This window comes from Peromyscus californicus, unplaced genomic scaffold (assembly GCF_007827085.1).
Source record: "Peromyscus californicus insignis strain IS unplaced genomic scaffold, ASM782708v3 Scaffold_9__1_contigs__length_137607984, whole genome shotgun sequence".
In the NCBI taxonomy this organism is placed as follows: Eukaryota; Metazoa; Chordata; class Mammalia; order Rodentia; family Cricetidae; genus Peromyscus; species Peromyscus californicus.
The window spans coordinates 29,834,203-29,978,381 of record NW_026294617.1 but is presented as its reverse complement, the minus strand read 5'-3'; the positions used below and the strand labels follow the sequence as shown (position 1 = coordinate 29,978,381).

The window sequence follows — 144,179 nt, the reverse complement described above, 5'->3', positions numbered from 1 at the left end:
AGAGTAAAAATCCAGAAAATGCATCCTATCAGTCAGTATGAGAAAGTATTGCAGTGCTTTGTACATTTGTTTTATTAATATCTAGTGACAAAAAAATAGTGACCTATTTATTCAGAGAGTAAAAGAACAATGGTGGATTAGGAAAAAAAGAAAATAGGAAAACTTACTAAAAGGTGTTAGCCATGTGGACAATGTGAAGTGCCAGCCTCACTTGCTAATGGTGTTTTTGGACTCATGTACTTCTTAGGCATCAGTTGTTCAGCCAACACTTAATGAAGCTTTATCAGGAATGTAAGAAGCAGAACAGGCAAAACTAGAGTCTTCGCAGACCTGAGGATCTGGTGATGCTTGGTGCATGTGCTGGAGATGCATCCTGAAACAGGAAGTCTTGTGTGAGTTCGATTTCAGGTTGTAAGCCAGGACATTAATACTTGGAGAGACTAGAGAAGCACTTTAAACAGTGAGTCAAACAAGGATGGAGGAGGTAGGGAAGAAATGCTTTAGGAGCAGAAATAAACCAATGAGCTCCCAGTACAAGCTGTTTCCCAGGGCTCCCTGCAAGGCAAATCAGGTCCGTGGTCTAGGAATGTTCTGTTAAAAAATATTGATATAATTCCTGGCACACCTGTGTTGTTTTATGAGAGAAATTCACAGCTGTGTATATGGCAGAGTGATGGATTATATGTGGTTGGGTGGAGGTGATAGAATTGATTTTCAGGTGTCTGTCTTAACACATTCAATTTATACTAAGGCAACATTTGCTCCTTTTATGCAACACTAACTTAATGGTAGTATATATCAGCAATACATTTTATTTATAATATAATGTGTTATTTTTCGTACTGTGTGACTTATGCAGTTGGGATCAGGGTCAATTAATATGATAGAAACAAAATGTAACAAAATAAAATAACAGTAATTTGAGATTTACCCATTGAGTCATCCCAAGAAGCAAGCCTAGAACTTCTTTTTACAGTCCAGGTTCACTCAGCAAGTGCTGCTGGGCATGCTGAGGTATCAGGTCATGGGGCTAAGATAAGCAGTGGCTCCTGCCTGTAAAGCACTTTCACTGTACTAGAAAAACAAGGAAGTATAGTGTGTTAGGGTAACCATTTCGGATAAGTCAAACGACCAACGGTCAACTTAGTCAAATTAGCAATAAGACAAATTAGCAATAAGTCAATTTAGCAATAAGTCAACTTGGCAAGGCCCATGCAACTTGCTGATTCACAACCCTGTTTATACAAAAAACAAACTAAACAAACAAACAAAAACTTACAATGATGTATACTTAAATTTGGGTCAATTTGTTGCTATTTATTAGTCATAAAACTACATTAAATTTTTTTAAGAATTCAAAGATATATAAATGACATTTTCAGCATTTATTTTTATTGTGATGAGTTATTGTTTTCTTAGACCAGATTAAAGAGACATCTTTTAGACCTTTCTCAGCATATCTTAATATCATAATAGTTATTTACAGTTTCAGTTATAAAATGATTAGAATTTCCAACTGCTGGAGTTACTTAGGCATGTAGATGACCCCTGAATTTCAACAATCACACTTAATAATGAAAAGATAATTTCACACATTTACTTATGTTTGACACTATGATGTTTCCTCATTAAAATCACTAAATTATTTCAACCATATTATTTCTCATATTTCCCCAAGTCTCATTAAAATATGACTTAAGGTCATGGATATCATCACAAAGATTATTGTACAATAATGATTCTATGTCAGGCCAGCAATCAAAATTTAACATACTTGAATAATTGAACATCGACACCTATTGTTACTTTTTGCCTTAAATATAAATCAGAATGAAAATTATAGCCTCTCACTTTTCTCTTTCATTTATTCTTGTTTAGAAGAAAGTCATGATTTTGAAAGAACAAGTATGTTCACAAGATGTCTTCACTGCTCACATGTTCTGTCTGATGATGTTTGAAATAGGAATCATTATAAAAACAACAATACAAAGTTTCTGTTTTGCTAAAGTAAGATGCATTAGAACATTATTGGATCATCAATCATATAACGTATAGGGACTATAAAGAGAATTATAAAGAGTCATTGTTAACAGTAATCTTAAGATACAAGATACAATTCTTAATTTAAGACCATATTTTAATAATATATTTTTACTACTAGGGTTGATATTTTTCTTTCTCTGACACATTATTTTTTAATTTTTTTAGTTTTTATGTGCCTATGTAAGGTGTCACATATATGTATATATGTTACAAGTTTATCTATCACATCTGTCTATGAAAACAAAACGCATGAATTTTTACAGCTACAAATACTAGTTATCCAAACTTGAAAAAGGTGATGAGGGTATAAGCATTGTTATTTTTTCTTTACAATATTTCTATTATCCTCCATGTTAAAATCAGCACATATTTCTTTTATAATTTGAAAGCATACCAGAATAAATACAATAATTATGAAAACAAAAGCTTCTGATAGGGGGCTGGTGACATGGCTCAGTGGTCAAAGGTGCTTGCCATGCGACACTGGAGACCTGTTTCTGATTCCTTGAATGCATGTAAACTTAAAGAAAACTGATTCTACAAAACTGTTCTCTGCCTCCACACATGCACATGGCACATGTGTGCATATATACATCATCATGCACCTTCACACATTAACAGTAAATATAATTTTAAAAATGGAGTTTCTAATTAGTGGAAGATTTTGTAATGTGATATAAAGACTGATAGTCTTCTCATATAAGGATACAATTACTTCATTTGTGAGCCAGTTTATTAATTATGTTCAATGTTCATTTTGTAATAATCCAGGAATCAAGGGGTAGAAAAGAGAATAATAGTTCTACTCACTATGACCCTTAGTAACCCACTATGAAAATTTTTTTGCTTCCTGTTCCTGTGACCTTAAGTTCTGCTGGCCTAGAAGTTTTGGTTCCAGAGTGGAGAGCTGCCAGGAGCCACAACAAACAATCTATTGACCTGGAGGCTAAGACTTCCCCCATCACTTTGGACTTTTGATACCATTAAACCAAGAGATAAGAAAGGAATAACAGTGTTAGGAGGGGTGATTGATCCAGATTACCATGAGGAAATTGGATTGCTTCTCCACAACAGAGGGAAGAAAGATTATGCTTGGAGTACAGGCAATCCTTTAGGGCATCTCTTGGTGCTACCGTGTCCTGTGATCAAAGTCAATGGGAAACTACAACAGCCTAGTCTAGGCGGGATGACAAAGGGCACAGACCCTTCAGGAAGGAAGGTGTGGGTCACTCCACTAGGAAAAGAACCAAGACCTGCTGAGGTGCTTGCAGAGGGTGGAGGAAGTACAGAATGGGTAGTAGAGGCAGGTAGCTATAAATACCAGCTAAGACCATGTGACCAGTTACAGAAACAAGGATTATAAAACCATAGGAGTATTTCTGTTGTATTTCATTAAAAATGTTTTTGTATAGGTATTTGTGTTATCTTTCTTTGATTGATTTCTTTTTTTAAAGATTTTTATTTATTTTTCTCACATACAGTATATCCTGACTGCAGCTTCTCCTCCCTCACTCCTCCCAGTTTCCCCCATCTCCCTTCTCCCTGAGATCCACCCCCAGGTCTTCTACCCTCATCCAAGAGAAGAGCAAGCCTCCCAGGGCATCAAATGAACAGATTACATCAAGATATAATAAGACCAGGCACAAATCCTCATATCAGGGCAGGGAGAGGCAATTGAGTAGTAGGAAAAGGGTCCCAAGAGCAGGCAAAAGTGACACCCTGACTCCCAGTGTCAGGGGTCATCTAAGAACACCAAGCCAACAGCCATAACATATAAGCAGAGGACCTAGCACAGACCCAGGCAGGTGCTGTGATTGCTGCTTCAGTCTCTGTGAGCCCCTGTGAGCCCTGCTTAGTTGATTCTGCAGGCCATGCTCTCTCCAGTATTTTTGACCCCTCTGGCTCCCACAATTCCTCCTTCCCTTTTCCCTCAGGGTTCCCTGAGCTCTAAGAGGAGGAACCCAGTGAAGACTTCCAACTTGGGCTCTATAATGTTTGACTGTGGGTCTCAGCATCTGCTCTCATCAGCTGCTGAATGAAGCCTCTCTGATGACAACTGGTCTAGGCACTGATCTATGAGTAGAGCAGAATCAACTCATTAGGAAGCATTTCATTGACTTTTTTTTTGGCCAGTTATATTTGGTTCACGTAATGAAACATCAATGAAGAGAATATCAGTGTTTGCCATATTTAAGGTTGAGATACTAAAAGAATGTCCCTCAAGGGTCATTGCCACCTATTCTAAATTTATAATGGATTTGCAGTTGTACATGTGATAGTTATATCATGTTTGGCCTTATTATGATCTGGTTCTTGTTTTCATTTGGAAATTAAGCATGACATAAAGAGCTATTATTGTTTGTCAAGTGGACAAGAAGTGAACTTGTTATGGGTATTCTTGGTTGTCCACTTGATTACACCTGGAATTAATTAAAACCCAAAAGACTGGGCACATCTTTGAATGATTTTTTTCTTAGTTAAATCATTTGAAGTGGCAAGAGCCACTTCTAGTCCAAGTCTTTGAGGTAGGAAGATCCATCTTTAATCTGGACCATACCTTCTGTTGGCAACCTATAGAAAGGACATGGAAGAAGGAAACTTGCTCTTGCCTTGTTAGCAAGTCCAATCCTTCACTGGCACTAGAGTCTAATTCTTTGGCATTATGGCATATACTGAAGACTGCTGAGAACTACAGTCTCATGGATTGAACAACTACTGAAGTTTTGGACTTTCCATTGGTAGATAGCCATTGCTGGACTAGTTGGACCACAGCGTGTACACCATTCTAATAAATCTCATGTATATATATTCATTTTATGGATTCTGTTCCACTTGAAAATCTTGACTAATATAATCTTCTTTGTAGCTAGAGTTTTCCTGCCTGGCCCACAGTCAGGACAAATCTCTGTCACCTGCCAGTCCCACAGCCACTCAGACCCAACAAAGTAAACACAGAGACTTATATTGCTTACAAACTGTATGGCTATGGCAGGCTTCTTGCTAACTGTTCTTATATCTTAAATTAATCCATTTCTATAAATCTATACCTTGCCATGTGGCTCGTGGCTTACCGGCATCTTCCTATGCTGCTTGTTATGGCGGCAGCTGGCAGTGTCTCTCTCACTCAGCCTTCCACTTCCCACAATTCTCCTCTCTGTTAGTCCCACCTATACTTCCTGCCTGGCCACTGGCCAATCAGTGTTTTATTTCTTGACCAATCAGAGCAACAGATTTGACATACAGACCCTCCCATAGCACTTCTTAGAAACAAAAAGGTAGATCCATTCCTTTCCAGGTCAAAAGATTGAAGGAGCACAAGATATCCCATAGCCCTGCTCTTCAGGGATGATTTTGGAGTTTCAAGGATGAAGACAAAAGTGTTTTACTTTGCCCTGCTGAATTTCAAATGTAGGGATTGGGCTGCTTTGGACACAGTAGAAGTGTGTCTCTCTCTTCACATGTAGCCTCATGAGCTTTTAGACCTAGGAATTCTTTGTTTGTGTGTCACAACCATACTGTTTTCTACAAGACTTTAAATTTTATTTTTTTTCCTTTTTGGAAGGCCCTGGGGATTTATTTTATTTCCTTTCTTCTGTAAAAGTGCCACTGTCCTCTGTACCTAAAGCAACCTTTCTCCCGCCAGTTGGCTGATACATGGAATGCAATCATTCATTCTTCATAGCAATCACTTTTATTTTCTTATATGTTTTCCTCTTATGTAGTAGCATAATTTCTTTCTCAAGAGTAGGTTTTTACTTTACTCCTTGGTGAGTGTGTGTACTATGTGCACATGCCCACCACAGCATACAGCATGTGTGTGTGGGTCAGCAGACAACTTTCAAGAGTCAATTCTCTCCTCCCACTATGTGGTTCCTATTCAGATCTTCGGGTGTGACAGCAAACATCCTTTGCTGCTGAGTCATTTCCTTGGCCCCCTCTTTAACTTCTTTTCTGCAACTTGATTTCTCACTATGTTCTAGCTGAACACCTCTACTTGGTAGGTCAAACCTGCTGACTTCCTTCTGAGTTGAAACCCTTTGTGTTCTGCTCAACAAGCTTGCATTGCTATTCTACTCTGCTGCTGACCAAGCTGTCTCCTTCTTGAATAACATTTTCTTAATTTCTTATGCAAACAGGTTTCTCTTTGTTCTTCCAAGTTATTCTTCCACATTACCCCTTATTTCTGGTAGAACCCTACTGGTTCACGAGCTCAACACCTACCAAAGTAGAATCATATCTTAAGCACTACTCAGGAATCAGTGTACACCAGATGAATTTACTTGTTATTAGGCTTTGTGTGGTAGTTTGAATGTATTTGGCCCCCCTAAGCTCATCGGGAGTGTCACTATTAGGAGGTGTAGCCTTGCTGGAGGAAGTGTGTCACTGTGGGGGTGTACTTTGTGGTCTTTTTCTCAAGCTTCACTCAGTGTGACAGTCAGTTGACTTCCTGTTGCCTGTAAGATGTAGGACAATCGGCTGTTTCTCCAGCACTGTGCCTGCCTGCATGCCACCATGGTGGACTGAATCTCTGATCTGTAAGTGAGTCACCATAATTAAACGTTTCCTTCATAAGGGTTGCTGTGGTCATGATGTCTCTTCACAGCCATAGTAAACCCTAGCTAGGACATTTTGACATCATCAAGTGAACACTGTTCCAAAGAGCAGCCATATTTTACAACCAGCCAGGAATTTTCATGATTGCAAATGGTTTGATCTTTTCATCTTTCGTCAGTGATTTTGATGTTTCTCTCCTCATTTTTCCAAATTAACCCCATTAACCCCAGAACAGGGGACAACTTGGGCTTCTAGTGAAAATACTAGATGGCTTAACACCAGATATTAATGTATCATAGTTACACAGTCTGGAAAGCCCAAGATTAAAGTACTGGTAGATTAAGTTCTTGATAAAGAACTTCGTTCTGGCTTGTTGATGGCATCTTTCCTGCCGTGTCTTGCTGCATCACACTTTGAAAATAGGAAACCCTGGTGACACTTCTGAGGAGCACATTGTTCTCACCACAGGCTCTACTGTCATGACCTCATCCACAACTCACTGCCTTGCAAAGGTCTGTTTCCTGACACTATCACATTAGGGGATACAATTGAAGCAGAAATTTGGGGGGATGGATAAATAAATTGTCTTCATCCATTCTGTGATGCTATAATAAAATACTATTGGCTGGATAATTTGTAATTCACTGAAATGTACTAGAGTATGGTCCTGGCAGAAGGTAAGACTATCACAGAGAAGAAAGGGAGGGATTACATTACTATACTTGCTATTTTATAGTGATCCCACTTTTACCGTTAGGATCCTAATTAAGCTGTGGTGACAGAATCTTTATAGCCTAATCACTTTTCAACAGGTCCCATATCCCAACGTGGATACATTGGGAATTACTGTCCAGCACATAGTTTTGGTGGACATATTGAAACCATCCTATAAGCATTCAACCCACATCAGTCAGTCTCTGTTATTCATACACCTTGTGTTGCCTTCAAAATGATCACCTATGAGCACAGTTGTGACCTTTGTCCATTGGCTTTGACTATTAATTCTAAAACCTTTGAATGCTTTCTAAACATATTTTTTGATCAAGTCATCAAAACATGAGAATTCTGTGGGATATTTTTTTGCATTGCCTTTTGTTTTTATAAATGTGCAGGGGTATCTCTTGATCTTCCATATGGAATTTTATTACAGGCATCTTTAGTTCATGACATTCCCTGGGGGCATAGGAGAAAAGAGTATTTCTCTTATTTTAGGTACCAATCTTTAGTCTTCTTAGTGACCCATTCTAACCAAGGCCCAAAAAGTTTATCTCCTGGGCAGATCCAAGATTTCTTACATTTTTGTGTCACAAACGGTTTAGACATCTCATGTTATAGCTATTATAGGTGATGAGCCTGATGTTTTTGTTTGTTTTTTTGAGTTCTCTAAAGAGTTACCAAACATTTTAGAGAAGGCTTCCAAGTTACAAGCTATGCCTTCTCTTACACCTTTGTTCTTCATTCTTTAAAATGATATTCAGTTTAAAAACACAGTGATGACTGAATTGGTATTTAAGTATCACTCCCTGCACATCCATCTTTCACAAAAGCTCCTTAGAGACTACAGCAACATCAGCATCTTCAGCACATTCTATCAAGGCAGTAGGCACAAAACCCCCACTTGAACATCTAGCCATGTATCTGTGTCCATAGGGCAGCCTTGAAAAAGAGCACGAGAGTCCTTATTTTTGACACCATCCTAGCTCTTGGGTACGTCTCTAGCCCACAGTGATCTTTCTGAATTCATATTAAAAGTTTTGTATCTGTCCTCAAAGAATGTCATAGATACAGTTCCAGAAATATCTCATTGCATCTGTTTATAGGGATTGTAGTTATTGATGTGCAAGTAGAGTGATGTATTTGTTATCGAGTTAATGGCAATCCCTGCTTGCATTTGGTTATCATGTGTCAACAATTTGTTGTGTTTTGAGAACATCTGAAACTGGAAGCACTCAGCAGCATGAGACTTTGCTTTCTCTCTGTGTCCCCCTTTAGTGAGGTTTGTAGAACACCCTGATTTACACACCTGGATTTACCGCCACTCTCTCTTGGGGATAATTGCAGCCTGCCTCAGGCCACTTTAGAATTTCAGTTTTATTTCTTATCAAGGACTTTCTCCTTTCTTCACTGGTCACTTTTGAATTACATGTGGGATGATGGATTAGAAGATCTCTAATCCTAAAAACCATCTCCATCTTCTTAGATGTAACAAAAGGACACGACAAAAAAAAGAGAAATAAAAAAATGCCCAGCCAGCTTTGAATTTCAGACAAATAGTGAACACTTTAGTTCATTTCCAATCTGGGGTGTGGTATACTCTTTTTTTCTTTTAACAACCAAGTGAAAAATAGATTTCTTATTCAGATTATGGGGACACAGATATTTACATGCTTTGCAGATTTCCTTCTGGTGATGCAGATGAAGATAGAATATTTGTTTTTCAAAACCAAGAAAATCTTAGAAGGCAAAACTGAATCCTATAAAAGAACTACAATTATTGAGTTATTAGTGATGTCAATACTGGAATTGCTGGTAACTTAAGAACTGGAGCTTTGGCTGTAAGAGCGAGCACCTGCCTCCAACATGGTGCTGCTATAATCACGAGACCAGCAGACTGCACACAGAGAGCTAACTATGGAACAGATGACTTCTTTTTTTCTTAAATTTGAGACCATCTTGCTTTGTAGCCTAGGACAGTCACAGACTTTTACTTTGAGACAAAGCCTCATGTAATGCAGGCTGGTCTCAAGCTAGGTATGTAGCTAAGGGTGGCTCCTGCACAATCTCCTTGCTGTGGATATCGCTCTATATAAATAAAACACTGATTGGCCAGTGACCAGGCAGAAAGCACAGGCAGGACAAGGAGAGAGGAGAATGGGGGGAACAGGAAGAAGGAGGGGGAGACACTGCCAGCCACTGCCAGGACAAGCAGCATGTAAAGATGCCAGTAAGCCACAAGGCACATGGCAAGGTATAGATTTATAGAAATGGGTTAATTTAAGATATAAGAACAGTTAGCAAGAAGCCTGCCATGGCCATACAGTTTATAAGTAATATAAGCGTCTGAGTGATTATTTTATATGTAGGTTGTGGGACTGCGGGGCTTGGTGGGACCTGGAGAGAAGCTCTCCAGCAACATCTCCTGAGTGCTAGGATTGCAGGTGTGTACCACCACACTCGGCTGACCTTGAACTCTTGATCCCCCTGCCTCTACCACTCTTAGGTGCCAGGCTCTGCAAGGTGCTCTTGAGGGGAAGACAGTCAGTCTCTTCTAAATCTAATTAGAATGGATAATTTTAACCTTAACCCATAACTGTATGCTCTTTCTTGCTTTCTTTGTTTCTTTACTGTGGAGAACGATTTCAGACTTCTGAAAGCTTTATTAATGCCAGGCTGCAACAAAGAGAGATGAGGTTTCCTATCTATAGTCAGCAGGAGCTGGAATGAACATGCTGTGTATGGACTCGATCCTAACTAGTTACTACTGTCCCAGGAAAGAGGCCATGGGGTCGTCTGGCCTCTGCCGTTTCATTCTGTAAGCCTCCATTTCCTCTTCAGTGGGCTCCCGGCTTTCATAGATGCTGTTGTAAGGCCGCTTCTGCTCATCAATCTGCATGATCTCCTTGACATGAAGAAGGCAGGTCTCCTCTGCATTCAGTGCCTTTTTCAGTTTCTTGTGCTTCCTGTCCTCACTGTGGCTGTCGGAACTTCTCTTCCAGTGTTTCTTCCTCTTCTTTTTCTTCTTCTTCTCTTCTTTTAGTTCTCCTGATGAAGCTCCATGAGGGTCTGAGGTTTCTTCACAGATTCTTCTCCAGTTGCATCATTTAGAATACACTCCTCTGAATTAACACTCTCCTTCCCAGCTTCTCCGGTGCAATAGGAATACTTGAAAAATGAGTGACATTTTTATCCCCAACGGCCTTCTTTCCAGTAAGATCCCCAGATGTGTGTGTGGTTGTAGATCTTCACGTCTTCCTCATACTTGGAGCACGCGACAGCCCGCTCCTGGCCTTTGATGACTGTTCCATGCCTGGAGTACTCCACATAGTCTTCTGTCGGGGCCAGCCACAGCTCAGCTGGAGGGGCATCCAAGTGTTCTTGGCCACCATACTTTTCCAGGATGCTTTCTTTCTGCTGCTCCTTGAAGTCTTCTTTTTTGACTTTGAAGGACTTTTACAGCAGCTCTAGTTTTGTAGGATCGGCCTGGAGATGCGCTTCAGATCCCTTGTCATAGGGTTCCCAAGCAAACAACTGTGTTTGAGCCATTGAAATGGTATCTCCTGTGCATCTAACAAAGTTATCTCCAGCGTAACTCACTTCATCTGGATTCTTTCCGGCATTGGCGTAAGGATTCTCTCTCATTGCTCTAGTTTTTGGATCATAATAGGCAGAATTTGGATCTAAGTTTCTCAAATATTTTGCAATATCTTCGCGAATCCTGAGATTCAGAACAGTAATGCGTCTCTTAGAGTCGAAATTCTGCCCGGGCATGTCAATGTCATCTGCGTACTTATCTTCATCCTCACTGTTATGATCCTTTTCCATCTGAGAATTGGGTTCCTCTTCTCCCCACTGATGTTTTGGAGAATTAGCTTGTTCTACTAATTTTCCAGAGGCGAACTCTTCTTTGTAGTTTCTGAGCTTTCAATGTTCGTTTTGCCTGGTCAACTTTGGCGTATTCCTCACTGATTTTCATGTGCTTTTCTGGATTGTAGACGTTCCACCAGTCTCTCTTCCCGTCATAGTCAAACATCAGCTGAGGCTGGATGTACTCATCCGGAGCGATGTTTGTGCCTGTGAATTTAGCTCCAACCCCACGTGTCCTCTCAAAGCAATCTTTCTTCTTGTGTGTCATGGTCCCACCATTTTCACATGCCCCTTTTCGGTATTTGGTAGTTATAGAATTCTCCTTTACACCTCTCTTGTCCCATTCCCCAGAGGAACTGAACTGTTTCTGTTTCTCTGGCTGTGTCTCTGATGCTTTAAAGTGGGTCTCTTTGATGGATCAATGCACCATGGAACCGAAGAAATGTACTGAGGAATATGAGGGTTGATATCTTTCCCCTCTTCGTCAACTTCTGCAGGGGCATTGCCCAGTTTTCTCTGTTCTTCTAGCTCCTTCTTTTTCCTCCAGTCTTCTCTGGTCATCTTCTTTGGCTCCTCCAAACTCATCTCTTTTGACCCTGACAGGGAGGGGGGTGGCATTAACTGTATCTACAGCTGCCGACATGATGAACTGACTTCCTCCAGTCCCGGCACAGACCACGCCAAAACCATCTGCTGGTATACTCTTTTTTATTTGTTTGTTTATTTGAAGGTGAAATGTACAGGAGCACTATATAGTCTATTTCATAATCTTATATGAATAACCTCAGGAAGTTGGAACTGGAATGTAGCAGGAATCTTAACATGTCTTATTAATAAAAACAAACTCAGCCAGTTACTGGGGTGAATGCTGGAAGATCAGAGAAGCAGAACAAGCCACAGCTACCTCACCTTGCCAGTTCCTCAGCTGATCCTGTTTCCTTAGACTGGAAGCCTCTGAGTCCTCATCCAAATGGATCTCAGCTGAACTGTTGCTCAAAAGCCTAAAAGCTTTTCTAGGCTAGTTCCTCATCCTCACATCTTAAATACCTTTCTGCTTCCTGCCATCACTTCCTGTGATTAAAGGCTCTTGTTACCACGCCTAGCTGTTTCCAGTGTGGCCTTGAACTCACAGAGATCCAGGTGGATCTCTGCCTTTGGAATGCTAGGATTAAAGGCATGTGTGCCACCATTTTCTGGCCTCTGTATCTAGTGGCTGTTCTGTTCTCTGACCCCAGATAAATTCATTAGGGTGCACAATATTTTGGGGAACACAGTATCATTACACTGGAAAAATGTGAAAGGAAAGAGGTGAATGACCTCGTGTAACTGAACATAAAGTCGTAAGCAAGCCCCACCCAGTTGCTTCTCAATGTTCTGCCTTGCTCATCAAAGTTTGAGCAGCTACATTGGATTCTTTCTCGTAGTGGGTATTTCAGAAATGAAAAGAATTGTTAGAGGGATGAGATTCTCAGGGGCTTTCCAGAGCTCAAGTCCTTGTTCAAGGAATGTAGGACTTCCTCTCAGCTTTTAGCCTGCCTGGAGACCTCGGCATAGAGAGGTGGATTGAGGAAATCTATTCGTTAAGCAGAAGTCCAAGTACATTTGAGCATTTGAGACCCATGTCCCGTTTTCCTTTTGGTATGTAGAAATTTCTTCATTTTGTATGTAGATTTGGTATGTAGAAATTTCCTGATCCCTCCACCCCATATGATTTTGAGGGGTGCCATAAGCTTGGGTGAATGAAGATTATCAATATATATATATTTGACTACAAAAAAAGGTCAAAATGAAGAGAGATTTCAAATGTTTGAGAAGAGAAACTTGTGTGGGAAGAATATAAGATGAGCGTAGGATAGCCCCAAACTCGTTACAGCACACTGCCGTTGCTACCCAAGCCTGAAGCACACGAGGAAGAAGTGGCTTTGGGTTCCAGGGACAGATATGGGAAGAGGGCCACCCAGCAGCAGCTAAGTGATGATTATTCTTGGTTGTCACCTTGACTACATCTGGAACTAACTAAAAACCCAAGGGCACAGCTGTGAGAGATTTTTAGTTGATTGCATCATTGGAGGTAGGAAGACCCACCTTCAACCCAGATCAGCTGAGCGCAGGAAACCCACCTTATATCTGGATCATTTGAGGTTGGAAGACTCATCTTAAATCCAGACCATATGAGGTCAGAAGACCCACCTAAATGTGGATCATACCTTCTTGTGGCAGCCTACATGAAGAACTTTTTTGCCGGCTTGTCCTCACTCTCATTAGCATTGGAACCTACGTCTTCAGGATTTCATTACACACTGAGACCAGCTGAGACATTCAGCATCATGGACTGAACAATTACTGGATTCTTGGACCTTTCTTTGAGAGACACTTATTGCTGGACTAGCAGGACCACAACCTGTAAGCCACCTAAAAAATCCCATACATATATTGATTCTATCTGTTCTGTTCCTCAAGAGAACCCCAACTTATACATTCGTCTAATGATTGGCAAACTTTTCCGCAATCTAGCTTTTGCCTCTGTAAATTTTGTCTTTTCCTTCATTTCTGCCCCCCCCCCATGTGTTTCTGAATCCAGGTGCTACAAAACTGGTGTGTATTGTGAGTGGACCGTCAGATCCACTTTTAGTGTCGTAACACGGGGTTTACCCATTGAGTAGAATATTCCTAAAATTCTTCCATAGCTTGCAGCAATGCAATTGCACAGAGGAATGGCTGAAAACAATAGAAATTTTTATTAAACCCAGTATAAACATGTCCCCTCTTGAACTTCATCTTAACTGGGTCTCTAGCCTGACTATCTCACTTTAACACAGAGCACTTGTTTGCTTGGAAGGGATTGGCAGTCTTCAGTGTTGGTAGTGATAACATCAGTAAGTTTCTAAACTTTCAGAATCTTATGACCATGCAATCCTTCCTTAGTTCTTCTTAGCTCAGTGGGTGTCCCTGACCCTCAAGCTTTGTCTACATTTATAACAAATCATGCACCCCTCCTTCCCACTTTTTTATTCTGGAAAGCACTCAAGGCTGCCTGTGGGCTTGGTGGGGATTGTTTTTTTTTGTTGTTTTTGACATGGGAGTCTTTCTGTTAGCCCAGCTGTCTTTGCCTCTGAAACTGCAGGGTCATCTGGCTCTCTCCCAGACCTAGAGGGCTCAGGAAGTATCTAGAAAGACATTTGTAAGTTTTATTTTCTCCTCCAGAAGATACCTCAAGCCCTGTATAATTCAACATGTACATCCAGGTTTTTACAGGTGAATGCACCTATATATAACACATATTTTATCTCCAGGAAAACCACATATATGAAGAGCCAAGGGAAACTTTAGGGTGCTTGGAACAAGGATGCCTGGGGCAGTCTCTGCCCATGTGAAAACCTTTTGGCTGAAATTATTCATAAAACTATGGGTGTTTGATATTCATTTCATGCTTATTCATTTAGATGAAGAATTAAATATTGAAATTACTTTTGAACTTCTGGAGATTTGTCAAGGCTCCTGAATGGGTTGATAATGCTTGTAGTTTTGGATGAAGCCAGCACTCGACAAACCTCAGATTAAAATTCCTCTTTAAGTCATCCTAACTAAGGCTAAAACACCCAGCTTGAAAGGCCTCTTTTACATTGGGGGAATAAAGTGTCCTTTGCCACACTGACTCCTGATGCTGCTTATTTGATGCTTTTGAGTTTGTAATATAAATAGTGATCATATGCACACACAAATATATATGTGTTATGTATGTGAGTTTGCACGTGAAGAATTCTTCTGGGGTACATTTTAACAGACACCGTATGGGCTCAGCCTATAGTGGGTGTTATTCCTCTGGGACTGAACATGTTTGGGTGTTCAGATAATCACAGTAGGGATCGATTTATATTGCCGACATGTCAACCTTGATTTGAAACATGGATGCTCAGAAAGGAATTCCTTCTGAGTGGCCTGACAGGTCATACTTGAGTGCTTTCTTATTGCTGTATGTGGAGAAGTAGAAAACAGAGGCAGGTTAAATATAGGGGGAGAAATTGCTATGCAGAGAAGGCTTTATATGTGTGATAATAAATAAGTTATGATATGGAGTTGTTGCCATAACTAAATACAGTGAAATAAGTTAAAACACCTCTGAGAATAAAATGCTATGGACAAACATGATTATGTTGCCTTTTCCAATTCTCTCTCTCCCATTAGACACAGTGACCCAACAATCCATGAATGTCAGGAGTTCCTATTTTGACATTTCATTAATATTGGAGGGGAAATTGTAAAAGGCTTGGGTGCTTTGTGCTTCTAATTATACTCATTGAATAGAATGCCATTTTCTAAAAATCATTTTCTTTTGGTAAGTGTATATCTTGGCAAGTAGTGTTCGAAGAGTTTGTTGTTTATTATTGTTATTATTATTATTGTTATTGAGAAAAAACACAGAGACAAATGGAGATGTATTCCTCACAGCCTTAACTACACGCAGGGGATCAATAGAACAGGAAGACCTGCCTGAGTGCACTGTGAACTCAGGCTTTCTTTCCTCACTGTAGCTACCCACGTACTGTGATAGTGACATGGGTCACAGATGGTAGCACTTATGGGTTTTCTTTTCTCTCTAAACTTTACTTGCTTTGATGTTTCAAATTCCTCAGAATTAATCCCAGAAACAGGAGGAAAGCAGATCTCTATTTCTGGTTATTGTATGTACAGGGTTGTGGTTTGTGACCCACAAGTAGATAAACTTGTGCTCAATTCACAGACTTTGGAAAAAAAAGGTAAAATTCTAAACTGCAATGTTTAGTTACATGGCTTAGAATTGTTATACATACATATGCTTTAGATGATTATGAACTTGTCATGTATGTTATAGTCATGTACATTATTGTTAACATAGGACCATGAAATATTAGATTTCCATTTTGCTATTTTATGATGAGATATTCCAGGATAATAATATAGATCAGAGTGTAGGCATTTAGTTCATTGGGTCATTTGAATTTTGAAGAAATACTCCTTTTGCTTAAAAGAATTTTGTTTTCATACCTGTTAGTACTTGTTAAATCATAAAAAAAAAATCCAGAGTACCCCAAGTTGCTCTGACAGCTGAAGATCAAGTGTGTGTACCAAACTAAATAACAGGCCTAGCATCTGAGTTTCCATCCCAGCTAGTCACAGCCTAGATTCAGTTTATGTTTCTTCTAATTGATTCAGCAGGTCTGGTTCTGGTCAGCATATAATACATGCAGTTTGATGAAGTGTGACCTGTCCTCAGGTCACTGGATAATTTTTAAAAGATTGTACATATGCCCTTAAGTCTAGGGATTCAAAATTGGATATTGCTTGTAAATATATTTGAAAAATAAAGGACCCAGTTGCTATGCAATTTTAAAATTTCACTTCCCCAAAAAGGTTATTTCAATAATAAATAGTAATATTAGAGACAGGATCTAGAAATCTTTAATGAGCTCTGTTGTATTATTATAGTTCACTGGTGATACTCGCATTTCACCCACGGAAAAAAAATTCCTTTGCTTTGAAACAGAGAGCTCAGCTGGAGAATTGGGTCATTTCCTGTCTACTAGTAAGAATCTGCCTATAAACAACCAAGTCCAGAGTCTAAAGAAGAGAAAACTGGGGTCACATGGCGGGGAGTTCTTCATAATCTTTATGTCTTGGACCTTTCTTTTGGCTTTCCCTTTCAAATGATGTTTCCTGGAATACATTCTCACAAGCATTATCAAGCTTGTGTCAACCAAAGACATTGAGTACTGAGATAAACAGGACAAATCCAGAAAGTAGCTGACATGTTTATAGGGACACTGTCCACGTTCATTTTACTTTGAAAATGGAGTTACTTCTAGTTGCTAGGAAATTCCTTAGCAAGACAAACTCTCCATCTGTTTTTGAGTGGCCAGTAGGGAGGAGCCAAAATAATTTGATTTCCACTCTCCCTGATAGTTTCCTTCCCAATATAAAGGGCCATTTGAAGAAAAAATGTTGAAAAGCTCTTATTTGTGACAGTTCCTGAAGAAGCAGCTACCATTTCTGCATCCTCACACAGCTGTCAGGCACCAGAAACCAGGACCATCTAGATGAAAAAAATCTCTGATGTTATCTGAAATAAATTATCTATCATAAGTTATCACTTATCCCTGGCATCTTGGTCCTCAGTGTTGATGTTTCTCCAGTATGGGTATGTTTTCCCCAAACTATTGAATATCAAAGGTGATGTATGCCAAGATCATCACAAAGAAGCATCGTAAGAGCTATGCCAATGTCCAAGCGTGGAAATGGGTGTGATTTACCAAGATGATGTATTGGCATTGCTTTCTGGTGTTTCTCTTAGTTCACTTAGCATTTCTAAGTTGAGAATAGAAGAACAGAGGCCCAGAAAGAACAGTTGGGCAGCAACATTCATATCCTAATAATGAAACAAATTACTCTACCATCACCGTTACGCCTGGCTCTCAGAATGTGTATTTACTTTTTTAATTCCTTTAAATTATTAACTAATTTTTAAAAAGAACCCACCTCAAAGTTATGCATATTATGTTTTACTTTGAAAGCTTGCATAATAGAGAATACTTTTACTTACAGATGAAGGGAATGTTTATTACAGAAACCTTCTTAAGTGTGATAAATTATAAAGCTGCTCAGAGTAGTATAGCTTATAAAGTGATTGTAACGGTCGTGTATGTAGTAGCAATTTTCAATTATAAAGTCTGAATGTCATTTGTATTGAACATAGGACATGGTGACTCAACTCATTCACAAAAAGTATATTTTCCAGTCTTTAATTACAAGAAATATTAGAAAAAAATTTAATAAAATTTCAAATTAAGCTTAGATTGAAACAAATTATTCATTTTTCAGATGATAAAATTGAGACCTAGACAAGATAAGCAATTTGTCTGACGTCCCTTTAACAAGTGGTATAAAATAGGTAGAGAAAGCTAGACTTAAGTATTTTTAGATTGTCATAAGTGTACTTTCCTGTAAGGATCTTTCTAGAATGTAAGACTATGCTATCATTTTTCCAATAAAAATCTAGTATTGGGGGGAATTTTTATATAACTTTGTACTGAAAGCCCATTTCATAGTCTTTCTGATGTAGCATAATTAAAACTCCTTATGATTCTAATAAAAGTTTTGAACCATGGCACAATGCGTTCTGAATCCCAAGGTGATTGATTATTTGAATACTGTGGGCTCCTTGTGTAATTGTGCATTCTACTGAACACAACATGAACTTTATCAAGCAGGTGGAAGTGTCTGTTTTTATTCTTGAGCTTCAGTCCTGTTATATCAGAACTCTGAATCATAGAGATATATTTCACCGTTATACAATCCTCAGTCTAGTTAAGAATTTGAATCATGTAATCAATTTTTAAAAAGACTTTTGAGTGATAAGATCATTATCCTTTCACCCATGCTGGCAATCTCTTTGATGCAAACATTGCTAAAGCTTATGACTTATAATAAATTGGGACATTGTACAGGGCGGCACCCGAGACTTCCACTTTGCTTGCTATTTCCTAGGAATCCAATAAAGAGAGAAACAGGTGTGTTTCTAAGCATACTTGTCAAAATAAAAGACAAACAAGCAGAATATTAAGAGGTCAGGGATTTTATAGGTGTTTCAGAGATTGAAAAGAGATGGAACAAACTCAAGAGAGCTTCAAAAAATAGATAGACCTTGAAGCAAACAATTAGATATCAGAAGCAATATATTTCAGTTGAAATTGTTTCAGTGGTAGGACAGATCTTGTACTGAGACCCAATGGTCCCTCTCAAACTAGGGAATATGCCCAAGAGGGCACAAAGTAGAAGTTTGTGAGGAAAGTGTTCAGTGACTTTTTTCTGCAGAGCTGTGAACAAATGCCTTCATCACAGGTAAGTCACCTATCGCAGATTGAAGAAATGGTTCTACAAAAGTCTGGCTTGGTGAGCCAATGAGTTTGTTGAAGTTCGTGACAGGCGTGTCAGTGAACCAAGAGCAGCTGCATTTTGGGAAAGTCTACCCTGGCATGGACGACCTACACAAAGTGTATTCCTGATGCTCCCTGAATAACTTGCACACAGCTGTGCTGCGTTTATGACCTTGGTGAGGCCTTCCAAATCTTGTAACTTTCAGCAACTTCTAGAGTCTTCTAACTCTTAGTTGGCTCTCTGAGTCTTAGGAATGCTCCTGTTCCAAGGGTGAATGTTTCAGTTTGGACAAAAGAGCCACAAAAATGAGAGCAGACAACAGAAATGTGCGGGAAAAGAACTGAGTGGTAAGGAACACCCTTTCTCTTCTGTTTACCATTTCCAATGTCATATCAGCTAAGCAAAGAATGGTGGATGAGTGCATGGCTATGGATCATCTGTAACTTACAGGTGCTCTCTGTGAAGTGTGAACAGGGTACTTGATACTCATTTAGCATTCCTTATATTCTTATTATGTGACAGGAACCAAGCACTTTAAATAAATAAAATTTCTAAAATTCACTGGATGTCACTGAGTTAACTTCTAATGCTCTTGTGAGGATCAATGGAGCCCCCAATACTCAAGGAAGGAAGGAGAGGAAAGGAGAGAGAGAGAGAGAGAGAGAGAGAGAGAGAGAGAGAGAGAGAGAGACAGACAGAGAGGACAACGAAGAGGAAGGAAGGAAGGAAGGAGAGGGAGGGAGACACACACACACACACACACACACACACACGAGACACACACACAGAGACAGAGAGGACAATGAAGAGGAAGGAAGGAAGGAAGGAAGGAAAGAAGGAAGGAAGGAAGGAAGGAAGGAAGGAAGGAAGGAAGGAAGGAAGGAAGGAAGGAAGGAAAGAGAGGCAATCCACCACAGGCATCCTAGTCTAGGTGTGCGGCAATTCAGGTTTAGTAAGAGTGGCCTAAAATAGAAACTTAGTAAGTTAGGAATAGAGGAAAAATGAGATCAGTGTCTTCTGAATATTTACTTTGGGTAATAAGAAACAGAGTTCTATTTTATTAAATGTTATGCGTTGATTCATCTAATACCTTAAAATCATTAAATGTTATTTTCAAGTATTTCATTAGCATATTGCAATGTAGTCAATTAAAAGAGTTATTAGTCAACAAGAGCAATATGCAGTGCATAATGCAGTGATCGGGCTTAAACTAGGCAAACCTCAGGAATAAATTTTAGTTGCATGTTTTTGATAAGGTCAAGTGTTTTCCGGGTAATATGGCACAGGCAGATTTATGCCTTTGGAAAAGGAGGATGGTACTGGTCTTTAGGGACAAAATATCCTTGAAAATCACCAGAAGTGATGCATCTTGCAGAGTCAACTCAACAAGGTGACATCTTTCTTTTATTAATTTTCAACTTTCCATGTATAAGTGTTAAAGATATATGTTAAATCAAAAAAAATGAATTGGAAAAATAAAGGAGTCAATCTGGCACTTTTGGTTGTCTGACATTTTTTCAGATAGGGAGAAAAGAGGTGGGAATAGATTTTGAAAACATATTTGTGAAGCTCAAATAATGATTTCAAGAAAATTCAGGAATGAGACATAGGCTATGTCCTTATCAACTGATACTCCTTTGCTGGGTTCTGAGCGTCACTCCTTCTGCATAAACATTTGTTGCTTAGGAGGCTGCTGTATGAACACTATGTCAGGAACACGAGCCCCTCTAGGACCTAGTGATGGCCACTAAACTCCAACATGGAGAGCATTATGTGATATCTGGTACTGTTCATCCAGAAGACGAAACTTTTTAAAAGCCAAGTACAGAATGTTTTCTCTATTTTTATTTTAATTTCTTTCTTAGCACAGAGAAGCTATATTAGCTCAAATGTTTTTGTCGTTTCATCCCGTTCCTCTCCTTTTTTTATGTTATATTATTTTGAGAATGACTTGTTTCTGTTACTTAGTCCACATTACAAATATGTGTCTTCTGGGGTCTGACTAAAATCTTAAATGGCTATCTGGGCGATTGCTAGGCCATTGTTTCCCCAGCTGAAGTGATGGCTGTCTTCTACAGTGACACAGAGGAGGTTTTGCTGTAGAGTTATATTTGGAGGCTGCACATAAGAAGCATTTAAAGAAAGCATTTGTCTTGATTGGAGTATAAACAGAGTAGAAATATTTTCATATATACTTTAGCTATGATTTTTTTCCTCTAGGGGTCACAGGAAAAGTGAGTATGGTTTTTAGCTTTCAAGAATCTTTGTTACGGATGCCAGATTCTTCCTAGACAGAAAGAAGGGGCAGGACTATAGCCTTTTAGGGTTGGGCAGCTCAATGTTCAAGTTACTCTTCATAGGAATTGTAGCCATCTATGAGGTTTCTAAATTTCCCGAGACTCTGTTCTTTCATCGGCAAAGTGGGATTGTGGTATGCACCCCACTGGCGTCTCATAAACCCTGAATGAGATGATGTATAGCAAAGTAAAACAGCAGTGGTGGAAGATGGCCTACTACAGCAGGGAGAATTTTATCAAATTTCACTGAGCATTTCAGGGCTGTTACCCAGCCATATTTGGCCTTTCCCTGTGAGAATTATGAGCTTAGGTATGTGAGGCAGGAATGTGTTAAAAAATATTAGGAGGAAGGTTTCATAAACTACTTGCATCTGACAACAGAGAATATGTTGCTTGAAGGATTGGAGGAGAGATTCGCAATGAGTGATGGGCTCTGGTTAGGCTCTCCCTTAGTAGAAATAAAGTGAAAGCATCAATTTAAACAAGGGAGCTAGACTAACTTCTATCTCTGTGGTACTGTTCTAGGCAAAGGGGATATAGTAATGAATAGAGGGACAAAAATGGCCTGATTTCTTAGAGTGTATATCCGGGTAGGGAAGGCAGGTAAGAGATGCAGTAAGTAGGTGATTCATAGCATGTTAGGAGGTAAGAAAGTGCTTTGGAGAAAATGTAAGCAGAGTCATTGGGGATTGTCTATGGAGTAAAAAGCTGATTTATTCAGAGTGGTCAGGGGTGGCTGTATTGCTCACAACTTGACTGGGTGTGGAGTCATCACTCGGGGGGGTAGAGAGAATACACGGGATCATTAGTTCAATCCGTAGCACTGGAAACAAGACAGTGAGAGGCAGCCAGCAGATTTCCAAGGCTAATGTGTTCTAGATAAAAGTATTGCAAAAATAAGATAGAGTAAAATGGGTGTGCTGAGGCAGGCTAGGAGGAAGTACCCACCCAGGGCAGTGGAGAGTCAGTGTGGGTAGTACACTGAGGCATTTGAGGAGTAAATGCTGTCAGAGGAGAACTGAAGGACCTTCTAGGGCACTTCAAAGCAGAGGAAAAGGCTAACAGGACTTAATGTTTCAAAGGAAAACCCACTCTGGCTTCTGTGCTGTGAGGTCTAGTGATCTGTAAATATGAAAGGGAAGATGGTTTAAAACTCTGAGATGTGAAGTTGAACAGTGAGCGGTAAGAATGGTGTCTCTGGTCCACTTTGCCCTTCTGTGACAGAACACCCATGACTGAGTAATGTGTAAAGAGCAAAAGCATGTCTGTTAGAGTTCTAAAGGCTAGGAAAGATGAAGTTTGTGAGCTGGAGTCTGGCAAGAGCCTCCTTGCTGAGACAACCCACAGTAGAGGGTAGATGTGTATCACAAAGATATAAAATCATAGCTTCAAGCCCTTCAAGATCGTCACCAACCCACTTATGAGCTTGGGGCCCCATAACTTAAACCCTCTCATCAGTTCCCGCCTCCAGACACTATGGTGTTGATTAAATTCCCAACACCTGCTTGGGGGGAAGGGCACCTTTAAACTTTATAGCCCTGATATTATCCCTGCCCTCTCTCCTCCTCCCCAAATTAAAGTCCTTCCCACATGCAGAATGCATTATGCATTTATTTTATTTTAAAACTCCAAAACATCCTGGTAACAAACACCAAATTCCAATGTACAAAGTCTCATCTAACTTAGACAGGGGTAAGCTTGAAAGCATGATTCATCTTAAGACAAATTCTCTCTAGCTATAAGCTTGGGAACAGAACAAGTTATCCCTTCTAAAATCCAATGTAAGACAGATACAGGACAACTCTTCTTCCAAAAGGAAGAAATAGGCAAGAAGAGAGCAGTAACTGGTTCCAGAAGAGCCTAAAACTCAACAGAGGAAACAATATTAAATTTTAAATTCCCCAATAATCCTACTTGAACCCCTGTTTCTGCTTTCTGGTCACTTGGAGGTGTGAGCTGGGTTCTTGAGGCCTCAGGCAGCCCACTTATATGGCTTTGCTGTCTACAGGTCTAGACCTGAATCTGGCAAAGGACTTATAACTGCATCATTTCATGAAGGTGGAAGGAAAAAAGAATACATGTGTAAAATAGAGTGAAAGATGGAAATTGCAGCCTGACTACCTTTTATAATTGGTATTTATCAATTTACGACAATGGAGACTTTATGACCTAAATAACTCCTGCCAGGGTCAGCTTCCTAATGCCTACCTTTCAGACCTACATTCAAACCGTAGCAAACAGTGACATGTATTTATTGAGAGGTTGAATAAATGGTAATCCCTATTTGGATTTGATACTGTATAATCTCATTTATTGCTTACAGCTAATATAAGAGCTATTACATGTAGTATCCCTATTTTGCATAGGGAAAATGAGTTTATAGAAGTTAAGTAATTTGTGTAAAGACCCCAGAGCTAGGAGTCTCACTGGAGAAATCTGTCTTTAACATTGGCTTCTAATGTGTCTTTCCCCATTTGACATCAGATTAGATTTTTAAAATTGTATCCATTTCATTTAAAAGAGGTTCATTTTTCACTTGCTCTCAGTGGTAAGCTGAATAAATATCCATTCAGAGATGTCCATACTTCAATTCCTGAAACTGGTGGCTGTGTTAGCATGTATAGACAGGGTAATATCTTGAGAAATGCATAGTAAATTGAAATGATCCCCATTGAAAATGGATTAAGCACACCTTCCCTGTGAAGGTCGCAGCTTAGAAATGCAGTCTGCTTTAGGGTGTCAGTTTTTTACCCTTGTGATTTCCTGGCCCACCTGGAGCTATGTCTCATTGCTACTGTCCATTGCTACACTGGGAGAATATATTCTATGTCACATCACAACCTTGGGAACAGATGGAAATTTGAAACATATGGAATGTTTCTATGGAATGCATATGACTTTCACACAATTATGGAGTCAAAATACAGCAAATGGAAATAAAGTTGTAAATACTCTGTTTTTGCAGGTGTGGTTAAGAATCTTAAGATGGCAGGATTACTGTTGGTTACCTGGGTGGGCTTAGTGTCATCAAAGAGACACTTACTTGTAAGTGAGATGCAAGAGAAACCAGAAAGAAGGGCATAGGAGAGTCACACTTCTGTCGATACTTCTTGAAGCAATAGTCAAAACAGGAGAGATGTGTGGATAAACCCATACAGTAGCATCTCCACATGCACTGGGCCTCTGTGTAGCAGGTAGAGGATAGTGATCATAGAGGGGGGGGGGCATATAAATGAGAAGGGTAGCCTCAGACTCTTGCCATGGGGACAGTGGTAATAAGTCAAGGTTTGATTGCATGAGACTGGTAATTCACTACCTGTCCTCGGTGTTACCTAACTAGGGACTTGAGAGAAAAGAACCCTCTGATGCTAGTAAGTAAAGAGAGGGAGAAGAAATGTCTGAAGGCAAGAGGATGGTGCTGTGCTGCAAATGGGATGAGCACCATCCATGTCTTAGCAAGATTTGGGAGCTTACCAGAAGGTCCGCAGAATTGTGTATTTCTTCTGAAAACACTTGAGATGAAAGGCTCCTCTATCATAGCAAGCACTGTGTGCTTCCAATGCAAAGACAAACAAGCCAAACCAAATAAACAAAAAGCCTGCCTTCGTGTTCCACAATTGATTTTTAGCAGAAAATACCCCTTTGAGATTAAGGCTTAGAAAGCCTTTAGCATTCCCCATGCATTTCTCTGGTACAATTGCTCTTTTGATTTTGTAAGTAAAGTTAAATGTGCTCTTTGAGGAATTGGCTATTTGTTATGAGGAGGTCCTTAGTGGATTCATATGAGGAAACTGAATAGTAGAAACCGGAACAACATGATTCAGCTGAAAATCAGGGAGAAGCATGGCGGAGTGATGCCAGCAATAAATCTTTCCTAATTTAACATTTTGGGAAGTGTGTGACTGACATTTTCCTCTTTGGACAACTTCACATGGCACAGATGCCCATACTTTAAATTTTGAAAAAGAAAAAAATATTTCAATTCATTCAAACCCATAAAAATGGCTGTCTCCTATGCCTTTCTTTTGCATGTAAAAGCATGTCATAGAAACACAAGTTATTGTAATTGGATGCTTGGGATGTTGTAAGGAAATACCTGAGTACTTGACAAATTATAAAGCCTGACTTCTCACTGTTGCACTGTTCTAGAATGTGAAATGAGCATTATCAAGGAACTAGCCAGTTTTGTGTCTGGTAAGGTGTTATTTCCTGGTTCATAGATGGTTCCTTCCCCCTTGTGTTCTTTGAGGTCTCTCTTCTAAAGTCACAGATGGTTTGAATGTGCCCCGTGGGCTATGTGCTTGAACATTTGGTCTCCAGCTGGTTCAGATGTCTTGCAAATTTGTCCAACCTTTGGGGATGGGGTTTCACCGGAGGAAGTGGGTCACTGAGGAACAGGCCTTGAAGAGGTAGCCCAGCCCTTCCTTGGTCCTGTTTACAGCTAGCTTCCTGCTTTCTAATCTATACACACGTGGGCAAACTCTTGTAAACATAGCTATCAATATGGCCACTTTGCCTTCTGGTCACATTCTTCTCCTCAAATCACTGGCCAAAATCTGTCCCTGTTCCTCAATTGAGTTGCTTCTGACAGCAATTTTACTCTGGTGATAAGAAAAATAATTAGGCAGCACATTCTGAGAGATTTGCCCTCCAAGGTCCTCCCAACACCAAAGCATCAGGGATCAGATTTTTCAGTTATAAATTTTAGAAGGATTCATTCAGCCTATGACATATGTTCAGCTAAAATACCACCAAGTACCCAACCATTGCATTTGGAACTTCAGAACGACTGTTTTCTTTCCTTCTTCCTGAATTTTCTTAAAAGGCAGTGTTGGTTGAGTTTGCTGTGCAAACATACGGGGCGTGAGTCAGTATAGAACCGTCTTCCACTGACACACCGCATGCCAAGTCTACAGAGCTATACTTCTCCGACTGTAATGTCTTCTCCAGAAATCCAAGCCACAGCCATTTGGCCTTGCCTATGCTATGAGGCTGTTTAAACTGACATGACTACATTCTGAGATGCTTGCGGAAGCAAAGGGCCTCTGTCCTGTCTGAAACTCACATCTCATTTGGGGATTTGGCAAAATGTAGATTGTGGACCATGCTGCATTTGAGTATGTTACTCCCAAGCAGTATCTCCACTGCGATGCTTCCAGCTTTTAGCTGGATTAGATTTACCTGTCTCCGTCTGCCTCCTTCTCAGCCTCCTTCTGAACAGACCTCTGATCCTTGTTCCTCAATTTCTTTTCCCGAAAAATGTTGGTTCATATTCACTGATGCTTCCCCCCTTGGAATGTGTGTTCAGAGTTGGCTCTAGCCTGGCGTTCCATTTTGTTTCTTTCACGAGCCGTTGTAACTTAAGTGCTATGAGTGGGAGAGGCTGGCTTTCTCTTTGGTTGTTTGTTACACATTGATCGGTTCAGAGTTTTAGTGAAATGTAGGACTTGTGTTCCATGTTTTGCTATTTGAATAGATCCTCATCCTTATGCTGATACCGTGTGTTGATGTGTGTGTGTGTGTGTGTATGTGTGTGCGTGTGGTAGTTGTACATGCGTGTGTGATATGGTGTGTAAGTATGTGTGTGGTGTGTGTAGTGTGTATGTGCGGTGTATGTGTGGGTTGTGTGAGTGTGGTGTGTGTGGTTTGTGTGAATGTGGGATGTGTGTGTGTGTGTGTGTGTCCCCACCATGCCTGGGGCACGTGCCCACATGTGAGCATGTGGAGTTCAGAGATAAACCATCCTCTCTTATCTCTGCTTTTTATCTATCTATTTGTTTGTTTGTTTATTTATTTTGAGAAAGAGTCTTACTGGCCTGAAGTTTGACATTCTGGCTACTTTGGCTGAGCAGCGATCTCCTGGGGTCCACCTGTCTCTACTCGATACCTCTGGGGATAGGTACATACAGATATGATAGGTTTTCTTTTCTTTTCTTTCTTTCTCTCTCTCTACCTCTCTTTCTTTCCTTTCTTCCTTCCCTCCCTCCCTCCCTCTCTCTGTCTCTGTCTCTCTGTCTCTCTCTCTCAGCACCCACCAGCTCTAGAATTTGAATTCAACTTCTCCTGCTTTCCCAGTAAATACTCTCACTGGGCTCTCTCCCCCTGCCCTGTGTTTTTGTTGTCATTTGTCTTTTGTCTGTTTCTGAGAGAATGTAGCCCAGGCTGGCTTCAAACTCACTATGCAGTCTAAGCACAAGTCTGAATTCTGATCCCCTAGATTCTACTTTACAAATGCTACTATCCCTGGCCTAAAAATACCCAGCTTCACCAATCAGGTTCACTGTGGATACCTTTTCAGCGCAGTCCTCCTTTTCTCTCGAACACACATTTGTAGACATACACCATCTACTAGTCTTTCAGGAGTCATGACAACTATGTCTGCATTCTGGTATGCCTAGCTAGCCAAATCTTAACATTCTTTTTCCCTTGCCCCTATATTGTAGTACAAAGTCTTTTTGATTTACTAGACTTTTGCTACTATTTTAGGAACTGATAGATGCAGAGAAACCATAACAAAAAGCTTTTTAATAGTTTCAACAGAGCTTTGAGCAGGGCACCGGTTGGGACTTTTAAACACTGTATTATAACATACTTTACCTTTCAATATATTCCTTGTAGACTTTGTTCTGTTTACTTTTGCATTTTCATTTTGCAATTATGCCTTCTAAATTGTAATAAAGAGGAAAAAATAGCCTGTTAATTTGAGAACTGGGAAAGAATGCCTCTTAGGTGCAACAAATGTGTTTCTTGAGACGAGCACCATGATGGGTGATTTGGTTGGCAGGAAGATGGCTCTCAGTGGAGGAACAAGCTGGGCTAGGCGCGAGGCAAAGAAAAACTGACTGTTCTGACTGGAAAATAAGGCATTAGAGAAGGTGAGTGTGAATGAGAGAGGACAGAGTCCAGCAACGGTCAGCATTCTGTGTGGAAGTATCTGCTGTCGGGAGTTGCTGGGAGACTTGGAAGATAGGTTCTATGTCCTAGATGGGATTTGTGCCCCAAAGATCGAGTTCTGGGAGCTTGTTCCCACTGTGGCAGTGGTGATGTGGTAGAAGCCTTAAGAGATGGAACCTAGCAGAGGATGAGTAGATCATGGGAATCTCGTGCTTAGAAAGTATTAGTGCTGGTCTGTCAGGAGTAGATGGGCAGATTTGTGAGGGGAACCCTCCACCCCACACCTCTGTGCTTGCACATGCTCCTTCTGCATGTAGCTAGTTCTCTACTATGCTGTGACTGAGGCTTGGAGCCCTTTCCAGGATGCTGTTACAATGTGTTTGGACCCTCTAGATACCACAACAGTGAGCCAAATACTTTGGTTTTAGTATAGAAGTTACCCTGTCCCAGGCATTTTGTTACATCAACACATAATGGACTAATTCAGCAGATGCATCTGACTTTCAGTTTTGTGGTCTGTGTGTGTGGTCAGGAATGAAACTCACTTTTTCAAAAATATAAATAAATAAATCACACGTTTGTGCGATTCTGCTAGACACTTGGATATACAATTTTGAGTGTGTGTGTAATGGCTGAAGCTGTTGCAAGCAAAGGGAGAAAAGGTAAGGAGGGCAGAGCATAAACCACAAGCAGAGGTGGGGTGCTGGTGTACAGTGAATGCCAAAACAAAACAGCCCTGCCTTCCAGGGAGTTGTGATGGGAAGACATGAAAGTACCATTCTCTTCCCAAACCAAATCCGTAGCTTCCTTGGATTTACTTAAAATGACCTGTGTCCTCAGCACCCTGGGGCCTGCCTTTGCATCTCAATATGATCTACACGTGGAAGGGACTCTGATGATATCAGTTTTAAATTGTTCATTCCTGAACGTCACTAGCTAAGGAGGAACACAAAGTGTGAGAAGGGAGAAAGGGTCCATCAAAGTTCTGCGGGTATGCTCCCCGTCTCTCCTTTTCTTCATAGTCTCTTGTTTTCATTATCTCCTTCTGCTCTTCCTCCATTACCCATTTCTTGCCTTCTGCTTACGTTTTTCTGTTCAGAAGCTAGACTGGGATTGTTTGGATGTGAGCACCCTGGAAAGAGATAACTTTTCCTCTGCAATGCTTGCTTTCTCTCTTTGGGGTTCTTGGTACCCCATAGGGAAGAATTGTGTGCAAGTGCTTGTATGCATCTCTGTATAGGCATGAGATGACCTTCATTTACCCAAACACAAAGTCCAAATTTATTGCAGAAAAGCCTGCTAGCAAGTGGGGAGCAGACAGAAGACTGAGCAAGGCTCTCAGGATGACAGCTCGGGTTTTGGAGAAAAGCAGTATTGGGCAATTGAGGCAAAATGAGGAAGATCTGTGGAAAGTGTGTCCCTGTTCTTTATAAGGGACAGTGGTGCTGCCATTCAGTCTGCTATTACAAATCCTGTAGGTTTTCTTTTATAATTATAATCAATTTATCAGTTGCATCTTTCCTACTAAATACAGAGTTCATGAAGGTAGGAACTGTGAAGTTCTTATAATAGTGACACACACTTATTATTAGGTACCACTGTTTATTCCCACTTGTTATAATTCCTTCTACATGGGGAATAGACATCAGATGTTTGCCAAACATGGAAATAGTTGGACGTGTGCTCAGGTGAGGAGCACAGACTGGAGAGGTGTTTGGATTCACACTGCTCTTCCACAGTGAGTGCTCCCTCTAAGGATACTTAAGGACTTTATATATCATTCAAAAAAATGTTCAAGCTTAATGAAAATTTGCTTAGTTAAATTAATTAATTCATTAATTATTAACATAAACAGATTTAAAATAATCCAAGGTTAGAAAAACAACTACGTGGTTTTTTTTGTAGACTTTAGAATTTATTTGTATTTGTTTGAAACACTCGCTACAGTGAATCACTTTACTAAGTAATTTTAGTGAATTCTGTTCCTGATTATTTTTTTTGGTGTGTCGCTCACAACAAATATGAGTAGTTTTGTGCCATTTAATAGATAATAGGTATGAATCTATTTATGCTAGAGACTACGATCTCCAGTTCTTCCCCTTCTGGTAATGCTCTTATTTGCAGCCATTTCCTCTGGTTAATTCCTTGGGAAGGCATTTTGCCAGTATGAAGTATGTAGTGCCAGGCCCTGACAAATGACCCCATTAGTCACACTGTCTATCTGCTGCTCATAGTAATGAAGGGCGGACCCTTCCCAGAGATTGTAAGATTCCCTGCTGCTTGAGAACAAGGATTGCAGGTCCAGGTTGAGACTTGCTTGTGATTACAGTGGGGTGACTCAGTGTTTTGATGGAAACCAAGACCCACAATTCCTTAGCAGTGTGAAGCTGTGAGACAGGAACACCACAGGAGTTATGGTATTCAAATATCCATATGACTCTCATTTGTGCTCCTCGTCATAGTTTTTCTTATATCACTTTCATATATTTTTGTGGAGAATACACACTTTTTAAAATGGTAGTACTCCCACTTCAAGATGTTATGTAAGCACTCTTATGTGCTGAAGGGGTTCTGAAATGCTGGTTATGGATGATTTGGGTTTGCTTAATATAATATTAATAATCCACTACAAAAAAGAGCCTGTTCTTTCATTCCCTGGGAGCCTAGGTGCTTTCTTCCACACTCCTTTCCTCTTCACAGGTTGGAATTTAGGCTTAGGTGGATGTGGTTATTTCAGGCAAGACTAGACACATGAGCAATTCCATGAATTCCAGTGGTTGCTTTGCTGGTGTGCGCAGAGTCCTTCTGGGAAGGAAGATGGTCACTGGGACATTAGTAGAGATACACGTGTCACACTAGATTGTCACATAATCCCATTCAATTCAGGCTTATGGATGATATAATCAAATACCACAGACAAAAACCTTTGCAGATAATATAGCCAACACAGGATGTGGTTTAACTGACAGCATTGTGCACATTTCCTTGAACTCAAGATGTACTCTTCACTCTTAAGAAATGAAAACAGATCACAGCAAAGCCTTTCTCTGTCCCCTTCTTGTCTCTTCCCCCTTCATGGGTAAGCACCCTTTGGGAGCTGGTGAATCCTCATGGAAATCCTTCATCTCTTACTATGGATTCATAAACAACATGCAATATTGTGTGCTTTTACCTTTAACAGAGATGAGGCCATGCTGAGTGTAACTTGCTTTTTCTATTTAACATGATGCTTTTGGGATATTAACACATGCAAATTAAGTTCATAGGCTTCAGTAGTAGGGACAAGCAACAGTGCATAGAATCTCTTATGATGCGTCTATATTTTTGCCGCTAAAAGCATTGCTGCTAAGAAGGGTTTTAGAATTTTCAAAATGGCATTTTCTGATATTTCTAATTTATACTATATATCCAACTTTAGTTTTTCTGGATATTTATAGATGGCTTCCTAAAGTCTTTGTATAAATATATACTCGAGTCAATATTCAAGTTTCTTTTCCTCCGTATTCTTACAAAGAGATGGAAATTATCCATCTTAAACATTTGTCAGTTTGCGAGAAGAAAAGGTTAACTTTTTCCTTTTCCTTGTGTAAAATATCTGGCTGAAACTTGTTGCTAGAGTTTGAGGTGGTGGCTCAGTGCTAGAGCATTTGCCTAGGATGTATAAGGCCCTAGGGGCTATGGCTAGCACTGAAAAAAATCAGTAATTATGGAATCAAAAGATACACATCATGATTTATCTCCTTTGCCAACTTGATGGGATTTGAGCATGTCAGTAATATTGTTAATGGAGAGATTGAACCTAGGATGGAAGCCCCAACTTTCATGTAAGCAGCACAACTCCGTGGATTTGGATTCTAGAAAACTGGAATAGAAAGAATAGAGGAAGTGAGCCAAGCTTCTGCTGAATGTAGATGCAAGGTGACCCTTTGCTTTACATTCCTCCACCACGCCTTCCCCGCTAGAATACACTGCATTTCCTCAAACTGCACCGCAACAAACTCTTACCTACTAAGTTGACTTGTCAGAGCAATGAGAAAAGTATCTAAGGCCAACACAACACAGTCACTTTTTTTTTTTTCTAGGATCTCTGATACAGAGAACTCTATCTCTAGGTTTATTGCAACAGAAAGATTAGTCCAAGATGGATAGCCATGTATTTATTTTCCTGTTTGCAAATAATGTCATGGACACCCATGAAGTTTCATGTCCTCTCCTTTTGTGCCCTATCCCCTGTAATTTTCCTTTCCCTGTAGGAATGATTCATGTGTCTCTGTGTGTGCCTTGATTTTACTTGCTGGATGAAGGGAGTTTCCTATTGAATGGCGTTTGGACTTTACTCAACATTATGGTAAGACTCATCATGGTTTTTCATGATGCTGTAGAGTTTGTGTTTTCCCACTCTTCTGTGTGAATAAAGCATAAACAATTAACATCCTCCAGTTGAAAGGGATTTGGGTTGTTTGTGAGGTGTTGATTTTTGGTCGTTCCTGCCAGCATTACTTCCTGTAAGACATTCTCCTATAAGTTACAACTAAGGGTTTAGAATACACAAACTTTCATTATACTGATCTTTAAAAACAATTAAAAGAGTCCACTATGATGCCTTTTTGATCTTGTGTTAATTTTATATATATTAAGGAAAATGTAGAGCTGGTTAATCTTAGCATTTGACATCTTCACAAGTCAGTTCTGTTTGATGAAGTTTGAACAGTTGGTCTGTTTGTTTCTTCTAGGATTTCAATCCGGTAAGGCTGAGTTGAGTAGCATTTCCTTCTTATTTTTTAAATACTTTAATTACATTTTATTTATTTTTAATTACTGTGTGTGTGAGAGAGACAGACAGACAGACAGATACACACACACACACACACACACACACACACACACACACACACAGAGAGAGAGAGAGAGAGAGAGAGAGAGAGAGAGAGAGAGAGAGAGAGAGAGAGAGACCTGGCAGGTATACACTTTCCATGCTCCATATGTAGAAGACAAAGGACTATTTGGGAGTTGGTTCTCTCCTTCCACCATGTAGTTTCAGGGGTCTCAGGTCATCAGGCCTGGTGCAAGCACCTTTATTTGCCGAGTCACCTACCTGACCCCCCCTTAATTTAATCACATTAGTATGATATTCCTTCTATTGTTCATACTATTATATGTCTCATTTTATTAGTACTAATATTGCTATAGGTTTACTTTTATTTTGTCACTTTTCAAAGAGTTAGAATTTATTGAGCTTCTGTATTTTGTTTTTATTTTCTATTTCGCTATCTTACCTAACTCCAGTCATCGGGCTCATTGTTTCTAAGTTTTTACATTGGAGACTTACTGCTTACTTCTTAGTTTTTCTTGTTTTTAGTTTTTCTAATATGGCCATAATGAGTGCTCAAAAATTTAGACGTAATATTGTTACTTTTACTTCATCTCTAAGAATTATAAAATCAATTACTATGTATTTTTGATCAGAAATTTGAACAAGGACTCCAATTTTTTTACCTACAGTTTTCTAACAGAGGTATAGTCAGAGAACACGATCTCTATATTTCTTCCTTGAAATATTTTATGATTGATTTGTTTTAGGCAACACTATATGGTCTTGTATGTGACATGTTACATTGTGTCTGAGGTTTTTTTTCTTTCTTCCATTTTTCTCTGGTCTGTCTTCAGTAGGAGTATGATAGCCAGGAGAGGGCCGAGGAGAGAAGATGAGATGTTTTGTTAGTGTCTAGGTGTAAAGTACTGTAACTTGTAATCAGGAGTCTGGGGTTGATGAGATAAGCTTATAGATGGGCAGTTGCTGGCTGGCGAATGCCCAGACTCAGCTTGTACGCAGATTGCTTCAGCATTCTTTTTGTCAGGCTAGATCTAGAAAAAGCATGGTATTTTAAAAGAAATCCCACAGGCCTTACTCATCATGGGTTAGAGTCTATGACTGGAGGATGCGACCAACCATTCCTGCTGAAGGTTGTGACTGACGTTGCTGAGGTGCATCTTAACTGTGTTTGCTCCCTTCTCCGTATTTCAGGTAGGTCCATCCTGTTGGATTTTCACAAGCAACACTGTTCTTTCAGCTGATATTTACCATTGGTAAATACGAACTAGTGGCTTATACCTAAAGGTAGTTTTCCTAAGCTTTCTTTTTGTGACTCATCTGTGAATAACCCTGTATTTGTTTTCACTCGAGTCTATTTTCTTACATATTTGCACATATATCCTTGTATATTACAGACTTTGTGACTTTCTCTTATGTACAAATAATTTATTATCAGCAGTAAAACATACATTTGTCTTTGCTTTAAATAAAGTTGGATTCTCATTGACCTTGCTTTTACTGTTTTTCTACCTTTTGATATATAACTAAACATGCCTTTATGAAAAGGAGTCTTTTATGGTGTATTATTTGGAGTAGAAGTTTACATAAGTTAAGAATTGTATATCCTTGAACTGTTTATAGGGACCCTTGTAAAATTTCCCAATCTTCATGTACTGTGAAATGTAATTTTAAACTATTGATTAATTCTAATTAGTAAAAAAATTCACTCAATTTTTCTATTTATTCTGGTTCATATTAGTAATGATAGGTTTAAAAATTATTTTAGATTAGTATTTTAACAAGTTCTGTTGCATTCGTAGCAATTATACTTTCAAGTCTGTATTTGTTGATAGTTATCATGTGTATCTTTCTTTTAAAATTTGCTGTCTTGTCTGCTTTTACTTTGATCTACACTGCCCAACACATGATTAATTTGCCAGCTTTCAGAAAAGTGGTTGTCACTCTTGTGATTTCTCAATACTGCATTTATACTTGTTTTGGTGTTTATCCCATCCATCTCTTTATTCTTCTCACTTTTTCATTGCTCTCTTTAAAATTATTTGTTGTTGTTAAAAATAATTATTGATTTAACCATTTAAGAATCAAATATCAGATAGAACAAATACTGTCTCAAGTCAAAAGTTATCTCTTCTTATCCTCTCCTTGTGTGACTTTTCATTGGGAGATCTATTCACCCAAGCTATGGCTGATGATAGACCAAAGAAATGCATCCTCTCAAATCTGACTTAGTGAGTCTGTGAATTTATTGAGCTTACTTATAGGAGCATAGATAAAAGGTTACATGCAGGAGCTCAATGGCTCAAAAGCAGCTCTATGCAGGAAAAGGCCACTCAAGCAAGGGTGATGACTCATGGAAACTCCATTCCTGGAAATCTCTGCAGGACTGGGGAACAGCCCCACTTCAACATTGCTTCTTCTCAGCAACTTTTACTGCTTTCCTGACTTGGGGAGGGACCTTGTGAACCTGATAACTTTCTGAGCTTTCTGAGTCTTGTAAATTTTGTTACTTCTTGAGTCTTATGAATTTTCTTCTTGCCCCAGAAGACAATGTTTCAATTTACAGGAAGTAGCTACATAATAGCCCATCTATGCAGAGATCATGCACAGTCATGTTCATGCATTCGTGCAATTTTTACCCTTCTTTCATTAGTTAATATTAGTGCACATTATGTTTCACAAATTTTAATTAATTAATAAGTAGGTGATCTCTAAGTTTTTAAATAAACTGCTTAGAACTTCATTGTACTTTTGACAATAAATCTTTTGGTTTTGGATTATGATAAGTGCTGTTTACAAGCCTTTGTTAAAACTATAATAGTGTATGGCATTTGTCTCCTTTGTACTTACACATTGGGTTAAGTAAGCCATTTGTCACTAAATTGTATATGTTGTACATATTTTATATGTACGTTTGTAACAGTGTTTTCCTATGCAATCACAGTTTTATGATCATGTAAGAAAACTCATAGTAATTCCACATATCACTTGGGTTTATAATTCTTATTCATATTTCCTCAAGCTTATTTTCTTAATATTTGAAGTTTAAGTTTTCTGAAGTTCGTTTTTATTATGCCAGCTTTTTAAAATATAGATTATTCTTTCCCCTTTCATTTTCATTATATTGAGTATTTTGAAGACACTAGACAATCTGTTGATTGAATTTTCCTCATGTTCTGAATTTCTTCTATCGCTTTCTCTCATTGATTCAGGCTCAACATTTTTGACACGAATTGTACATACATGTTATTGGGTTATTAATATTTTTATGTCAGTCATCAATGTCAAGCAATTACTTGTGGTTACCTGAGACAGGATAAGTAGACCTCTCTGTTGTAAAGATAAGTTTTCTCTTTTGAAAATTTATGGATAATCTCTGCACAGATATTCAAAATTACATGAATATTCTCTTGCAACCAAGTTTTATCCAGTGGTTTGTGATGTTCATGATGACTTCTGTTTGCCTGAATCAATGATTGCATTAATAGAAAAAGCTATACATTTTCTAATCCTTTCACTCTTTTGTTTGTTTTCTCACTCTGTTGCCCAGGACAACCACTATATAACCTCAGCTAGTCTTGGACTAGGTGAAGTTCTTCTGTATCAGCCTCTAGAGGCCTTGGTTTATGTGGTGAGCCACCATGCATGGTTTTTCTCATTCAATTTAAGCCTATAAACTGTGCTCCTCTGAAGAACTTCCCTTCTTTCCTTCCTCTCTCCCCTAAGTAAGTTTTATTCATCATTAAAAATATGTAACATGTAAGAATTCATTCCAGTCACTGTCTTTTGGATGCTGATCTCATGATGCCTTGCTGCAGGCCGCAGGAATATATCATAAGAACTCAGCTGGTTATGGCAAAGTCACCACCTGGAGGAATCAGGGAATTCCTCCAGAGGAAGCCAAATCCCAAGGAGTTTTTGGTGTTACTTGGCTTGTTATATATCAGCTGTATTCTGTTATGAAAATCTGTTTAGTTCTATAGCCCATTTCTTAATTGGACTGTTGGGCATTTTGATGTCTAATTTCTTGAGTTCCTTATATATTCTGGATATCAGTCCTCTGTCAGATGTGGGATTGGTGAAGATCTTTTCCCATTCTGTAGGCTGTTGCTTTGCCTTGTTGACCGTATCCTTTGCTCTATAAAAGCTTCTCAGTTTCAAGAGGTCCCATTGATTGATTGTTTCTCTCAGTATCTGAGCTACTGGTGTTATATTTACAAAGTGATCTCCTATGCCAATGTGTTCAAGACTACCTCCTACTTTCTCTTCTAGGAGGTACAGAGTAGCTGGAGTTATGTTGAGGTCCTTGACCCACTTGGACTTAAGTTTTGTGCACGGTGATAGATATGGATCTATTTGCAGCCTTCTACATGTTGATATCCAGTTTTGCCAGCACCATTTGTTGAAGATGCTTTCTTTTTTCCATTGTGCACTTTTGGCTTCTTTGTCAAAAATTATATGTTCATAGGTGTGCGGATTAATGTCAGGGTCTTCAATTCGATTCCATTGGTCCACATGTCGGTTTTTATGCCAGTACCAAGCTGTTTTTATTACTGTAGCTCTATAGTAGAGCTTGAAGTCAGGGATCGTGATGCCTCCAGAGGTTGTGTTATTGTACAGGATTCTTTTGGCTATCCTGGGTTTTTTGTTTTTCCATATGAAGTTGAGTATTATTCTTTCCAGGTCTGTGAAGAATTGTGTTGGTATTTTGATGGGGATTGCATTGAATCTGTAGATTGCTTTTGGTAAAATTGCCATTTTTACTATGTTAGTCCTGCCTATCCTTGAGCATGGGAGATCTTTCCATTTTCTGACATCTTCTTCAATTTCTTTTTTGAGGGACTTAAAGTTCTACATGAATAGCCTGGACATGAGTGGGGGTAATGAAGGGTGAGGGTCGAGGGAAAGAGAACTTGGGGGAGCGGGAGATCCCAGCTGGATCAAGAACAGAGAGGGAGAACAAGAAATAGGAGACCATGGTAAATGAAGACCACATGAGAATAGGAAGAAGCAAAGTGCTAGAGAGGCCCACAGAAATCCACAAAGATACCCCCACAATAGACTGCTGGCAATGGTTGAGAGACAGCCCAAATTGATCTACTCTGGTGATGGGATGGCCAAACACCCTCAGTGTCCTGCTAGAAACCCCATCCAATGACTGAGGGAACTGGATGCAGAGATCCATGGCTAGGCCCCGGGTGGATCTCTGGGAGTCCAGTTAGTGATAAAGAGGAGGGTTTATATGAGCAAGAATTGTTGAGGCCAAGGTTGGATAAAGCACAGGGACAAATAGCCAAACAAATGGAAACACATGAACTATGAACCAATGGCTGAGGGGCCCCCAACTGGATCAGGCCCTCTGAATGGGTGAGATAGTCGATTGGCTTGATCTATTTGGGAGGCATCCAGGCAGTAGGATGTGCTCATTGCATGAGTTGGCTGCTTGAAACCTAGGGCCTATGCAGGGTCACTTGGCTTGGCCTGGGAGGAGGGGACTGGACCTGCCTGGACTGAGTCTACCAGGTTGATCTCAGTCCTTAGGGAAGGCTTTGCCCTGGCGGAAGTGGGAATGGGGGGTAGGTTGGGGGGAAGAGGAGGGGGGTGGGAGGGGGGAGAACAAGGGAATCCGTGGCTGATATGTAGAACTGAATTGTATTGTAAAATAAAATAAAATAAAATTTAAAAAAAGAAAGAAAAAAAAAGAAAGAAAATCATGTGTGCCTTCATAGTTTTCCCAATTGACTTTTCCCTAAGAAGGGCTAACAGTGTGGACTGATCACTCTCTGGACATACACATTCCAGGTATTTGGAGAATAGCCTTAGGAAAGGCTTTCTCTGGAGTCAGATTATCTCCTTTAGCCACTTTCAAGGACTACAGGAAACACCACCCAAGTAGGCGCCCAACTTCCAAGGATAGCAATGATAACAGGCCACCTGCAAGTCTCCTGACTTAAATTCCACAAGGAGACACCGCCTAGGTGAGGTGGACGTTAAGTAATAGCTTTACACAATTTAGCTTGGACCCTCCCTTTATATAAACTGGGACTTCCAGGGCACAGGACGAAGAAGAAAAAAGAGAATGGAAGAACTAGATGGGTAAGAACTTGAGAGGAACAAACTGAGATGGGGAAGAACTAGATTGAAGGGCTAGAAGAGAGGACTAGAGGAACGAGATGGAAGATGAGGAAGAGCCAGATAGGGAAGAACAAGATGAGGAAGAGCCAGATGAGAGAGAAGGAGATGGGAGAGGAGCTGATAGGGGAAAGAACTAGATAGATGAGAACCTAGAAGGCACAGAACTAGATGAAGGAACTAAGATAGAACCTAGAGGGGACAGTAGATAAATATAGAGAAATCAGGCAAGAAAGGAGCTAGACATGAGAGCAGAATAGAAGCTGTGTAGAGAGAGAACTATCACAGAATAATAAAGTGTATGAACTAAGGAGTTTTGTGTACATAGATTCATTTCTTTTCATCAAAGATTAATTATCAGCTGGTTGTAGATTCTTCCTGGACCCTGGGAGGGGACTATCGAGGGGCTGGACTCCCATAGTCACCGATAATGCCTGGAAGATAGATTCAGCTTCAAGAAGACATCTCTATGGCCATATTCATGGGTGACTGAGGATGTGCACAATTGTGGAATTATTTTTCTCTCGGTATGAATAAGGTTGAGCATGTTTCTATAGGTATAAATGCTAATTTTCTATCGTGTTTTTCACTTACTTATTTCCTTGTGTCTTGGTTTTAACTGTCAACTTGATACAGCCTAGAGTCATCTGAGAAGGGAAACTTAGTTGAGGAATTGCCTTGTTTGGGTCAGAATATGACACGTCTGTGAGAGATGGTCTGGGTTCTTCGGTGGAGTATGGCCAAGCCAGCGTTACTTCCTGGATGGGTGGTACTGGACTGTATAAGAAAGCTAGCTAAGCATGAAGCTATAAGCAAGGCAGCAAGCATCAATCCTCTGTGGTTCCTGCTTCAGGCTCCTGCATTGACTTCCTGCCCTGAATTCCCGCCATGATGAACTATTTCTAGTAAGCTGAAATAAGACGTTTCCTCCCCAAACTGCTTTTGGCCATGGTATTTGTCACAGCAGCAGAATGGAATGAGAACACATTGTGTGACAAAGTTAAATTTAAAGAGATTAGAAAAATTTGACTGTGTGCTAAGTGTATCATTCCCATTTTATTTCTAACTTGTGTTTTGCTATGTGGATTTAGAATTAAACATGGGAAGGTTACTTTTCCTGAGAGTTTGTTAGTTAGACAGATCTGTACTATGTATTCTAAGGGGATACTACCATGTTTTTATAATAGAACATTTGTGATTTTGTTTTTAAACTGATCTACCATGATTTTATGTCTATTGTATGGTATGTGCACTGATTCAATTTTATTTCTACATCAAAGCTCATCCATGTTTCTCCACATCATTACATTTTCATGCTTTAGTTATATCTTTTGTCTAATGGAAAAGGTTAGTCAGTGCACATATATACTGTGTTAAGGACAGAATTGACTCTGGATTTGTCTTACTGCTATTATTAAAGGGATTACCTTTAGTACTCCTAAATAAAGAGACTTCACAGGAGAATACATCCCTTTGTAAATCTATCCTGTTGTTCTTTCCAGGTGAAAGTCTTGGAAACAACAACTCCACAGCCTATCAAAAGCTGGCAACAATCGTTTGTGAGTCAGGCATTATTGCCAAGTGACCAGCTGTGAGTAAACCCGGGTTCCTTCCCTCAGAGGATGCATTTTAGACAACCCCAGTAGCAACTACCTTGAGCAAGGTTCTCTAGGTAAGGATGATAAGATGAGAAATCAAATACAAAAGATTTGCTAAGGAAATGCTTTCAGGAACACCAGTCAGGAGTGGAGGAAGCAGGAGGGACAGGAGTGAGGATGGAGTAGATGGGAGCAGACAAAAAATAAATAAATAAATAAAAATAAAAAATATATATATATATATAATTTCAGCAGTGTGATCCTGCAAGATGAACTCAGAAGGTAAAGTATGCCTTAAGTTTCAGCTCCATTCCAGAGTGTTAGACTTTCACAATCTCAGATCAGGGAATCATCGACTAGTGTTCTTCTAGGGATGTTTGCTTCTAGCAATTATGAAGTTCTACTTCCATGGGAATTGTGGCCCCAATAGTCCAAGTTTATCCTTAGAGAGGATCTGAGATGCAAAGCATACCATAAATTCAAGGATAAGAAGAAAAGGGTGGGGTGGGGGGAAGAAGAGAAGTGGATCAAACAAGAACTTTGCTGCAATCCGTAATTGATTTTCTTGTTGGTTTAATGAATTTAAGGGAAACGTAAGGAACTGCAGCCATGATTATGAACTCACTTTCCTCGAACTTCCATCATGTGTGTTTCCAAACCTCCCAGGCTGTGTTCTCCAGTGCGTAAAGATTTTTTATCTGCCTGATGACTCTTTTCCTCCTGGATAATTTTTTGACAAAGTTATCTTGTTTAATTTCATGTTTTAGTTTTAAAATGAGGTAGATGTTGTTATTATAAAAAAAAAACTATGTAGTTTATGCCTTATAATGGGTAAATTTAATCCATTTAATTATACTAGTATATGATTTATATATTTGGATACTTATTTTAGTCATTTTAAACTTTGCCTTGCTTTTTTCTTAACCTCTTTTATTAACTTTCTTCACTATAATTTAGAATTATTGATGTTTTTAGTATTACTTTTTTTAATTTTTATGGCTCAGAAGTCATGGATTTCTTTGCTCAGTTTATTCTTTTTTTTTTCTTGCTCCTTCCTCCTCTTCTCTCTCCCACTCTCCTCCCTCCTCCTCCTTCTCTTTTTCTCCCCTCTTTCTCTTCCTCCACTCTTTCTTTTTCTCTCGTTTTCTTTCTCTCACTCTCATTTCTCTGGCTTTTCTTTCCTTCATCCCTATTTCCCTTATCTCTCGTTCTTTTTTCCTCATTCCTTCTTGCTCTCCTTTCTTCCCTTCCACCCTTCCTCCTCATCCCCTGCCCTCCTCTCTCTCCTTCCTTCCTCCTCATCCCCTGTCCTCCTCTCTCTCCTTCCTTCCTCCTCATCCCCTGCCCTCCTCTCTCTCCTTCCTCCTCATCCCCTGCCCTCCTCTTTATCCTTCCTTCCTCCTCATCCCTGCCCTCCTCTCTCTCCTTCCTTCCTCCTCATCCCCTGCCCTCCTCTCTATCCTTCCTTCCTCCTCATCCCCTGCCCTCCTCTCTCTCCTTCCTCCTCCTCATCCCCTGTCCTCCTCTCTCTCCTTCCTCCTCATCTCCTGTCCTCCTCTCTCTCCTTCCTTCCTCCTCATCTCCTGTCCTCCTCTCTCTCCTTCCTCCTCATCTCCTGTCCTCCTCTCTATCCTTCCTTCCTCCTCATCCCCTGTCCTCCTCTTTCTCCTTCCTCCTCATCCCCTGCCCTCCTCTCTATCCTTCCTCCTCATCTCCTGTCCTCCTCTCTATCCTTCCTTCCTCCTCATCCCCTGCCCTCCTCTCTCTCCTTCCTTCCTCTTCATCCCCTGCCCTCCTCTCTCTCCTTCCTTCCTCCTCATCCCCTGCCCTCCTCTCTCTCCTTCCTTCCTCCTCATCCCTGCCCTCCTCTCTATCCTTCCTCCTCATCCCCTGCCCTCCTCTCTATCCTTCCTTCCTCCTCATCCCTGTCCTCCTCTCTCTCCTTCCTCCTCATCTCCTGTCCTCCTCTCTCTCCTTCCTTCCTCCTCATCCCTGTCCTCCTCTCTCTCCTTCCTCCTCATCCCTGCCCTCCTCTCTCTCCTTCCTTCCTCCTCATCCCTGCCCTCCTCTCTATCCTTCCTCCTCATCCCCTGCCCTCCTCTCTATCCTTCCTTCCTCCTCATCTCCTGTCCTCCTCTCTCTCCTTCCTTCCTCCTCATCCCCTGCCCTCCTCTCTCTCCTTCCTCCTCATCCCTGTCCTCCTCTCTATCCTTCCTTCCTCCTCATCCCCTGCCCTCCTCTCTATCCTTCCTCCTCATCCCTGTCCTCCTCTCTCTCCTTCCTCCTCATCTCCTGTCCTCTCTCTCCTTCCTTCCTCCTCATCCCCTGTCCTCCTCTCTCTCCTTCCTCCTCATCCCCTGTCCTCCTCTCTCTCCTTCCTCCTCATCCCCTGCCCTCCTCTCTCTCCTTCCTTCCTCCTCATCCCCTGTCCTCCTCTCTCTCCTTCCTCCTCATCCCCTGCCCTCCTCTCTCTCCTTCCTTCCTCCTCATCCCTGCCCTCCTCTCTATCCTTCCTCCTCATCCCCTGTCCTCCTCTCTCTCCTTCCTCCTCATCCCCTGTCCTCCTCTCTCTCCTTCCTTCCTCCTCATCCCCTGTCCTCCTCTCTCTCCTTCCTTCCTCCTCATCCCTGCCCTCCTCTCTCTCCTTCCTCCTCATCCCCTGCCCTCCTCTCTATCCTTCCTTCCTCCTCATCCCCTGCCCTCCTCTTTCTCCTTCCTTCCTCCTCATCCCCTGTCCTCCTCTCTCTCCTTCCTCCTCATCCCCTGTCCTCCTCTCTCTCCTTCCTTCCTCCTCATCCCCTGTCCTCCTCTCTATCCTTCCTTCCTCCTCATCCCCTGCCCTCCTCTCTATCCTTCCTTCCTCCTCATCCCTGCCCTCCTCTCTCTCCTTCCTCCTCATCCCCTGCCCTCCTCTCTATCCTTCCTTCCTCCTCATCCCCTGCCCTCCTCTTTCTCCTTCCTTCCTCCTCATCCCCTGCCCTCCTCTTTCTCCTTCCTCCTCATCCCCTGCCCTCCTCTCTCTCCTTCCTTCCTCCTCATCTCCTGTCCTCTCTCTCCTTCCTTCCTCCTCATCCCTGCCCTCCTCTCTATCCTTCCTTCCTCCTCATCTCCTGTCCTCCTCTTTCTCCTTCCTCCTCATCCCTGCCCTCCTCTCTCTCCTTCCTTCCTCCTCATCCCTGCCCTCCTCTCTCTCCTTCCTTCCTCCTCATCCCCTGCCCTCCTCTCTATCCTTCCTCCTCATCCCCTGTCCTCCTCTCTCTCCTTCCTTCCTCCTCATCCCTGTCCTCCTCTCTCTCCTTCCTCCTCATCTCCTGTCCTCTCTCTCCTTCCTTCCTCCTCATCCCCTGCCCTCCTCTCTCTCCTTCCTTCCTCCTCATCCCCTGCCCTCCTCTCTCTCCTTCCTTCCTCCTCATCCCCTGCCCTCCTCTCTCTCCTTCCTCCTCATCCCCTGCCCTCCTCTCTCTCCTTCCTCCTCATCCCCTGCCCTCCTCTCTCTCCTTCCTCCTCATCCCCTGTCCTCCTCTCTCTCCTTCCTCCTCATCCCCTGCCCTCCTCTCTCTCCTTCCTTCCTCCTCATCCCCTGCCCTCCTCTCTCTCCTTCCTTCCTCCTCATCCCTGTCCTCCTCTCTCTATCCTTCCTCCTCATCCCTGCCCTCCTCTCTCTCCTTCCTTCCTCCTCATCCCTGCCCTCCTCTCTCTCCTTCCTTCCTCCTCATCTCCTGTCCCTCTGTCCTCTCCCACTATTTCTTTCCATTCAGTGATTCATCTTCCACTGTTAACACAGCTCAATAACCACACAGTCTAAGGAAATAATGTCTCACCTCCCTTTTCCCCAAGTAAAGGCACCTTAAAAACCATTTGATCACTTTTTAGTTTACGTTATTTTGTCTTTCTTTCCAGCATACTCTGCTTTTGTGTTATTTGTTATCAATCAGTAAGAACATGGTATTCTAAAAGGATTAAGAAATGAACAGATGGCCTTGTTTTTTATCATCCCCCAGGAGTGCTCCTTCTTGTTCCTCAGGGACAACAGTTTTCTTCCTAGTGTAATTTGTTTTCTCCTCTGTTGTTCTTCTCCAAATCTCTAAGTAATACTCTGATATAGCTATAGTTTTCATTTCTGTATCTTACAATCACCCTTTAGCACGACCAATCATGACTTAGCTCTTTCCCTTCCCCACCCTGCCCCAGAGCTCCACCTTTTCCTTTCCCTTTATAAACACATATGCTTACAGTACTGGGCTTAATGGTTATAAAGTGGACTCAGTGATTTCTACTCGATAGCAGACTAAGCATTCATATCGGGAAACACCCAATGGAATAAAGATCAGAGAAAAATGATAAATATTAATTTATTGTAACTATTAAGGTGTGTAAGTTAGCAAAATAAGTACATTAAGTGATGTAACTTCAGGCAGAGGGAATGATCAAGTCAGGACATGCCTTCCTTTTAGGACTATTGGTCAATGAACACAGAAGGACAGGTATTAGAAGAAGACAGTAAGTATAAACACTGGTGAGTCCCTATGTGTGTTCATAAGAAAGAGGTAAATAAACATTTCCACTTTGGGGTCCACTCATCTCTTTTGCAATGGGCCAGCTGTTGAGATGTGAAAGCAGCTTTAGAAATAGATTAATCAGCAGCTATGGGTGTATTTCAATAAAACTTTATTTGTAAAAATCCCTACTACAAGCCATTGCAATGGTTTTGTATTCTTTCATCCTGACTGCAGTCCAGATGCTGCCAGACGAACAGCTGAAAACTGTACAGAAGCTAAGACAGAGCTTTGCCTTTTGAAAAGGTTGTAACACATGTGCACACACACTTACATACATAAGTGAAGAACAAAGTACAGAGAAAAAGGATGAGCATAAACCCTAAAATAATTATTACTTGGCTATTTACAGAGGGAAAAAAATGTTAGCTTTTACACTACAGTGATATGTACAAAAATCAGTTGAGCTTTTCTCTCTGCTCATTGCACTCAGTTTTTATTCTTTGAAGTGTCAATAATGATTTTGTTTCAAACATAACAAATCAAAAAATGTCTTATCTATTTTATATTGAAGACTCTCCAAATTTATATGTAAGAGAGTATGTAATCTCTTTCTTATGGAAGTCATTTTATATTTAAATTTTACTTTAATTATATACTTTAAATTGTAAACACATTTCCACAACTGGAAACCACATCTGACTAATGGCTGTCACATGGTGCAACCTGTTTCTCGAAGCTCTAATGAGGAGCCTTCACACTCATCCCCACCCTCCATGGGTGACTGACACTTGTGTGGGGTCCCAGTCAGCATTCCTAGTAAGGAGCCCCCAGTAGCTGATAGGATCAATGGAAGATCTTCAGGATTCAGCACCAGTCCAGTCTTCTTGGCAATGAAGACATAGTGCTGTGATGCTGGGGCTGTAAGTATCTCCATGGGGACCTTTGCGACACAGCCAGAGACATGCTTGACATCCTTGTCATTACAACTGCCAACAAATAAGAAAGGGTAATTCTAGTTCTACTTAGAAATATGTTAGCTCAGATCACATTCCAATACACTGCAACTGGAAAAGTGATTGTGTGGTTGGCCACACCTAAATTATACAGCTGTATTTGTACACATGGGGCTGACATCTTTAGCATAACATGTTAACTACCACAACACATGAGATACTTTTAGGAAACTGAGACCATCCTTGAGCATAGTAAACACTAAGTAAGTATTCATCAACAATCTCTAAAATGTTCCAAATAGCACCAAAAGCAGGAGAAAGACAATAAACTTATTTGCTTTGAATTTATTTTTATGACATATACATACTTGAAGACCAACCAAATTCTTAGATTATAAGGTTAACACTGGTGATTATAAAGCCTTGCTAACCTTAAAGGTAATTTCAACACTTGCTTTGAAACCTGTATTTTTTTGTAAGTTTGTAGGTAGTTCAAAGAGATACACTAAGGGTTTTTATTAGCTATGTGCGGTTTTTAAAGAAAGCTTCAGTCTTAGTCCTATGTGAGAGAGTACCACCTTCTTGGCTATTAGTATAATTTCAGAATTTTTTCTCCATGAACACCTATTAAAATTGCTAAGGAGGAGAATGCTATTTAAAATTGGAAGAACATTTTTCCTCTTTTGGAATATTTCCAGCATCCTGTCTGAATAGTACCCTAGTTTTACTAGTCCAACCATTTATAATTTAGTCACCAAAGTGTGGTGCCCGGGCAGTTACAGGACACGGTTGCCTGGGGCTTAATGGTCGGTTTTTAACTCTTATTTCTTCAGAATTAACATACCCCTCTGAGGAGACAACGCTCCCCACCCCTGCTTAAGTTCATTCATCAGGAGAATTATATGAGTGGAAGTTCAGGGCAAGAACAGGAGAAATGGAACAGAGGGGAGGGAGCCTTTGTTTCCTTTCCGAGGAATTTGGACAAGATTTAATAAGGACCATTTCCCATTTATTATTTTTTGAAATACATAACAGCTGAGGAAAAGTATTAATTTGGGGTTTGTAAAAATGCTGATTTGTATATCCAAAGCAAATTACACAAAATTGGGGTAGGTCATGTCAAAGGGAAATCATGTGGCCTCAGTTATTTGTGTGATGAGACAATCATGTCATGCACATTTTCTCAGGTAAGGACTAACAGAATGCTTCTGACATTTTCCAGGATTCCTTGCCAATGGTTATTTCCTGTGTCTGTCACCCCCACATCCTCCTTTCTCTCCCCTCCCCCACTTCCCTCCAGCCAGGTTATTTGCTACCCCTGTCACCCCCCACCCTCTCTCCCCTTCAGCCAATCTTTCTTCCACAGAGATTTTCTGTGTCTTGTTTTTATTGAGAGATTCTAAAGCATATTTAATCATGGGTCTGAACATAGCTTCAGGATAGTGATGGCATCGGACTCCTCATTAAATTCAAACCACAGTGACCCAGAGCCAAAGCTGATATAGTTGAGATTCCTTTTCTCTTGGTATTTATTTGGCTTTTATAAGACACTTGGTTAGAAGCAGAAAGTTTCAAGTTTAAGTGTTTACTTTTGATCTTTTCAATGTAAACATTTTAGCCCTGCTTTGCAATCTTAATGCACTTTTATATGTTTAAATTTCTTTTTAACTGACAGACAAAAAAATGAAAGCTGTGTATATTATAATAGGGCGTTAGGTTTCAGGGCATGTGCACATTATGGAACGCTAAATCAGATTAAATAACTCCATGTCCTCAAAATTTCATTATTTCCTAATGTTAGAAAAAAATCCTTTTAGTTTTATGAAATGGACACTATACTTCTGTTACAGTCATCGAGAACTTAAGGCTTTGAGCTAACTAAAATTTAGTACTTGTTGATTTTACTCCATTTTAAATTATAATCACAATAGCTTATGGATCCAAAAATTACACCCTCTAATCCTCTCACTTTCTCCAGCTCTTTTATTGTGAATTCCTTCTCAAGCTTTTGCTCTCTGCGTGCCTTCGTGCAATTACAAGTATTGCCTAAGATTCAGTCTTTTTTAATTTGATGGAGCAACATGCAAATGAAGGAGTCCTCCACTTCAGGAAATCACACTGTGCTGACAAGAATCAGAAAATGACTATTTTCCCCAGTCACTGTGATCTTTCAACTTCTCAAACTCAGATGGCGATCTTAAATACCAGTGTATTATTGGTCTTAAGAAATAATTGCGTCTGTTCATGTGGAGCTGTGTGCAGCCACGGCTCTAGAGTGCAGAAAGTTTCTAGCTTTGTAAATATTAGATGTGACAGTGTTGCTAGGAAACACACCCGGGAAGTAAGTAGAATACAAATTATGAAGTCTAAACTTTGCTATTGCAAACAGTGCAGTCCTAAGGCACCTTTCTATTGTCAAAACAGTTGGGCACACGTTTATATGCACGCGCTAAAGTTAAGAAGCAACTCCTTAAAATGAAGTAATCTAATCGTTTCCTGTTTCATTTTCCATTTTCTTTTCTCCCTGAGAGCTGAGTTGCTTAAAGTCACCAGGACAAGTCTGTTCCCAGTTTACTTCTTTTGGATTGGCTAAGCCCCTCTTTAAGAGTATGCTTTGTTCAGGGAAATGCTTTGGGTCAGTTGAGCAACACACACCGCTACTGTTAAAAAAAAAAAAAAAAAAAAAAAAAGCTGAGTAATGCTGGCGCTTTCTCAAGCTGGAGCTTTCTCATGTGGCTGATGCAAACCTGGAGAATTTGCATCATCATTGTAGCCCAGTAAGTTGGTGTGACAGGCGGTAGCTTAAATAGGAGTCCACGAGGAAGCTGAGCTGGTGTGTAATGATAGGGCAGCAGCCGCGGCTGCAGCAAACCGACTCCTGGAGCCGGTGCGGTGCCACACAGGTGCTCCGAGGACTAAGAGGCATAATTAGATAGCCGGGAAGGCAAAAACACACCTCTGGGGTTTCACCTGTGGACATCAGAGTGCAGAGCCAGTCAGTGAAAGCAAAGAGGTAGCAGAGACTCAACAGTGATCAGTCACATCTAGAGAAACCAAAGTTGAAAGTTTTTGTTTTTGTTTTGTTTTGTTTTGTTTTGTTTTCCCTCCTGTTTTCTCTTTCACTCCCCTCCCCTGGCGTGACACTACCATGGTCAGAAAGCCAGTTGTGGCCACCATCTCCAAAGGAGGTTACCTGCAGGGCAATGTGAGCGGGAGGCTGCCCCCCATGGGGGGCCAAGAGCCACCGGGGCAGGAGAAGGTGGTTCTGAAAAAGAAGATCACTTTGCTGAGGGGGGTCTCCATCATCATCGGCACCGTCATCGGATCGGGCATCTTCATCTCCCCCAAGGGCATACTCCAGAACACGGGCAGCGTGGGCATGTCCCTGGTTTTCTGGTCTGCCTGTGGAGTACTGTCACTTTTTGGTGAGTGCACTTCTTCTCTGGGGGTGTGGCTGTGTGGCTCTCTGGGAAAGCAAAGGGTTATTTCTGAGGAGTAAGTGAATGGCAAATGCTACAGGAAATGTTTTGAATTTTTGTTGTTGTTGTTGTTCAGGTATGTGCACTACCCAAACACACTGTCCGCTGTTGGCTTGGGCGGAATCCTCTCAGATTCTTTCCTTCAGGGTATACTCTCCTTTCCTGACCGAGACGGACTCTTGTATGACTTTTCTCTGGTGTGATGAGAGCAAAAACTAACTTTGATGACCCAGAAAGCCAAACAAGCCCTCTCTGCCAAGGGTTTGGGCTTTGTGAGGCATGCTTAGAGCGTTGTGGCAGCTGGCTGGCTGGGTGGAACACCTGTGAGGTGCAGCCAGCATGGCCTATTTACATGCAGAACTAGATGTTCAAAAGAGTGTCACAGACGTTTCATTAGCTTAACAAATGGGTGGCACTCTTTGCCTTTTTAATATTTTTAATTCATAAGCTTGTCCGTTCCTCATATTATGCAAAAGTCCTTGGAAAGGCAAGTGTTTGATGTGACTCAGTCTCCGTGAGTGACACAACTTTTTCCCCTTATACTTTTTTCTTAATACCTTTAAGAAAATTTCTCAGTATGAGTTTCCAGGCTTCACTTGGGTGTTAGTCTTTCCTCCTTGGATCTGCTTCCTTCATGTGTGATTTACTTGGTCTCTAGGGAAACAGATAATTTCTCCACTGAGATAATTTCTTTTACTGAAGTTCATCTGACCAGAACTGGTATTACTATGGTTATTATTTTTCTCTTCAAAATTTGTTTCTTTGGTTTGAGGATTAATACTGTAGAGGAAATAATTGATCCTTGATCAGGAAGACAAATCAACATAAAACTCCCCAAGTTCATTGTGAAGGTGACAAAATGGTGAACGGTCATTTTTATTTTTTTATTTGATTTATACTTTGGTCCCAAAGTAGCCCACACTTCAAAGTTGCTTTGTTACTCTGGGACCAAGTGCTAACTCTTGCTCCATTCATTCCTTCTGCTTAGGTCTTGTGGTATTTTAAATCACTGTTTGGAGAGAGTTACCTACCTAGAGAACTCAAATATCTGTTTCTAGGATGGAGGCATTTCAAACAATTTTGAAAGCAGACTTACTATAGAAAGATCTATAGAGGAATTGCTTTAAGAATCTGGAAAACTTGGTGGCATAATTTATGCGAATAGATTATGCTTGATGAAATGTTTGGTGACAGCTGTGTGCTGTCTCTTTCCAGTTCTCTTCATTCCTGAGAGTAATGCAGTTATCAAAAACTCCAGCCGAATCCTTACCATTATTAATATTAAAGTGGTTCTGGCAAATGCAGGTACAGATAAGCAAGGAGAAACTCAGTTGTTGATCTTAAGTGACAGTGTACCCCCAGGCTTTCATTATCTTACAGTACTTGATCTATTTAGAATAAATCAATATCTAATCAGAAAAACTACAACCAGTTTCTCAGACTTTGCATACTTCTACACAGGCAGCTTGCACTGTGTGATTTGATTTTCACACATAATCAATGGTCATTCAGATGCTGTAAAATAAATTACCTCGAATGCTGAGCTCGTTAAAGACACATTGACTTGAATGGTGAAAATATGCTTGTATATAGGTCTGTCACCCTTGATGGAAACTCAGGAAATGATGGAGAGCAGCTGAGGGAGTGTAATGTGAGTTTGAGCTCTAACTTCAGAGATGTGCTCTCATATCGTTTCCACTTAAATTACTGGGAGCTTTTTTGGCATAAAGTCTTCACAAATAGGAAGCAATCGAGGTATAAGGAGAAAATATTTCTTTTACTTTAAAGCTCTATAATTCAGAGAATACAAATCTAGAATGTGGACCAAGAGAGTCCCCAACTTAAGATGGTTCAGCATATGATTTTTTTTTTTTTTTACCTTCCAGTGGTAGGTGATAAGAATTTTTTTTTCAATAAATTACTTGAGATATTTTAACACTTACAAAATGAACTTTTTATAGGATGATTTTGTCTAGCTCAAAGCAAATGTGTAGGATGGTGCCTAGGCTATGTGTGGCCAATGAAGTTCCCACTGACTAGTGTTTTGAATGTTTTGGGGGACATAGTCACCCTCTGTAAGGGGAGCAGCATCTGTATTTGGTTTACAACTTTTTGAGCACTGAGGTCAACACATGGACTTTTATAGCCTGCTTTGAACTTCTTTTCATCTGGGCACACAGTTATGGAGCTTGAGACCTTTCAATGACAATTCTGTTCTCCCAGAACTCAATTTAAATCTGGGGCCAAGTGTACAGAGGTCTGGGTATTGATTCCCTCACAGTAAATTCCGAAGTGCTGAAGACTCTTTCCAATAACTAGGTTATATTGGTTGCTTTTCTGGACAACCTACCAACATGGTGACTACTTTTTCAGAAGAAGTTTACTAGAGCTAGTTACCTTTAATTCTAAATTAATGAAATACTCCAGAAGTTCTTCAATAGCTACCTGCAAGCTCATCACTTTAGCATCTGTTGGCATTAAAAGGCAGTAGAGCTGCTTGGGTCATTCTTTGGGATGGAGTCTGGACTCTGAGAATGCGTTGAGGTGTGGTCTTCAAGTCTTTCCTTATTTGTTCACTCTTTACTTTAAAAACATTCCCTAAGTGACTCTGAGATAATGCTCAATTCAGGGATCAGGTAAGTGACACTCAGACTTCACTAAATTTCCAAATTATATTTATTTTGGGTGTTCTATAGGAGATGCTGCTGATCAGTGATTACTTTCCACATGTGGAACCTCTTTAGGTGCTTGGGCAGAAACCATGTTACCTTTGAGCACTAAGCAATGGATTCAGAGTTTTTTTTGTTCTTTCTTTTTTGATAAAATTAAGATTTATTTTTATTTCCTTCTTAATTAACTGTGAACTAGTTGGTAAATATAGTGATATCATCAGTGTGGCATTTGCTGTGTCAGAATCAGTGCTTCCTGTGGTACACTTTAGCACCTTTATATGCACAAGTCTTTTTTGAGATCAAAATCCACTTTTTTTTCACTTCAAAGGGGACAAAAATTAGAATTTGGGGAGTTCAAATAGCTTCCTCAATCCCATCTGAGTATTACTTCTAAGCACACCTTAGTTTATAGTTGATTTTACATTACATACATGACTGTACATATGGAATCTCATTGTAAAACAGTTGTTCTTTCAATTTCCTGGGTGTTCATTTTGAAAACATTCATAATAACTATTTCTGAGAAGAGAACAACCAAATCAAGATTCATTTTGCTGATAAGACATATTCTATCAGTTAACTGAAGTCTCCCAAGGCATGCAGTCCCATTTTTCCCAAAGAACAGATGACCCATGTTTTGATATGCCATAGAAACATGATTTATTAAAATTTATTGAATACCATAGTGATGTAAGTTTGAGTACATAACTTGTCTGAGCAGGAAGTGATGTCGTTAGTCAAAGAATAGGTCAATGTCACTGACATCCGTCTTGTCTTTTCCCTCTGCTCTCTGGTTTCTGACCACACATTCACAACCACGTTTGTAGTTACCATTTTGAATGAAATTCCTTTCCTTACATTGATTTTCATTTCCTTTTATTTGATTTTTCTGTCTATGGGTATTTTACCTGTATGCATGCACAACATACTTGCTTGGTGCTGGAGGAGGCCAGAGGAGGGCATTGGATCACCTGGAACTAGAGATACAGACGGGTGGGTGTGAGTCACCATGTGGATGCTAAGGGTCGAGTTTGGGTCTTCTGGAAGAGCAGCCAGTGCTCTGAGCCATCTTTCCAGTCTTTGGCTTTTCTTTTTTCTTTTTTTCTTAGCATGAGGCAGGTCTCAAGTGTGAGGAAGTTAAAAGAGGAACGTGGTGGGTCTCAGTTATGAGATAAAGACTGTTCTCATGAAGAAGGTCATTCTGGCCAAAAGAAGTAGCCACATGGCATGTAACCCAAACACTGCTGTGTGGATTTCGTCACAAGACTGCTTGATTATGTGTCAAATTTGTGCCTTTTTATTATAACCATTCACAGGAGCCTTGTCCTATGCCGAATTGGGTACGAGCATAAAGAAATCTGGTGGTCATTACACATACATTCTGGAGGTCTTTGGTCCTTTACTAGCTTTTGTCCGAGTCTGGGTGGAACTGCTCATAATACGGTAAGGATGTGGAAACAATTAAGGGACAATAAGCCTATTCATTTCATCACTTTCCAGGATAATCTTGACTATTTTTAACTAACTACAAATGTGTGTCATATGATTTTGTAGGAAACATGATAACCCTAAGGCATAAAAAAGTTTTCTTTAAGCTCCAAATTTAATTCATATATGTTTTTCTAGGAAAGGTATTTATTAGAGAGGAGGTGAGACTTCAAAATCCACCTTGATGAACTGCACCTTTGACTGACCAGACACAATTTAATATACCAAGGATTAGAGTTTTTTTCTGATTGTTGATTGTGTCATCAGGCCATTTAACTTTACTACTTGTGACTAAGAAATGTCTGTGACAAAGAACTTAGGGTATTATCAAGTCTTATGCTTTACAGAAAGTTAAAAAAAAAAAGATCAAGTTTACATATCATGAGTGATTCATTTCCTCACATTAAACAAAACAGCGATCCGTAGTTGCGAAAATCTTTTGATTGTATTGCTGTAAGACTCCCTACCCCTTCCTGATTGTCTTGGCACTGAATAGCGCCAAGTCACTGTGAACAGCAAATTTCCTTCGACTTTGTGGGGAGTCTGTGATGTCACACCCGCCGCCTGTGTCACAGGTGTTTTGTGCTAACTGCTTCACAGGATGTGACTTGCACTTTCTGATCACAGAGCTCAATAGGAATCATCAGGGAACCTTGCTCTCCCTGTAAACATAGGACACACGGTGCTGAAATCTCAGGTGAGTTTTCATTCTTCCATGAACACAAGTGACGAAGGCGGAGCTCTCAAGTGATCCTTAGCAGGAATGATGGTTAATAACAAATTTCAGAGTGCTTCGTGCTTCATATTGGTTATGACAGTTCATCGTTGCTGCTTAGCCATTGCTAGAATCAAATGATGATAAAGGAGTGTTTTCACTGTTTCCCTAAGATCCCCCTGTCTGGAATTTACTTCTCTATCCCCTCTGTCATCTTAGCCATAGGTACTCTTCAAAGTTTATCTTTATACCTTTTTCTTTTTTCTTTGCTTTTCTTTCTTTCTTTCTTTTAAACAGTTAATTTCTGGTTTATCCCTAGTTTGTGGCATTTATTTTCATCTCTTAATTCTTCTGAAAACAAAAGTAGCCTCTAAATCCCATTTGACCTTGAACTCGTTACCTTGTATTTTATTTAATACTTTAACTACTATGTTGCATTTTTCCCAATTTAAGTATGTGAGATCAGGTCTTACACCTTTTATAACTTTCATTCAATTTACATCGGCACCCTGTGTATCCTGGATATGAATTCTTTCTTAACGAGTGCCAGAAAGTCCAAAATCATGTTATTTTGAATGTAACAAACTCAGCATTGAAATAAGAACACCTAGAATGCTGGCCTGTCAGGCTGTTGAGCTTCCCAGCCTGATGTCCTTCGACTTCACCCCATCTTCATCCATGCATTTGTTGTGGAACTTTATCTAATTGCTCAGTGTTGCTATTAGTGTGATCATTCCATTTGCAATGGACAGATACAGTGCCTATTCATTAAGTATTCTTTCTGAAAATTGCTGCAAATGGTAAATCGCAAGATAAAGAGATCTAAATTGGAATGAGCCACATTTCCTGCTCCTAAACAGCTGATAATCAGATGTTGCCTTAATTTTGAAAGAATTTATTCATGGTGTGTGTGTGTGTGTGTGTGTGTGTGTGTGTGTGTGTGTGTGTGTAGCTAAATTACCTAAATAAATTCTAAAAGCTTTTAAATACATTTGTATTCCCTTTTGTCACACTGGACTCTCACTGCTGGGGTAGTCTTTTAAATAGACCAAATAACAAATGACATGAAGAAGGACATGGTTCCCTAAGTACATAAATGCTTCTCTTCTATTAGTAATATGTATGATATCTAAATAGTAATAATTGTGATCTCTAATGTTAAAGTTATACTATCAAATTAAGGCTGTATTGCCAGAAATAACCTGCAAAATGAGTTCTAGCACAGTCACCCAACAGAACATGATGGGGACTTTAAAGTTAAGTTCAGTTTCTACTGTGTCACAGATGCTGTCCTAGCCGCTGCACTGGGATAAGATTCTGATTAGCAATAGACACAGTCTTGTTCCCATGGAATTCAAAGTCAAGTGGAGAGAAAGAGTTTCAATCTGGGAACCACATTAAATAGAATAAAAACCCTACTGTGATAAGCAGTGTGGAAGGGACAGGCTTGGTGCCGTGTAAGAGGACACTTAGACAGATCTGACCCAGGCAGAGCATTGAGGACACTTCTCTGGACCAAGACTGAATGGAAATACAAAGTACAAAAAGTAGCTATTTGATGTTGGTTCCACAAGTAGAGCATTCGAGCTGCCCTACATGTGCTGCTCACGGCAGAAGCAAAGGCGGCTGTTTGAAAAGGCTTTGGGCAGAGGTGATTCAGATCTAGATCCCAGGAGGATGACAAGAGAAGAGGTAGGGAAGCTTGGACCTGAGCGCATGTGCAAGACCTGACCATGGCCAAAGCATGTTTCAAGGAGACCAAAATGTCACGACCAGATTTCATTTTACAAATCAAAGACTTTTATAAGTGATAGAGAGAAACAAGAGCATCCCCTTTGGAGAAAAGAGAAAGGGGTCTCTAGGGAGAGAAGAAAGTTACGATGTTTGTGGTGCTGACTGGAGATAGGAGACCAAGGTTGGAGATAGGTGATAGCGGTTGGTTTCTGGTAATCCAGGGATCAGGCCTGGGTGTTAAGTAACCACAAGAAGGAAGAGAAGCTGAAAGGGACTCTTACTTGAGATGTTTAGCAATTCTGTGGACTTCCTTGTGTGTGGCAACAATATGCAGTCATATTGAAGATGAAATGGAAAATTCGTTTTTCCCTCTGAAGAAGTAAAGTGGGATGACTTATTGTCTGGATTTCTCTCTTCTCAGGCTGGGATTTTGTCTTATTCTGTGATTCTCTATATACAAATATTCTTCATAAATTCAAAATATTTACTTGGCTTCGAGATTTCTTTTTACTAGAAAATTAAGAGTCAACATTAAATATTTAGACACATTTTGGCAATGAATAATTATAAATACTAATTTTCACAAAGATTTTTAAAAATTAGCCTTTATTGGAATAGACAATATTTCATTTGGAGTGTATGGCAACTTAATGAAATACAAAGTTCTAAGCATAATAAATTTCTGTGTTAGATAGATTCCTCATGTTAGATAGTAAGACCTGAAGATAAAAAAGTTTTAGTGAGACTGTTGCTTATTGTTTTCTGTAGTTAACCTCAATATATTGTTTCTTAGGCCTGGAGCTACTGCTGTGATATCCCTGGCATTTGGACGCTACATTCTGGAACCGTTTTTTGTTCACTGTGAAATTCCTGAACTTGCAATCAAGCTGGTAACAGCTGTGGGCATCAGTGAGTATTATAGCTATCACAGAAAATAGGAACACAAGGTAACAAGGTGATTGGAGGTAAATTTTCTTTAGAATTTTTTGCATGGTATCCCCCAAATTGTGTTCTCTATGCTTACAGTTTCAAATCTGTATTGGAAACTAGAGGCAGGAACACAAGATTTGAAGTGGCCTCTGCTGTTACAATGCATGCCAACTGTGTCCTGGATCAACAGATGTGGGAGCTGATCTTTTAAAGTAGACAAATAAAAACTCCTTCCTTGGTGAAATATTAAATGGATGGTGTATCAGAAGACACTCTTACAGATGAAGAACTATTTTGAGGAATTGCTTTTGAACTGGAAATTACTCTATGCTAGTGATATATGAAATTGTTACTAGTGAATGGTCCTGGGGTTATGTTTATATGCTGGGTGTGTATGTTGTGTTTGTATTGTTTATAGTGATATATATGGCTGTCACCTTCAGTGTTATCATTTTCTCTGCCTATTTTTGGCCATGATAAGAATTTTTTCACAAGATTTGATAGTCAGTAGCTTTTCTCAGCTAGAAGACTTGTTTACGGGTTGCAAATCAGGAAGTTGTCCATTTTTTTATTAATGAGCATAGAAATTGAAGAAACAGATGAAATGAAAAGAGGAACATGTACAAGATTCCATAAGCAATACAGAACCAAATCTGATGGTCATTTCCTATAAAATTCTAGAATGTCATGGAAAAGGATAACAATTACAGATTGAATCATTGTTTTCTGAATCCTTATGATCATAGTTGACTAAGTTTAACAACCCAGAGAATGGTATATAGGAATAACTGAACTGCATACCCAAGGAAGACTGCTTAGAGGGTTTCTCCACAGAGGCTTAATACAATAACACAATGCTAAATGCACTTTTGACAGCAGGTGCCCTGAGGGCTAGTCTGTAACAAAGTGTGAGTGATTCTATGTGAAAACATCTCTGGTATGACATACATGGATTTCTCAACTAAACAGCTTAATTGTAAACACACAATTGTCCGGTGACATCTCTGGAAAGACAAAGAAAATGGCTGAAAAGTAGGCATTGTGGAGTTCTGGGCATTCAGATGTAGTTGTCTATGCCATTCTTCCCTTTATAGACACCACAGATAGGAAACCTAAGAACAATTGACCTCACTTCTCTGCACCTCAGTATGTTCATCAGAGAATTACGCCAGTGTTGTGGGGGCTGTGAGGATTCAGCAGTATGTAGAGTATTAGTGATGATGCCTGCAACTTATTAAGAATGCAGGGCAAGCGATGAATATTTATACTTCTGTGGAAAAATGTCACTGGGATTCCCCTGGGACCAGGGGCCTCCACAAGGCTACATTCCCAGCCCCTCAACAGCACTTAGGTTGCTTGTTTGTGCTCAGTAGCTATCTGTTACTGATTGACTTTATGAGAAGTCTAATGGATTTTTTTTGTTTAAAATCTAGCAGAAATACTTGTAGTTTGTGACCTGTTAACCATAAGTTTTAGGAGCTTCAGTTCTCAGGAAGCAAGGAGATTAGTGGAGTGAAACAGTCTGCCAGACAAGATGTTAGATCTGGAGCCATGAGCTTTTGTGGGGTGAATCATCTTACACAATGGTTATAATTACTATAGACCAACAACCTGGAACTGGAACGAAGTGTCCTGGTTTCTTGGTTATGTGATCTTGGTCTATTAAACTTATTTATGCTTCTGTTTTGTTGATTGATAAAATGCCTGTGAAATAACAATGCATCTTGAATGACTACAGAAAAGTAAAATTATATCAGAGTTTTAAGATCTTGAAGTGTTCCTTGCACATGGAAAGTTCTTGATGATTCTGATATTGCACTAACAGCCATTTTTACATCTACCATCTTGTCTTCCCTGAATGAGACCAAATCACATCAGAGTTGTTTAATGAAGACTGAGAAGGGAAAGAAGTTCTTTAAAATTAAATAACTCTTTAGACTAATACTATATGTTATTAATTAAAAATCATAATCAGAGATCTTAAAGCAAATCCTGATGTGCAGATACTTACAAGTCCACAACTTTTACCTGCTTTGACCATGAAATTAGATAAACAATGATGATATGTTTGTATTTTTATTTTTATAAGTCTGAATGACTCTGTCATTAATCTCAATTTTGCTAACTCTTTTAAAGGAGACATTCATATTTGAGGCAATTAAAAATTTCAACCCCCCAAAAAAACTGTTAAGGCATTGAAAGAAATGGTCAGTAAGCTGTGTTTGGGCTCATATATTTGTAGTAGAGTTTGGTGGAGGAATGCTTAGAGAAGAGCCTGAAGGATTGATGGAACCTCTATGTTTCGGTTTATTTTTGCCATTAGCTAGAGTATTAGTTTGTAAATTCTGACATAAACTGCAGATGCTGATCAGTACTGAAGTACTGAAAGAAAAACTGAATATTCTCTTGAGTCAGTGGGAAGTCATTTAAGTCAATGGCTTAATTGGAAAAGTCAAACTGCCTTTAAGAGGAATTTAGCTTTAACAGAGCAACAGGGGGTGGAGACAGAGATAAAGAGTAATTTACCTGGGGGCAAATCTCTCAAATACTTTATTTTTCAAAGTGAATATAGGTGATGTTCTGCCTGTGACAGGGGGAGGTTGTGGAGATGTAGAAAATGGAGTTTAATTGCATGAATTACTTCCCAAGTTCCTAGAGGGAAATGAGGAATTTAAATCTCTAGTTAAGTATAGAAAAAGGTCAAACTTCAAAAGAGTTTCAACTTTTGTGAAATATTAACCAACCATTTGAAAAATACTAGCAGGGCAGGGGAGGGATTTATCGAAATGCTAATTTACCCATAATTTTCAAAGTATCCCACTCTGGCAAATAATAAAGATGAGACACTTGTGTTTATCCAAAAATCCCATCCATTTTAGCAAAAATGTTAGGCACATTGAAGTGTAACTGGAAAATCTTGTAAGTTCACTGGCTTATGTTCCTAAGCCCAATTCTGACATGATCAATACCCTTCTATGGAAGCTCACCAGTTCCACTTCTTTTATAGTTTGAAGGGACAGGTATGTATATTCAGTATGTAAAATATTGAGCCTATTGTTATGGTCCTTCAAGCTGGACCCCAAAGAAGCACATTCTCAAATGGAATATTATCATTCCAACACTTTCTTCTTATGTGGCGAGTTGTACTCACATCTACCCTACCACATCTCTCTGAGTCTCATAGCCTTTGCTAGTTTACTTTACATAGATAAGAGTGGTGTTGTGCAGCTTCAACTTTGTGGAAGTAACTGGGAGGAACAATGAAAACGGCATTTATATATCATTGTGAAGCATAGCTAGGGGCTGAGAAGATGGCTCCCTAGGTAAAGTGTCTTCTAAGCAAGTGTGAAGACCTGAGTTTCATCCCCAGCCTGTAAGTCCAGGGCTGAAGAATTAGACTGGACAGCCTCCAGGGCTAAATCAGTGAGCTCGAAGTTTAATGAGAGATCCTATCTCAAAAATAAAGCGGAGAGCAACTGAGAAAGACAGTCAACATCTGTCTCCGGCCTCTTAATGTGTATACGCACGTGCACACCTGCCCACACATGAAAACACGTACACACAGAGACAGACCAAATCAAACCACTCAATGCTACAAATACTATCATTTCTGTTTTGCTGGCACCTTCAGATTATATTGAAAATATATGACTAGCTTGTATTGGCAATTCAATCATAGTGTGTGTCTGTGGATGTCTTTAACTCTGAAACCTAGGTATTTTTACTCCTTTTCTCCAATAGCTAAATTACAACACAATGAAGCTGACTGTTCAGTAGATGCACAGCAAGATATACATATCCTTCAGGAGGATGATACAAAAAATGTGGGATTCAAATGTCCTGGGATCTTAAGACAAACATGAACCCTCCCAGAGAACCAAGAAAAAGAGATGTCACAAGCTGTAAAGAAACTGGTTATGCCAGTGAGCTCACACACATCTTTTGAGCTATTTCCTCATTGGGTCACCTGTGAGCTGGTGGTAAAGGCTTGAACTCAGGAGTTCACCTACCTGCCTTCTAATCTTATCTTCACACATACTGCCTATGTATGAACACCAGCAAATTAAACAGAACCTGGAGTTCCACCTGTTCGTATGAAATACATGACTGATAACAGCAACTATGTCATAGAAATGTGAGGATTAGCAAATATTACCCATGGAAATCTTTGCACCATGTCTGATATAAGATAGTAGTTTACATTTTTGTGGTGCTGGCTGTGTTTATTCCCAACAGTGAGATCATAGATACAGAATTGGCCCGCTGCCTTCTAAAGGTGCTTTCTGAGATCAGTGCATCCCGGAAATGGATGCTGAGAGATAAAGGAATCCAGCAGCTGCTGCGGGAAACAGTGGAGGCACCCACTTTATCTCATCATGTAGCATTCATATATAGCATCTGTATGTTTTATCAGTTTAGCACCAAAGGCTCCAAAGCCGGAAGCCCGAAAGAATATGGCTTTAAGAGACAACCCAATAATCTGTTACCTCTCTTTTCAAAATGAAAGACAGAGGCGAATGATGGAGTGTGCAGAAAGAAATATTTGCTAGTCCTTAAATCATAGCATCAGTCCCTAGGATTTCCCTAAACATTCCTTTTAAATACAACTTCTTTCAAAAATGGGTTTCTTATCTCTAGGATTTATGGATATAGCTTTTCCTGCTACATTGTAGTTTCTAGGAAACTGCATCATAAATAAGTAAATAAAGCCCATGTACTGCTGAATTTTCATATTGGTAAAAATTTGAAGTAAGCCCCCCCCCCCCCCCATTTCCTCATGTGTGAAATTAACTGCTACTCAAAGGGAGTAGAACTCAGGCCAGAATGCTGGCTCAGACTTCTTTTATTATTACAATATGCATAGATGGTACACATTCAAGGAGCAGATATGGTTTATGTCAGAAACTCAGAACACTCCTGTGTTTACTGAATCCCAAATCCCTATTCAGTACTGTGGGAGAAGTAGCACATGCAGCCTTAAATCCCTCTGCATAGACACAGGAGGAAGCAGCTGTTTTAGCAGCCTGAGAACCTCTTCTGGCTGCCCCATGGGTGACCTTGTTACTCACTGGACTCTACCTCCGGGTCATCGTGTTACACTCTCTGGAATATGGCGCAGCTACTAATGAGTGTGATATTAGATGCCCACATAAAGCTGACTTGTGAGAAAAGTTTGAGGAAAGTCAGTCTTACTCAGAATTCTTCCCTCGCCTAAGGGGAAGGAAGCAAGGGGAAAGGGTCAACTCCTGAAGGTTGTTTGTTTGATCTGTGTCTTCCATTTGTCCGGGAAAAGTCTAGAAAATAGAGAATAATATTCCAGAGCCTCATTGTTGTTCCTGTTTCAATGGACGTCAAGCATTTAGAAGGCAAGAAGCCTTTTCTCAAATATGCACATGGGCAGGTGTTCTTCAAAGGAGAACATTTCCTCTCGCCCAGTGTGTCGGCCTTTCTAGTTCCCTCTTCCTCCTCTTCCCTTTCTCCCAGGGCCTCTTTTCTACTGTGGACCACCTGAGATAGGGCGGACACAGTGCTCCTTTCCTGCTGATCGCAGCCAAGGCCAAGCTTTTTTCCACTTTCATGTCAAAGTTGGACCCCTTTAATTGAAAAAGTTATCATTCTCATGTGATAAGCCATTAATTGCACAAGAATTTGCATAGAGAAATGGATACTCATTCAATAAATTAGAGAGAAACAGTTGCATTTGATTATTTTCGATATGTAACGTCTCTGTATGCTTTGAAGACAGATACATTATTTTATTTTTTATCATTCCTGATAAAATAATGCCTTTGTGCACCGACAGTGGCTATATTTATTTCTTCATATATTCGGCATCAGAGATAGATGAATTATGATGTCCCCAGCTCAGGTCTTTCTGACCATTCCCATCATTATTTCTTTGACATACTTCATTATTGCCCCATTGCACTTTCAGTGGACTCTTCTGACCCCCCATCTTTGTCTTCTTTTCAAGAAGACTTAACTTACTGCTTCATTTACTGATTAAAATGTCTGTCTTTACTGAGGTATATTTGGCAAATAAAGTTGTGTTATTTTAGTCTGTGTAATGTGGTGACAATCTGCATATACCATGTGAACTGTTCCTTGTGAAGGCTTGTTCCTGTTTCTGTCATGTCCCTCCATTATCTCTTTAGTTTTGGTTGCGTGGAGGGAACATGTACACACATATATGTACATAGTTTACTCATTGACTGGGGTCGCTACAATTCTATCCTCCGCAAAATTTGTTGAAATGTTGCCGTAAACTAAATTTCAAATTTGAAAATTTTTGATGTTCTGTCATCTATAGTTGATATTATTTTATAACTATTTTTCAGATATCCTCTTTTCCCTGTCTCTGACTTTCTCATTGCCCCATGCGTACATCAATGACTCTGTGGGCCAGTAGCATGCCGTAAACACTTTTTCATGTGATACATGATTGATTATATACTGACTTCAGATGGCTGTCCAAAATCATTAAAAGAATGTCCATTAATTAGGCTCTGTCTGGGTATAGATTGTTTTAATTTTTTAAATTAGTTATTGTATGTTGGTAATATTTCAGCAATTCTTAATTAGGGAACTGAGGTCATGATTATATTATACAAGGGATGCATGTTGACAACTCCTGACTCTACACAATTCCAATTTGAATGGTAAGAATTATGCTAGTGGGTTTTTTAAATTTCCTGAGAAATAATTTTATACATTTTAAAAAATCTTTAAGGGAGAATACATCTTTACAAAAAGAAAGTTTATTGATGAAAACCATACATGTCCAGAATGAAATAGCTCTTAACTGCGTTTGGATACACTGTGCCTATGTTTTTGGCAAAAACATAAAGTTGAAATTCACTGTGTAGAATAACCCTAGACATTCCATCAGATAGGAAGAGCCTAGAATACCACCATTAAAACTTTTCATTAACATTTTTGATAACCCAGTTCACTCATTCATTCATTTTTTTCATACAACAAAAATATGTTAATTATCTACCTGGGCCAGGAATAGAGCTAATTACCTTTAATGCCTGAATAAATTCTTCTGTCCTTGATGTGGATAGGGGTGGCTGCTTGGAAAACTGTCAATGGTATCATTAAGAAGAAGAAAGTCTCCTGGCTTCAGGCCCATTGTGTGTCCTAAGTTGAAAAGTCCCAAGACTTACTTATCAAGTAGCCAAATATATATTGAAAGCCAACACTTGCAGGGTAGTTAAAACTCACCCCTCATTATCTGTTTGGAAAGCAGGGAGGAAGTCCAAGAACAGTACTGGGTAGGGCTGGTCCTGATGGTGAAGAGCAAGACCTCAGACACAGTACTTCTTACACTTTCCCTAATCAAATATAGCACTATCATGACCCACTGGATGACTTCAGGATGAAATCCAACACTATCATGACCCTCTGAATGACTTCAGGATGAAATTCAGCACTATCATGACCCACTGGATATCTCCAGGATGAAATTCAGCACTATCATGACCCACTGGATGACTTCAGGATGGAATTCAACACTATCATGACCCACTGGATGTCTCCAGGATGAAATTCAGCACTATCATGACCACTGGATGACGTCAGGATGAAATCCAACACTATCATGACCCTCTGGATGACTTCAGGATCAAATTCAATACTATCATGACCCACTGGATGTCTCCAGGATGAAATTCAGCACTATCATGACCCACTGGATGACTTCAGGATGGAATTCAACACTATCATGACCCTCTGAATGTCCTCAGGATGAAGATATTTTACTTTATTGTTATTGCACAGCAATGTATGTTCATTCTTACTAACATTCAAAGAGCAAAACAGGTTCTCTGACTGTGCGGGGGTTGTATCTAAGCTTTTCAGGCTTGAGTGTATATCAAAGAGGAGTCTTAATGCAGGAGGGACTAGATCTGGGGCAGAGCCTAGGATTCTTCTCTTCTTAGGTTCTGGTAGTTCATGCCAGCACTGCAGGTCTATAGATCACATTTCGACTGACAAGGACCTAAGACATCATTGTGCTCATGGGGGTTTGCCTTTTGTGACTTTGTCTGTTTGTTTGCAGCTGTGGTGATGGTCCTAAATAGCATGAGTGTCAGCTGGAGTGCCCGGATCCAGATTTTCCTAACCTTTTGCAAGCTCACAGCAATTCTGATAATTATAGTCCCTGGAGTTATACAGCTAATTAAAGGTATGGACTGAAAAGTAAATGCGTTTTAAACTGTGTATCTGCTTCTGGTCTCTTCTAACACTGACTTTCGCTTGTCTAGCAGAATCCTTAATTAGTCTTTGCTTGTGGAACTTAAACTCTGTACTGTCATCTAATTGATTTGAAAGGCTACACTGAGGGGAAGTCAGTATTTATAGTCGAATGGCAGCAAGAGAATTAAGAGTAGACCAAGCAACAAAAATAAGGTGTCTGAGAATTCTTTTGGTATAAATTAAAATTACTTGGAGTCAAAACCCAAAGTGAAACAAACAAACAAACAAACAAACAAACAAAACCCAAAACACTTCCCCCCCCAAACACACACACAAAATGAATTTGCTGTATAGCTTTAAGTACTGATCAATATATCGTTTATTTGTACTACAGAACTTTTCAGTAATAGTAACAAATGTGAAAGATAAAAGTATTTCTGGAAAATAATGGAGGATGACTAATAGTTCTTTATTTTCTCATTTGTATTTCCTTTCTCTGAGATTAGTGCCCACAGAAGAGCAGTAAGTTTTAAGAATAATATTCCTAAAAACAGGATCTTTATGTGACAATAAAAGAGTTGCAAAAGCTTAGTTCTTATCATTATATTATTTTCCCTGTAAAATTTGCATTTCTGAAGAAATGGGGCAGCTTCTGGATTTATTGGTCATGGAGCTTCCTATTTTATAAGATAAGAATTTGAGGGATGCTATCACGGAGTTAGGGTTGGCCTAGTAATAATAGTGTATGCGTTTGCTTAGATTTGGTGGAAATGGCTGGAAGAGAAAGAGGGCCCAAGGGGTTACTGAATTTGCGTCAGGAAACAACGGGAAATGATTAGAGCAAATCAGCTGGAAAGAGGTGATGTAGCATGTGGGCATGTTAAGTATTGTTTACATTAACATTGCCAGTTCCAGGAAAAGGAATTTCTAGAAATTGAATGACCCTAAAGGAGGAGAATTATAACAACACGCAAGGAAGCCACAAAGTTCAGTACAACCATTGCCATTGGCAGAGGCACCAAAAACTGAAAACTTGGCCACTCGAGCTGGGAGAGGGAACTGTTCTTGTCCATTTAATCAGCCTAGTGGGCGATCTTAGAGTCCTGCCAGTAAAAGGCTTTCATCAAATCCCAACACTTCAGCCCCAGAATAAACGCAATGAATCATTTGAACAGTAGAGCCGGTGTGTGAGAAGATGTGGGCTTGCTATCCCGATTCATGGCCTGCTCACATTCCATTATGAATGGAGGCAAAATTGTCCACACCCTCAGTGCTTTTTTTTTTTTTTTTTTTTTTTTTTTTGGTTTTTCGAGACAGGGTTTCTCTGTGTAGCTTTGTGCCTTTCCTGGAACTCGCTTTGGAGATCAGGCTGGCCTCGAACTCACAGAGATCCACCTGGCTCTGCCTCCCGAGTGCTGGGATTAAAGGCGTGCGTCACCACCGCCCGGCAAAAGTTTATTTTTATTTTTATTTATTTATTTATTTTTTTGGTTTTTCGAGACAGGGTTTCCCTGTGTAGCTTTGCACCTTTCCGACTGCCTCTGCCTCCCGAGTGCTGGGGTTAAAGGCGTGCGCCACCACCACCCGGCTCTCAGTGCTTTTGTCTCCTGGGCTGACTTTCTAATCTTCTGTAGAGAGCCTCTCCGATTCTGGAAAGGAGTGGAAGGGTGAGTCACTAGCTTTTCTAGACATGGCTCTTTTCTGCCTTTTCCTTTTGGTGTAATGCCAGATATGATAGGTAGTTATAGTCTGTCATTGGTTCTGACCCCTCATGTGTGTGTGTGTGTGTGTGTGTGTGTGTGTGTGTGTGTGTGTGTGTGTGCGTGTGTGCGTGTGTGTGCGCGCGCGCGCGCGTGCGCAAAGAGGGGCATGGTTAGCAGTTGATATTGTAGTGCAAATTCCTTGAGAACAGAGACCATGATGAAACCTCTGATTCTTTCCTGTCAGTTACAAAACAGTGGTATTTTAATTATTGCTTATGGTATCTGGCACATAGGTCCACCCTAATTCTTGCTTCTCACACAACAGAGAAATTTTCTGAGGATATTACTGCATTTGAAGCATAGTTTAATACTTTGGAGACCAGACGTATTTTCTTTATTACTACAAAATTTTATGAAATTGAGATTTTAAAACTTGTGACATAATCATTTAGTTTTTCCACATTTCTCTGAGACCTCAGGAAGAAAAAGACTTCACTGATAAGTGTGGTGTGTTTATTTCTACTCTAATCAGATCCTGATTGTAGCTGGATATTGTGCATTCACTTATGAAGGCTGGAACTTCCCTTTGAATGTTTCTTTCATCTTCTCAAGGCCTGTGCTATGCATCCAAAAATACTCCTGAAGTTCAGAAACAATGTGCCTCTTTGCGGCACTCTCAAAGTAGCTCACATGAAGAACTGTGGCCCAGTCTTTACAGTTTAGAACCTTTCTCTTATCCATTACTAATTGCTACACTCTGAAGGATAGCCTCTCGTTAGGCTAAGGAGACCACAGATCATAAAAGAATACCCAATAGATGTTTCTTTCTTTTAAAAAATATTTTATTTTTAAGAGTGTGTGTGTATGTGTGTCTGTGTGTGTGTATGTGTGCATGTGTGTGTGTGTATGTGTGTGTGTATGTGTGTGTGTATGTGTGTGTATGTGTGTCTGTGTGTGTGTATGTGTGTCTGTGTGTGTGTATGTATGTGTATGTGTCTGTGTGTGTGTGTGTATGTGTGTGTATGTGTCTGTGTGTGTGTGTGTGTGTATGTGTGTGTATGTGTCTGTGTGTGTGTGTGTGTGTGTATGCGCCCACATGTTTGTGTGTCTACAAATGGTCATGTGCACATGAACACAGGTGCCTGCCAAGGTCAGAAAAGGGCATCAGATGCCCTGAAGCTGGAGCAACAGGTGATTGTAAGCTACCTGCTATGGATGCTGGGAACTGAATTCAGGTCCTCTATAAGAGTAGCACCTGCTTTTAGGTGCTGAGCAACCTCTCAATTCCCAACAGATGTTTCTTTTCTGAATCTCAGTGTGTAGATTTTCCTTCTATTAAGGCATAGACATGTTTCAGTAAAATGGGCATTTCTAATTCACCCTGTCAAGTTTCCACAAAACTATATTTAGAAGTTGCTTGCTTTGAGAAAAATATCACTCTTCGTGTAATACAACCATGTCCTTTTAGCCTCTATCTTCACGTCCTATCACTATGAATACTGGGTCTCCTGATGTGGGCAATAGCTGATATTTGACTTACAAGGGAGTGTTGTATACCCATCATTCACCTTCTGTCCTCATGGCCCACTATTGTTACTTACTCAAGGTCAATTTTAAACAGAGTCATTTCCTGTTTGAGTACTCTCACTCAGTGTTTTTCTTTGGGGGTGGTAGATGACACAGATGCTTTTTTGTCCAATTTTGAATCTGTGCTTGCTAACATAAATCTGATTTTGTAATCTCTTAAACTACCCAAAAGATTCAAAGTAAAAGGTACCCACTGTTCACAAAATAGAGAAAAAAGTATGATGGACAAAAGTGTTCAGTTTACACATTGATGCCAAAGTTGGTAACACTTGGTTTGGTTTTTGGTATAATTTCTTATTCATATTTTTAGAAGAAAATGGGGGCATGCACCGTGACAGTGTCAATAAGTGTCTCTATAAAGAAAGCCCTTTGGGTTGAACGGCTTATCACAGTTAATTACACTATGCTGCTGGGTGACATTGGCCGTAGACACCCTTATATGAGTGGACATGGCTGTGCTCCAGGGAACCTTAAGATGAACAAGCCTTGCGGGTTTTGATGGTGAATTTTGTCTGTAGCTTTCCATGCTTTAGGAGGCAGGTGTGGGCTGCACTACAGGGGTAAACAGCAGGATGCTAAGTGATGTGAGAGGCAGTGCAGGTGTTTCTTGATGCCTCCTCACTGAAGCAGGCTCTGAGATTTCTTTTCATCCCCTACCATGTTATACATTATCTGCTAAGAGTTTTGCCAAACTCTTAAAACTTCACTTTATGGAAGATGCTTTAGTCTACTGCCGTGGTTAAAACAGAAGACACTCAAGCAAGGGGAATGGAGTTACCTATTTTAAGTGCTACTTTTATCCTGCTGGTCATCCACAAAAGAACTTTACAGTGGTCTAGGTGACTGGTGTGCATTTGAGATTCCTGTCCTAGCTTGGGTGCAGTTTTAATGGATGGAGTTGGCTATGAACAGAGAATCAGAACAGAGTAGCTCATCTCCCAACCATATGTAGAGTTGGAATAAATAATAATCAGTTCTTTGCAAAGCTCTAAAAATCCTCAAATTCTAATTGCAGGGCAAACACAGCACTTTGAAGATGCATTTTCAGGAAGAGATGCAAATTTAATGGGGTTGCCCTTGGCTTTTTATTATGGGATGTATGCATATGCTGGTTGGTAAGTTGATATCTCCAGATACTTTATTAAATTACTTCATTTGCCTTTTCTCTTGTTAATATGTGCTTTTGTTTGTTAGTTTGTTTGTTTTGAGACAGGTTTTCTCTGCGTAGTTTTGGTGCCTGTCCTGGATTTCTCTCTGTAGACCAGGCTGGCCTCAAACTCACAGAGATCCTCCTGGCTCTGCCTCCGAGTGCTGGGATTAAAGGTGTGTGCCACTGCTGCCTGGCCATCCTCTTGTTAATCTGTCTTTTATTATAGGAGTGTCAACTTTGACCCTAGTGATGGGTGAGGAAGCACATCACACATTTCTTCTCCAACTTGATTTTCATTATGTCATGTGCACAGCTATAGTCAAGTTTCAAGTAACATGGGATTCTCAGAAATGAAGACCTATAAAGCCAGGACAAATGTTTTTTTCATAGCCAAAGGATATAAAGCAATGCTAGTAGACTGGAGGGAAAGTAAGTGATGTGTGTTTGTTTAGATTCTCCTTGACTTCTTTGTGTAGCATTTCTTCCTCCTGGGATAGGATAGAACCTCTCTCAACCAAGACTCTTACGCTGCAGTATGAGACAAGGTGGAGCAGAGAACTTCCCAGCTACTGTCCACAGAAAGGCCGGAGGAAGTGTGAGACACGTTTTACACTTGACTTTGCGGGAGACAGGTTCTGGTGTCTGTGAGCACTTAGGGAACACAGATTCTAGCTTCTGCAGGTCACCCTGGGAGGGAAGAAAGAGAAACATGAAGGGAAGGTGGGAGGATCCTTCTTCAGAGATCCTTCCAATTTCCTCCAGTGTGGCAGAGCCTTTAACTTATGACGTCATTTCTGAGCCCCCAGACAGTCAGGGTTGCTATTAGATTTAGCCCTGTGGCATAAAAATGAACAAATAAGCAGATGCTGGAGATTTAACAGCCAGTATACATTACTTCTAATCTTTCATCAGTGAGGACAAAATAGTGCCATGGGGTACTTGGGGTTAGTACCCGCCCTGTCAAAAGGCCTTTGTGCCAGAGTACCAAGGATATTTATAAATAGTGGTTAATGAATTTTTTTTTTGTCTACCCTCTCATGAGGAAGAAACAATTCAGATGTAGAAATGAGATGGTCTCAGGAGATCAAAACGATAAAGATAGGAAAGGAGAAATCACAATAATAAAAGTCAACTGGTCGAATGGTATGCATCATATTCAAGGGCCTTTACACATTTCATTAAAACGTTTCCAGTAGCTGAAAACACAAACCAGTAAGTAGCCAATACGACTGGCACCACCATGCCACGGATTCGTTTATTTCCTTCATTCTTGTGTGACTGTGATTCCCGCTGCCCTGGCATAGCAGTATTTTGTGGAGAGCGTGAGTCACAGTAATCACATATCAGAGAGGCACTTCCTGTAACTAAATTTTGTTGACCTTTTAAGTTTTAGTTGAAATGACTATTTCAAGAAAGCCCACTAGGTACAACAAAATCGAAAAACTAGAATCATTGCAGGAAGATTAATTTTCATTGTTTTGGGGTAAATAATTGTAGTCGTTCTTTTTCCATATTTATAAAACCAGTAGTTAAAGCTGTGAAAACACTCTGTAAGCCTAAAAGCACTATCAAGAAACTTCATTATCACAAAAGTTATGTAAATATGTATATAACATGAATACAATTTTTTCTTCTTTCCTTCTCCTTTTATTTTATGTTTTCGGATCTTACCTTCCAGGGAATATCCAAATGCATTCCAAAATAAATAGAATATGTACCCTATTAATCTCACAAATTGTGAAAATATGGCATTAGAAGAGAATCAGCAGAGTATGGCTACATGGGTTTAGCATAGCTTTGAAGTGACATATGTTTGAAGGTTGTTAGGTTATAGCATAAGAAGATCAGCGTAAAATACTTGTATACCCAAAGAAGATTTTTGCAGCCATTGTGTGCACGCTTTAGTTTTGAATCTCAATTTTTTTGAAGCCTTTTCACTTTGTTCAAAGCACAATGTGGTGCTAAGCAGAGAAAAGGACTGAGTGTGATCACAGTGTTAGAAGCCGAATCAACTCTTCTCTCTTTTGAGCCTGGATCAGGGCTCCATGCCCTGGGGCAGCAGCCAAGCCACAGAGAGGGTCCCTGGGAGCCCCAGAGCAAAGCAAGGGAAGGGAGCAAGGGCTTTCTGCTCCAGCTGGGTGCTGGGAGCCTGTTGTACTCTGTCAAGAATGTGGAATGTGGTGATCTTCACAAGGCAGATTTGATTAATTCTGTTGAATGGAGTTTCTTTTGCCTGTGAGCACCATGCATCTGTTCCCACGGAATATTAAAACATTTCCACCCTCACTCCACTACCACCCGGCACTGAATATTCAGGTCACCTGCTTCATGTAGAGCCAATTTTCTCCACTTCTGAGGTTTTTGAGGGGCGGTGGATTTTTCCGTGGAAAAAGACTCTTTTCATCTTGACTTATCTTATTAATATTGTATTTTATTGATGCTGAGTCCAAAATGCCACTTGCTTTCACCTATAATGGAGGTTCACAGAAAACTTGATTTATACTCCCTACCCTAGCTTGAAGAGCCAGGAACCATCAATTTTTTGTGTGTGTGTTCTTGAAGATTCAGTCACAGTATTGGAAAGTACGTCTAGGATTGTAAATGAGAGGTTATCTGATCCAAATGGCTTAGCTAGGGCATGATAGGGAGCTATTTAGCTTTATGGGTTGTTATGCTGGCTTAATGCTGCTTTGTGAAGAGGGGGAATGACCTGGCTATTAATCTATGGCCCTCAGTCTGAGAAAAGAGAAGCAGAACAAAGAGAAGAGAGAGTGTGTGGGTTTGGCACTCCGGAGACACACATATTATTTCCATGTAAATGGATTAAGGTGGGGTCTGAAACGGTCTGGTCTCAAAGACTGGAGCATTGTAAGAACAGCCTTTGCTATCTGAATCCGCCATCTTTTACCGTATGATCGCAAAACTGGCTTGTACACTTGTACACTTGTACACTTGTACACTTGTACACTTGTACACTTGTACACTGGGACTGTGAATGGCTCCCACTCCCTGCGTTGCTGTAGAACAATATTTGACTAAGGGAAGAAAAAAGGGGGGCGGGGAAACAAACCTAACATGAAGACATTGTCACTGAGACAGCAACAAAGCAGTGATGGTCAGGAGTTGCAAGCCAGGCTGCTACCTCTGTTGTCCTGGTTACCTTACTCTCAGAGTGGTCACCTCCAGCTGTTAGGGTGAATAGGAAAAAGACACCACCAACCCTTGGGGATCCTGAATGGAGTAAAGTTTTGGCTCTGAGGAGCGCAGAACCTATCCAGAATGATGAAAACTCCTTCACTGAAACATGATTAGGGGAAAAGAAATCATTAGCTCAGTCAGGTCACGGAGTCGGGTCAGAACAACTTTCATATTATTGCCAATGTCCGTATTCAGAGAAATACATCTGCCAGTCTGCCTGTGGCCTTGGGGAAGTCAACCAATTTCAATCCTGTGTCTGGGTCCAAAGCTAAGCACAGCGTGGTGAGATGGTTTTTTCCTCTCTCTTTTCACTGTGTGATAGAGAATTGGTTTTCAGTGTCTTTTGTTGCCCTCTTTAATCAAATCCTCAATGGATTTAGTCTCCCTGAAACATCAGCCTTTGTGTCAAATCTCACCTCAAGAATCTGCTTCCTTTAAAAGTCATGTACAGGTTGGGTGCTACAATGTAGGGCAACTATGGCTTTTTATGCACAGTCATAGAAAATCTGAGACAATAGACCTTGTGAGTATTCTCTAGGGACCTTGAGAAGTAAACCAGGGGAAAGAGACTACTGTGGCCTTCATCCCATACTGAGACCAGACAAGTGTCAAAGGTATATTTCCCACTGTGTATGGATTTTTTTCACTGAAATGACCTGCTGTCCTCCTCTTCCCTCCAAACTGTAGGAAAAATATTTGAAGTCATATTCTTTTTCACAAGTATTCCCCACCTTGCCTTAAGGTTATTGGAAAAGGCCAGTTCATAAACTATTAAGAAGCAACTGACTGTCTCTGACATGCAAAACCTGGCACCATTCCTTAATTCATGTGATTTATTCCGTTTGAGGTGTTATTTATATTTTGCTTATTTATTTTTATTTGTTCCCCATACTTCCTGTTGCCTCAGGCTTATAACAAACATGTCAAATCTGTCTCAAATAGCACATTCCACAGCACTATCTCTGGTATACTCAATGCAGGAATAGTAGCTCATTTATAGTTCACATTATAATTCTTTCAGCCAGTCTTGCATTATATGGTAAAAAATGGAGCGTGCACATAGCAAGGGTTGCATTGACTATTTCTTTTCCTATAATAACAACATTATATGCATCCTGCTATATGTGCACTCTCCTAGGGCACCAACAGCTGTTGTTTTTAGAAGTTTAACTTTCTAGTTGTTAAAACATATTGTTAGTTTTATGTGTGTGTATATATATACTTTTTATCACCCTTATTGCTACTGTTTCTTCAATGTATTTCTAATATTGATTTATAACTTGGTCACTAAAGCTGTAGCCCTTTTGTTCTTGAACATCAACTGACTAATGAATTCAGATAGGATTGTCATGAAGGTGGGGCAAGACCAGCTTCCTCCCCTATCTTGCAGGCTGTGAGATGCTTTAAGCATGTGGCTAATATTCTGGATATTTGTTTTTTGAGAGAAGAGAATTTGGCTTTCAGACTTGTGATCCACTGTGCCATGCAAGAGGCTATTTTAGCACCAAGGAATAATAAGATAACCGTAGAATGCTTGGCTTTCCATTCAGTGAGAGTTCCCCGAGCTTACAGAAAGAAGATACAGCAAGTTCTTATTGTTATGTTCATCTGTTCTCGTGAGGATTCTTAATTTCCTTCAGCTGTACTTTGAGGAGGCTTAGGAAGAAGTCAGTAGGACTTAAAGGGCCTCCAGCAGTCCCTTTTAGTTGGAAAATGAAATCAAGGATGGAAGGCATTAGCCATGTCTATGTGGGCTTGGTAGAAGCTCATTGTGAAGAGAGCAATCAGAATTTCTTGGACCCTGACATTAGGATAAGAATTGGAGATTCCATTGGCATTGAAAGTGAGATATTTTGTGCCTAAGATGCTTCTTTTACATGTAATTCTCCGAAAAGTGTTATGGACCTGGGAAATGGTCGAAATTCCTTGCTTTGTTTGTTCTTGATGGCCAGTGTAATAAGTAACAATGTGCCTACAATTAACTACCTGAACATACCCAAGACCTCCCTCCCTCCGTCAGGCTGTGAATCGGGTTATATAGGGTAAACATGGGCAGTGACTCTAAAGGAAGAAGTGAGAATGGAAGGTTTAATCTTTTTATTTTACTTTAAAACTATAAAGTGGCAAATAGTATGCATTTCTGAGGTACAAAGAAATTAGGTTATGGTTTATGAATAGAACATGAAATAATTAAGTCAAAGTAATTAACATTTCCATAACAAAGTATAGATTTTAATTTTCTGTGGTAGAACATTTGAAATTTTCTCCTTTAGAAAATTTGAGACATTTAATGAACTATCATTTCTACAAGTTTTGGTCCCTGCTCATACACTCTGGTCTGTGTATAAAGTCAATAGCACTTCTCTACAAGGCTGCCCTCACATAATTTGGATCCTCTTGTTTCTAGCTCTAAATTTAGATTTACAGGAAGCACAGGCCACCTTATACTTAATTTCTCCCCCCCATGCTTTCTTGCACACTTGTATGGCTGAATACTATAGCATCTCTCCTTTCCCTATGCATAACCATTGTGGCACACTTCTGGGTTTCTATCCAACCTCAGCCTGGAATGGCCTCATGACACCTCAGTAAGGTAATGTATGTCCGTCTCAGGTCGGGAGGAATTTCCTCTGGAAATGCTTTCGCCACCTTAGCTCAGGGCTGGCTCTGCCCCTCTAGCTCGTGTGCCCTTTCCGGGCGTAGCATCACGCTGCTCTGAGCCGTCCTGTAAACCGTGAGCTTGCCCTACAGATTACGGGGTTTTCCACTCTCATTACCATCGTGTCTCACATTTTAATGCTTCCGCTATGATTTAGGAGAAAATGTTCTGTGGGAATTCTGACTGGTTTCCCATTTGCATCTTCCGGCATACAGTTTTCTGTCATGTTCGTGATTCTTAGTTTGATTTAAAAAAGTTTAGCATGTGAAACTTTGGATTGTGGTGGCAAAATATACTAATAGTTATTTGTTTACTAATAATACAGGTTTTACCTCAACTTTATTACTGAAGAAGTAGACAATCCTGAAAAGTAAGTAACCTAATTTACTGTGAGATTTTTGTTAGAAACAAAATTTGAATTTTCTAACTGAATAATGGGCTTGAAGAGGAAACCCAGTGTGGGCTGGTTAATTTCACTGCTGTTGATATCATTGAACTGTTAAATAAACTGACCAAAATTTTCACAATAATATATATCTTAATATTAATACATATCAAATACATTACACGTAACCATATACCATATTCAATACTAAATTGACTTATAATATAAAAGTAGGAAAGAATAAAGGTCTCTTTTGTATAACCTACTTTACATAAACATATACATATACATATACATAACATGGACTCTTTATAAGTGTAGTTTGAACTAAAAAAGTTGATTATTTCTACATTTACCTTAAAAAGAAATCTATGCAATTAGAGAGAATAATATAATGAATGGAAACTTTGTGAAGTAACTGAAAGGTGTTATAGGAACTTGTAAATTTTGGTGCTCAGTGATTTTTTTTTAACGTTTTCTTCCTTAAAAAAATTGATAGATGATTTGGTGTTAAACAAGTCAAAATAGGCTGCAAAATTAATTGTTTTCATGATTTGTGAATAAACATTTGACTTTGTATAGAAAAAAATAAATGTCTGTGAATTAAAGAAGGAAAATTTAAGAAATATAAAATATAATGATATTTAACTCATGTTGCTTTTATTCAGCATAGGCTATCTTCTAACCATTGTGCTAAGCACCTCTTTCAGGATGAATGAGGCTTATCTTCAAGTATTTTATTGTGTTCTCCATGAATGAAAGTGTGGAAACAGAAGTATAAGAGTGTGACTGATGCCACAGGAGAGTGTTAGCTAGCAAAGAGAAAATGAAAAGTCTTTAACTTTACCCTAGGGCATGTTTTCCATCAAGAGTCTCATGTAAGGAAGGGTCCCCAGGTAAACAGAGATACACACACACACACACACACACACACACACACACACACACACACACACACACACAGACATACACACGGGGTAGGGGGAGAGATAGAGATACATACACACAGGGATAGAGAGAGAACGAGAGGAGGGAGGGAGATAGAGCAATACAGAGAGAGATACAGAGAGATGCAGGGAGATACAGAGGGAGAAAGAAAGAGAGAGGGAGGGAGGAAGGGAGAGAGAGAGAGAGAGAGAGAGAGAGAGAGAGAGAGAGAGAGAGAGAGAGCACTCTGGTTTGTTGGAAGAAAAGCCGAAGTATGGAGTTGAGAAAGTATACCATTGTGAAATTGGTTGGAATCAGAGACTTTGCCTAAGGGGTTGACAGTTCAAGGTAAGATGAACTATCACATTATGGCCCCGGGTATCTTGGGAGATGGTTAGCTAATTACATTTGGCCAAGTATCAGAGATATCAGGGTTTAGAACATACAAGCCAACAATGGAAGTTAACATGATGCCTTATAGTATCTGATTCAACTGCTATGTAAATCAATATGTCATCTCAACATGAAGAAGGCCAATTCATTAAGATATATGGTCAATTTATAAGAATATTTTTATATTTGTCACTGAAATTAAAGGCAGAGGAAATATTTACCAGGAACCAATTCTTATGTTTCTTGGAAATGATAAGCAAGCTCCCCAGTGACTGTAAGCACATTGATTATAGAGATAAATAGGTAGGCCTGTCTTTTTAGTTTTGTAAACTTATTACTGCGTATGTGGTGATGCAGAGAAAGGACAGTTCATACTAGGTTTTATGTAAAGTATTTATTGAAATCTGATTATGTGAAGCAAATAACTAGGGCTTAGTATGGCATTTAAAGCTAAAACATTTTAAAGGGGCCAATTGCTGAATCTAATGTAAGAGAATATTATGAAAAATAGCAAGTTACGGTTTATGGACACGTTCTAGATCACAGTATCAGTGTTACAGAAGCAATTCATGTTCCAGGTTGAGTTACTTAACAATTTAGACAGACGTGTTTGCTAACGTACATGTTGCCATTGTGTGTGTATGTATGTGCTGTCTTTAAGTGTTTCACACCACTGTTACGTGTTTCTGATGCACGGCCCTGGAGTGGTGCTTGGGTGAAGGAGTCTCTTCCTTAGCTACATTTCATCTCTTAGTTTCTGACATGGATTAAGCCCATGCTTCAGTGTCTACACACACTAAAGAAAGGTGATGGTGATGGATTGATTCAGTGAATTTTTTCACTGAAAAGAAAATTTTCTTGTCTAAAAAGAAAACAACGGGGGGCTGGAAAGATGGCTCAGCAGTTACGCGTGTGTGCTGCCCTTTGCAGAGCACTGGAGTTCAGTTCCCAGCACCTACATCAGGCCCTCACCACTGTCTCTCACTCCAGCTCCAAGGAGTCCTGTGCCTTTGGCCTTCATAGACACCTGTACCCGTGTACATATGCCACCACACAGAGATTAGCACACACATAGCCTTCAAAGATTAAAATAAATCTGAAAAGTAAAAAATAATAATAGTATATGCCTTACTGGATGTACTGAAGAGTTAGTACATATATTTAGATTAACGAGAGTTAGTTTTTAATCTCTACATAAGTGATTGTTGCTACCTTTATTGTTGTATTCTTATTTTAGAGCAAGGCAAACTGTTACTTATTTAACAGTGTTTTCTAGGTTTTGACATTCCAAGCAATTGTCTTTTCTCAGTCATTCTTGAAAGGAGTATGAAAAATTACTATATTGTATTGAATCCAGTCCCTGCAATTTTCAGGGCTGGAGTTGAATATTTGTTTCATTAGTCTTATTTTTGTACATAGAACTCATTGAGGTTTTATATTTAGAGAAGTAAGGCTACTTTATAATGGAAAAAATAAATACAACTTTTATAATAATTAAAAACTACCTTGGACCTGGAGAGATGGCTCAGCAGTTGTGATCACTTGTTGCTCTTCCAGGGGATATGAATGAGCTTCCCAACACCCACATCAAGCATCTCACAACCACCTGTAACTCCAAACAACTTTAGTTCTTTCAGCACCTACACACAAGTGGTGTGCATGCACAGACATAGACACATACACATAACCAAAACAAATCTTTAAAAGGAACTATAAATCACTCTTAGAATATTATTACTTGGTATGTATTAGAATAAAATAAGATTTTGAGAGACTCAAATGACTGTAGTTTCAATCATAAAGCTCCACACAACCCCAAGAAATACTAGAATTTTAAAATATTGGCTCAAATACATTCAGTTTCCGGAAGTGTTGATTCTGATGATGATACATTCTTTGCTAAACTTATGTATAACAGTTTTAATTCAATGTCTAATTTTTAAGATTTCATTTTATTACTTTAAATTATATATGTGTGTATGTCTTTGTGTCTGAATGTGCACAGGAGTGCAGGTGTCTGCAGAGGCCAAAGTGTTAGATCTCCTTGAGTCATGTCAGTTGTGAGCCTCCCGACGTGGGTGCTAGAAATAAAAATTGGGTCATTTAGAAAGTGTGCTTTTTTAATTATATTTTTTATTATTTAGAATAATTTTTAAATTTAAATGTATTTTGACCATATTCTTTCCCTCCTCCAAATCCTTTCATATCCTCTCCCCCTCCCTACTCACCTAACTTTAAGTTCTTTCTCAAAAAGAAACAAAAACCCAATATAACAACAAAATGAAGAAAACAAAATAAAACCGGTGACCCAGCTCTCCCCCTAAATTGTAACCAAATAAGCACACACACACACACACACACACACACACACACACACACACACACACACAAAACAGTGGCATCCAATCAACTACTCTTGAACATGAGGCCTATCCTAGAGTGGTTGATATACCCAGTGTCACTCTATTGGAGAAAATTGATGTTCCCTCTCTCAGCAGGTATAAACACCAGTTCCGTTGTTAGCTTTTACCCTAGTGGCTAGTTTTCATTTATTTATTCATTCATTAACTCATTAATTAATTAATTTTTTAAATACAACAAAATAAAATATAATAGGATAAAACAAAAACTGTCTCATCAAAATTGGACAAGACGAACCAGCAGAAGGAAAAGAGAAGGTACAAGAGTCAGAGACCCACTCATTCCCACACTCAGGACTCCCGTCAAAATGCTCAACTGTAAGCCATAATATACATGCAGAAGACCTGGTGCAGACATGTGCAGGCCCTGTGCATGCTGCTTCCGTTTCTGTGAGTTCATATGAGATTTGATCATGTTGATCTAGAGGGCCTTGCTTTCTTGGTGTCCTCCATCCCTCTGGCTTTCCATCTCCTCTTCCATGGGGTTCCTGAGTTCTGAGAGGAAGGATTTGATGGAGACATCTCATCTAAGGCTGAGTGTTCTAAGGTCTCTCACTTCATGTGTAGTGTCTGGCTGTGGGTCTCTGTGCTCCCATGTGCTGCAGGAGGAAGCTTTGCTGATGATGGCTGAGCAAGGCACACTGATCTATGAGTTTAGCAGAATATCATTAGATGTCATTTTATTAGTCTCAGTTTCTTGGTCACTCAAGCAGTTGGGTATGGGTTCCATCTCGTGGAGTGGGTCTTTAGTTAAATCAGTTGTTGATTGGTTACTCCCACAAGCTTTGCGCCACGATCGCCCTCATATATCATGCAGACAAGACACCACTGTAGATAAAGGGTTTGTGACTAGCTTGGTTTTGTTTCTCTGGTGGTTTTGACAGTGTGCAGAGTACCTTCCTGTTCTAAGGACACTGGAATGTAGGTGAAGGCTTTATGTAGGCACTGGCTAAACATCTCCATGTTCAATGAGTTGTGTATGTGTTGGCTTCAGCAATGGGCCTTGCTGTCAGTGTGGAGAGCAAGCCGGGTTTGTTTGGAGATTCCTATATGACCCCTTTGGCCAACAACTCAATTAGATGTAAACTAACATTCTCGTAACTGCTATGAAATCTCTCATATAGCGTCTTACTTTAATGTCTTACTTAAGGGATTTCTTAGTACATGTTAAGAGTCTTCAGAATTTTGAAGTCATTACAATGAGACAAGTTGAAGAACAAAAGCTTTGATTCCTTTTTCTTCTTTCACACAGCATACTGAGTTAAGTTGGTTCTCATTTAGAAGACTCTGCAAAACTTAACCAATATATCCATTTTCTCTAAATTAAAGCATGATAAATCCACAAAATTTCCTAAGTATGCAGTGAAGGTTAAGGTCATGTTCTGTATTTATCAACCAAAGAAACTCGGAGTTTTGATCATTTTCATTAGTGTTAGGTTTTAACATGACATCTTGTGACCATTTTAACAGCTAGCATAGGTCTTTTCAAACTGTATTTTATTTTTAGACCACAAGAAAGATTTGGGAAATATTTAGAGCTAAGTATCTAGAACAGATGGCACAGTTATGTGGATCTGGTCCAAAAGCGTACTTTGTATTATTTTGTAGGTGGACACAGGTTCCAGAATGCCTTTCATTACAAGGGAGAGTAATTATGGTTGCATCTCCTTTGTGATGAGCCAAGATAAATGTGTTTCCTAATCAGTCACTGGTGCATGTGTCCAGGTGTGCCGAGACATGCAACTTGCTGGCAGCTGGTGCAATGAATCATCAGCCAAGGGTATAACCCTTTTACTACCTCCTCCATGTGAGCAATCAGATCTTCCCCAAACTAATGGAGAGAGGGCGATAATTAATTTAAGTCAGTGAAAATAGCAATGCAATTTTAGCGAGGTAGGATGAAGAGTGAAGTTTCCTCATATCCACTGGCTACTCTTCTCAAGGAATCTCTTTGTGAGACATCTCCCAGGTTACCTAACATGACACTATGAACTCATTTCTGAGCTATCATAAGCATGCCTCATAAAACAGTTGTTAGGTGCTGTAACAAGGGAGAGAACAGCTTGGCAATTATATCTATGCTTGCATTTACATTACATTACAGTTAAGAAATTTCCTTGTGGCCTTTTTTTTTTTTCTTTTTAACAGTACTCCCTCCTCTATAAATATTAACGCTGGTGCGTATGCACATGTGTGTATGCATGCATATGGATACCAGAGGTCCCTGTTGGATGTCTTTTCTAATCCCTTTCAACCTTATTTTTCTGAGACAAGGTCTCTCACTGAGCCTGGAGCTCACTGTCTCGCTAGACTGACTGGCTAGTGAGCTTCAGGGGTCCGTGTGTCTCTACCTTGTCAGCACTGGGATTACAGGCACCACCACGCCTGAATTTCACACAGATGCTGGGGACCTGAACCCAGCCCCTCAGGCTTGTGTGGCAGGCACTTTACCCACCGAGGCATCTCTCAAACTCCTTTAAATTTTATAGCCACACAAGAAATAACAGTTTTATTATATTGTTTAATAATTATCCATAACTCGTTGACCAACCCCACAAATAAATGCAGTAGAATAAGAGTACTATTTTCAGGGAACATTAATGTGAAAGGTTTGAACTATGAAGGGCATAGAATTCCAAGGAATCTAGTTTGGAAATATAATCTCCTCAAATGGCATGTGGCATAATAATGACAGATGACATATTCAGGGTTTTTTTTAATGTGTTTTGGGAAATATAATGAGTTTTGCCTCATGACATTACTTTTGTAGGGAATATATCACACAATCTATCATTGTTCAAAAAGTTACACAGTACAAAGAACATATCATTTAGATGTATAATGTTTGAAATCCTGTTCATCGATTGATAAATCATGTCTTGTGTTGATGAAAGCTAAGAAATGGATTGCTTTGGTTTGACCTTGGGGGTCTGAGATTAGTCAGCCTGTCTATTAGACTTGTTCTCATGTTCTTCTCACATCATTTGTCCCTTCTGCTCTGAAGTGTTGGAAACCACAGATATAGAGGGAGTCACTAAAGCTTGATACCATCCATCATTTTTGAAGAACAAGCCATCACCGTGCTCTGAATGATCAACTTAGATAGAAGGTTTAAATAATCAGAGTGTCACGTTTAATTAATATCTCTCCTGCTCCCAGTTTATATTAATTGGTACCTCAAAGTCATCACTCCTTGTGCCAGTGATAACTTAGAAGAGGAACTTGCTTTGGGAAAAGTACTGTGAGATCAGTGAGGTAGTATAATCCCTCTGATTGGCCAACAGTGGTCCTCCAAACAATCCTGATGTTTGTATTTGGTTCAGCTGTTACACTCTGAAATTTTTAAGATAGGCATTTAATTTCTTACCGACTGTTTTATTTCTTATTATATTGTTTTATATGACCTGTAAGTACAAGGTATATAAACCAATAATCTGATTAAAGATAGCGAAACAAAACAAGCGAGCAGAAAAAAACACAATTTGCCTTAATGTTTTGTAGTGAAGTTGCATGAGAAAAGACTGAAGCTGGGCTTGGAATTCTTTTTATCTTTCATTTTGGCATTTTTAAGATTCAGCCTTATATGAGCTCAATCTTCCTCTTCATGGGCTCAATTAGAAGATTTCAACTCATTAGCAAATAACAGCATGTTTTAGTGTGTGTGTGTATTGTGCTAATGTTTATGAAATTGTTTACTACAAAATATTGAAATTTTATAATCCTAGAATATATTTAAATTTTTATTATATATAGTCATGTTTGATGCTCTTTGGTTATATAAACTGTTTTTCTAGACAATTCCTTTTAAATAAATTTATAGAAAAGCCTATGTTAGTAAACCAATGTAACTTACAAACATATTTGCCAAGTGAATCTCTTAAACAATGAAGTTTCTGAATAGAGGATTTTAAGGATTCAACCCCACGATGAGGCAAATTGCTTTTGAACCTTTGTTTACTACTTTTAAATGGATGGTAATTATCCTAATATTCCAGTCCTCATAAGTAAGAAATACATGAAAAATTTAAATTGTAATGGAATTGAAAAGTAACACAAATTGCAAAACTGAATTTACATCCAAGTTCACAAAAGTCTTCCCTTTGACAAAATAAAACTTTTTTCCCTCTATTAATATCAACATGCATCATTAGATTTATCTTAAGTCAGGACACTGCTGCTCTTCCGTTTTGAAATAACTAACACCTAAATTAAAATGTGTCCATGTTGTGCTTTCCTAGGAATAAATACAAGTTTCCTAGGAATAAATACACAGCAGTTCTGCTGTGTTTCACAATAGAAATATAATGACATCATTGGGGCCACTGAGACAGACAGAGGCCAGCATGTGACTATATTGCAGAAAGAGATGGTTGTATCTTTGTCAAGGTCACCAGTGTGCTCTTCCTTGCTGTTGCTCAGTCTGAAAGTTTCTCCCAATGGAACACAGGGTTGAGGTACCTTGGGATCAAAATTCTTGCATTTCTCAGCTTCACATATGCATAAAAATTACATTTGGCTCTGAGAGCCTTTGTTCATATAAGGCTGAAGTATCAAATAAGTGATGCAGAAATTATAGGATTATATTATAATATTTTATCATGGGGTAATCAAAGAAGACAGATATTAATCCTTCAAGTGCTTTGTGGAAGGCACAGGACTTTTTCTTTTTTCTTTTTGGATTCCAACCACATCAAAAGGCAGGTTTTTGAAGGGGAGTGCTTTTGAATGTTCTTGCTCCTTTCAGTTCAGTCATTTCTGAGTTCTATTTTTAATCTCATTGAAGTTTATATTTGACATCCAGAACAGAAAAAAAAATCATGTTTTGGGATCAATAACAGTGGTTAATTTATTTTCACCCAATTTCGGTTTCTTTTAGAGAAAGAAATAAGAGATCATGACTGGTAGAGTGGATAGAGCTATAGAATGCAGAGTCTTAGAAAGGGGAAGCTGGAGAGTTTCTGACATAGCTTAGAAACTGAAGCATGAATCTGTTCTATCTTAAACAGCAGCAAGTCATAAGTGACAAAGTGAGGAACTGACTATTGTGCCTTTGAATCAGTCTACCTTAATAATATTTATTATGATTAGAGTTGGGGGTCTCACTATGTAGCTCTGCTAGTGTGGAACTCATTATACACATTGGGATGACCATGAACTCACAGAGCTCCACCTGACTCTGTTTCCAGAGTGCTGGGAGGAAAGGCCTGTGCCACCACACCTGTGCCTTTTTGTTTTATGTGTGCCTGTTGACTAGCAACTTTCTAATTTATAACCATTTCTAGTTTGGATAAATTATTGTTTGAACGATATAAGCAGGGTGGTTGTTGATGTCTTGATGCAGTAGATATTATTCAAGTGAGGAACAATATATCTCACACTTGGGGTCCTAGATCAGAGTTTCTGGAATCTAGGCACTCATGCTGTAGTGACGTTCAAGCATCTACTCCGGTTTCCATCTACTCATCTACATAGCTATTCTCTCCATATTTAGAAGTATCAAGTCAGCCATCAGCTTGTCTCCCAATTTTGAGGTCACACGTTCACAACCCCCCTCATCCATATTCTCATTTATGCAGATAATTTACCTTCACTCTTTGCTATGTTTGCATTTGAAAGTCAAGCAACCATGCCCAAAATGTGGCTCATAAATAAGTTTTACAGTCTGGGTTGTAATCAATGAAAACCTTCTTAGAACTGTAAGCTCTAGTCTATGGTCTGTTGCTGCTTAAGCAATTACGCTGACCCACTTCTGCTTAAGATTCCCGCTAGACTAGAAATAAACTTTCACGTGATTCTTTATGGGTAGCTGCAAGGTATGTCATTATGTCTCTAGGTCATGACATAAGGGTCATTATGTCCACACACATCATGCCTCAAAACTATTTTGATAATTTTTTCCAGTCATTCAAACATCATTCCACTCAGGAAAAGAAACAACCCTTGCATTTGTCCAGGCACAATCAAGACCTAATCCCAGGATAAATTTGAAGGAAACCAAAGGAAGTTAAGACCTTCTGGTGAGGAAGAGGAATTCCTTCATTGTTATGAACTATGTTTGTTTATAGAGTCATTGCAAATACTGCTGGTTCAGAAAATCAAAATTCAAGCCCTGTCTGGCCTTGAACGGCCGTTTGACCTCGTACACACCTCACTTGGCTTGGGGAGCCTTTGTTTGCCACTATAATATGGAAATAATAATCCTTTATTTTGCTCTTCTCAGGTTTGTGGGGATGAATATGTGAAATTCAAAAATGCTAATGAGCTCAACAAGTAATATTCAAACACCAGCTGCAACCCAAACCTATATTCTTAGAGGATTAGAATATTTTATAAGCATAAGCTCTGAAAAAAATTAAAGGATTAACGTAATTGTTTCATGAACAGGGGATGCCTTTTCTGCTCATGTGACCTAATAATCAGCTTGGAATGTTGTCTGCACCATCAGCAAATCACCTACTTATTAGTAGTTGGGAGGCTGGGGGAGGGCGACACCAGGCTCACTCATCTGAGTCAGAAGGAATTTCTTGGAAGACATTTTTTTTTTCCTTTTGTGATAAATGTTAGCATGCTCACACCTGGATGGCTGTCATCACACATTTGATTGATGATGCTGATAGAATGAATGGACTGCTTGTAGTCTGACTAGAGTTCCCTATTTTTAGATAGACTATCTTATCAAAACTACTTTTATGAAATCTGTGAAACAAGGCCTTGGTCTGAGTGGCTTACAACATGTATTTTAAACATTTTATTTTTACTTTTTCTAGTAGAGAAGCTAGTTAGTACAGTGCATGAGAATGCAAGCTTAAGTTTTATAAATTTTTATATAATTTAAAGATATAAAATCTTGTTTTGTATATGTATGGTTTTTTTAGATAGGTCTCATTTTATCATTCATGCTGGCTTTGCATTCCTTTGGTAGCCCAGGTTGACCTTGAATTCAGGGCAATACTCCTGCCTCAGTCTTCCAAGTTAGGGATAATAGGTGTGTGCTACCACACCTAGATTAAAAAATAATTCTTTATTAAATATATAAACAGTATTTTAATCTGGCTCATAGATGGGTCTCAGGGGTTAGTAACTTGGATGAGTATTTTCAAAGCTTGATATGTGTCCTGTGCAGAGAAGAAAGCTGAAGCTCAAAGGAGCGGAATACATTCTTATGGCCAGGCAGTTGGCCCGTGAGATTAGGATGGTAATCCACGTTTTTCTAGCTGCAGAACTCAGGGTCTTTCTAACACAGTGCTAATCTTTGGGGGACAAAAGGCAGAAGTGATTCTTGACCATAAAGAGCACCCATGCTAATTAAGGATGTAACTTTGCTGAAGAAGGGGAAGTGGAAAGCAGAACAGAGAAAAGGAGGTGTCTGAGGCAGTGACTGGGCATGCACAAGACTGTAGAAGAATGACTGATTTCAGAGAATAATGTGTAATACACTCTGTGTAGGACAGAGTGTGGGTGTTAGGCTGCAGTAAGCATAAGCTTCCATCATAAGGCTTTGGGTCCTTATCTAGCAGCCAGTGAGACTGGCAGGCAGGAAAGCATTTGGGTGTGGATGGGAATTAGTGCTTGAAAAGTATTAACTCTATGGCAAGTCCAGTGAGTTTTCTTCTTGTGATGCCAGAGTTTACATGTAGTTGCAGTGATGGAGACACACTTCAACCATCTTTTGTATGTTTGATCATAATAAAACAACATCACTGAGAAGTTAGTTGCCTTTTATACTTGTCCCATTGCTATATGAGACACAGTAACACAGTATGTAGCAGAAATTCTGGCAGAACCACGTAATCACCACACTATCTCTGCCCCAAGATAGAGAAGGTCACCTACTTAGACAACAAGATGAATCAGCACTGTGTCCATGTGCTCTCATCACAAATACAGGGCTGGGGATGTTTCTTTTTTAGTGAAAAAGGTTCATCCATCTATTCTTTCTGCCACTGGAAGAACAAATGAGCTAAGAGGAGATAATTCATTTATAAAGAAATTTATAACTCAAAAGTATCCAAACAAGAGAATTTGGTTAGGCATGGAAATGCTCAAAATGTAAATGTAAAGGACTCTTGATCAGTGACATTTTTTTTTTCTTTTAGATATTATGATTGGGCAAATGAGACATGCTTACATCTAACTTGCTTTGGGTTCTATGATATTTTAATTCTTCTTTTAGATGAGTGACTGTAGAGAAATCAATAGTCATGCTGATGGCTTGTGTTATTGGAAATAGGGAAGTGTCACAGTTTAGTGATATGGCTGAAAAGATTTCTTAGTGGTTAAGAGTGCTTGCTGCTATTTCAGATGATCCAAGTTTAGTTCCCAGGACCCATGTCAGGTGGATCACAATCATATACACCCCCAGCTCCAAGGAATTCAATGTCTCTTCTTTCATGGGCACCTGCATACAGTTGAACATACCCACACAGATAGCCATAACCACAAGCAGACCCACACACAATTTTGAAAGCCTTTGAAAAAAAAGAAGACCTTAGACTTGTACCATCAAATAGGAAACTTGGGCTAGAATCTGGAAACCTTTCAAGCAAAATACTTTAAAGATTCAACTATCACTCATTCGATATTCCAGGGGAAAGGTGGGCATAGGAGAAGAGAAAAGTGACTGTGAGCATGGGCTAGGAGACAGGCTGGTGGACCATTGGTACTGCAAGACACAATGAGTTTCATAGTGATGCTGTATTCACAGATCCACGTGGATCAGATGGCCAAGGTTCTAGATTTTTCTGCCTTTTGTTTTCTTTTTTTCTGCATGTAACCCAGGATGGTCTTGAACTTGCAATGTAGCTGCTTCTGCCTCTCCAGCACTGTGATTATAGACACCAGGCCACCATACCAACCGAGACACCATTTCTGCTTCTGGGAATGTTTTGCTTGGTGGCTTAGCTATCGATGTTCCTTGTCCTTTCCCACCGTCGTCTTGCTTATTAGAGAGGGATGCTTGGTAGCTGCCTGTCCTTTTAACTGTAGCATACCCTGTGTAGGTGGGACAAGAGGCCAGATGTGGGAAGGAGGGTGGATCACCATGGGAACCACACCAAGAGGTGAGATAGAAGAAACCCTACCTTAGTGGCCAGAGTTAGTTTCAGAAGGCAGAGTTATAGGTGGGTGAATGGGGGAAATGAACTGATCTATTAGACCTTAAACCAGGGGCCACATACAGGAATCTCACTCAGTGAGGATACCTGAGGGAAGGTTCATGATCTGTGAGTGGGCCAGGAAGAACCACTCGTGAGGAAATCAGTAATGCTGTGTGATGAGGAATCCCTGATTCTAGTTATTTTCTTTATCATGTATGCTCACAGGAGACAGTTCCTGGTAAACCTCGGATGTCCAGAAGATTTTTAGTTAGTACTTTTCTGTGTGCCTTATTGGATCTCTTAAAAGATAAATACAAGCAGGAAAGGATCCTTGAAGAAGTCTCCTGTGTCACGGACGATGTTTTCAGTAACCCCTTTAGGATCTCGTTATTTGTTTGCACCAGTTAGCATGACAGAAGAGAGGGAGAGCCCTCCGTCGTAATTTTCACAAGTATTTGCAATCTTGCTTTTTACAAATATTAACCTGCTGTTTATGTGCTCTGACTCTCACCAAATACAATTGTGGTGGGAACTAAGGATACTATATTCATATGTTTGATAGTGCCATTCTTACAGTAGACACTTATTTAATGATAGACTATCTGATCTCCCTTCCTTCCCCCTTCCCTCCCTCTCTCTCCCTCCCCCTCCTTCCCTCCCTCTCTCCTTTTTTTCTTTCTCTCTCTTTCATTTCCTTCCTTCCTTCCTTCCTTCCTTCCTTCCTTCCTTCCTTCCTTCTTTCTTTCTTTCTTTCTTTCTTTCTTTCTTTCTTTCTTTCTTTCTTTCTTTCTTTCTTTCCTTTGCCTTAACTTAGTGTTCAATTTGCTTATCATCTTAAGGTAAATGCCACCCTCTTCAGAAGCACCACTCTCTATGAAGCAGAATTTATCTCATCTTCAGTTAAGCATTTGTAATCTTTTACTGTATTACAAAATCATAGAATATTTTTGTACTTGGATTTCTAAGGAAATAGGCTTATGTTTCTTTGGGTTTGCTGGCTATTTGCTGCTATGCTGTATTTTCTTCATTTCTTTTACATTCTTTCCCTCTTTCTTTATAGAACTTTCTTAATAGATAGTTCTACCTGTGAGAAAGGCCTACCAGCTCTCAGCCTTGGTATACATCAGTTGTGACTGCTATAATCAAATACCATTGTATTTTGTAGAGGTCACACAGTACCACATGGAAAACTGTTTGTGAGTTTAATTTTGAAGCCCAACATTCAAATATGCACTCATATGTGAAGAGTTGAAACTTAAGTGATGTACTCTTCTCACACAAAATGAAGGTGGCAGGCTAGGATGCATGATGCTGTAAGTGAAGTGGTTTTTAAGGGTTGAGATGTCTATATATCACTGGGCTTTTACAGGTATCCCAGATCCTGCCTTTCCAAAGTGTCAGCTCTGTTGGTTTTTCATGATGCCATTTCTCCTTCTGATCCTTCTGTTAATCTATTCCCATTCTCTTGGGAACAAATAGCAATCTCTTAAATTTTTCATATTATCACCCTGTACTAATAGTTCTGTTTGTATTTATCTTCCTTTATATGTCTTTGCGTTATTTTTCATTGGCATGTCCTGCATGCCTTAGTTTATTAAATATCCCCTGGTCGTGTTTCAACCATGATCAATTTGGCTTGAGAAAGTAAGTCACACCAGTCTATAATGTGGCTATGGCAAAATTTTAGCCTTGAAATTAGCTGGTGGGGAAATGTCACCATTAGACATGTCCTGCGCAGCATTTAATAAAACTGTTCTTTAGAACAGTAAAATGCAGCTTTCTAAAATCATTCGGCAAGCAGATAACAGATGTGGTTTCTAGACTAGTAGAAGTAAGTAATCTATTCCAGGTCACTTAGCAAAGGTCGTGAGATCATAAGATTAAAAAGGAAATATTATGAAGAAGAAATGCTAAAGTTTCAGGATACTATAAAGGAATACCTGCTTTTATTTTCTCCAGTGTCTCCACATGTACACTGACTCTTAGATTCTTCCTATCTCTGAATGGCTATATTTAATTTTTCTGATATTGATACCATCAAAGCATCAAAGTTCCACTTTCTGTATTTTGTACTTGGGGAAGGAACAAAGAAATTGATACAGAAGACATGGTTAACTTTTGTTGTCTGTCTGAAAATGACAAAACAATAAGTGAGCTGAGCAGTGAGCAGAGGTCAAAGCTCTGAGATTCTGTTTTAGAGCTGTGTAGGGCTTTAGGTAACAAAGGTTAAACATGTCTTGAATGTATGCAAATGTCTGTTTACTTGATCTTCCTGGCAGGGAGAGATGACCAAGTGACAATGTGGGAAGAAAGCAAGTATGCCCCGAACTCAGGGATGCGATGTTCTGAGTCATGGGGCTTTCCTCTTTATACTACACCACAGGCTGAGCTGTGAGTCAGCATAGTGGGAAGCTCCACTCTGGGTGTCTAGGTGCTTTTTAAACCTTCAGGTTGATGATACAAATCCATGACTAAGCAGGGTAGCTAGACTCCCTGTTCTCTAAACATCATGTCAAATGAAGCGGTTATCATTGCCATTTCTATAGAGACAGATGGGTGGAATTTCCAGGACTCAAAACTCTGCCTGCCCACTCTGCCCTTCTGACCAGAGACACTTAAACACCAAAATTACCCTGACTCTCTTGTTTCTGAATTCTACTGATGAGCACATGCTATTTGTCTCATTTAAAAGTAGCTGGGACTCAAAAAAAAAAAGTGGTTGGAATCCAATAATCCATTTAATCAGATGATGACCAATTTTCCACATATTTTATCCTCTGCTACAACAGTGAAAGTAACATTTTCAATAGCAATGAAAATGATTTTCATTGGATTTCCAATGTGCCAGTATGCACTCTTTCTCTTTAATAATAACAGACAGCCAAATTTGAAAATTCCAACAAATTACAAAAGAGAAATGTAGAGCCATGAGTAGTCTGTGAATCATACTGAATCAAAATAGTACTCACTTGGATAATTTTGGTCCTCAGTTCCCTACCCCTGTGTGTGTGTGTGTTCATATGATTGTTTGGCTTGGGATAAAGATACATATACATTTCTCTTCACAACTTGGGCATTCTGATATTTTCTTCTTGTTTATTTGTTGTGTTTTCCCAGGGTGTTGTCTACCTCATTAATGCCCCATTCCCAGCCTTATCTCACACACCTGCTGTGCCCCACTCCCAGCTTTTTCTACTTAGGTGGCTACAGATCTGCCCTGGGTTTTTCATCTCACACTATTCCATTTGATTTCCGTATCCTTCACTTAGTGGACACTATTTTAGTGGTGGATGGCATACCTCTGTTTTTCTCTTTTTCTTGTTGAATGTTGAAAACATTTCAATTTTTCCTTGATACAATAATGCTCGATCATAGATTTCTATGTCTATGGATCCAGTTATTTCCTTCGGATTGAATGCCAGGTTGAGTCTACTTTTTAATGTGCAGTGAGCATTGAAAGGTCACTGCTTGTGCTGCCTAATGCCTTTTAAAGAAGAGATGCCGCTTCCCTCCAGCACCGACGTCACTACTTCCTGTTGCTGGTTCTACTCTTCTTCCTCTGCACTTCTAGGGCCTGGACACAGCCTCGTGGTGCAGTCATTTTGTCTTCCCCCCATGTCACTTTTGTTCTGTTTGTTTGTTTGACATGCCAACTTGCAGAACTTTTGCATTTGCATTTAAATATAATAAGCATTTTAATTTATGTATATTGCTTTTATGGTCATAGCCTGTTTTATATAAAACATTTAAGCCTCTCTTTCACACACACATATTATTTTTGGAGAAAATCTAGTGTGTACACACACACACACACACACACACACACAAAGTGATAAAACCCCTAAGTTTATGAAGCTCATAAATTATGGCACTTGTCATGATATGATAATATACATTAAATTTTATGTTCTCTACTAAGATATTTTCAGGTCATTTCTATTGGCATAACAGCCAATTACTATATAATTTTATTATTAAAAATCTTTTTATTTGGGAGAGAAGAGCTGCTTCCATTACTACTCTGTTACTTTAAACAAACCCAAACTGGGTACAACTTATGTTTGCATGGAGGAATTTTCTGTTCAGCTTTTCCTGTATATGGAAATAACATGAATAGTGCTTTGAAATGTAACGCCCATGGCTTTTCAAGTTGTCTCGAAGGCATTATCTCTTATAATAATGCCCCCACTGTATCATTTGTGTGGCAGATATCTTTCTCCATACATTTCTTTCTCTATGGGCCATGCTTAATTATTAAGTTTGCTTCTTTTTGTCCTCTTGAATGAAAAGAAAGTTAATGAATGAAGGTAGCTGTGAATGACATTAATTCTTTTTTCTTTTTGGCCTTCTTAACCCTCTGAAAACACTAATACAGCATTTTAAACATGATTTTCTATTTTCAGAATACTTTTAACAAGCCAACATGCCAAAAATATTAACAGAAATAGCAGTGATAACATGAAGAAATATTGCTGGTGATATTTACAGTTGCCAGCATTGCCTATTGAGGATTAAATATTAGTTAAGTTTATAAATGCATCCAAACTCTTTGGGTTTATAATCATGAGAATTAATCTTTTATCACATGTTGGTAAAATAATAAACATGTGTCCTAAGCAATTACATAGATTCCACTCTACATTAAAAAGAATAATACATACTTTTCTTCTTGGCATCTTCTCTTTCGAAGGAATGTATCTACCAAAAAGATAGGGAAATCTTCTTTTCCTGGCTTTCTTACATGTTGGCTACTTTTCTTACAAAGTGGTTATGGTGATATTGGCTTATTTCATCACTAGCCTGTTTTCCCCATGATGGCTCCAGGGTACTTGGTATATTTAAATTATATATTAGAAAACAATTAAACACAAGCAAGCGCAGTTGTGATGTCTGTCCAATTGTGCACTGTTTTGACAGGGAGCCTTGCAGTGGTGTGGCGTACCCTTGTACCCTTTCTGGTCCAGCATTGGTTTCCAGTCAGTCTGTGTTTTAAGGAACATTGTTTGTGTGTGACTGCTGTGTGAATCCAGGAGGTTCCTGATTTTTATTAAAAATTATCTTGGCTAGGAGTAGCTTTATCCTGCTCACAAATCAGGTATTCTGAGAGATTTTATAATTTGGGATCCACACAACACTTTGATAGAATGAATATTTCCTTCTGTGGTAAAGCTCCCTTGTTGCTTCCATTTACTTTTCTGGAATCTTCTTTTGGGAGCTTTGCTGACTTATCGCATGGTGGTGAGAGTCATATAAGATAGAGTATGAATTAAAGAAAAGATATAGTTTGCTTCAAGTGACAAATTTGCTCTCTTTTGTGTCTTCTCGCTACTCTAAAACTTAGTTTTATTAATTGATTAAAAAATATCTAAGTTTTAGATTCTGATGGCATAAATGTCTCTTCCTGTTTTAATAAGATTTTTTTTAAATTATAGATGTCCTAGAATAACAGTATACAAAAAGTTTAAAATTTAACCCAGGACTGGAGAGATTACTTAACAGTTAAGAACACTGGCCACTCTAAGAACCTGTGTTCAATTTCCATTACCTACATGGGGGAGTCAAAACCATTTGTGACTCCAGTTCCCAGGTGATCCAACACACTTTACTCGCCTCCTGGGGGCTGGCAGGCACATGGTACACAGACATATATGTGGGGGAAAACACCTATACACATAGAATATTTTTTTAAAAAAATTAACAGAAACCAAAGAATCCAAAAGCCTTTTCCATATGTGGCTAGAAGTGTCATAAAAGTAAGTTATACTTGGGTTGGAGAAATAGCTCAGTCCTTAAGCACTTGGCTTACAAATGTGAGAACATGAACTTCATTCCTAGAACCCATGGTGTGTGAGCTGGTTATAATGACTGTCATTGTTAGGTTTCTATTGCTGTGACAAACATCCAAAAGCAACTTGGAGAGGAAAAGGCTTATTTCATCTCACAGCTCTCAGGTCACACTCCATCGCTTAGGGAAGTAAGGGCAAGAATTCAAGGTAAGAAGGGAAGCAGAGGCCATGGAGGAATGCTGCTTATTGGCTTGCTCAGCTTGCTTTCTTATACAGCCCAGGACCACATGCCCAGGGGTAGAACCACCCACAACTGTTAAGGCCCTCCCATATCATTCAGCCATCAATAAAATGCTCCATAGTTGTAGGTGGAGTTTTGTGGGGGTTTTTTGTTCAGACCACAACCAGCTCTGGTCTGCCAGCTGCTTCCCAAATAACCACTCAGCGACTTATTATTAATTATGGATGCTCGGCCAATAGCTCAGGCTTATTACTAACTAGCTCTAACAACTTAAATTCACCCATTTCTATTAATCTATGTGCTGCCCCAAGGCTAGTGGCTTTTACCACGAGCATGTCCTGCTTTTTTTTTCACCTGGCTGCTGGCTGTTGACTCTTCTGACTCCACCCTTCCTCTTTGCAGCATTCTCTCTGCCCAAAAGTCCGTCATCAGCCAAATGGCTTTTTATCAACAATGAAAGCAATACATATTTACAGTATACAAAGATTTGTTCCACAGCACACAGGCCTGTCTACCCACAGGCAATCTAATAGAGATGGTTTTTAATTGAGGTTCACCTTCACATGTAACTCTAGTTTGTTTTGGTCAAGTTGACCAAACAAACAAAAACAACCCACTCAACCAACCAACCAAATAAACATAAAAACCCCAAAATAAAACGGAATAGTAACATGCTCTTGTAGATGGTAAGAGACAAATAGACCCTCGGCAGTTGGCTGGCTACTTGGAGAACACCTGTGAAACTATATCCGAGGTTGTCCTCTGCCACACACACCCATGTATACACACACCCACAAACACAAAGATACAGAAGCATAAAATCAGTTATATTTCAGAGGGACAAACAGATGTTTGTCCTTCATCTTCAAAGATGTTTTCATTAGATACTTAGAGGAAATCTTTGGGGTACTTCAGAATGCTTAGGGAACACTTAGTTTCTTTGTGGAATTTGTTGTGTATTAACACATAAAGACTCAAAGACACTGTTCCGAGACCTCCTTAGAAAAGGGGGAAAAGGTTCTCTGAAGAGGGACACTTTGATCTAAGACCAACCAGAATGGGGAAATTTGGGACAAACAGTCTTCTTAGGAGATAGTCCCCTACCCCTGGTCCTGTTTGAATTTTAGGTTCCACTAGTGAAGAATTTCTGTACATTTGATATTTTAATCACTCTACTTATAATAATTAGAAAATAGAAGGTGTTTGGCAAGTGTTGGTCAAATCCACGAGCTCGGTGTCAGTGAACTTGCTCAATACCTTTATTGTATTGCTGTCTACACTCTCCTGAAATTCAGGTGATAATGGTAGACACAAGAAACTTTTGACAGATGCCAAAGTGATAAAATACAAGGACTTGTGAAACCCCCCGTGAGTGTTTATGGTGGTGCAGTCTGTAGAGGTTTGGTTTCATCACAGACTGTCTGTGTAGAATCAGGAGGGTGGACAGCTCACTTATCCACTAAATTATCTTCTAGGATGATCGTTTTTCTTTCAGTCAGATTGGCATTTTTAGATGGTAATGATGGAAGGTGCTCTGATGTGTTGGGTGCCTGCTGAGGACAGCAACACATCTTTAGAGGAGGGAGGAGATTGTAAAATTGGTGCTTGTTCTGTCCTCTGAGAGACAGAAAAAGCAAAGGCAAAACTACATTCTGGTGCTCTGGTCTAAGAGCAGGAACTTGGATGCTTCAGGGAATCCTCTGGGACTCTCGTTTCAAAAACTGTAGAGGAATGAAGATTCCAGGGAGTGTCCTCTAGACTCCACTAATCCGATGCTCTTGTGTATTTACTAGTGATGGACACCTGACTGAGGCCCGGCTTTCAGACTGAAATGTAGAGACTTCCTGATGGTCCCACGAAATCAAGTTAGGACAAATATCAAAGTCAGAGTTGGAGTGACATTTAATGCTCCTCCAAACTATTTACACTGGGATCGTATATATGGAAATTTTTAATTCTAGGCATGTGAGAAAGAAGGTGAGGGGAATTATGGGAGAGAAGAAACATGAGGGATCAGTGGTTTTGAGCACCCCCTGCCCCGTTTCCCTTGATCATGTGTCACTGAGTCATCAGACAGTGTGTTTGCCTTGATAATATTTTCCCTTTGGAGAGAGGTTTGCCTGTGAAACTGTGGTCTAAGAAAAGATATTAGTAAATATAAGATGAATGCATGGACGCGTAGTTTTCAAAAGGTTTTACTTTTTTGCTGAAAGATAAAAGATCATAGCATCCCACTTCCTCTGGGAATATGAATCTTGATAGCTGGACAGCTTGAGAAGAGGAGAGGGAGGGCTTGACCATTCTGCTTGACCATTCTGCGGGCCCCTGTGACCTTTCCGGGAAGCTGTCAACCGTTCTAGCCAGGAGTCTCCGGCCTCACTTTCTTGACAATGACATATTATCTCTCCAAACTGGCAGAGTGTTTAGCCCATCAACTCTATTTTTTCTCTTCTCCACCTTTCCCTCAACTGCTATGTCATGTGCCCTGCAACAGGGGGTTTGCCACTTTGACTAAAGCCAGACCATAGCTATTGGATCCTTAATCTGCTTTATACTTTCCTTGCTAAGATTAGCTTTATATACTAACTTTTTTCCTCAATTACTATAGTATTGAAATTATTTTCAACTTTACAGGGTCAGATATATACAAATCATGTAATTATTCATATATAGGCACTTTTTAAAACTAAATTTTATTTTTAAGGTGTACCTTAGAAAGCCAAAGTTGAACCCCAAATCTTAACTAAGGCATAAAAGAACTCTGTAGGGCCATAATTGTAAAATTTAGAATTCTGGGTCACACCATCCTTTTAAAGAGAATTCTGCTATGTAAAAGCAACAAACGTGAATGTAAGTGGTTGAGGTGGCTCAAGAGCACTCCATCACTTTGTCCATGGTCTGCCTTCTATTCTGGCTCCTAGAGATACAGTTTGAAAACCAGTTGTCTACTTGACTACCAGATGTGAAAGTTAAAAAGATTATTATTAATTTGACCTGACATCATTGGTCATAGATATTGGAGGCAACTTTGGTGGCAGATGCAATAGTTTATCAAAATTGAATGGCTATGTGTCTGACTGCACCATTTCTCATTGTCTGCCAGAAATGTGATGGTTGGCCTATTTTATGTGTGTGTAGCATGTTGTCAGTTCCTACTAACTGTACATTTACAGCGTGAAGAAATTTTGACACCAATTTGCATATACCACCCAGCAGTGGGTAGGCTCAGTACACACTGCCTTGCTTCCATCCTTGGAGTTTCTTTAATTTTGCATCCTTGGGGAGACAAGTGGGCAATTACGCTTTTCTTTTTGTTAGATTGGTGGAAATTTCAGGAGTTCAAGATACTCTGTATTGCTTCAAAATAGCAAATAATAAGAGGTGTCTGTTGTTTCTAAGGAGTTTGAATAATGATTCATTTTCTCTATCCTAATTTGTTCAGACAAATATCCATTTTGATTTGAAATTGTCATTTAGACCATTAAGAATTTTATGTCATTTGCTCATCTTTTGTAAACTAAATAATATATTGTACAATACTACTTAATGAGGTCACGTTTTCAGTCTTATCGACCCTAATTAAGATCTATAAATATAAAGAAAGGGATCCACACAATGGAAGTCATTTATTCTTTGATTATTTAGGTTAATGCTTCTTGAACTAACAGTCAACCCACAGAATGCTTGTGGCTTTAAACCACCAAAAGGTTACCTCTTAAATTTTACAGCATCCCATTTTGGGTATGCATGGCTCCTTAGTAGGCTTTTGTCTATGTTAATTCTGCAATTCAGATTTCCTCCCATGGTATGGCTTCCTCGAGAAATAGTCTTGCTTCAGTTTGCAGGATAAATACCGCTCCCCTCCCGCAAGGTCCAGGAAATAAAGACTTGGTCCAAGTGTGGTACTATTAGGAGATGATAGAATCATTGAAAGGTGTGGCCTTACTGTATGACATTATTCCTGTGAAGTGAACAAATGTAGGGAACTGACAATAAAAGACTAAAGTACAGATACCACCAGAGTGCAACTTGATGAACCAATAAAGTAATTGGGGTTACTTGTAGGAATATGGGTGAGAGGTTACTTACAGGAGCAGACATGACTCAAAGACTACCTTGTCCCCCAAAGCCCACTCTAGCACAGAGTTTTCGCAAAAGCTGGGAACCTGGAGCACACTGCAGAATTTGCAGGCAGCTCAACAATTGGAGAGTGTCTCTTCAGGCAGCTCAGTGGGTCTCTGCCTCTTAGAGGCAGCTGGGCAGGCCTGAGCTTGTCTCTCAGCAGCCCTTACTGGGTATATATGGAGAAGGAGGAACTTCCTGAGGCTTTTGAGTTGTTTTCTTTCTGAGTTTTTTTTTTTTTTTTTTTTTGGTTTTTCGAGACAGGGTTTCTCTGTGTAGTTTTGCGCCCTTTCTGGAACTCACTTTGTAGACCAGGCTGGCCTCGAACTCACAGAGATCCGCCTGCCTCTGCCTCCCGAGTGCTGGGATTAAAGGCGTGCGCCACCACCGCCCGGCTCTTTCTGAGTTTTAATGAGTTTCCCTGAAGGGTGGCATTTTCATCTCTCTTTAGAGCGTCCCGAGTCTTACCGGAGCTTCTCTTCAAGACGGAACTCTTTACCTGGTTGGAAACTTACACATAGGCATCCTGGGAGTTCTTTGGGTCAATGAAAGTTTGCTGTTGAAGGAGATTACTTGACCTTGTTTCCTTCTTTTGCCTCCGTTTTGCTCTTTGCCATGACACGAGGGCAAAGGTTTTGTTCCGTTACACACTCCAGTCATGAAGTGTGGCCTTACCAAAGTCTCAAGCAATGGGGTCAGGTCGCCATACACTGATATCTCCACAGCAGTGAGCCAGAGGACACTTGCTTCAGATATTCAGAATCAATATCTTCAGATATTGATTCTTTTGGGGAGTTTGCTACAGTGATAGAGCATTGACTAACATAGAAACCAGATCCCAGCTAGGGCAGGGGCAGTGGCCATCTTAGCTTCTAACTCAAATCATCTATTCACATCATGAGGCTAAGAATGAGTCACATTCCCTCCTACATAGGAGGAAGCCTGGTAATTGGGTTCTCTTCTGGGTGGCTACTTCTCAGGAATATGTAGATTTGAAAGAGGAACACACGATGGTGTGTAGTTTCATGCCTTGTTCATAAATCTGAATTTCAGGAACATCATTGTAAAAAGTGGTTCACTGAGACCTCAGTATACTTTGAGTCAAATCATGAGCAATATAATGAAATTTAAAGAGAAGTATTATATGCATGTCATAACAAAAATAAGAACTAACCACTACTGTGGAATTTAATTTATTACTATTAAGATATTTCTTCCTATGATTTAATTGCTAGCATTTAATTTAAAGCTAGTTTTGTCTTTATATACTAGAACTCGCCTAAAATATGCTTGTGTTTGTTCATGATAAATATAGATAACTGTAATGTTTCCAGAGGACACACACTAAATCTTCAGAAAATGAGAAAAAATGAGATGCACACAATGCAAAGTTTTTGAGATTGTATAAAGTGGAAGCAAATGAAAATTTATGCTCATGCTACATTTTGTTGCATAATTTTATTTAGTCATGAATTTATTCTAGGACAAAAACTAAAGCGTTTGCAGGATAAAATGCTTATATTTATGTTTGTGACTGCTTATTACCCTGTGTTTCTGAGTTACACGTTTGTGTTTCTCTTCTTTTGTCCTATGAAGTTTTGGGGGAAACTTGATCCTTTTTTGCCCTCTTTCTTGGTCCTCTTCCTATGCCCCTCTTTACGCATTCCTCTATGTGTGTTTTCTCCTCAGCCTTTTGTGACCCTCCAATCTTAATCCTTGTCTATTAATTTCTCACATCTCCTTCCAGGTCTGTTTGTCTTCTCTTTCTGTTTCTGGACCTCTTCATCTGTGGACACAGAATGGTGAGATTTAGATGAGACAATGGTACTAGATTTGGAATGTGCCAGCACAACTACTATACAACTATACAACTATGCTCCATGGGAAGTGGGGGATGGGGCAGAGAGGACTGAGCTCAGTAGTAGTTTTGTTTGCACTTACGTTACAATGTGTTGTTGTTTGGTATGTTCAACTGTGCTCCAGAACGGTCATTAGGCACGAACACAAATCCTTTCAGAACGTTAAACAGGTTCATCTGGTATTTTCTTCCTCGTAAATTTTTTTTTTCCTTTTAGTGTCAAACGACACCTTCTCAGTTGCTTTCAACATGTCCTCAAGTGGGTCTCTTTTGCATATTTTAGTATCTCATTCCCACTCTTAATGGATAACTAGAGATGTAGCAACACTATCCCAAATGACAATGAGGCAAAAATCCCTGGAAAAATAGGAGATGCATATGAACTCAGCCATGGAAAATTGTCAGTCACAGCTTTAATTGCCCCCTTTGCTAAAAGTGCGAGTGAGTACATGGCCACATGGGACAGTCCAGTGTCCGGGGGTTGCTGAAGATACTGTTATTAACAAGACTAAGGAAAGATGATTGACATATGTGTAGCTGGAAAGTTTCTTTCCATCTCCCGCCAAGCCCAGGCAGTCCCGCAGCCCACTTATAAAACAAACACATAGACTCTTATATTATTTAAACTGTTTGGCCTAATGGCTCAGGCTTCTAGCTATCTAGTTCTTACATCTTAAATTAACCCATTTCTATAAATCTATACCTTGCCATATGACTCATGGCTTACCAGTATCTTACATGTTGGTACTCATGGCGGCAGCTGGCAGCGTCTCCTGACTCAGCCTTCCTGTTCCCAGAATTCTCTACTCTGCTTGTCCTGCCTATACTTCCTGCCTGGCTACTGGCCAATCATCATTTTATTTGTACAGAGTGATATCCACAGCACATATGTGAACATAAAATCATGTGCATGAAACATGTAGAGGAAGCTGTTCCTTGAAATAAGCTGATAATATTTGGTCTGTCATACACAGCTAAATTTTGAAGAATTTAAAAAATTAATAATAGTAATTAATAAAAGAAATGATAACTCTCAAAAAACAAGTTGGTGAATCCAAAAGAGAGAGGTAATGAGGTTTGAATTATTTCTTTGTCAAATCTCTGAAAAAATGATAAAAGTCTTCCAAAGTCCGTGCAGGGTCACTATAGAGAAAATCTGAAACAAGTATGTCTCTAAAATAAATAGTTAAAATTGGAAAGTACTTAATATAATTATAAATACTTTGTTACAGTGAAGAATGGCTGCATTTCAAGTATGTGAGGGCAAAGCCCCCTGTTTCCCAGCAGACATAAAAATCCTTGAAAAATGTTAGTCTTCCTTTATTTATTTATTTACATCCCCCCCCCCTTTTTTTGTTTTTTTTACATTAAGAAGTTTGCCATTCTTTTGCTCTTCTTGATCATGCCTTTTTTTGTCCTTTCTTACCTTGAATGCCAAATACATGCATTGAAATATTAATGCATTCTAAATAGAAAGTTGAAACATGAACCACTTTAGAAGGGTTCCAGAGCATATGAGAGTAGGTGTGTGTGTGTGTGTGTGTGTGTGTGTGTGTGTGTGTGTGCATGTATGTATGTGTATGTGTGTGTTTGTTTTATTTTTTAATAACTTAATTGTCTGCCACTGTGTCCCGGCCCATATCTCAAACATAAGAGCACATCCATAGGGGATTAATGAGTTCTAGGTTGCCTTGGTGGTCGAGGAGCTAACACAGGGGTGGGGTAGGGGTGGGGTGGGCAGTAAGTTCTAGGTCCTCATGGTGACTGAGGAGATTAACAGGCTTGGGTCACAACAGTCTTGGGAGATTTTGTTCATGTTATGAAACAATCTTGGGCTATCCTAAATTCACATAATTAGGGCATTGCTTCGGTCACCTGAGTAGCAAAACTCCTTTTAACTTTGGTGTTCCTTGAAGGACTACAGCGTCAAGCTGGGTTTACTCACTCTCATTTTACAGCAGTAGCTCCTTCTGGTCCATTTGAAAGTCTGGAAACAATCTTTCTGGTACTTAATAATAACATACTTAACAGACTCTCTACCTTCAGTGACTGTTGGGTTCATAGTCTTATATGCATGGCATACGATGTGTAGTAGAACGATTGGCTTGATAATGGATTGCCTACATAAAGCATGATGTGCATCCGTTGACATACCAGGACCCTATGGATCTGGAACTTGAAATAAAAGTCAGCACTGAACAGTCAAGATGCCCTTGCAAGAGACATTCTGGGAGCTTGAAGCACTGGCAAGGCTGAGTTTGAGTTCTAGCTCTCCACTCACTGCTTCTGTGACCTTGACCCATATCACTAACCTCTGTCAGCCTTGGCTTTTCTGCTTAAAGAATATGGGAGTTAGCTCCCACTTAAATGATTGTGTATTTTATTTACTTATTTTATGTATCATTCCACAGTGATCTGAATGCAGCACACCTACTTCAGTATCAAATGTCTTTGTAGGGGCTATGCAGATTTTTAAAAGGCAAATATCCACCCGTCACTTTTGGAAAATAAGCCATCACTCATAACAAAAAGAAATGGAAAAGGATCTCCTGAACAGGCATTTCAGACTTCCAGTTTAGTAGTTTCAAAGAATCAAACATTCTTCCTTGTGTGCCAGAATGGCTAGAGATGCCAATTTAAATTAAGAAGTTGGAAGACTATCTATGACATTTTTTAAGACAATTTCCAGCTAATAAAAATATCATACACACACTCATTGCCTGCTAATCGGAAAAAGCATATGTAATGACGGAAGGCTCTTGAGGATGAGGGAACTCTTCTCACTAAATTTGTGTTTTGTTCATCATAACAAACATGTTCAAACACTTGAGAAAGAGGAGGGTTTACAGGTGTGTGCCATTCGTATTCATCACGAAGCTAATGCTTTGTTACCCTTTAGGATGGGTGTCTACCTTTCACTAATTTAGAAGCTTTGAAATATCCATGGCCTCTCTGCTCCTTCCTCTAATTCCTTTCATTTCCTGTGCTAATAGTCTTCCTCTTGGGTTCCTAACCTTGCTTATCTGCCCTCTGCATCGAAAGTGTCCAGAAAGCTCACTCTGGTGTGGCCTAAAAGCTTTTATCAGTTCATAAGCTTTGATACTTGTAACCAGGATTTAACCACGTGGTGCCCAGCCCTGATCAGGCCAGCTGCTCACCTTTGTAAATTGATGCTTTTTATGCCAAGGCAACCACAGAATCTGCCCCACCCCTTTCCCTTCCTTCAAAGGCGAAAGGGACCTGAGGACAGTCAGTAAAGCTAGAGGCCTTACTGGTCACAGTATCTCTGGTTCCCGTGGGTCCATTTGATCTAATTGGAGAGAATCATGAATCATGGTTATTGTACTCAACAGCATACCCTCTCATTCTTTGGACCCCTTTCTCAGCTGCCTGGGGTTGTCCCTCTCAATAGCTACCTAGTATATTTGACTCCACAGCACATTTGTTAATAAGTCATTACAACCTATTTGACAAACATGTTGACTTATTCCCCTTTTGTATACAAACATGTCTGGGGAAATTCATCAAGTGAACATCTTTTCTTTTTAAATAATAACAACAACAATCATCATAATAATAAATAATCTGTTCCATAAAATTAGAAGTTATCTGAAAACACACACCTTTCACTACAGTTCTACAAAAGCATGATAAGAATCTCTGAATGCTTCTCCTTCCTTTACAGAAAACTATGAGAAATGTAGTCTTGATGAGACTTCTCCAACTCACTTAATATTCTATATCATAATTTCCATGAACATTAATATAGCTGAGGGAGCCATACTTGTGGCTTAATTGATTTCAAGTTAGGCCGAATCCTGAATTCCACTCACCAGCTGGGCATCCTTGGACAGTTACTTAAACTCCAAAGACTCCATTTCTTCATGAATAAAATAGTGATGATGTTTCCAGCTTACAGGAATTGCCAAGGATTAACTGAGGCAGATGTGGGAAATACTCGGTAGAAGGTTGTGGCCGGTTGCAGCCCAATGGCCTTAACTGCTGCTGTTATGTTGTTAGTGGCAAACTGAGAAAGAGGGAACACTAACTTAGATGGCTGCATTAGCTAGGCCTGCTCTCTGATAAGATGGGTATTGAAAGCCCCACTGAGAAACATACCACGAAAGGAACCAGGCAGGGGTCTGGCTTCCAGATACAGGGCTAGGAAACTCAGTTCTTGGTTGGGTTGACCATAGTCCCAAATTCCAGATGTGTTTTTTTGTTATTGCTCAGCATTCTATGGTATGGCCATGTTCCCTATCTTGTGCAAGTTAATCACCCCACCGCACTGAGCAATGTCACCTCAGTTTTTATTACTAGAACCTTGACATACCTTAATCAACCATGGCCTTGGAAGGCATGGAGGGTCTGTTTCTCCCCTTCTCTGTATCTCCATCTTCCTTTACTGAAAGTTCAACACAAGTCAATGAATGGCTGAGAAGGGGAATCCACCTCACCTCTTCCTGCTCATCCCTTTGCAATGCTATCCAGTCTTTCAGAGAAACAGAATTTGTCTTTAATTCCTTCACTGCCTTGTATTTCTTTGGCCCAGTGATTTTTATTTTTTTCTTTCTTTTGACTTAAATTTAGCACATATCAATTACAGCTAGCGAGGCCTGTCACGGTGCTCACAGGAAATTCCACGGGACCCTCTTCACACTGGGGATGGAGAACATCTGCTACTTTCATGTTTGGATGCCAGGATTTAGAGGTCAAGGCTGAAGGCTTTGGGGATCGGGGCAAGTGTCAGATTGCAAGCAGCATAATGAACGGCAGTTGCTGACTAGCTCATTTTGCCTGTTCTCAACAGGGAATATTGCCGCTCAGTATAATGAGCTGGGCCTCAGTGTGTTAAATGCATCTAGCTTGGCCAGTGAAACTGGCTATGCCTTTTGCCTCCTGGTTCTGAACTGCATTTTCATCTTGGAAGAAATTATATTGAGGTCTTCATTAGTGGCACCCAGCAGGGGGGAAGCCTCTGTGAGGGCTGATAGCAGAATGGCAAAAAAAAGAAAAAAAAAAAAAGATCAGCTTTTGTGTGGGGAGTTGAAGGTTTAAGTTGCCTGAACTGGAAAGGGTCTGAGGAGGCGATTATGTTAAGCAAGTAATGTGTATCGGTAACATGGAATCAAATTATGAGGGTCAGTAGCTTCCTGGCTTTCCCACTGCACTAAATGAAGACATAATATTGCATTTGTGCCGGGTACTTCTTGAGGCCACCTAGTGTCAGCACTGTCCAGTCGTCCATACTTCCCAGCATGTCACCTCTAATTTCATGGGATTATCTGCACGGCTGCTTTATTAGATGCTCATGAGCTTGAGAGTCCTTTGAACTCACAGCAGGGCTGTGCAGAGTCATTATTGTGAGCACTTCCCTTACATGCAAAATTCTTAGTGCCATCTTTTTACGAAGATAGATACATCCCACTCTCTTGCTTCCAAATGTCTTCACTTGTTTGCACCACAAGCTGCCTAAGGGGAAAACACTGAATATGAAAGATGCTTTGGAGGACTCCCTTGAAAAAGCTGTCAGTACAGTGGATTAATAGCAGAAAGGTATGTGGTCCCTAGTGAGCAGCATCAGGGTCACTTTGGAAAATAGGAATGATGCTGATCCCATTGAATCAGAAAGTCAGGGATAGGCTCAGTGGCCTGTGCTTTAACAAGCCTTCCAGGTGATCGTGAGGTTAGTAGAAGCATGGCAATAACATTCATGGAAAAAAGAAAGGAACAGACCGAAATATTTGGGAATGAAACAATAAACAAGTTATACAAAATACCTGCCTCCATGGATCTCATTAAATTGCAAAGATACTTTGTTCTGATAAAATGTCCTTCCTTATGCCAGTCACGGCCGATGGCATGACATCCTGCACTGGAATGAGTCCTCTCTATTCTTTGGTCCTAGAGAGCGCATGACGACTCATAGGTGATGTCTCTGTGTGTTTCAGAACCATCCCTCTTGCGATCTGCATTTCCATGGCCGTCATCACAGTTGGCTATGTGCTGACAAACGTGGCCTATTTTACGGCCATCAGCGCCGAGGAGCTGTTACAATCCAATGCTGTGGTGGTGGTAAGTCCACATTAAAACCATGCCAGCTTGAATTTAGGCTAAGGAGATTCCCTCCAGGAGAAAGTGTTTTGGAAGTCAGTAATCTTTTCTTGACCTGTATGATAATATTTTGAAAATTTTGAGCACACCTTACTTAGCATATATCATGTCTCTGCCATAGATTCTCTTTGTTTTTATTTTAATCTCCTAGAAAATATTTCCACATATAGCTGCTTAAAACTCCATCAATACTGTCTTAGGAGGAGGAGTTATTTTCCCAGCATGTCTCTATGGACAGGTGGACAGTTACTGAATGTAAATAAATGTGGGTTTTGATTTGTGAAGTGCAACCCCGCTCTGCTCATTTTTAGTGATAAACTTTTCAAATGTTGACTTGATTCCTCTCCAAAGTATCATTCTAGAAATTTCAGGAGGACCATGTCTATCTATTTCTAGCATAACCTTGGAATAGTAGTGTTGGAGAATTCATAAATTTGGGAACAACTAGGCAATTAAATGCTAAAGAGATGTTGCTGTAATACTTGAAGATGCCAGTGTGCATTGTAACTCCCTAAGAATATATACATCCAATTTTAAAGCATTTCCCTAAATTTATTTGAAAACCAAGATCATAGTTGTTTCCAAAGATCATGCTATGAGGCTGTTTCTGTAACACAGACTTTTATTTTGCTCAAACATTTTGGCTTGTAAGAAAGAATTCACTCATTAACTCAAAAGCAGGAAGGGTGAAAAAATTAAAACTGTCCATGAATGTCAATTCCTTTTAAAATAGGATCACTTCCTATCAACACCACCCACAGGGGATAATTATCTCATTTTGTGTGAACCAACTTATGAGTTCACTGTATGAAAAGGCTTTGTCCACTGGCGGGGCTTGCTATCAGGCAGTGACATGTATAAAGCTTCTGGGTGTCTGGTCAGTTGCCTCACCTTTCCAGGCAAAGGGCAGCACTAATTTTTTGAGAACATAATGGGTTCTGTTAATTGCATAGCTCCGGCTGCATCAAGAACAATGAAAAAAAAACCCTACATTAAAAAAAGAAGTGTATCCTTCATAGAAATGTACAGGGCTGCGCATGTGACAGCCTACAAGGAAATCTCGGAACTTTGTCTACCTTTTCTATTTCCTGTCACCTGTCAGGATTGGAATTGTGTTCTAGCTTTTTACAGGAAAGCCTGGGAGGAAATGACAGCTTCCTGGGATGGGGGAGGGCTAACTCCATAAACAGGTTCAGCTGGTATGACTGTACTGGAGGAAAGAACAGTGCAGACCGGCGCATTCGTATGACATAACTGATCAGCTTGTGTGTTGTCTTGTTTTACCGTCTAGCACCAGGGTTGGTATGTGAAACAAATACCTGTAACTCACATGAATGCTTATCCTTACCCCATCACACAAAGGTGGCTTTCTGGGCGAAAGAGCACGCATTGTGCGGAACCATTTCTGTCTCTAAAAGTAGAATTTCCGAATTGAGCTTCCTCCTCTGATCAGAGTCAGAGACGATATACATCATAGTTGATAAAGATTCCGCAAATGGATCGTTGCTTTGAAGGGAGAGAGAAGGGCGACTGTTGAGACCTTTGCTCACAGGTCTGAGACAACCAACGCTATGGTACCCGCTTCTGATGATTGTCTGTGGAGTCAGTTTGACCCCAACCAAAAGGAAGGATTATAAAACATTCACGTAGCACCGGGCTAATAGAAAGTCAAAGAGCAAGTTTGGCCTAAATTGTTTCATTTTATTCCACTTTCTGGGAAAGCATTAATTTGCTTCGTTCTTTCTTTCCCCAGACCTTCTCTGAGCGGCTGCTGGGAAATTTCTCATTAGTAGTCCCGATCTTTGTTGCCCTCTCCTGCTTCGGCTCCATGAACGGTGGCGTGTTCGCTGTCTCCAGGTGAGCGAGTTCATGTATTTTCAGAAACACATTTCTGTTTTAGAGATTGGATGTGATAAGGATAACTTTTAAAGAGAAAAGCAATAGTGCCTCCAAACCTGTTGTTTTTAAAGGGATATGCAAGTTTGGAGTAGATTCAAGTGAAGCATGTTTGATTCTGTCCAGTAGAGGGCGCTGCGGGCCTACATATAGCCTGCTCCTCTCCTCGCTGGCCATGCGACGTTTTTTAGAGTCTGTCTACAGAGTCTCATAACAGCTTTTATTTCTGGCGATAAAGTCTTTTGTTTTTTCTGAAGGTGCCACGAAAAAGAGTAAAGTAGAAAGCAAAAATAACCACCCCACCATCTGTAACCCTTTTGCTTTGTTTGATGGTATGAAGATTTCTTGTTTCCTTATGTTACATTTTAAATCAGATAAATCTGAATGCCACATGTATGTACATGTGTGTGCAATGCATGTGTGCTAGATTAGATTGACACTCGCAGTCTAGAACTGACTTTGCCACCAGCTCTCCCTGTGTAGGAAAAGCTCCACTCTGTGGGATGTTGCTATTGCTTTTTCTCAAAGCATACTCTGATATGTTCTAGATATCCCTTTGGAATGATTGATTCTATCGTCAACTCCACCCACGTTTTTCTCCCACCAGGCTATTCTATGTCGCGTCTCGAGAAGGGCACCTTCCGGAAATCCTCTCCATGATTCATGTCCACAAGCACACTCCTCTGCCAGCTGTTCTTGTTTTGGTAATGCACATTAACAAGTATATGTAGATACAACCTCACAAAATGTTTAGCAAAAAGAGGCAGTTGAAACAGACATCCTAATTCACCACTCAATTGGCGCTCATTGTATCGTGTTGGGGAGGCCAGAGATTTTGCCATGGCTTCCTTTGTGTTTCTGATGTGTATGGGATGCCCTGGGGAAGGCCCCACCTCACGTCTCTTTCACCTTTGAAAAGATTTGTAAGGTATAATGGGAAGTAGGTGCCGTGGTTTCTCTCCTTGGCAGAAAACCTCAAAGGAAAAAACCACAAGGACACAGTCTGAACCACTGACTCAGAGTTCAGCTGGAAGCAGACTGTGCTAACATTACCCATTGTCTCCTCCTGGACCCTGTCATAATGAAACACACACAATGTAATTCAAAGCATAGACAAAACACTAAGCCGTGAAATGGTTCTCCAATCGTAACTGAGACCTGTGAGAGCTAACCTTACAGAGAAGAAAGGAAAACCCCACATGCAAATGGAAGCTGTGGATTTCTCTATGCTGGCAACAATGTTTGTGAAATGTGGCTACAAAAGACTGTAAAAGGTGGAAGAGCCCTCAAATACCCATTGGCAATGATACAGTCGTTTTTAATTTAGTAGCTTCTTTTTTTCTCAACTGGAATGTGCTGTCCAGAGTGCCCTAGGAAGCATTGAAGATTTTTTTCTTCTCCATGCACTTAATTTGTTTCAGAATGTTTCCTTGAAGTTTCTTTTTAAAGTACACACACACTCTGCGAGGAATCTCGAAGCTAACGTCCCGTGTGGGAACAGGATGTATTATTCCATGACGAAGGCTTTCGTCTGAAGCATCTGCTATCAGTAAGGCATCCTCGGCTTTTTCAGCTGCAGAGGCCCGCTCTGTGGCTCTCCAGGCTTCATTCTTTCCTGTTCACATGCAGTTAGCACAAGGGGAGAGTTGACCTGGACCAGGAAAATGTCAATGTTTTGCTTCCAGGAGCTGAAAGATTCATCTCCACATGGTTGTTTCCTGTGTGTGTCTCAGGAATCACTTCAGAGATTCCTTTAAGCTTTCTAGTGGAGTCTGTATTTAATATTTATGATTGGCACTTGCTAATAATTGATTCTGCATTGATTTTGAGTGATCGAAGGTCTTTTTTTTTTTTTCTTTTTATTCTTTGGAAACACATTGTTTTGGGGTAGGGTGTGCCTGGTGCACTGCTAGCCTTCAAAGCATGAGAACCTGAGTTTAGTCCCCTAGAACCACATTTTAAAAAATGCTGGTATGGTGGCCTGGGTTCAAAAATCCCAGTGCTGGGGTGGGAGGCACAGAGATAGGGAGATCCCTGGAGCCCACAGCCAGCCAGCCTAGCATACAGGGTCAGTTCTAGGCCAATGAGAGACCCGATCTCACAAGGTAGAAGTTACCTGAGGGATGGCAGGCTGAGGACAGCAGCCAAGATTGTCCTCTGGCCTCCACATGCATTTATAAACATACCTGCATTTATAGACGCGTGCACCTGCATATAGATGGACACACATTCACACAAAAACAAAACAACAACAGAAAACACGTTGTCTCCTCTCCAGGGACAAGAAGGAACTGACAAAGTAACAAAACAGCAAAGTCACAGAATATCCCAACTGAAAAGGGGGGTGATAACGGCACCCTCCAGCTGAGGCTTAGTTGCAGCCTAAGAACAGAATATGGAAAAAAAAAAAACTTGTGGAGTCTAGGCTTCGGTCAGGATGATGGTTTCTGGTTATAAATAACCACTGGAAAGACACTTGTAATGGGAGGCAATGTTGCTGTTTGGTATTGCCCGCTCCCTCTTAGTTCCGTGCATTTACTTTGCCTCCTCTCCTCCCCGCCAGCATCCTTTGACGATGATAATGCTCTTCTCTGGAGACCTCTACAGTCTTCTGAATTTCCTCAGTTTTGCCAGGTGGCTTTTTATGGGGCTGGCAGTTGCTGGGCTGATTTATCTTCGATACAAACGCCCAGATATGCACCGTCCTTTCAAGGTAACCGCAGTGATCTTGATGGGTTTCCATAAATCTCTCTCCTAATACCTAGACCTTTTTGTCATAACTTGATGATGGGGAGGTTAGGGGGAGGGTGGGGTACTGCAGTGTAAAATATTTAACTCTTGCAGGGAACGCTTCTAATATGCTTCACTTAGGGAAAGTATAGACATTAGTAAGTGTGCTACAGTGAATTCGTCACAGATTTTATCTGTTGAGAACAGATAGTGTTGAAAGATACTTTTGATGTTGGGTGTTCATGCATGGCTCGGTGTGTTCAGAAGGTGTAACACCCCTATCTGTCTTCATATCCAATTGTTGACACAGCTGGGCTGTGAAAGGCAGAGTACTTCATTAATTATAACGGGGAAAAGGGTGTAGCGTTGCAAATTAGTAAGCATTTTTAACTTGTTAACATTGTAGTAGTTTTCCTCCATATACTCTAAAGCAATGGTTCTCAATCTGGGGAACCTGGAGGTCAAATGACCCTTTCACATGGGTCTCCTAAGACCATCGGAAAACACAGATATTTATCTACACTATGATTCAGAACAGTAGCAGAATTACATTTATAAAGTAGCAATGAAAATAATTCTGTAGTTGGGGGTCACCACAGCATGAAAAAATATATTAAAGGGCCACAGCATTAGGAAAGTTGGGAAGCACTGTTGTAAAGAAATATGAAAGAGCAAAGGAAGAACTTGTGACCAAGTAGGATGGACATTCACTGTTCCTGACATTTTCCTTTGGGAAGGCAGGAGAGCAGGCCTGTCATCTCCTCAGCCTTGGATGTCCATGGGTCAGTGCGATCTCACTATTTATTTGCTTTGAAGACATAGCACTGATAATGCTGCCAGTCATGTTATCAGGATTTGTTTCTAATTGTATTCACTGCCACATGCTTGCAGCATCTTTATTAGCTGTTGACTAGGAGTTGGCCTGTTTTATTCCCATCGGGTGGCAGTGTGACTCTGAACAGGAAGTCAATATTCACTGAGAGGTGTTAACATGTAGCAAAGCCACCGGCTGCTTGACTCCATGTGAAAGTGGGCTCTCATCCTAATTACCAAATAGCCAGTCTTTTAAGATGAAAAATGTAAGTCATAACGATACCTTGCTAGGGAAAGAATTTGAATAGACCATCCACGAGGAAACACAGTTTCCTAGCCTTAGACTTGGTTCAAATATTCTAAGACAAGTTCAAGTTAAGAAACCACACCTAATAGGTGCTCTGTGCTGCTTGAAGAGATTTTGATGCTTAAAGGAGTTGGGGGCTTTCGGCCTGGTCACGTGACTGGTGCGCTCCGCCCCTGGTCTCTTGCACGTGTGTGAAGGCTGATTCGTTTTGCCTGTGTTCCAGGTGCCTCTCTTCATCCCAGCGTTGTTCTCCTTCACCTGCCTCTTCATGGTTGTTCTCTCCCTGTACTCGGACCCATATAGCACGGGGGTTGGCTTCCTTATCACGTTGACTGGAGTCCCTGTGTATTATCTCTTCGTTGTGTGGGACAAGAAACCCAAGTGGTTCAGACAATTATCAGGTACGACTTTTAAGCCTCTTGGACCTGGTGAGAGACTGTGGTGTAGAAAACCCATAAAGGTGCACACATCCAATATACATCTCTTGAAGTTCAGAGCTACATATGGTACAATTGTTTTTAAAGGGAATTACTGCATTTTAATTGCAGCTGTGAGGAGAAAGACAGGAAGGGCATTTAGAGTGCAGCCCCGTTGAACCCTATTGGGTGGTTAATTTGGGTGGTTGGAGTCCCAGGCATGTTAGGGAATAGCTTCTTTAGGTAGCATTTTTTTTTTCAGTACTGTAAATGGTCTCAACTGCTTTTTTGAATCCCTTAGTGAGATAATGATTGTTCTCCTGGGTTGAACAAAAGTCTAGAGACTGTCATAGCATTAAATTGACCAGTGACATGAGATTTCTTGGTGAGGGAGATGGAAGCTTGCAAATGTCTTACATCATGGCTATAATACTACCTTGTTAGGAAAATGGAGCGACAGAGGGTTCTGAAAACAGCAAAAACCATGAACAGAAGAACAGCTTGTGTTTCCTGTGTGGTTTCTATATGCTTGCACACGGGTGACCATTTTCAGTCCTAACAACCATTTGAAGTAGTAGAAGTCATTGTCCCTATTATGCAAATTTTGAGTGATGTCACCAGAGAATTCATGTCATTCTTACAGGTCATGTGGATGTAAGTAAAAGAACCAGGGCTCAAACTCAGAAGGTTGCCTTTGAAAAAGCAGTGCTGGGCTGAGGATGGAGGAGAGAAGGTTGAGGCTGAAGAGAGAAAAGACATGGTGGTTTCTTCAGGGACAGCCACGAGGACACTAGCAGGACTAATGGGGAGTTAAAAGCACTAAGGAGGAAAAGCTGGTTAAACTTGATGGCCAGTTAAAATGTAGAGGAGAAAATGCAGCTCACTTGGTCAGAGGGGTGCTTTGGAAGAGCCTCCGTGTCAGGGGCTCTTATGATCTCTTTCTCCAGCTTCACTGTCTCAGATCAGTTCCCTAAGGATCCACATCTATGATTCTGTTTCTACCTGGTGAGGAAGCCAGGGCTCAGCAAGAGGGAGAATTTAGAATTGGGTATACAGAGTCTTAAGCCTTACAGCTGGGATTTGAACTCGCATTTGCTGGACATCAGTATCCACTGTGTTAGATTTTCACCACCATGACAAAATATGAGATCAAGAATAATTTAAAGGAAGAAAAGTTTATTTGGGCTCATGGCTTCAAAAGTTTCAGTTCACACACCTTCATGGTTGCCCTTTCCCTTCCTGGGACCCTTCAGTTCTGGGATTGACTTTATCACCACACTGATGGTGCTGGCTCTGTTGTTGGAGGTTTTTACTCTACAGGGGGCCTGACACCCAGCTCCCAAATAAGTCACACACAGAGGTTTATGCTTAATTACAAATGTCTGGCCTTAGCTTGGCTTGCTTCTTGCCAGCTTTCCTTCCTTAAATTATCATATCTACCTTTTGCCTCTGGACTTTTTTCATTCTCTTACTTCTGTAAATCTTACTTTTACTCCATGGCTTGCTGTGTAGCTGGGTGGCTGGCCCCTGATGTCTGCTCCTTCTCTGGTTACTTCTTCTCTCTCCCAGATTTCTCCCTCTATATATTCTCTCTGCCTACCAGCCCCGCCTATCCTTTCTCATGCCTTGCTATTGGCCATTCAGTTCTTTATTAGACCATCAGGTGTTTTAGATAGGCAAAGTAACACAGCTTCACAGAGTTAAACAAATGCAACATAAACAAAATTAACATACCTAAAAATAATATTCTACAACATGGCTCTATTGCTTTTAGAGGCCTGGGAGTACCTGATGAGGTGAAGCTGTTTCCAGGATGCAGAGAACTCAACAGAACAAGGGACTAGGGTTAAAAAAAATACCTTTTAAATGCAGTCCTCAATCATCTAATTCTTCCAAACAAACCCAGCTTCAAGTGACAAATTCAGCTAAATACCTATCAGTAGATTAAATCCTGGTGGCCCTTGACACAGGAAGAGTGCATTAGCATAAATAAAAATTTCCTCATTTACGTTAAGTCTGGTATTTTATGATAGTGACTTGGGTTAAGTCACATAAAATATATTTTCAAAACCAGATATGCTGTTGTTTATGAGTTTGGCGAGTTTAGAATGCAAATTCCTTTTTGTTTTGTATTTGGTCTTAATTCACTTAATTTATCATGCCTAATCTTAAAACTTGAAGGAAGGACATGATCTTGAAGCTTTACACCCTTGAAATCACAACAATATGGTCACCTAAACAAGACCCACGTAATGACAGCCCAGGGTGACATGCCAAGGTGATAGAGGAAATCTTACAAGGCCACATCCCTAGATTAAGAGCAACAAATCCCTAGATTAAGAGCAACAGGAAAGCAATGGCTGATGAGAGAGGGAGATTGGTCTTCTCCCAGGCCAAGTCCCAATTCCAGGTGGCCAGCCCTACACACATCTACACACCATCAACACCAAATGGACTCAGTATGTTTATATATGTTATATATATAAACATATATATATAGTTTGTATATGTTATATACATATATGTATATATGTAAAAATAGCAATTAAAAAAGTCATAAATTTGAAAGAGAGTTGGGACATGATAGGAGTTGGTAGTTAGAGAGGGAAGAATAATGTAAATGCAGTATTCATATATGAAGTTCTCAAAAACATAAAAACTTACATTGGAAGTCTAGAGATTAGTGGGAAATTTTTCAAAAAGTGAGTATTGATACAAAACTACAACAAAAAGATTTATTTGTGGACTCTAATATATTCAAAAACATTCAGAAGCCAGCCATTTAAAGTAGTTTTGCCATGACTCCTTACTAACTGATTTGGGAACTTCTGATTTCCTACCACAATTTCTACTTGGATTTAACTATCTAGCTGGCAACACTATTCCTGTAAGAAATGTTGCTATGTAAATTAGGATTTCAAGGCTAACGGAAATACGCTAATTCACTGAGCAATGCATGGTCTCTATATCCTGCACAGCTGTATTTATTTTTCTATAGAATGTATTTAGTTAGGTTTTTTCTACTGGAGACACTGGCTATGGATCCGAAGGGAGGATAAATTTTGTTAAAATATTTAGGATTAGTATTACTTGGCTTCTTGATACAGTTTAGGGCCGTGTTGGGAGTGAGATGGAGGTACACAGACAAAGAGGCCTTGAGCAGGGCAGACAGCCCTATGCCCAGAAGAAAGAGTCAGCAGCTTTTGAGAAGGAGCATGGAGTGAAGAAAGGGTGAGTTCTGTCCTCTCCTGTGCAGTCAGCCAGTTCTAGCCAGTCTCTACCACAGGCACATGCTCGAAGGCACTCTGTCAGTTCTGAACAGGCATTTTCATACAAGATCTTTCTTTGTTGTCCTTCTGCGCTCATGTAATTTTGGAGTTTTTGCTATTTTTCTGCTTCTAATGATGCTTTGAACATCTCCAAGGCTGCTGAATTTAGTGTCAGCCATTTGTGGAATGAACTTCTGGGAGGGAGACCTACGATGGTGGTTTGGTTCTTGGGGATGCTCTGGCATCTGACCAGGGACACAGCATTCTGCTTTAAACTGTGATCATTGCGATTCTTTATCTTTATAGACGCCTGGGAAGGGACTAGGGAGAAGCAACGGTCCTCTGTAATTCTGCTTGATTTTACTCTTAGGCAGTGTTCTTGTAGGAAAATAAAGAAAGTTCATAATATTTATTGCTGCAGTGGCAAGCATTTTTGTAGCCTTTGGCCAAAACAAAACACACAGAGACGAAGCATGAGAGTCCTACAGCAGCACTGGACCCTTCCCCCAAAGACACACTTTCTGATTGAGAGAAGACTCCACCTGAGCTTGGAGGCAGGAGAGCCTTGCTTGAAGCAGTTTGTTCAGTACTTTAATATGTTGTGTTGCTTGTAAATGGTCTAGGTTTTAAGTTACGTTTTTTTTTTTTTTTATCTTAATATGTGTGAATGGATTAACCCTGGGAAAATGTGACAGTCTAGCAAAATGCACCTTTCCCTGGGCTGTTTCCAGAAGTTGTAACTAGACATCATTCAGAAACTGGTGCAAGGCTAGTTGGCAGAGCCAGCCAGGGAGTGTTCCTAGCCTCCTAGCCCAAGGATGTGAGATTTCTAGAGATTTGATGAATACCTCTGGCCACAGGATGCCAGTATTGAACCACTTTTTATGTTATAGCATTTCCAGAGCTAGAAGAAAGCACTCTCTTAAGGGGATAGTCATATGCGGAAATCTTCCTCCCCCAGCTGTAAGAGGGCGGTTAATTCTTCTGCTTGGTTGTTTATATGGTTTATTTATCTACAGACAGGCAAACTTCGCAGGGGAGGAAAAGGGGGCTGGTTCCACCCTGATGTGTCCAGATACACAGAGGTACTAGACCCTGGGAACCCAGACCAGGGCTAGTGGCAGCCATTGAACTTGATAGCCCCTAGTTATCTGCTCAACCTGATCATAGCTGAGAGCCAGTGGGGTGACTAGCAGCTGGCCCCTCTTGCTCAGGTAGAGATAGGGAGGCAGCTGTATTTAAACAAAATCTTTGATTATAAAGACAAACAAACAAATAAACAAAAACCATTCTGGCCGACATGAACAGAATGCCTATAATCCATCTTTGTGGACAGCAAGCTTGCAACTCCAGAGCCTGAAAGCATATGTTGCTCAAGGTATATCAAGATAGCTTCATCTGGGACAGGCCCCTAAGAGCCAGTTAATGCATTTGCAGACTTTCCCTAAAGATTAGAGTGTACCTTTTTAATTCATTAAGTTTGCCTGTATTTCTTAGGGGCTCAAAACATGTTCTGAGACTAAATAAATATGCATATGAAAGCATTTTTAAACCCTCTTTTAAGAGAACATACTGTTACTTTCAATATAATTTCTGGGGCTGGGTGGCTTTGCATTGCTTCCCAAGCTCACTCAGTCTTGGCTGTTGCTCCCCTGCGGATACCAGGTATGGTGGGGAGTGAGATTTTGCAAACTCAGTTTTTCCAGTTTGCGTCGAGAATAACAAGGGAACATGAAAAATAAAACTGAAATCACTGCATTGCTGTGAGTTCCTGTGGGTTGTAACTATGGAAAACTGCAGGTCATCGGCTCACCTTTATTTAAAGGGGCAGTAATGTTGATTTATATTGTCCGGCCACTAATCTTACTGTGAGAGTGAACAGAATATACGGCACTCCAAAGTCACATATTCTGCAGTGTTTCTAGAAGCTTCCTTGGCTCCACTGGGTACCTGTGCCAGCCCCACTGCTGTAGGACAGCCTCAAAGGAAAAGTTGGAAACCAATGAGTATTGAAGGCAATGCCAATCCCTTTGCTGAACACACCACCATAATACAAGTTATGGCACTACTGGAACCCCAAAGGGAGAGTTTAGGAAATTCCAGGGGAGAATGTCAACAGGATTGAGTAGGCAGAACCATACAGCTGGGTCTCTGTCTTGCTCTGCTGAAAGGAGAATCTGAACTGTCTTTTCAGAAGGGCACATGCAAACATGTGTCTGGAATGGCTGTAAAGTTCCCATACCAGAAAGAACTCTAAGAAGGCAAGAGTGGGAAAGCCACATTATGGGAGAACACGAGGACAATCTTTGATGTCAGGTGTGAGGAATGGGGCTAAGTGAGACGACAAGACAGAGAGATTAGCTTAGGGGCAACAGGCAGGGATGCCTTTGAAACATGGGCTCGAGGCCATGTTTCTTTAACCTCATTGCTTTCCTTTACAACTCTTCTTGTACTTTTATCTTGTAACCTACTATCAGATGGCTTGGCTCCTTGTCTGCCTATAAAAGCCACCTTCCCCATACTGCTGATAGATAATTCCCCAAGCCTATTTTCATAGTATAATTTTGCCATGTCCTTTTCTGCAAATATGGGATTTGATTGTTGCTCTCATGGCGGGGTGGACTGTTACAAAATATAATTTATTTAAGAATTACATAAGGTTTAATTCACTTGACAATAGTACACATGAAACCCTTTACAATAAACATGGAATAAAAAAAAAATAATGTGCCCAGGAAACTCCCTCAGGAATAGGATTGTACTTGTTACTGTTTGTTTTCTGCCATGACAACATACATACCCGAGAAGAGGCAAGTTAAGGGAGGAGGCATTGCTCTGGCTCAGAGTTTGAGTGACTACAGCCCATCCTGACAGAAAAGGCATGACTGTAGGGGTTTCATGAGTGGCTGGTCACACTGTCTGAAGTGAGGGAGCAGAAACCAAGTAGAGACCCCGTAGGAAGTAAGGCTGGATTGTAGAGTCTCCATGCCGGCCCGTGTAAACTCACATTTGTAGATGCAACTGTCTTATTAAACAAGAAACACAGAGCCAATGCAGAGATGAAAGCCCAAGAGGTCAGAGCTAAAAACCTTACCCTTCACTGGTGCTGCTGTCTTCCTCAGCAAGAGACCTACTTCCTGTCTGTTTGTCCTTTTTATAGACTTTCTATTCTGCCTTCTCATTGGTTGTAAACCCAACCACATGACCTCCTCGTCACTGCCTGTCTGTACAGCCCTCCAGGTCTTCTATGGTTGATATTGAGATTAAAGGTGTGTGTCTCCATGCTGCCTGTATCCTTGAACACACAGAGGTCCGCCTAGCTCTGCCTCCCAAGAGCTGGGATTAAAGGCGTGCACCACCACCGCCCAGTTTCTGCTATGGCTTGCTATTAGCTCTGACCACCAGGCAGCTTTATTTATTAACATACAAATAAAATCACATTTCAGTACAATTAAAATATCACCATACACATTCTTCAGTGAAGCTTCACTCCTTAAACCTTCCACAGCCTTCCTAAACAGTATCAGCAGATGAGGACCAAGTGTTCAAATACAAGACCTCTGGGGGACATTTAGCATTGAAACCACAATGCTCAGAGAGCAAAAGATGAAAATAGCTTTTTTAATGTAGTTAAATATTGTTTTGAGAGCCTGTTAGAATAACGAGTTATCAGAAAAGAGAAAGACTATCTGGAGGAGAGATGATTTGGTTCTGAAACCTTTAAGAAGACAGAGCCTGGGGTTTTCTAAGATTAGGAAACTTCTGACGATGTTCTGTGGGGGTTGGTGACAATGAGCAAACAAGAATGTCCCTGGAATCATCACCACAGAGCTCAGCGCTCTAGGGTTGTGGGTAGAAAGTGTCCTTAGAAGTAATAAAACTCAGGGGTTCTTATATTTTAGTGCTTGTTACAGTTACCTCTTGCTGGGTTAAACCTTCAGCTTCTAAATTAGGAGACTAAGGATTGAATTTGAAGCAAATTTGGAACTGTGGACGATACTTAATGGAATTGGTTCAAGGACCAGACCTTAATGACCCAGATTAGTCCAAGTTTCTCATTCTATTTATGAGACAGACGAAGCCTTGATAAATATGGTAATTTGCTCAACAATACTACAAATTAGACACTGAAAATAATATTCTTCTCTTGACTGTCCTGAGAAATTGGTTGTCGTCTCTGAAAAAAGAACAAACCCATTCTGAGCTGAACATGAAGCGTATTTGTAAACATTTATTTATATGTTGGTCCCACTGTCTCAAAATATTTTCAGCCTCCTGGTTCATAAATAAGTGTTCTTATTTGAATGCAAAATATTAATATATTCTTACTGAGGAAACATCATGGGAAGTTGTAGAAGTGACAAGTAAATTAATTGAGCATGATAGGATTGTAATGAAGTAAATAATTCTTGAAAGTGCACTACAAAGAAGGTGGCCATGCACTCTCAGTATGCATCCCCAAATAATTCACATTTTGCTATTTTTATGCTGTTCTGATTTTCATGCATTTTAATCTCTCCTTATTTCTTTGTAGACAGAATAACCAGAACATTACAGATAATACTACAAGTTGTACCAGAAGACTCTAAAGAATTATGAACTTAATACATCAAAATCTTGGCTATCTGCCCAGGACTGAGATACAGAATGGATCTTTATTTCAAGAAAACACAACTTTGGTGATGGACTAAAGGAACCGGTTATTTCTATTCATATCCTCTAATGTATTCAAACTAATTTCTGAGCAATTTACTGGTAACTCAATGTATTTGTAGAAAGCTAATATGCAAGTCACATAGTGAGGCAAGGGCAGTGTTGGAGTCTGGTGCTTACCCACTGAGGTAAGGGGACAAGACAAGGGGCATTGCCAACAGGGCTATCATTCTCTGTAATATTTCTTATCACGACCAAGAACCTTCAAATGGAAGACCAAAGTGTTTTCTGTATATAGGGGGTCTGTATACATAGCTTTACCTACTGGGACACCTATACTGTGAAAAGTATTTTCTATTTTTCTGAAAAAAATGTTATTATTGTGGCAAAGGGGCCAGAAATAACTTTATTTTACATAGAACTTGGATGGTTTTGCTTTGGTGACCAACATGGCTGTCACTTATATTTCAATGGCTTATACTCAGAGCATCAGAACAAAAGATGGGGGAGTACTCTGTGTGTGTGTGTGTGTGTGTGTGTGTGTGTGTGTGTGTGTGTGTGTGTGTGTGTGTGTGTTTTGTGTGTGTGTGTGTATGCAGCTTGAGATCGAACTCAGGGCTTTGATAAAGCCAGGCAAGCACTCTACCTTTGAGCTACATCCACATACCCTAATTTTTTTGAATGCATTAAAGAAGCATTTCTTGAGGCTATGATCTATGAGGCAATCCTAGGAACTGTGTTTGAATAAAAATCATGGAGAATTTGTTAGGTTAAATATGATTTCACTTATTGTCAGGAGGTTTGATGTTTGGAGTGTCACTTTATTTTCATCCTGGTTCCTTAGTTCTGGAAAATGTGCACTTTTTGGTACGACATCCACTGATGAACCACCTCTTTGGTAATTTACTCCTTGATGAATAAAATGAAATTTTAATCACTATAGTACAGCATCAACATGGGAGAAATTGTCCATGAAACTCTAAATATCAGGCTTTGTCCCTATAACCACATTTATATGCAGTGTTAGTCATTCTAATCACTTTTCCCTTTACTTTGTGGCTATTTTTACATGGTGATGACTTCTGACAGTGTGTGCATTCTCTTTACAGTTCTGTTAAAATATGTCCCTGGATAAAATGATCTGGATCAATTAGAAAAAAGCACAGATTTACATAAAAACTATGGAAGAAATGTCACTGCTTAGTGAGACTTTCAACCGATCTTTTAAAAAGTGTCTTCTTCTAAATCTAAGCTTTTTCAATCATTTCTTCACTTTTGTTATAATTCAACTTGCAAAAGAGATCACTGAGGACAAATCTACTGGAGGAGACTTCAGTATGTGTGTTCAGCTAGGTGGTGCTAGGTCAGAAGTAGAAAACACTGGGCAATTTTCAAATAAGGTTAATATAATGATGAGACTTCTAAAACTCTTACTTCTAACATTCAAAATTAAATGCTTAGCACGGCCACACTAAATTTCATCTCTTACATTCTGACCACTTAAAAATGAGATGTTTAAAAAATTATCCTAATTAATAAAATCATTGAGTTCATAGTTAATTGCCCAAAGTACAAATGACGATTTTAATCTAAAGCAATTCACCATTTCAGCTTTTTTAAGTCTCAGTAATACTTAACATATACTCAAAGTTAACTTTGTTTTTTTGTAAAGGCCAAATGAAGTATTTATTTCCCTAAGTGAACCAGTAACAATTCCTCCTGTTTTTACTAATATGGGCTATTCCAAACCTTATGTCTAGTCTCTAGAACCAAAACAGTGTTACTTTGCTGACATCTATCTCTAGCAGATGCCACTGGAGGTGCATATTTATATATTGTTATTTTTACACTAGACCCATAAGATTTAACATGGTGGTGTTTTCTTCTTCCCTATGAAAGAGAGTAAAGCCGTGGAGAGTCCTGTGGGCTCTGGTTCCTGACCCTCTTGTTTCCCCTGCTGTTTGGTCTCCTAGTTATCTTTGATAACTACGTATCTTTCCCTGTACCACTAGTCAGGGTGTGCTTTGTCATCATCCTCCCTTTTCAGAGATTTTTTTTTGTAGTGTTAAATTTATAATGCCATTGTAATACCATTTCTCGAAGCATAAAAAAAATCAGTATTTCTTTAAAATACTGTCTATGGAGTTGCATTTTGGCTTATTTTGAAGTTATACCCTAAGGGAACACAGCATTTCTTTAATCATGGAATTCATGTTCATAATTGTTTTATTAAGAGCTTATAAACAGATTTTTTTTATTTAGAAATACTCCTGCCCACTTGTAATGTGTGTTTTTATACAAAGTAATTTTTTCTCATATTTTAGATTAATAAGCATATATACACATGTGATTATATGTGTTAATGTTTGTACTGGTGTACATATTTGAATGTTCATATAAAATTATGATTTGATTACTATAACACAAAGCTAGATATAGCCTAAACAGTTTAAGATATGCAATACTCTATTTTCAAATATTCTTTGTTTAGTATACAAAGCCTTGAACATGCAATTTTTATTTTTATTTTTTTGTTTTTTTCAAGACAGGGTTTCTCCATGTAGTTTTGGTACCTGTCCTGGATCTTGCTCTGTAGCCCAGGCTGGCCTCGAACTCACAGAGATCTGCCTGGCTCTGCCTCCCGAGTGCTGGGATTAAAGGCGTGTGCCACCACTGCCTGGCTAACATGCAATTTTTAAAGGATCTAATAAAGATTTCCAAAAGTTGGGTGCAATTTTATTCTCCTCACACAATTATAAATATTTCCACTGACTGACATTCTAGCAATGCTGTTTTGTCTCTTAAAGCATTAGATTCTCCCCTTTGATTTCAAGTGCCTCTTCTTACAAATGGTGGCTTTGCTTAGCTGGCAGCAAGACCAGCACTTGTCTTTCTTCACGAGATTGGACATTTGTCCTAGCAAACATGGCTGAATCCAGTTCCACTTGTAAGATTGCGCGTGTACATCCACAGTCTGTGTGTGTTTGTCCCCCAGCCCTGTGGGCACAGGATCAGGCCAGCTGACTGGCTTCTATTCCTGGTGCTCTGCAGCTTTCGATAACACTAAAGTATGCATATGGAAACATTTTTATTTTTTCAGATTGCCTTATGTGTCTGCTTAAATTGTTTCCTCAATTGCCATTTGAACAGCAACAGATGGTTTTCATGAAGACAATTATGTAGCAGAAGTCCTCATAAGCTGGGATCAGCCTTTGGCAAACTCACTGTTTTATCTCAATTTACAGGTGAATGGGATGCGAAGAAAGGGAGCATCTCTCCCTTTTGTGGATATCTTATAACTGAGGTATGAAAAGACAACTCAGGGTCAGGATAACAGGAAGTGGAGGGAGCCTATGATTAGCAGTAACCACGTTTCACTGTCCTACAACCAAGTCAGAGAACTATCAAAGCTTGTCTGTTGGATGTAAATGAGTATCCTAAGAAGCTAATTAAGCAGGAGCAATGCTGTCTCCAGTGCCCCCAAGCTCCTTCCAAGGTCCTAGGGTGGCTTTAGGAAGATTGTGTTTTTAAAACAGAAGACCCAGAATTAGGCCTGGAGAGATGGCTTAGCTTCTAAGAACATTTACTGTTCCTGCAGAGGACCTGAGTTCAATTCTCAGCATCCACATGGTGGCTCACAACCATGGGTGACTACAGTTCCAGTGGATCCAATGCCCTATTCTGACATTGGTGTGCACAAGGCATGCACACGGTGTATGTACACGCATACATTAAGACAAAACACTCATATATATATAAAATAAAATAAATGTATGTAATTTTTTTAAAGACCAGGAAAATTGCCTGTATAATATATACTGTGGCGTCCACATTTGTTTGTGAACAAGATAAAAAATAGTTCCTATTATTTTTCCATTAAAAAGAACCATAGAATATTTATAAAAATATTTTAAAATACTTAAATGCTACATTAATTGAAATGTACACATAAAAGACTATCAGTGGCTTTCTTATAAAGTCTATGTGATATAGAGGGCAATGGTTTCAATTGTGTTATGCTGTGAATAACAGAAAAGCAGTGAATGAAGCTTTATTTGTAGCTCTTTTTCTTATTTTGGAAAGAAATAGATTTGTGATTCCAATGAAAATGACTCAAGAAGCTTATTCTATTTGAGTGTCATTTGCTTCATAACATTCTGTGTGTTGGTGCTGATAGGGTGCATGATGATGTTTTGGGTCCCTAATCAATCAAACCAGGAATTAAGTCATGGCATCGTGTAATGGCAAGAAGCTTCTAGAGGATATAAATTAGAGAAGATAATGAGTCATTTGCATAGCTTCTATTTATATTATAGATGAGTAAAAGAATTATTGCCTGCATATGTAGTTTAGCTAAATTTTTCCATAAATAGTATTTCAAAAGTCTATCTCAATATATTTAATAGCTGAAAGTGTGAGTGACCTCTATGTAGGCTACTGATTGTTAGTGCTGTACTTTAAAATAGATGATTTAACAGCCAATTTTTATAAGCAGTCCTTTATTTTATAGAATTTTAAAATTATTTAGTATCTAATAATAAGTGATTTGTCTGTTTTTATGTCACATATTGGTGCAAAAGCATGAGTTATGGCCACATAGCTCACCATTTCTTTATTTTACGAGACATTGTCCTTTTTTATCAACTCATGGCAATACTGTTATTGTTACTTTTTTCTTTTCTTCTCCTTTTTAAAAAAATAATTTCTGTTTCATTTACATAAAGCAACAGTTCTCTGTGTTTCGGTCTTTGATACTGATACTATGCCTTCAAGATGTAACTATAGAAAGACTCATTTCCCAAGATTTTCTGAGTGAAAAACCTGCCACTCTTATTTTTTTTCTTGGGATTAGCCCCCTTGCTCTTCCTTATTTCCGCTTCGCTTGAAATGCATAGGATGGTTTCAGCCTCCAAACAGCTACCTGCTACATGTGTCCTGTTTGGATCAAAGGTATTTTGTCGTATCAATAACTGCCCACACAGTTTTGTAGGTAATACTTTCAAAGAAATGGTGACTCCTTAGGCATGAGAGCCGTGTGGATGGCTGCAGCAATTCAAAAGTAAACACACTCCCCACTTTAGCACACACACTGCTGATTTCTTAAACTGAATTCATTATTGGTTAGAAGAACTGCTCGTTACGTCCTTGTTACCTCTTGATGAGGCCACAGAGGCAGTGTTGAAAGCCAGGGGAGAAAGAGAAGACTAATGCTTTGTTACCTCTTTTGCAGCAGTAATTGTATTTTGAGCACTTCCTGTGGTGGTATTTTGCACAGTATCTTGTGGGAAAATGCGTTAGGTCTTTGGATGTTACAGCTCTAAGTGGGTTGTGCATGGTCTGACTAGGAGGGGCGTTTTGAAGGTAAACCTCACATGTTCTTACTAATGAATGACCCTTAGTCGCCACAGACTCAGAACTACAGTTATATCTTACCAGGAGACAAGTCATTATGGGTCCCTGCTCTTAGGATTGAAGGGTCTTGTTTCAAAGAATTTACAAATTGATCTTTTCCTAGAATTTCTCCATCATTAAGAAAATAATCAAATATTATCTTAAAGTAGAAAAGTGCTTTGGAGAAATAAAAAAAACAACCACCACATTATTTGCAATGAATGAATATTCTTGCAGGAGAAATTACTTACACTAAATTACTTTGCATTCTAATTATTTCAGATACTAGTCAATAGCATTTTTTATTACTCTGAAAGCAAAAAAAATCTGCATCATTAAACCCATCTTTTCCTATATCTATGTAGATATGTGATAGTGATTATTTGACAAACCACCAGAATTCTCTTATTAATCTGAGGAACCTGACCATCTTCTTGGAGAGACTTGCTAGCCAACCCTTTTCTCTGAGATTTTCATTGCTGCTGCTATAAAATCTGCAAATAAATTTTAACTAGGTTCTTCTTGATATTACTCATGTTCAGAGAGTTTCACTGTCAGAAAGTTCCTAGAATCAGTCACAATAGTAGTATATACTGCATTTCAAAAGCTTGTATACTTCGAAGGCAGACACTGGCCCCAAATTTCTGTTTCTGGCAAGAGGTTTCAGCGCAATAGTAATGAGGGTTAGTGGTGTTTTCCAACATGTGGGAATTTTGCAAGCATAAGCATCAGATATGTTTTCTACCTGTGCCAAACATGATGAAAAAATATGTAGTTATGTCTCTCCAATGCTGCGCTGGTTGCCTGTGGTTTTATACTAAACACATTCCAGAGAGTGGAATCTACATCTGGCCTACTTGTGCTGGATGCTTGGAGAGCTTAATTTGTCTTCCCTCACAGATAAGACTCAAACCCTGAATTTCATACTGCATCGTTCTTATTGTAGTGAGACTTATACGGTAGTCATGCACTGAGAAGGGGGAGTTTTCGTTATTAATTCAGAAGTCAATCACTTCAGTCATATAGCTTGTCTCTTTATTTTAGTATATCTAGTTTTACTTTGCTAAAATATGGGATTGTAAATTTAATCTAAATATTTGACATACTAACTTTTTCCTCTTCCATCAAGGAGTAGAAAAATTCTTATGTGTGTTGGTTTGTTCCTACTAACGTATTAGGCACTGTGGATAAACATATTTAACTTTCCTTTCACACGTCTGCAAACATCATTGGGTGGTTCTGGTGGGGTCACCTCAGCCTGGTGGTAGTCTGGCTGACAACTGCCGTCAGATCTGTGCTCCAGTTGTCATTTACAAACATGCTGAGACCTATGGTGGCTCTAGACTGTGTTCCTCGTGACCTTGGAGCATTGTCCACATTGCAGGAACATGGCAGCCCTGGAGCACTGTCCACATTGCAGGAGCAGGGCAGCTCTGTTCTGGTGACCTCCTTACAGGATTAGAAACATCTGCCAAGACAGAATGTACGCTGTGTTCTCTACACTCCTTTACCCTGGCGTTGTGACGATGGACCTTGATGAAAGTGATGGCTAGAGTTTGCACAAACTTCACACCGTGTCTTACATTGAGTGGTGACTTCTTAAAGGGTAAGGTGGCTGTGCTACAAAAATGCTGAGTGACGATTGTGAGCAGTGCAGAGGAACTATTATTTGTGGATCCTGTTTTGTCTTCGAATTCCTTGGCACTGGTGTCATAACAACATGTGATATGTGAAATAAAGTGCATTCTTCTACAGCTAAATGATTTTCCTCTAGGCAAAGTTCTGCTGTAGCAAACTCATTGCTAGATGGTGTTCTTGGGCTATGTGTATAAGCGGGAAAGCACAGTGAAATGTGTGCTTTCTGATGGAAATGCTTCTTGTTCATCTCATATGGAATGCATTTTGGTGCAATATGTCACTCCAGTTCACATTATCGAATTATGTTTCAGTTGTATTTGTGGAGCTGCCCACTTGTTATGCTTCTAGCTGCTTCTATCTTTGTATATCCACCTTGTATATATTTTTACTTGAAAATACTTTAAATGGTTATTTGGATACATATTTGATAGTTTACATATTAAACATCATGTTTTTCTTTCTTTTCGATAATAAACACCACTTTAAACGAAAGTTTCTGGGTTTTATGATTGAATTTGTCTCACTGATTATGTGCATGAGTTAACCCACTTCTTGACACTCATCCTCTGCATGTAAACTAACAGTAGTGGCAGATCCGATCTCTGCAGCATCTTCATGGTCCATGTTTGTCTGGCTTCTGCTCCTCTGACCTAATGTCTTATTTTCACATGTGGGATAAAGTCTTTTCACTTGTTACCCTTGACAAGAGTATTATCTCTTGTTTCCTTCTAATTCAGGATCATGTATTTCCCTAGAATATTCTTTGTAAAACTGAAATCAGGTCACATTTTCAAAACATTTTCCCACTTGTTTGTTTGAAGATAAACCTTAAATTCCTTCATATAGTGTGTAGGGCTTTCCATAGTGTATAGTGTTTCCATCGTGTACAGAGTTTTCCATACTGTATCGGGTTTTCCACAATGTACCTGTTTTTCCATAGTGTATAGGGATTTCTATAGTGTATAGGATTTTCAATAGTGTGTAGGGCTTTCCATAGTGTATAGGGTTTTTCATTATATATGGGTTTTTCCAGTGTGTAGTGTTTTTCATGTGTATAGGGTTTTCCATAGTGTGTAGGATTTTCTATAGTATATACAGCTTTCTATAGTGTATAGGTTTTTCCCATAGTGTATAGAGTTTTTCATAGTGTGATGGGCTTTCTGTAGTGTATAGGACTTTCCACAGTGTATAAGGCTTTCCAGAGTCTGTCCTTACTCCACCTCCCATAGTCTCTGTAGTCATATTAAATATCTTTTCAGAGGTTCAGTGAAGAGCAGATGTCAATATTATTGTTACTTAATGCAATGCAAACTCTTATAGGAACTATATGTTACTTCCCAACACCCATATTCTTTTTCATACAAAGCAAACCTCTATCCAACATAACATATTGAGTTTAAAAAAAAAATGATCTCATCCAGAAATCCTCACAAAGTTGGTTCAGGACCTGGTTCACAGCCTGGTTTCTGATCTTCATTGTGGTGATATATTGTATACCCCAATAAAGCTTACCTGGGGATCAGAGGACAGAGCCAGCCACTAAATTAGACATAGAGGTCAAGCAGTGGTGGCACACACCTTTAATCCTATCATTCAGGAGGCAGAGATTTGTCTGGATCTCTGTGAGTTCAAGGCCACACTGGGCTACATGAGAGAAACAGAACCAGGCAGTGGTGACACATGCCTTTAATCCCAGGAAATAATGTGGCAGGATACAGAAAGGTATATAAGGCATGAGGAAACAGGAACTCACTCTCTTTAGGCTGAGGATTTCCTAGAGGTAAGAACTAGTGGCTGGCTACTCGGCTTCTCTGATCTTTCAGCTTTCACTCCAATATCTGGCTCTGGGATTTTATTAAAAGACCATCTAGGATTCATGTTGTACTTCATCATCCTGAGTGTCTCTCTTTAGAACTCACTGTATACTACTGTAATTGATTGATTGGACACATTTTCTCTGGCTGTATGTGTCCACTTTGTCTTTCATGGACTAAAGGAGGGCTTCCTCTTTTTCCACTTGAAACTAAATTCCTTTAAGTACAAAGGTGAGTAAAACAGGTATGTTAATGAAAATTTTACTACTACTAACATTTTTTTCAAAAACAATTATTAGATACATGTATGATTTTACCACTTATTAAAGGTGAAAGCAAACTTGCATACTAATTAGATAGACATGCTTGTTTATATTTACATGAGGAATTTAATCTTGCCTAAATATTTGATATTGGAGGATATAGAGGACCTTTAATGTTTTTCAGAGTTGACTGATAGTTTGATTTTGTAAACACCAATGCTGAGAATGCCATTTAACATAAATGTATATGACTACAAGGTAGAAATAAGCTTAAAAACCCATTAGAAATTCTAGCTTAATCCCAAGCAGATATTGCTGATTTTTTTAAAATAAAAATTCAAGTCTACAAATTTAAAAACAAACATTTTAACACAATACAAGTTTAAACTTCCATAATTAGGCTATTATGTTTCCTAAAAAGCAAAGTTTTGTATTTATAGTAAAAGCACTACATTTCATAGCACAGAACAATCACAATTCTGAGCTGAGTTGTTTCAGAAAGCAGGAGATGGTGTTATGTGGTGTGATGGAATGCCAAGTGCAAAGTGCATATATTGTGTGTGTATTCATAACCAAGGCTGCAGGGAAGCCGTGTGATGCAGCATGGGGATACTGCCCAAACCACAATGGATTGGGTTCATTGTGCATTTGATTTTGAATCGTTTTTTGGTTGTAGTGCAATCAGAAAACTTTTACTCTTGCCAAACTTTCCCATAATCATCACATCTGGTTATGTGACCTCAGATGGAATTGTAACCACAGTTTAAGAAATTGTGGTGGAAAACATAGGCAACATTCAATTGTGTTTATTTAATATATAAAAATAAAGCATGGTCAGCTGCTCCATTCAAGGATGATTCAACGTAGACAAATCAATCTTGTAATACTTAAAAATTAACATACTTAATTTCAAATCACAGGATCATGTGAATAGATGCAGAAAAGACCTTTTACAAAATCCAACATCACTTCATGATAAAAGTCATGGAGATACTAGGGATAGAGAGTATATTTCAGCATAGCAAAAGTTGTGTGCAATAAACGGATAGTCAGCATCATGTTAAGTGGAGAAAACCTTCCACTAAGGTTAGGAAGAAGACAAGGATGTCCACTCTTCTCTCCTGTTCAGTAAAGTGCCTGAAGTCTGACCTAGAGCAATTAGATAAGAGATAGAAATAAAAAGAATATAGATAGGAAAAGAAGATAGCCACATGGAAAGATATTATGATCCTACCTACTAAAGGTTCCTGGGGAAAACTCGGGGAATTGATAACCACTTTTTATCAGAGTGGACAAGAGCCGCTCTCAGTTGTAATCAGAGACATGAATATAAGAGAGGTTTTGTAGGGAAGAAGGCAGGAGCACAGGGGTGGCAGGGAAATGAGAAAGGGTGGGGTTGGGAGTGGTCAAAATTGTCCAAGAACAAGCTACTTATAAACCAATTAAAGCATGAATGGATTTGTGAAATATACTTTTGCAACTCTAAAGTTATGTTTCTATGGTGACAAAGTCTACGAAATCTTACATTAAGAAAAACAAAAACAAAAACAAATGGACTACTGAGAAGTTAGAGCTTCTCCTTCCCTTCCTTCCCCTCCTCTCTCCTTCCCTTTCTATTCTTCCTTCACTTCCTTTCTTCCATTTCCCACCTTTCTCTTCCCCTTCCCCTCCCTCCTACTCCCTCCATCTCCTCCCCTTCCTTCTGCTTTCTTCCTGTCCCTTTCCCTTCTCTCTTCCTCTCTCCTGTTTTTTCTTTCCTTCTGTAGGTAAGAAGAAATTCTCAGTCAAGAGTATATTATGAATTATTTCTGTTAGCATAAATTTAGGTTTTCTTTGGGTATCCTGCCCATGTACATAATAAAGTAATATATATTTTAATCCTAATAACTTGAAAAATGCTATGGTCTGAAGTGTAGAACAGAAGAAAGTCTAAATTGTGGATGATAAGACTTCATTCTGAAGATGGGCAGCATGAAACAGCATTTCTCTTCCTTGTTAAGGGAAAACATTACTGAAGGAATCTAATAATTTTGGCACCTGTAACATTTACATAATTTTACATTAAAATAATGTGGCCAGGCGGTGGTGGCGAACACCTTTAATCCCAGCACTCAGGAGACAGAGGCAGGCAGTTCTCTGTGAGTTGAGGCCAGCCTGGTCTACAGTGCAAGATCCAGGACAGGCACCAAAACTACACGGGAAACCCTGTCTGGAAAAAACAAAAACTAACTAACTAAATAAATAAATGCAAACTATGTGATATCAGTGATGTGGGTAGGGGGTAGTATGAGAGTGGTTAGTGGGTGCATGTTTGTGAAATCATCAAAAATCAAATTTAATGAATAAGACAGTGAAAACATAAATGAAGTTGTGCAATATTTTTATTTACATCTAATATTAAGTAATCCATTTGATACTAAGGCAACTGTCTATTCTTACTTTAAGACAGTGAATATGACTGAATGTATGTCTCATGAAGATCTATGATGGCCAGCATTCTGTTTGAGAACCCTCAGTAACCTTTTGGATATGCTGTTTCAGGCTCACAGAGTCTTCGACTTGAATTCTAGGCTACATTTAACGAATAAGGACTTGAGCCGATCATGTGCAGGCAGGTGTTGGGTAAGTAAATGTAGCCTTCCTTTTGTTTTCACATCTTAAAATTACATTTTCAGGCTTTCTGGAACTCTGACATTGAAGGTGGAAACTTCACAGCCCTCTTACTAGTTTTTATGGTCTTAATTTTAAAAACACCTGGTCACCAGCTGGCAGTGGCTAAAACTATCGTCTAAGAAGTGTTTGATGTTTAAAGAATTCTGAAATAAAAAATAATTAGGATTCAAGGTCCTTTAAGTTTTATTAATTCAGAATGACATGAAAGAGGATTTCAGGTTAAACACTACAAAAGTTGAAATACATTGCAACTATAGTAAAAACTTAATAAATTATTATAATCCTGTATAATATGAGTCGTGTAGCATACTAGTTATTTCCCTGTAGACAAAATTATAAACAGTCTTATTAAATAAGAAACACAGAGCCAAATACAGAGTTAATAGCTAAAGAGATCAGAGCAAGAGCCATGACTACCTTATCTTACCACCTGCAGTAGCTTCCCCAAAGAGACCTTCTTCCTGCCTGACTTGTGTTTTTTTTGCCTTTCTGTTCTGCCTTCTCATTGGCTCTAAACCCAACCACATGACTTCCTCATCACTGCCTGTCTGTACAGACCTCCAGGTCTCTATGGTTGGTACTGGGATTAAAGGTTCCTGTTACCACGCTTGGCTGTGTCCTTGACCACATCGAGATTCTGCCTGCCATGTGATCAGATCAAGGGTGTGGGCTACCACCGCCTGACTCTGCTTATGGCTCGCTTTGACCTCTGATCTCCAGGCAACTTTATTTATTAACATACAAATAAAATCACATTTCAGCACAAGTAAAATATCACCATATTTCCCCTTATTTAATTTTTTAAAAAAATAAGGATATTAATCTTATTTTATCATAGTAATCAGCACAGTACTTATATAACATCATTTTTTGTGTGTTTTTAATTTCCTAAAATCTAAAGCCGTCTACTTTTTTCATGTCTGAATTCTGCTTCAAACTCACTTATGATTACTTTTTATTTATACACTGGTAGATTGTCTTTATAATTTTTTATTCAATAGGTTATAGTGGAAGATTAGCTGCTTATGTTTTTGATTTAGCAAAAATGACGAAGTCCCTGACCTTCAGTCTGCATGATAGGTACCAGAGCTCAGTGCTTAACAATTTAGGTATGCTTTCTGCTTCATGAACATAAATATTTGGGGAAACAATGTTTCTTAATGGCACTAATTAGCATTGTTGTTAGTTAGAGTGAGTCTCGGGTGTTTTAAGTCAATATAACTAGGTGGAAATGACTTGGTTTTGGAGTTAGGGGGAGCTGAGTTGACACTGAATGGTGAGTGCCTGTCACCAGATAACAAGTAGAAGGCTAAGGGAGGGATGTCACCAGCAAAGTGTGTGGCGAAGGCCTTATGCCAGAGAAAGCAAAGATCGTTTAAAGAGATACATTAGCTAGAGGGTGGGCTTGGGGATAAAGCCTTTGCCTAAGCATGCTCGAGGCTCTGGGTGCGAGCCCAAGTTAACGCAGACCATGAGAGACCAGCTCCCATGATCAGCTCAGGGTAATAAAAGGAATGCCTCAGAGTAGCAAGGGGTAGGAAACTTTTTTTTCTGAGGTAATTAGGAACAAGTTTTAATTTATCTATCACTGGTGAAATAAGGAAATACACGCTTTCTGGTGTTAACTTTCTCTTTTACCTCACCTTACAAATGGTCTCGGACTCTGTTTCCACATTGCTATGTATCTCCACACTGCTGCATACAGGTCCATATCCTTACGTACATACTGTGGTGATATTGTGTTTCCCAAAATATTGTGCACCCTAATAAACTTATCTGGGGTTAGAGGACAGAACAGCCACTAGATAGACATAGAAGCCAGATAATGGTGGCACACACACCTTTAATCCTATCACTTGGGAGGCAGAGAACCATCCGGATCTCTGTGAGTTTAAAGCCACACTGGAAATGGTCAGGGATGGTGACTCACGCCTTTAATCCCAGGAAGTGAGCCTTTAATCCCAGGAAGTGAGGGCAGAAAGCAGAAAGGTATACAAGGCCTGAGGACCAGGAACTAGGGTTGGTTAAGCTTTTAGGCTTTTGAGCAGCACAGTTCAGCTGAGAGGCATCCAGTCTGAGGAAACAGGATCACCTGAGGAGCTGGCAAGGTGAGGAAGCTGTGGCTTGTTCTGCTTCTCTGATCTTCCAACATTCACCCCAATATCTGGTCCCGGGTTTGTTTTTATTAGTAAGTACCTTTAAGATTCATGCTACATATATACACTTTGTCACATGGCTACACATCTTATTTTATATACATTTCTCTTCTACGTCTTTTCCATACAGCTTCATCTTCCCTGCCTCCACATAGTTACAAATCTCCACACAGCCACAGCGAAGCATCTCATTTACACAGCTCTCTCACCATACAGTGCTTTCCACCGTTCCTAGGCACAGCTCCTCTCCATAGCAGCAGCTCTTTCACACAGCTCCCTCATACTACTCACAAACACATACTTCTACATACATTGTCCACTCACTCTTTACTCACCCACTCTCTCATCCACTCACTCCCTCACACTTCTCTCATGCTTCTTCTTCATCCCTCACCCAGCACACACACACACACACACACACACACACACACACACACACACACACACACACACGCACGCACACACACACACACCACTCACATTCTGCAGCAGCTCTCACAGAGCTCTACACAGCCGTCTCTCCACACTGATGCTGCGGCTCCCTCTCAGCCAAACTCTGGACAATCATAAGTTACATTTTCAGGGCCCTACTCATTCTCAAGACACAAGATAAGTCACGTAATTTCTCTTAGGCTGGTAATGTCACATTGACCCATGCACGTAGCTCTAAGTTGATGAGGGGTCCCAGACAGTAAACAACTGGCTGAACCTTGAGCAGTCACAGAACATGCAGAAAGGGAGCTACTGCAAGGACGATGTCTTGATATAGACAGCCTGGCCTTGATTTAGCAATAAACAACACCTGAGAATTAGTCTTTGTGTATATTCTGCAGGGGCATCTTAGTCTGTTTTGGACTTGTTATAGGGTCTTTGTAAAATGTATAAAAGGCTATCTTTGAGACGGAGAATACTGTTAATTTTCTGTGTCAGTAAAAACAATATTCTGGTAATATTTCTGTTCATCAGAATTATACAGCTTAAACAGAAAACCACAGCTAAATGTGTGCCCAGAGATGTAAAACACGCCACCCTTTGGCTGTGGAAAGCACCCCACAGCTGTTCTTATAGGGAGGCATAGCAGTGGCACCCGAGAAAGTTACAGACACAAAACAACAGCTTCCACAGCCAGCGACCCCATGGCTTTGCCAGGTGGGGCTCCCCATCGGGGGGTATACATCTGGTGGGTCGACCTGTCAAATACTAGTTGTCATCTGCTGTATATTCTCATGGCCTTCGGCACCCAGTACTGTGAAAAACAAACAAACAAACAACAATCAATACAAGAAAAAGTCAGAAATAAAAAACTTAAAAGCCAATATGGGTCCGACTGTGTTCTTCTTTTGTACCAAAAAATAACTGTAATCCCAGTGCAACTACAGCCCTGGGACAAGACAGGATGTACCTACAAGAGGGACAGTCATAGAGTACTTAGGAGAAAAGGCCCTAAACTTGAGCCTGTATTCAGCATGCAGGAGAGAAGCCAGGGAGAATGAAATTCACATGCAATACAGCTGCTGAACTTCTTCAAAACTTCACAGGCAGATCGGAGCATGTGGAGAGGAGGGATGGGTGAATCAGATGAGGGGTGGGGTGCGGTAGGGGGAGTGTGGGGAGAGACAGCTAGAATTGGGAAGCCTTTTGTGGTGTGTGTGTGTGTGTGTGTGTGTGTGTGTGTGTGTGTGTGTGTGTGTAGAAACCTAGTGCAGTGGTTTCCCTAGTACATAGATTCCCTGGAATCTATGATGGTAATCCTAATGAGGACTCCTAGGAATGGAGGATAGAGTCTCAAATGGCCATCTTTTATCACCAGGCGAGGCTTCCAGTGATGAGACTGGGTTGCATTCAACTGAGTTGTTGGCCAAGGGGGTCCTATGGAAACCCCCAAACAATCAAGGCCATTGCTAAGACAAAAGGTTGCTCTCCACAAACTGACAGCAGGGCCCCATTGCTGAGAACAACACTCACACAACTCCTTGAACTAGAAGAAGTCAAGGTGGTGCCTACATGGAGCCTTGCCCCCATATTCTAGTCTCTTTGGAGAGGGAAGGTACTCCATGGGCTACCAAAGAGAAACATGGAAACCAACCCAGCCACATAAATCTTTGACCTGCAATCTATCGTGCCTGCAAGATGTGCTAGGGTAATGGTGGCATAGAACTTGTGGGAGTGGCCAACAAATGTCTGATTTGACTGAAGGACCACTCCTCAAGAAAGAACCCATATCTGACACTGCTTGAGTAACCAAGAACCAGAGACTAGATAGCCCAGAGGCATAGAGTAAAACCAAAAATTACTGATTATATATATAATCAGATAAGAACAGATGCAGAGATCCACAGCCAGACATTACATGGAGAGTCTAAATGGGATGTCTCCATTAAATTCCTCCCCTCAGAGCTCAAAGAATCCTACAGAAGAGAAGGTGGAAAGATCTTAAGAGCCAGAGCGAGTGGAAGATACCAGAGAACACAGCCCTCTGAATCAACTAAGCAAGGTTCATATGATCTCACAGAGAATGAAGCAGTAAGCATGGGTCTGCACGAGGATGTCTTATAGCTATTAGCTTAGAGTTTCTATGGGACTTTTGACTGTGAGTATGAGTGGGTCTTTGATTTTTGTGCCTGCTTTTGGGACTCCTTTCCTCCTGTTGGGTTGCTGTGTCCAACTTCAATATGAGAGTATTTTTTGCTTCATCTTGCTATGTTTTATTTTGTCATGTTTAGTTGTTATCTCTTACAAGTTATTTTATGAGAGACAGAAAGGGAATAGATTCAGAGGGAAGGGCATGCAGGGAGGGTCTGGGAGGAATGGAGGGAGGGGAAGCTATAATCAGGATGTATTATATGAGAAAAGAATCTATTTTTAATAAAAGAAAAAAAAACCTTGCATCTTTCTCTTTACCAATGCCTCTAGATAGAATTATTTTTTTAAAAAAAGATTTGAGGCTAATTTTTTTCACTCACATGTTTTGCTTAATTAGTTCACACTGTCAAAATTGTTTATAAACTGTAATAAGCTGTAAAATAGGCATTTGAAAGAGGATGTAACCCAAAGAATCACATAACCAACAACTGTGGGGAATCTGCTTTCCAGATGTGTACAGCTGTTTCTGCTGGCACATTTGCCTTCTTCCTTCTAGGCTAGGTGATGTTTAATCAACTTTAGTGAGCACTTACCAACCATGTCTCTAGAAATAATCATCTGATGCCTTGTTAAGCCTTATCTTAACTTCCCAAATCTACTCAGTCTTAGGACTTTTGATTTATCACAAGAGATCATTACTTGACTAGTACTTTTCAATAAGTACTTTTAAGGTAATAAATTCATTTAATAGAATTTACATTTTGTTTTTTTTAGAAATATAAAAAATGATTTCTTTTTGGTTTTGCACTCTGAAATTCACAGAAAAAGAAAATTAACTTCTCTGGCAAGAAAAGAATTTTGCCTAGGGGAATTATAGAAACAATTAAAGAAAATACTATTTGAGATTAGTTACAGTGTTATTCCATCAAAAACAGGGATTTTCCTCCATCATGTGTTAAAACAGGTTTCTCTCACCTGAAGCTCATTACCAGCTGTTTTCCATGCACTTCCAGTGATGTATTGATTTCTTTAAAAGAATAATTTCATGCCGTCCAGGTGTACCTAATGATAAGAAAAGGTTAATGCAGGAAGCCAATGGTTATTAGTAAAACATTTCATCAGATTAAAGTTCTCAAATTTCAGAGAGGGAGAATTGAAACAAAGCAGGGAAAGGGCAGTAGAAATTGAACAATGGTTCAATTTTATAATGGATGTTATTTATCATTTTTATTAAACCTTGTATTAGACATGTGCCTTGTATCGACTAGGACACTCCTCACCACTCTCTATGAATAAGACAGATGACAAGCCTTACTTTCATTTTTGGATTAAGAAAATGAATACAAAATCACTAAAATGGCCCTCCTGGAGCAATAGAGAAAGTCAAAGAGGTCGGAGCAGAATTTCTGATGATTAAATTACTCTGAAATTTCAGAGTCCTGAACCAAGCCATCATTTAGGTAAAGACAGTTACTTTGTTTTTATTTATAAGTCAATTAATCATTAAATTTTTTTACAGCCACCGTGTGATCATCAAGTGAATTTTATGATGTGGGATGCATGCCCTGGTTCTTCAGCCCCTGAAACTCACATTGCTATATCCTGGGTAAAGATGCTGCTGTAATAAACCACAGGAACACTCCATTTCATATAGTGTGTGATTAACTGGAAACTGGCATTGCAGCTATAAAAGTAACATTCAAGGATAGAATGCTGGGCTTCCCATCTGCCTTTAAATAGTTGGAGGAGTCAGCCAGAGTGGAGAGGCTGCTTTGGGGTGATGATGTGTGGGTGGATTACAACTTGAGCAAAGCCATATAGTAGAAGCATTGCTTCATAAATAGTTTGGTCTATAGAACAGGGCTAATCACTTCTCTGTCTTTGGCTAAGATCAAGTACAGAGGATACCAGATACAGCAGAATGGGTGAATACCGTGTGTGGCTTTTCCTATGACGATGAGAACAGACATCTTTTCACCCCAGGCAGGGTACTGATAACCCACCAAGGAAATGACTCCACTTGGGCTTATCTTACTGGACCAATGAGCTTACTAGGCTTCCTTTCAGGCATACAGACAAGGAGTTACCTTCAGGAGGCTCAAAGGCTACTACATGACCGAAAAGCCCACCCCAGCATGAGAAATGACTCATGAAAGCTCTGTCTCTCAAGCTCCATGTCTGATTGGCAGACTGCTCTGCAGTTTGGAGTGTCTCCTCTCCCACGTAAGGGTTATTACTTGTGTAAGTTTTGGGAAGGACCTGTCAGCTCCGCAACTTTCAAGAGCGTTTTGAGATCTGTGACTTTTGTTTGTTTTCCGGGCCTTCTAGGTTTCATTCACTTCTGATGTTAAGAAGCCTCCATCCTGGATCTTAAGAAGCACCTGCCCTGGACAGAATGTTTCAGTTTAGAGGAAACATTGTTTGTTTCCATGTCCGGAAGTGTTTTTTATATCAGGAAAAAGGATTTGATTTGGAGATGGCAACCACCAAGAGCTATTTGGAAAGGAATGATGTAGTCAAAGTGGCATCTGGAATCTGCAAATATCTAACGTGTGAGATAGGGGGTGGGTGTGACATGCAGAAGTCTAAATTGGAAACTAATGCAAAAGTACAGATAGATGAAATAGTGTCATCAGTGACTCGGGTTCCACACCTGAAAGATTTCATAGATGAAGCATTTTGGCTAAACCAGAAACACCCAGTGCAAACTTCCATTTCTCTTTCATGCAGAGGTTGGACACTGGAGGACACTTTTTGTTTGTGAAGTGCTGAACTTGAGGTGGGGATTAGTCCATTAGACGTGTGTCATTGTTATTAGATGACAGAGCAAGGTCTCTGTGAGAGGGCAGGGCTTGAGATATGCATTGCTAATATTCTTAAGCCAGCTTTCCTTAGTATTCTTCCTTGTTCAAATTATAAATCAGTTAAGACATATGTCAACATCACTTGGCAGACAGGAGAAAAAAACATGGCACCCTTATTGCTGATACAGCAAACAGGAGAGTGTGGCAATGTTTTGGCCAAGCAATTCACTATTCTAATACTGAATTCTAGGATTAAAAATCCTAGGCCTTTTCTATCACAGGAAGCTGCCTACAACCAGGACTCTTCTCATGGGTTCCCAACCCTCTGAACCTTATGGCATGCCCAATCCCAGTGAAACAAAGGACAAGGACTGCTTCTGGGGGCAAAAAACACTTGGATACTTGATTTTGCTTTTTTCCAAAGTCACTAACACAATTAAACCGATGTTCTTCTAGAAAGAAATCAAGGGATTTCCCTTTATGCACCTCTTTCTACATGAAAGTAGATGTGACATACAAGACCATCTTTTCCTTTCCCTACCTCGTTAAACTTATGAGCACCCCTGTATAGAAGTGGATTCAGCTTCAGAACTGTGTCTTTTACCCTTTGGAAGCCCAACCTAATTCAAGCATGGTGCCTGGAGACACTAATGATTTGAGAAGTAATTTTGATTAAGGGAGTAAATGAAGTTAGCAGTTGACTGTGAACTGGTGGATTTCCATTGTTGAGAGTATAAAAAGAACACAAGTCCATCACCAAACTCACATGCACCAGGGAGGAAATAGAATGTCCAAAAACAAAACAAAACTAAAAGGGGAAAAGGGTGGTGAGTTCCTAATAAGACTCTTTGGATCTAAGATGAACTAAGTTCCTGATGGTGATGGAACTAACTGCAGCTTGAAAAAGCTTCTGCTGATGTCATTTCTCAAATTTTGTTCAAGTTGGGTGGATGGCAGCTGTCCAGGCTTTGTGGTTCAGGTATGTGTTAAACGAAGAAGAGATGGCGAACAATGGTGACGGAGTTATCTTCTGATCCCAGAAGTGATCCAAGATACGTTTCTCAATTTTCACAAGTTTGCTGTGATAGCTGCGTACTACTATCTGGTACAATGTAAACACAAACCAACTCAAGGAATGAAAGGAAAAGAGGGAAGTGTTGAGGGGGTAGTTATGTCTTCAAGACCTACAAGCAATGCAGGCTGGCCTGGGAATGGGCTTCAAATATAGAAATAGGAACCAAACCAGGCGATAGTCTCTTTCTCTATTCATCTTTATGCCTCTGTGTGACTCTATTAGACCTCCATTGTCACACATTGTACTTTCTCTACACAATGCTTGAGGCTGTGTTTCTTTCCCAATCAAGAAAATGACTCAAAAAACTCAAATTATACAGTCATATGCCAAGTACTTAATTTGAACACCCAAAGTATAGCCTCTAACGTTGCTATACAAATAGCTGGGTGAATAGGTTTGAAGAATTTCAATCTTATTCTCTTATACATAAACATTTAATTTTCATTTTATTCATAAATATTGGAAATTTTTACTAGTGTGCAAGAGCAGAAAAAGCTTTACTAAATAATAAGATTGATAGTGACCTCCTGGTTGTGTAGACACGAATTGGTCCCAGGGCTTGTCGTGTTTCCCAGGACAGTATCTCATGCGGCTCTGGGGGATATGGAAGATGGAATTGTCATCTGGGAGGTTTTCTTCACAACAGGAAGTTGAGATCAAATTATAGGTTTTATTTTCATTCCCACGAAACCATAGTTTACAAAAATGACTCAGGTTCTAATGAGCAATTCTAACAGCTTTGGTTTCTCCTTTTCTTTGATGGTAAGTATAAGTAGGAGGGAGAAGTGGCCAGCATAATGGGGAGGTTGGAACGCATTGCCCACTTTACCTGGAGATTCTAACACTTCTCAGAAATTATCTGGATCAAACTGACGAAACACAAAAATACAAAATGTTTAACTGTGTGTCCACACATATTTAAGTAAGTTTACCAATACACAGTATACATAGTTAATATCCAATTAAATATAATCTTAGTATCCATAGATCAGTCATAAAAAACGTGTGTTTTTTTTTTTTTCAGGGGTCCTTAGGTATGTTGGCTGCTTTCTCTGTTGCTATGACAAAATGCCTGACCAAGCAGCTGAAGAAAGGAAAGGCTTGTTTTGGTTCCTGTTTGAGAGTGTGTGTCCATCCCAGCAGGACAAGCACAGTGGCTGGAGTATAGGGTGACTGGTCACTTTGTAGCCATAGTCAGGAAACAGACTGAGATGAATACTTCACTTTTGATTGTTCTCCTTTATTTCAGTCTAGGATCCTAGCCCATAGAATCGTACCGACCACAGTCATGGTATGTCTTCCCTCACTCACTAAACCTCTCTGGAAACACCTTCCTAAACACACTCAATGGTGTATCTCATGTGTGCTTCTAAATCCAGTTGACAATTCAGGTTAACTGTCAAGGCAGGAAACTAGCAGGTATGTGAATATCTAAACGGGAAGCCTGTGCAAGAACAGGGCTGGGAGTTTTGATACTGAATACCACTGATCTGATATTATGGAGACTGTGGCAAAAATATAGCAGAGTTATAAATATGGCATAAAAGGATGGCTTAAATTTCTGCAGGCTTATAAATAAATGAGAAGAAAGTCATAGGGGGAAAATGAACCCTTAAAATATTTAGAAATAGAAAACAATGGAGAAAATGGCAACCTTCCATGTTTAAGCTATAGTTAGAACTGTTTGCACAGGGAAACTTGGAAGGCGTAGAGATGGAGGTGTGGTTATGGGGGAAAGAACAATGGCGGTAACACAGTAGAGAGACTGAGTTCATCAAGAAGAAGGGCACTGGGCCGATGGACTGCTGGGTAGAATTTTTAATATTTTAAAGACAATTGACTGGTAGGACCTGAGCTGCATGCAGGAAGAGTGAACTGTGTCAATGCCAGGTTTTAGGCAGGAAGGGAGGGGATTTATCAGGAAAGGATGATAATATTGAGCAGTTAGGAGTGTGTGTGCTAATGGAAACACCCTCAAAAACCTTGCAAATGCCCGGACCTCCTTAGCTGTCTGTGCACCTGAGGTATGAAAGGGAAAGAGGGGAAATAAAGAAAAGAACTAAGATGCTTAGTCCGCTGTTTTAGCAAAAAAAAAAAAAAAAAGTCCATCTCACAAGTCGAACACTGCAAGTCCCTGCCTCCCCGTTCAGGGAATTTACTGGTGTTTTCTGGGTTATAGAGAAAAGCCAAATGTAGCTTAGCCCTGCTCACTTCCCTGCTTTTCTGGTAGGATCTATGGCCTAACAATCTGCAGCGCCCAGGTAGAGTAATTTTTAAGTAAGATATCTCCCACAATTTATTTCTGGCTCTGCAGTAAATGAAGCAACAAAAATAAGGCCCAAGAAGGTCCTATTAACCTTTTAGTCATCGAGTACAATGAACGTGGCAATGGGAGATCGTTATGGAGTTTCATTGAATTCCAATATGAATGCAGATTTTTAAACTATATATTTTCCTGCAACATCTTTCCGCTTCATTTGCTAAATCAATCCTACCAGCATCAAACAGATACAATCTCCTCTCTCTCTCTCTCTCTCTCTCTCTCTC

General features: G+C 39.8%; 1 protein-coding gene and 1 pseudogene across 1 annotated transcript; one reads left to right on the top strand and one right to left on the bottom strand.

The window, feature by feature from the left end:
- Positions 1–9,971: 9,971 nt before the first annotated feature.
- On the bottom strand, positions 9,972–11,824 carry LOC128105706 (pre-mRNA-splicing factor SLU7-like; annotated as a pseudogene).
- Positions 11,825–49,099: 37,275 nt separating this feature from the next.
- Slc7a11 (solute carrier family 7 member 11) lies at positions 49,100–128,756 on the top strand. Its single transcript, XM_052730152.1, has 12 exons — positions 49,100–49,721; positions 53,764–53,890; positions 57,178–57,293; positions 65,377–65,502; positions 69,819–69,918; positions 76,136–76,180; positions 106,989–107,112; positions 108,905–109,008; positions 109,655–109,751; positions 111,611–111,760; positions 113,121–113,298; positions 121,117–128,756. Exons 1-12 carry the CDS (start codon positions 49,445–49,447, stop codon positions 121,179–121,181), a joined length of 1,509 nt encoding a protein of 502 aa, XP_052586112.1. The 5' UTR covers positions 49,100–49,444; the 3' UTR covers positions 121,182–128,756.
- The last annotated feature ends 15,423 nt before the right edge of the window (positions 128,757–144,179 follow it).

Bases quoted from the DNA above. Each gene is read 5' to 3' on its own strand.
- Slc7a11 (XM_052730152.1), top strand. From the start codon at position 49,445: ATGGTCAGAAAGCCAGTTGTGGCCACCATCTCCAAAGGAGGTTACCTG. The intron at 57,294-65,376 runs GTGAGTATTATA...GTTTGTTTGCAG, and splicing joins GGTAACAGCTGTGGGCATCA to CTGTGGTGATGGTCCTAAAT. The intron at 109,752-111,610 runs GTAATGCACATT...CCTCCCCGCCAG, and splicing joins TGCCAGCTGTTCTTGTTTTG to CATCCTTTGACGATGATAAT.